This window comes from Balaenoptera acutorostrata, chromosome 16 (genome assembly GCF_949987535.1).
Source record: "Balaenoptera acutorostrata chromosome 16, mBalAcu1.1, whole genome shotgun sequence".
NCBI lineage: Eukaryota > Metazoa > Chordata > Mammalia > Artiodactyla > Balaenopteridae > Balaenoptera > Balaenoptera acutorostrata.
This window is the reverse complement of record NC_080079.1, coordinates 25576436-25689414: the sequence shown is the minus strand read 5'-3', so window position 1 is coordinate 25689414 and position 112979 is coordinate 25576436. Positions and strand designations below refer to the sequence as shown.

The window sequence follows — 112979 nt, the reverse complement described above, 5'->3', positions numbered from 1 at the left end:
ACCCACATATACCCCCATACACATATATTCACATACATATTCATTGCTCATACACAAACACACCCGACACCCATACACTTTCACACACTCACACACATTCACGTATAAACATGTTTACACATACACACACACATACATTTGGGAGCTCACAAAGTGGAGACCATGAGTAGAGTATGTTTTCAAGTTACAAAGGGAGGGAGAAAGAAATAACAGTGGCAACAATCCTGTGAGACAGCTCAGAAGCTCAGGACGGCTAAGGAGATAGTCATAGTGGAGTTGTCAAATGCTAAGGAACTGGTTTACCAAGATCTAGATTCAAGTTCAGATCCTCCATTACTATATCTGAGGTCATGACTATGTTATTTATATTTAATGCTGTCTCAGTTTTCCTCACTTTTACTTGGGAGCTATCACAGAACCTACCTCAAAGGGTTTATATGATGTTTAAATGAGATGATACATGTAAACCACTTAGCATAGTGCCTGGCATGTAGTAAGCACTCCATACATATTCAGTTTTAAATTTTTAATGATATCCTTATTATTATCAGTGAAGGTTACTGATCTGGTAAATTGTGAAGACAGTTATCCCCTCACCAATCTGTTAGTGAGTGGAGACAAAACATTGTGTATTAAATGAATACTTTACGTGGCCACTGTTTAAACTTAATTTTTAAAGGATTAAAAATTCAAGGAAGGCAAACTATTATTTACAGATAACACAAACATCTAGATATCATGGTCATTATTGGGAAAATCTGAATCTGACTAAATATCATCTCACCTGGTATTATTAAATAATTTCTGTGGCTGTAACTTCATGGAAAAACTATGTAAGCTATTATTAACTCCACAATCATTTCACCAAAGTATGTTGGACTTGATCACCTCATGTATACACTACTGACAATGTCATTTGTTATTATTCATTGATATGATAAGGCAATTTATAAAGTAAGAAATAAAGGTGGCCAGTATACATCTGAAAAGGTATTACATCACCAACAATCAGAGAATTGTAAATGAGAGATTATTTTGGACTATCTTCGCAAAGTTTAAAAAGATGGATAGGGTGCTATTGAGGGGCTGGTGACACTGGCATTCTCATACATACATTGTTAGTAGGAGCAGAGATTAGTACAAACTTTCTAGAGGCCAATTTGGCAATACAAGTAAAAACATTTTAAAATATGTTCTTTGATTTAGCAGTTCCACTTCTTGAATTTTATCTTAAAGGAATATAATCAGACAAATACACAAAAATGCTTGTATATGTATGCTCACTGCAGTGTTGTTTATGATGACAAAAAATTGGAAACCACCTAAATGCCTGCCAGTAGAGAATTGCTTAAATAAATGATGGTAGAGCTATACACTGGGACTTTATGTATGCAGCTATTAAAAAGATAAGATCTATTTGTGTTAACATGAAAGATGTCCATGATCCATATCAGATACCATTTTTATATTGAAAAGGTATATGCATAGAAAAAAATTTGGTCACCTGTAACTTTTTAAAAGCAGCTTTATTGTGGTATAATTTACATACCATACAATTCACCCATTGTAAGTCTACAATCCAATGACTTTTGGTAAATGCATACAGTTTTGCAAGCATTACCACAATCCAGTTTTAGAACTATTTTGTTACCATCCAAAGTTCCCGCTTGCTCATTAAGGCTTAACTCTTAACAGTGGTTAGGTTGGGGGTGAAGTCTGGGAGGGTGAAGGCAGGAGGGGAGAGTTATAGACAGCTTCCTAGTTTATCATTTCTGTCTCATTTGAATTAATTTACGACAAGGATATACTATCTTTTAATTGAGAAAACAGTAAAGGTTTTTCTATTTTGAGAAGAACAAAAAAAGGAAACAGACTTATACCCTTTGACCCAAATCTACTTCTGGTAATTTATCCTAAGGAAATAATCAAATATGTGGAAAAGGATCTGTGAACAAAGATATTTATCAATGTTTTATCTGAAATAGAGAAAAGTTGTTAAGCAATCTAAATATCTCATGATGGAAGAAAACAATTACTAATCACACTGAAATATCAAAGGTACAGGATGCAAACATTTATATGCAATCTTTATAATTTATCCATGTAAAAAAAGTTAATGCATAGCCAGAAAGTCCTGTTTGGAAATATAATGAAATCTTGCCAATGGTTATCTCTGGATGGTGGAATTATAGCACTTTTAATTTTTTTGTGCATTTCTTCATTTTCCACATTGAGTATGTATTATCTTTACATCTAAAGCCAACTACATAAATGATACTAATTAAAAATAGATTAATTATGGTATTGTTTTCACAGGTGTTTCCATTTGTCAAAACATAAAAGTATATATTTTATTTTATTTATTTTTACAATAACTTATTTTCTCATTTAAAAAATTTTAATTTTTATTGAAATGTAGTTGATTTACAATGTTGTGTTAGTTTCAGGTGTACAGGAAAGTGATTCAGACCATATATATATATATATATTCTTTTTTAGATTCTTTTCCGTTATAGGTTATTACAAGATACTGAGTATAGTTACCTAAAAGTATATATTTTAAATATGTACATTTTATTGTATATCAGTTATACCTCAATAAAACTATTAAAAAATAGAGAGTCTTGAGAAACAAGATCATCATATCCCTCTTACTACAAGGGGGGTTTTGTTATGCCATTTTGGGGCTGGAGGACAAAATGATTTGGTAGGGGTACCTAGACAGCAAAATGGCCTCTGCTCCAGATAGCATGGATGCATGCATGCATTCATTCATTCATGGGATCTGCCTTCCTATCACATGCCAGGAATGTTGGTAGGTACCTGGATATCATGATGCGTAACCAGCCACTGCCCTGAAAGTGCTCCCTCCTAGTGGAGGGGAGGGCGCGGCACCATCTGACAGATTGCAGCCAACACCCCCATTAGGTCGTCTTCCACTAGTGCTGTCCAAGGGGGCTGGAGGCAGATCAGGAAGTGAAGGCCTTAGTAAGTGGTTCGGATGGAGTCACGAAGGGTGACACCAGGATTACGGCTATGGAAGTGGCCAGAAGAAGGCAGATTACCCTCAAGGGAGTGTCGTGGTCATCACTCAAGAAGCGGGCTTAAACAATTTTTATATGTTTATGGCTGTCTTACGTGCACACTTGTAACAACAGCAGGAACTGAAATTGAGCGTTTGCCGGTGCAGGCACCTTGCAAAGGGCTTACATCCATTGCCTCATTTACTCCTCGCCACAACCCCCAGGTCGGGACTTTAAGGATCTTCATTTTACAATGAAGAAACTGAGGCTCGGAGAGGTTAGTCGCCCAAGGTCACAGAGCTCGTAAGCTCTGGATCCAAAGCAAACAGCCACCACAGATATTTCCCTCTCACTCTGGGGCCCATTTGAGAACGAAAAGGTCCAGATCGGGACAGCTCAGCTTTCACTCGCTACGCATTTTCCCAGATCCAGAATGGAGGAAACATCCGCTAGCACAACCAGCAGGGTCGTGCGCAAAGGGGCAACTCCATCAAAGCCGTTGGCTGACAAGAATTTGGGGCTTGGAGGGCAAACCCGGAGCAACCGTCAACCAGCTACCAGCTCAAGCACCCACAGCGCACCCCCCGCCGGGCGCCAGCGAGCCTCCTAGTGCCGCCAGCTTGCGGGGCTCAACGCGCGTGCGCGGGGCCAGAGGGGCCACCCCCGCGCGAGTGCGCGGAGAGCCTGGCGCGCGGCCGGGGGAGCGCGCGGGCGCGCTGCGGCGTCGGCGTTGGCGCGCGCTCTAGGCCGAGGCTGCGTGGGCTGGGGAGGGAGCTAGGCGGCGGCGGTGGCGGCGGCGGCGGCGGCGGCGGCGGCGGCGGCGGCGGCGGCGGCGGCTGCGCCCCAGAGCCCAGGGGGACGCGCGGACCTCGCGCCGCGGGTGCAGACGGCTGCGGAGGAGACCCCGGGCTCCCGGCCCGGGGCGGGAGAGCTCGGCCAGACGACTGCCCGCCTCAGAGGCCGCCGGCCGCGTCCCTATCCCGGAGTGGCCGACGCCCCTGGAGACTCGCCGTGACACGGGCCTAACCGCGGTGGCCGCGGGCGTCCGGACCACTCGGGCCCGTCGGGCCGGGCCGGTGGGGGGACGAGCGTCCGGGCAGGTGCCGCCCCCCGAGGGCCGGCCGGGGGCCAGGCGCTTAGCCGCGCGGCCCGCGGGCCGGGCTCGGCGGAGGGGCCGCCCGCGCAGCGTCCCCACCCCGTGGGCCGGAGCGGGAGTCGCGCCCCGCCTTCCCCGGAGACGGGCGGCCCGGAGCCTCCGGCGGGAGCCCGGACAGCCAGCGCCCGCCGTCGCCCGCCGGGCTCGCGCGGGAGAGGAGGGAGGAGAAACTTTGCCTCTTATTGTTGTTTTTACTCCTTAAGTGTAAGGAACTCTGTTGGGAGGAAAAATGTCCTTCTTCAATTTCCGTAAGATCTTCAAGTTGGGGAGCGAGAAGAAGAAGAAGCAGTACGAACATGTGAAGAGGGACCTAAATCCCGAGGAGTTTTGGGAAATTATAGGCGAATTGGGCGACGGAGCCTTTGGGAAAGTGTACAAGGTAAGAGGGAGAAACGGGAAGTTGCACTTGTGAGATCAAACAGCCCGTGGCCCGGAGTGGCACGAGGATTTCTCGCTCCCGCGTCCTGTTCCTGCCTCTTGGACCTTCTTCTGACTTCGTAAACGTACTTTGGAACTTTATTTAGGTTATCATCCAAGGCGTAGCTAAGAGGTAGGGTTTAAGGTTGAACAAAATGGGGCCTGGATGTAGTTTAAAGAGTGGTTGCCAAACGGAGGCAAGGTTTACCGTCCGCTCTGTTAAACGTTAAAGGAAATGAGGGTGTTCTTTAATTTAAAGGAAGGGTCTGGTTGTGGCCCTCAAGCATTTTCAAATCAGAAACTCATTATACTTTTCAATGGATTTCTATTTGTGTACTAGCTGTTTGCATTCGTATGTATACTTAAACTAAAGCAGTTCCCTTTTGGGGTCCAGAGTATATATTTGGTTGTATCTATTGCTCATACATAACCGGTCTCTTGGGGATGAGAGCAAAGTGATCGCTACTTGCAGACTATTCTTGAGTTGGTTGCTTGACAGCATACTGTAAAATGGAGTGGAATTTCTGATAGAAAATTTTCGGAAGGAAACCTGCATCTGGTATTAGTTTCTAAATATAATTATAATAAGCATTGACTAGAAGTCAATTTCAGGGCTTAAGAAATTAAAAAAAACATGCACCCACATATATACACACACATTTTTATATACAGATATTCATTTCAGTAGAAGGAGGTTTGCCGTTTCAATAGGAAGGCATGTGTTAACTGTTTACTGTCTTGTAAGGAGTATATGAATGATGTCATCGGAATATTTTCATCCTGAAGGGTGAGGATTTTATGAGACAGTTTAAGGGGAAGGACCCACAGGGTTGCCTAGAAGTGAAAATATAAATAACTTAAGTTTATACAGGACTCTGCAGTTTTTAAAGTACTTTCACATAATTTGGCCCCCGTGAGAGTTCTGCGAGATATGCAGGTCAGTAGTATCTACATTTCATAGATGAGGACACTGAGACTCAGAAATTGTTCACATTCACACTAGTAACAGCCTAGATTTGATCTCAAGTCTTCTGACCCCATATTTACTGTTACTTTTTTTTTTTTTACTTTAATGTCTATTGGTAGAAGTGATAGCATTTTTCCTTCTTTCTAAGCATCATCACACTCTCTGCCTTTGCCCTGCCTCTAATGCATCTCAAAGCCCCTCATTCTTAGTCTGAAATATCTACTCTTTTCTGTGTGCATTCAAAACACATTGTTCACCTTGCTTACTATGGCACTTGTCATATGTTAATGTATTTATGTTTTTATGATAAGACTAGGTGCCAAAATTATGATATACATTTGGGTTAATTCTATTGCCTTAGCACATAGTGCATTTCTCTTTATATTTGTGGAAATGAAAGAATGTGTGTTACCTGCTTGTGAGTGCTATTGAAGCTACTGTGTGCTGTGAAAGTTGACAAAGTAAACTTCAGTGCCTAATGTGGAGGGTAGACTATGGATTTCAACAAGAGCTTACAGTATAGAATGTATGAAAGACAGGGCTTTTAGTGCAGTGGGAAGATCACTCCTGGGAGTTAAGAATTGTGTTTTATTGCTGGTTGTCACAAACCAGCTTCGAGATCTTGGACAGAACGTTTAATGTCTTTGGACCTCCTTTTTTCTGAGGTGGAAAATCATAGATTTCCCTAAATGTTTAGATTCTTTTACCCATTAATGTTCTGTGAGTTATCTAGGAAAGGCAAAAATAAATCCTCAAGGCATCTGGGATCTGGTAGTTAGAAGGCAGTAGGTGATTATGGGCAGTTTTCATGGTTTAAATGTTTTATTGAACAGAAACAGTGTAATATTAAGACACTGGCTCCAGAGTTGGACTATATCTTAGCTCCCTCAATAGCAGCCTGTGACCTTGGACAAGTTACTTAATCGTTCAGTGTCTCATTTTTCTCATCAGTAAGACCTACTCCTCAGTGTGTGAGAATTAAAGGAGATAAAAAATGTAAGACACAAAAAAGGGCTCAGAAAATGGCAGAAAATTACTGTTGTTACATTTACAGCTCGGAAACAAAATATGGGATGGGACAGGAAAAGTGACCTACAAAGATAGTAAACCATTTTCTGGCACAGGCAGATTGTGTGGACATGCTAATGCTGTGTGATTTAATTCTTTAATGACTCTGCAAAGTGAATGTATCTTCCTATAGTGGGACACCAATTGAAAATTTTTTGAAAAACAAGAGACTTACTCCATGTAGTTGAACACTGTAAGATTGTGTCAAGGATAATTTTTGTGGGCTTGATATCTATTTTAGTGTGATGTTTGAAGAGGGTGAATTCTTTGCATCTTTTCTTTTCATTTTTCTATTTTATGCTTCCAAGGAGTAAGCTCTGAGTTTTTTTAAAAAGAAAATTTAAAATTTAAACTTATCTGACCTGTTCTGCCTTTTTTGTAACCTTTTTTACTGTACAAGATTCTCTAGAAATTTTAAATTTATAAACTTCTGTGTAAGAGAAAAAAGCTGTCAAACCTTACAATTGTATGTATTAGTATGCAGTAGAAAACTATTTCTAAAGTTGATTCCAACTGTCATTTGCTCATGGAAATTAGTAACTGTTACAAAGGTTAAATTCGAAATAGGCAATCATTTTTCCATCATATTGTTGTATGCTTTCCACTCAGTCCTGCACCATACAACTCTGTAACAGTTACTTTCTTGCCTGAAAGATCTTCCCAATTTTAAATTTATTTTCTCTTTTTAATAGTATTATTTGACACATAAATGAAGATATGTAGTATCTCTCACAATTTTTTGTTTGTATTTCTGTTGCTTTTAACAGAAAAAAAAAAAAGAATGACATGAAATGATCTATTGAATTGAAGCTGAACTATTGACTGTGTGCTGGATGAAAGTGATTCTTTTTATGTCCCTGATGGGCATGCACCTTTTTTAAAAAAAGTAGTGAAATATATAATCTTTGTATTGAGAAGTACAAAACATATATGTACGTTTAGCAAACAATAGTAAAGTGAACTCATATTAACAACCATCAGAGTAAAAGAATTCTGCCTGTACCCCAGAATCCTTCCCACCTCCTTTCTGAATTGCTTCCTCTCTCCCCCTAAAGGAAACCACTATTCTATCTGTAAGTTATTCATTTTTTTCCTTTCTTCATAGTTTACTGTCTAGGAGTGTGTAACTAAACATGATAACTTTAGTTTTGTATGTATTGAGTGTATTTTGTGTCTTGCCTCTTTTGAAATCAGCGTTGTTTGTGAGGTTTGTCTTTGTTATCACTAGAGTGGTATGTAGTTAATTGTTGCATAGAATTCCAATATATGGTTACATCACCAATTATTTACCATTGTACTGTTAATGGATATATCAGGTGTTTCCAGTTTTTGGCTTTTATACACAGTACTGGTGCATATATGTATGAGTTTCACTAAGACTTAACTCAGGAGTAGAATTTCTGGGTTATAGGGTAGTGTATCTTTAATTTTACTAGATGATGCCATACTATACCAGTTTACACTCCCACCAGCAGCGTATGATAATTTCCTTGCTCTGCTTTCTCTCCAACATTTGATATTGTCAGAATTTTTAAGTTTTGACAATCTGATGTTATAGTTTTCCTTGTGGTTTTAATACATCTTTCCCTGACTGCTGATAAGTGATTCTTTTCATAGGTTTATTAGTAATTTGAATTTCTTCTTTTGTGTTCAAGTTTCTTGTTCATGTTCCTCTTGGATGTCTTTTTCTTGTTTATTTGTAGTGTATTCTGGATTTTAACCATTTGCTGGTTATGGTTATTGCAAATACATTTTCATTCTGTGCCTGTCTTTTCATTTTCTTTATGGTGTCTTTTTATGAACAGGAAGTTCTTGACTTTAATATACTCCAACTTTGTTTTTTCTTTTTCAGTTAATGCTTTCTGTATTGTATTTGAGAAATTCTTTGTTGGAGTGTCCTTCCAGTTGTTGGATGGGATGCTGCCCGATTGATGAATCACCTAGTAAAGCTAATTAGATCTTTGGAAAAAAAAAAAAAGAGAAGAAAGGCTTTCCTAACCTGAGATCATGGAGATAATCCCCTATTTTATCTTCAAAGAGCTTTATGATTTTGCCTTTAACATTTAGGTCTACAACCCTAAATGTTAGAAGAGATTTTTGCAAATGGTATGATATAGGGGTCCAATTTCATTTTTTTCTCCAATGGATACACAATTGTCCCAAGACTCATCACTGGGGGAAACTATTCTTCCACTGCTCTGCAGTGCTGTCTGCAACATGTGTCTGTTTCTGCATCTCTAGTCTCTTTATTGATCTATTAGTCTATTCCTTTGTCAGTATCCCCCTGTCTTAATTAGGAAAGCATTAAAACAAATCTCTGCTAGAGAAAGACTTCCCCTTGTTCTTCTTCAGCAATGTCTAGTATATCCTTCGCCTTTAATGCTTTCATGTACATTTTAGAATTAGCTTAATTGAGTTCCACAAAAAAACCTGTTGTGCCTTTTTGAAGGGGTTTTATTGATTTATATTTAGATCAACTTTGGAAAAATTAACGTCTCCATGATACTGAGTCTTCCTACCTATGCATATGTTTTATCTCTAGGTCTTTTTTTTTAATATCTCTCAATAATGGATTATAATTTTCCTCCCCAGAAGTCTTAGGAGCTCAAACTACTTCAAGAGTGTCTTAAATGCTTTGTTTTTCCTATTGGAATTTCTTCCTTGTTTTGGTTATGTACAACCTTCAGTAGTCTGAGAAAGGATGAATGGAAGGTTCGGTTTTTAAGACCAGGCCTGTCTGAATATGTCTATATTATAATGTCATACTTGATGTATAGTTTGGTCGTAGAATTCTAGTTCAAAAATACATTTTTGAACTAGCGTTGGTGAGGACAAAGAACAATTGAGAAAATCCCCATCCCTTGCTTACGGCCAGTCTTCCAAAGTGGTTGTATGAATTTATACCCCCATAAGTGAGGGATGGGGATTTTCTCAGTTGCCCTTTGTCCTCACCAACACTTGCTATTGTTATTAATACTGTTATTAATATTTTATGTTAGCCATTCTGGTGAGTGTGAAGTGGTTTTATTTACATTTTCCTGATGACTAAAAAAATTGAGTCATCTGCCTATCATGTGCCTATCGAATATTTGGGTGTTTTCTTTTTTGTGAAATTTCATGTTTGTTTGCCCATTAAAAAAAATAGCTGTATTGAGGTATAATTTATATAACTCAGAATTCACCTATTTTATGTTTACAACTTGATGAGTTTTAATAACTTTGTACAGTTGTGCAACCATCACTACAATCTAGCTTTAGAATCCTCTTTTGACCACCTGAAGTTCCCTTGTGCCCATTTACAGTCAATTCCTGTTCCTGCTGGGGTTTTCTTTGTCTGATTACTTATGAGGTTGAGTTCCTTTTTATATACTTACTGGCCATTTGGATTTCTTCTTCTCTGAAGTACTTGTTAAAGTCTTTTGGGTTCTTTTTCTTTTTCTCATTGATTTATGGGAGTCTATATATTCCGGAAACTAATCCTCTCAAGTTATATATGATGCACATTATTTTCTCTTGCTTTGTAGTTTGTCTTTTCTTTCTCTTTATGATATCCTTCTTTTGTATAGACATTTCAAATTTTAATGAAGTTCAATTTATTAACTTTTTATACTTAGTGCTTTTTGTCTTAAAATTTCCTTACCCAGGGTGATGAAGATGTCCTCCTATGTTATGTTCTTAAAGTTTTATGGTGTTGCCTTCTGCCTGTACATTAGGTCTATAATTAAACTGATGTTGGTTTTTGTCTATAGTGTGAAGTAGGGGTCCAGTTTCATTTTTTCTATGTAGATACCCAGTTGTCTCAACACCATTTACTGAAAAGACCACCCTTTCCGTATTGCTTTGCAATGCCTCCATCATATGTCAAATGTCCATATACACATGGTATATTTCTATGAATTTCCTGTTTCTTTAGGATAAATTCCTAATAGTAGAATTGTTAGGGCAAAATACATGATCATTTATTAATGTTTACTGTGAAATTACTCTAGAAAAGTTTATAAATTTATTTTAAAATTAATTTTTAATTGTAAGATGTTATGGAAAAACCTGAACGAACTTTTTGGCCAATCCAATACAAATAATTAAAGAAGTTCTATTTATTGGGAAAATTAACTTATTAGAGATTAAAGTTAGTTTCTTTGACCATTACTCTAATTATCGTTCCTTCTCTTCTCTCCATAAATGTAACTATTATCATCGGTTTCTTTTTCTGTTTGTTTTGTTTTGGGGGGGTTTTTTTTGGCTTGCGGGATCTCAGTTCTCTGACCAGGAATTGAACCCAGGCCACGGCAGTGAAAACGCTGAATCCTGTCCACTGGACCACCAGGGAACTCCCCATCATCAGTTTCATGTATATGTTTCTAGATATTTTTCTGTGTACTTACGTATATATACATGGGTTATACCTATTTAAACAACCCAACAATGGTCTATTTCTGTGCCTTTGTTCCTTGACCTTTTTCAATGTTAGTTTTTATCCTTTTAAAAAAGTATTTGCTTTTTCAGTAGACAAAAAGAGTATCTGTTTATTTCATTTTCCATTTCTCTCATTTTTAAAGAGATTGCCATTTAAAAATTAATTGAATTATTCATATTCTAATAGAGTTGTTTTCTTGTTGATTTGAAAGTACTTTTTATGTACTATGAAAATGAGCACTTTATAATAATGGTGCAGTTATTTTAGTTACTTTAGTTTATGCTGCTTTTTTGATATAAAGACATATAATATTCTTTATTCTACAAAATCTGTCAATGTGTTACTTTTCTTTTTATTCCTTCACTTTCATGCTTAGAAAAGCCTTCCCTACCCAGAAATTAGATAAATATTTATCTATATTTTCTTCTAAACTTTTTAATAGTTCAGTTATGAAGAATTTTAATTTTAATTCATCTGGAATATAATTTTTTTTCTGTGGATTGACATGATGCTCTATTCCACCCTAAAAAAACCCAAAAATATATATTTTATCTATTTCTAGAAATTTAAATACTATTATTTTGAAAATATAGCAAAGTATAAAGAAGAATATATAAAAATAATTCTACCTTTTAGATAACCTGTTAATTTAAAAAAACTCAAGGGTATACTCATGTGGTTAGAAACTTGAACAGTACAAAAAATGATAAAATTGAAAAATGAAAGCTTTCCCCGCCAGTCTTTTTTCCTGAATTTAACCACTATAATAATATCTGTGTATCTTCTCAGGTAAAATTTTATGCCTGTATGAGCATATATACAAATGCTTGTTTGTAAGACTGAAAATATGTTGACACGTGCACATTAGTATATACAGGTGAACTTAACTGCCTATCAAATTGATAGCATAATCATACTGGAAAAGTGCTTCAAATGATGTTTTTAATTCATTAATTTTTGGCTGCGTTGGGTCTTCGTTGCAGTACGTGGGCTTCTCATTGTGGTGGCTTATCTTGTTGCGGAGCACGGGCTCTAGGTGCACGGGCTTCAGTAGTTATGGCACGCAGGCTCAATAGTTGTGGCGCATGGGCTTAGTTCCTCTGTGGCATGTGGGATCTTCCCGGACCAGGGCTCGAACCTGTGTCCCCTGCATTGGCAGGCCGATTCTTAACCACTGCGCCACCAGGGAAGTCCCAAATGATTTTTGAATAGAGTGCTGTGACTAGTGGGATATATTTAAAAGATAAAAAGAACAGCAAAGAATGCTTGAACTTTATTAAATAGGTTTGTTACTAGTAGTGATACTAATGTTATAATTCTGAAAATACTTTATATGTACTATAGGATAGAGCAAATTAGTTAATATAGTGCTGTTTTAGGAACTAGGGTTGTAACTCGGAGAAAGGGGTTATAAGCTTGAAATGTAAGGAAGAACCCTGTGACGTTGATTTTTGAACTGGAGGTTTTAGTTTGAACTCGTGATAACACATGCACTCATGCCTCCAACACACACACACACACACACACACACACACACACACACACACACAATACATATATACATATTCCTGTTTTCCACTGAGAAGGCCTAGAAATAATGGTAACTAGTACTCCTAGCTCTTGGTTTCTAAATACCATTCCCCACTAAAAGGAACCAGGGCTCGTTGAAAAGTCTGATCCAGGTCTGGGCTAGAGAAGTACAGAAGTGATGAAATTGAAAAGTAAAAGTCTCCCCATTACTCATGTTTTCCCAAAGGAGCCTGGATATCTTGGACCAGAAAGCAAAGATATGCTCAAAAATTAATGGGGACATGCCCAAAGAATACCGGTTAGTTTTGAGCAACAAAAATATCAACAAAATAGTAGCCTAATAGAGGAATGCTAGTTAGTTAATATATAAAGATTGATAAAATTAGAAAAACCACTATTTTGCAACGGTACTATAATAATTCAGGCAAGAATTATTGATGGATGCTAAAAAAATCACTGTGTGGAAGGCTGTGGAGGAACATGGTTTCATCCCGTAAGTATCACCCCGTAAATGTACCTTTATGGTAGAGAGAGCTGATGGATACCATCTTAATCAAGTGATCAAACCTGGGGTTAATCAACAGTAACAGGAGGAACTGTATTTTCTGATGTAATTCAGTGGGAACTGTATAATCACCTAATGTAGTATTTTTGTTAAAGATATTTAACCTGAATCTGATAATGAGGAAACAATCAGACAAATCCACAGTTTGAACTTTTAAAAATGTAAGCAATAAAGGAGTTTTGTTTTTTTTAGATATTTGAGAAATTTGAATATGGAGTATATATTAGATATTGTATCAATGTTAAATTCTTTGGGTATGTTAATTATATTGTGGTTATGTGTGAAGTGCAGCTTACTTTGCAAGTGGCATAGTAAAAAAGAAATGCGTATATGTGTGTGTTGGTATATACATATCTCTACACATACATACATATCTTTTACATATATATGTAAAATATATGTGTGTGGATCTTGTGTGTGTGTATGTGAGAGTGAGAAAAGCAAATACAACAAAAGGTTAATTGGTGACTCTGGGTGAGGGGTTTACGGGTGTTCACTGTTCACTCAACTTCTCTGTAGGTTTGAATTTTTCAAAATAAAAAAGTAAGGGGTCATATTTTAAAATACTCTTCTGCACATTGCTTTATTTCACTTAACAGTTCTCCTTTTCACATTTTTTTCCTCCCTCTATATAGTCATCATTTTTCTCTTTCTCTTTTTCTATGAAAGGAGAAAGAAAGTCTCCTTTCAGAGTAGGCAACTACTTCTATACTATTACTAAAGTTATTTGGCGTTTATTAAATACCGCATTATGTTTTGTACTCAATACCACATGAAGTCCAAATTCCTAGCATGTATACATTTATGTTTTAAAAGAGGTAACTGAAACTTTGGATTGCAAAAATAGCTTTAACGTGCTGGCTTTTCTTTTTTCCTTCTTTGTAAAAATCTTAGTATTTGTGTTGAATTCCTTACCTTGACAGCAACATGTTTTGGCCCTTTTATAATTTAACGTTGAGAATGTTTGTGTGGCAATGACCTTCCTTACCATTTAAAAGACTTTATTTTTCTTGAATTAATGTCCAGAAGTAGTACATCTTTGTCATATTTTTAAATATTTTTTTGAAATTGTCTTTTCGTGTTCTCACTTTTTCATCTTTTCAACTATGCAGCCTATGCAAATTTCCACAGCTTATCTATCACGCAATTGTCAATAATGTTTCAGTTTATTCAAGCTGCTCTGAGTCAGCAGGTCCTTGAAATAAGTAGGAAAACTGTGTGATCTGAGAATTGGTAAAACATTTTGGAAACTGCAGATTTAGCCAACATTAACTTATTGCTGACATTTTGCTGTTGGTATCTTGACCGACAGTAACTCAGTTTTCAATAAATAACCAGAACAATATAAATAAAATAGTGTTTGGGAATATAAAGAGAATATAAAGTATATTCCTTTCTCTTTTGCAGAATTCAGGAAATGACATGAAAATTCTTTATTTTTAAAAAAATTTATTTATTTATTTATTTGGCCATGCCAAGCGGCATGTGGGATCTTAGCTCCCCGGCCAGGGATGAACCCATGGCCCCTGCAGTGGAAGCGCAGAGTCCTAACCACTGGACTGCCAGGAAATTACCCAAAAAATGCTTTTTTAAAAAGGATTTCTGTAATATTTTCCAGAGGTTATGGGAAGAGTGTGTATAGTTGATCCTCATTATTTGCGGATTCTGTATTTGTCAATTTGTCTACTTGCTAAAATCTATTTGTAGTCCCCAAATCTATACATGCATTGCTTTCACAGTCATTTGTGTACATGTGCAAAGCTATGTAAAATGTGAGTCCCTAGACCCACACATTACATGCTGAGATCGAACTAGGTGATGCTATGTCTTCTTGTCTCTGCTCTCATACAGAGGTTTCCAAAGGATGGAGACAGTAGAGAGCAATGTAGTGAAGTGCAAGAAGCTTCTGCTTTGGGACCAGTTGGATGGGGTTTGAATCCCAGCTCTGGCACCTGTTATTGGGGCAGCCTTAAATAAGCCACTTAACATTTCTGAACCTCATTTTCTCTTTTGTAAAACAAAGAAAATAGAATCTACCAGGATGAGTTGTTTTTGAGATTGAAGATTATAATCTATGTGAGGAGGGGCGGTGTGTGTGTATTTCTTTTAGGAGCAGTGGTTCAGTATTCACTAATTCAGGGTTTGTAGTGACCTATATAGAACTTAACTAGCACAAATAATGGAAAGCAACTGTATATCTTTGCCAAGTAATGTTGAGTAATGTTATTCTTATTTGATATTCACACTCATTCCTAGCAAAATCTTATCAGGGCTCTGAGAAGATCACCAGAATTAACATATAATGTAAAACAGGTAACAACAATAGCTAAACAATCTAAAACTATCTGCTTTCTTTAGTGCTATTCTTTTTTTTTTCCTCACTTAACTGCTCTTTGGAACTTTGAATGTTTATTAACCAAATATTTATTTTTAATTTTTTTAACTTTTTATTTTATGTTGGAGTATAGCTGATTAACAATGTGGTGATAGTTTCAGGTGCACAGCAAAGGGACTCAGTTATACATATACATGCATCTATTCTCCCCCAAACTCCCCTCCCATCCAGGCTGCCACATAACATTGAGCAGAGTTCTCTGTGCTATACAGTAGGTCCTTGTTGATTATCTATTTTATTTCTTTATTTTTAAATGCATAGATCTTTTTAAAAATTTTATTTATTTTATTATTTTATTTTTGGCTGCGTTGGGTCTTTGTTGCGTGCAGGCTCTCTAGTTGCAGCGAGTGGGGGCTACTCTTTGTTGCGGTGCGTGGGCTTCTCATTGCTGTGGCTTCTCTTGTTGCGGAACATGGGCTCTAGGCACTGGTGTTCAGTATTTGTGGCTCATGGGCTCAGTAGTTGTGGCTCGCGGGCTCTAGAGCGCAGGCTCGGTAGTTGTGGTGCACGGGCTTAGTTGCTCCGTGGCATGTGGGATCTTCCTGGACCAGGGCCCGAACCCGTGTCCCCTGCACTGGCAGGTGGATTCTTAACCACTGCACCACCAGGGAAGTCCCGAGACTGTTTCTTTTTAACACTTTATTTGTATTATGTTTGTTGATAGTTTTACACACTTAACAATGTTTATTTCAGTTTTGATTTATAGAGTTCTCTGGAATCAGATCCTGATGAGTAATCAAGTTATTTTCAAACAATAATGTAAGAAGCACTATATTTTCTAATGTAAATTTTATTTATTATTTATATTAAACCAAATGGTACTATTGTTGGTTTAATCAGTATACCCAGGGCAATGGAATAATGAAATTTGTTACTACAAGAACTTTAGAGATTATCTAGTATTAATTATTTTTCCCCTTTCATGCCATTCTATTCGCAAGTAAAATACACATCTTTAAAATCTTCCAGGACATTGGTAGAGGCATGCAGAAGCAGGATGACTTTTAACTCTACTCACAATATCCTTGGTCTCTTACCAGGGCTCGTATTTTATAGTGTTCCTCTTTAAGGACAGTTCCTCTGTGCTCTTTCTTCCCAAAGTGTTACGTTAAAATGGTGAGAGAAGGGCTTATTTCTCAATGGCTTATTTCCTGACTTGGGGGAGGGCAAGTTCTATTTATTATTTTTTCAACTGTAGTGTCTTTCTTAGAGAGATAAACTTAATGCCATATTTCACCAGTTATGATAGACTTTTAGCTTTTAAACATCTCTCAAATTGGGATATGTTCCAATTTATTGATTGACGCCTTAGTATTGTTGTTCGCCAGATGGCAGTTGTGATGTATTTGTCGTTGCCTATGCTTTGTGAATGTAGTTGTATCTCTGGTGTCATACAGTTGCAACCACTTGATGTTTCGATCAATAAACCATTTAAGAACGTTTTGAAGAAAGAATGTGAGTCCTGGTTGTCATCTAAAAGCTTCATTTAGCACCTGTGGTAAGATCAAGAAAGTATCAGCATTGTAATTGCAAAATGGGAGACAGTGGCTTCCAAGAAAATTTTGGAGACAGTAGTAGAGGAGCACTTTTTAAAGAAATGCTGCATCACCAAAGCTTTTCATGGCTAGAGAATGATATTGTGTGGAAAAACACAGACATTAGATAATTCTGAGTGAAAAAGTGACTCAGGAGTTAAATGTGAAGAAGTGTTTAATTTTTCATGTATGCACAAGGATAATATACGCTAACAGTTTTTGTCTATATTTATCCAGAAGCGCTCTTAAAAAAGAATAATGTGAAAATTCTAAATGGTAAAGTGCCTGGCAGTTTTTCTTCCTTAGTGGAGCATAAGATAATGGCACATCTTCAAAGGCTTCGTAGATTTGATAAAATATGGTAGATTAGCATATTATTCTAGCGTGGTAGTTATGACTGATAAAGTTATCTTTTTATCCATACATATTCTCTGAACCCTAAACATTAAGGTTACTTTGTTAGTAATTAGTATTAATTTTTACCTCTACCTAAGGAAGTAAAATGTAGCAAAATCTACTTAGGAGAATTCCCATATATAGGCTGATACCTGGTTTGTTTATTCTTTCTACCTAAGGAAATAAAATGTAGCAAAATCTACTTAGGAGAATTCCCATATATAGGCTGATACCTGGTTTGTTTATTCTTTCATCATCATCTCAAAGGTTAGATAATAGATCCCTAAGAAATATCCCATAGACTGATTTTTTTGTATCTTATTGCCTCTGTAAAAATAATACATGTCCATTTAAAAACGTAAACAATATGAAAAATATAGAAAAAGTCAAAAGCACATGAAACTCTGCCATCCCCACTGATGATGTCTTTCCAGATATTTCTTATGTAGCTACCCCTGTGTGAAAATGGATGTGTCGTTTTTGTAAAACTGCATACCTTTTGTGTTTAGTAAGTTACTTTTTTTCCATTCAGTGATATGTTGTGGCTTTTGTCCCATCTTAAGAAATATTAATTGATTAGTCAAATAATTTTAATGGTTGCATAATTTTCCATTGTAGAAGCATACTGAATGATTTAAGTAGGTTCCTGTTAATGGACATTTAGGCTGATTAAGTTTTCTTTATTGTAAATAGTGCTTTGATGAATATTTTGTGCATGCATTTTTTTTTTTGGTAAAATTATCTCCTTATAAATTATTAAAATGGGATTTGGACATTTGTTTATTAAAACACCTATTACTAGCTTTTGAAAGTTTGCTATATTTTCTTTTAAGGTGATAGATTTACTGAAGTGATGGTAACATATATAATATTGAAATGTCTTTTAAAAACCTCATTAGTATTTTAAAATTTGATTCCTAACTTTAAAAAAATGATCTTGACTTCTACTGCATATTTGGAAACCTTTCATTTCTAATAAATGGAGGTGAGAAGTTATTCAATTAAAGATAGAAAATGGAAAAGTTAAAGTACTAAAACAATGAAAAATAATTAAACTGATGGAAGTATAGGGAAACTGGAAAGGGTAATGATTAAAATAAAGAAAGGGCTTTGGAAACAACCTGGATTTGAATCCTGATTCAGCCTCTTACTAGCTCTACATGACCTCGGGGAAGCCTTTTAACGTCTCTAAATTTATTCATCCTCCTTAAAAGTAGGGATGCTAATATATCATGGGGTCATTTTGAGGATTAAATAATAATAGTAATAATTCCAGATAACATGTTTGAATCTTTTTACTATGTATGGCAGGCATTGTATTAAATATTTATATGTATTTTTTTCACTTGGCAAATATTTATTATCTTAATTCTCACAAACTCGTGAGATATAAGTATGTTTTATTGATGAGGAAGCTAAAACTAAAAAAGGGAGTTTGTAAGTTGCCCAAGCAACATAGTTAACAAGTGGCAGAATCAGAATTTGAACCCTACCAGTCTGACCCAGTAGAGCCTGCAATTTGAAATTCTATCGTATGTGTATATAAAGCACTTAGCACAGTGAATAGCATGCATCAGTTAATATGTATGTTTAGGCTGTCTTTACAAAATAAGTATGTCAAGAGAATGAGAAGACAAGCCACTTGGAGAAAATGTTGGCAAAAGATATATCCGATAAAAGACCGTTATTCAAAATATATTAAGAATTCTTAAAACTCAACAATTAGAAAACCTACAGTCTGATTAAAAAATGGCCAAAAGATTTGGACACCTCACTGAAGAAGATATTCAGATGGCCAATAAGCATATGAAAAGAAGCTCAATATCATATGTCATTAGGGAGTTGCAAATTAAAACAAGGAGATACCACTACACACTTGTTAGAATGACAAAAATCTATACCAACAACACCAAATGTTGGCAGGGGTGTGGAGCAACAGGAACTCTCATTCATTGCTGTTGGGAATGCAAAATGGTATAGCCACTTTAGAAGACAGTTTGGCAGTATCTTGCAAAACTACACATGCTCTTGCCATATGATCCAGTAATTCTGCTCCTTGGTACTTACTCAGAGGGGTTGAAAACTTAATGTCCACACAAAAACCTGCACACAGATGTTTATAGCAGCCTTATTCATGATTGATAAAACTTGGAAACAACCAAGATGTCTTCAGTAGGTGGATGGATAAACAAACTGGCACATCTATATAATTGACTGTTATTCAGCGCTAAAACAAAATTAGGTATCAAACCACGAGAAGACATGGAGGAATCTTAAATGCTTGTTACTAAGTGAAAGAAGCCAATCTGAAAAGGCTACATACTGTATGAAAAACAAAACTATGGAGACAGTAAAAAGATCAGTGGAGGGGTTAGGAAGAAGGGCAGGATGAATAGGCAGCGCATAGAGATTTTTAGGGCAGTGTAACTATTCTGTATGATATTATAATGGTGGATACATATCATACATTTGTCCAGACCCGTAGAGCACATACCAGGAGTTAATCCTAATGTAAACCGTGGACTTTTGGTAATAATGATGTGTCAATATAGGTTCATCAGTTGTAACAAATGTACCACTGTGGTGCAGAATGTTGATAGTGGGGGAGGGGCGGCTGTGCACTTGTAGGGAGGAGAGTACATGGGAACTCTGTGTACTTTCTGCTCAGATTTGCTGTGAGCCTAAAACTACTCTAAAAAATAAAGTTTATTAAAAAAAATAATATTTAAAAAGCAAGTATGCATTATAAGTGTGAACTTCTGATACTTTTGTTTTTAGGCCCAGAATAAAGAGACCAATGTTTTAGCTGCTGCAAAGGTGATTGACACCAAATCTGAAGAAGAACTTGAAGATTACATGGTTGAAATTGATATATTAGCATCTTGTGATCACCCTAATATAGTCAAGCTTCTAGATGCCTTCTATTATGAGAACAATCTTTGGGTAAGTATTTTCTGTTAATCTATAGGAATAACCAAAATGAGTTAATTGTCCTAAAGAGGTTTATAAGTTGTGTAGGCCTATTTTATGTACTACCTCTTCTTTTTGGTCACTTATGCTACTTGAATGAGAATTGACCTGCTGATGAGAGGGTCATTAACAACATAATTATCCATAGCTTCAACAGATGTTTTGATGTGTATTTCAGATGGTACTGTATTTCATGATTGTTTGACATTGGACTCAAATGTAGAAACTTGGTTAAGAATATTAAATTTCCTAAATAATGAAATTAGATGCCTTTCTTGTTTTTAATTAATTTTTTTTCCCAGTTGGAACTTCTTTCTTTCTTTAAAGTCTTTTTTTTTCAGCACTTTTAAAATTTTATTTTTTCTTTTTTAATTGAAGTATAGTTGATTTACAATGTTGTGTTAGTTTGAAGTGTCTTGTTTAAATTTAAGTGTCTTGATTTAAATTTAAGCATTTATTTAAAATGTTTTGAAGTTTCTTTTGTTTTCTTTGCAATTGTTTATAATTTCTTATACTAAATTTTTGATAAATCATGTAATAAATTATAAAATGCTTACTAGAAATGTTAAATATTGGGTTTGCCAAAAAGTTCATTCAGGTTTTTCCTTACGGAAACGTTTTGGCCAACCCAACATTTATCTTATATATTATCAAGCCCAACTTTAGTGCATGATGTAGTGGCCAAGTCTGTATGTAAAAATTTTATTCATTTTTAGGAAATATTAGGCATAAATAAATATATAAGTAAAATGTTAATATTTAGTATAATAACCAGTCAGTCACTTGCTCTGCACCGATACTAATTTAATCAAGCGGACTTTTTGAAATGGAGTTTCAGTTTTTTCTCCTTGAAGGAAGAAACAACGTGTTATGAAAGAAGAGTAGATTGTGCAAGCTGTACCTGATTGGGAATCAAAAGGCCTTTATTTTTTTTTTTTTTTTTAAACAGTTAGTGTTTTTTTTTTTTTTTTTTTAATGAGGATCTTGAATCAGATGCGTATGTTTTGATTGATTGATTGATTGATTGATTTTGGCTGTGTTGGGTCTTCGTTTCTGTGCGAGGGCTTTCTCCAGTTGTGGCAAGCGGGGGCCACTCTTCATCGCGATGCGCGGGCCTCTCACCGCCGCGGCCTCTCTCGCCGCGGAACACAGGCTCCAGACGCGCAGGCTCAGCAGTTGTGGCTCACGGGCCCAGCCGCTCCGCGGCATGTGGGATCTTCCCAGGCCAGGGCTCGAACCCGTGTCCCCTGCATTATTAGCAGGCAGACTCTCAACCACTGCGCCACCAGGGAAGCCCAAGGCCTTTATTTTTTGATTTTGGTGATGCTAGGCAGGAGCTTGAATAAGTCAATGAACCTTTATGACTTGTTTACTCATCTCTAGGATGAGTAATGATCTGTGTCTCAAATTATTTTTCATATGATACAATGAATTTCAAAACAATTTATTGGCAAGCTCCTGTAAAAAATAAAGTGTTGTTATACAGAGGAGAAAAAAGTGTGAAGCTACACAATTTGTTAAGGTATGTAATTAAAAAAAAATCTATAGTTATTATTAGTGTGGTGCCTTCTAATATAGCTGTTCAGAGTTCTAGCAGAATGTTTCCAGAGATAGTAATGAAAATGAATTCCTAGACAACTTAATAAATAGATAAGATCTTTACTTGAGACTATTACAAAATAAAAAGCTGGACAACTGTGAGGGACAGTTTAGTGGGAGAGATAGACATTAATTAATCAAAGAATCATAATAAATATAAAATTAAAACTGTGATAAGGGTTAAGAAAGAAAGGTGCATGATGGTATGTACCAGGGAGGTCTGGGAAGGCATCCATCAAGAAGTGATAATTGAGCTAGGATCGGAAACTTTTGTATATGTTTTTTTTCCTATTTTTTAGAAAAACTAAAAGTTTCTCTTTTCAGGGTTTATTCCTAGAAATAAAGTTAAAAAATATACTTGATCACTTATTTCACAATAGTTACCTTAAAAAGGAGAGTATAAAATCTTTCAGTGGTGATGAAATGGATATATAATACTGTCCTGAATAAAAATTCTATACCTGGTAATTTTACAGAAGCAGGGACACTAAAAATGATGATTAACAAAAATGCACATATTTCCACAATGTGTTCTTTTTGTGCTTTCTTAGTTGTATGTCATTAAGACTTGTAAATCTTTTTACAAAGAAAATCTTTATGGTTGTTAACATACTATTGTTTCTGTAACCTAGGTTATTTTATAGCTATTTCTTTATCTTTTATGCTAAATTGAAGAAAAAATACTCAAACTCAATGTCGTGTTAGACACATGCTTTTTTATTTGCCTGCAGATCCTCATTGAATTTTGTGCAGGTGGAGCAGTGGATGCTGTGATGCTTGGTAAATGGTTTTTTGTTCTTCATGTTTATATCTTAAATTATACTTTAAAAAAGTCAAGTGATTTCAAACATTTATACGTATATATTTATCTTATTGTTTAGAGACATTCAGTAAGTTAAGAAATCAGCCTAATTATTTTTATATTCTTGGATAATTGTAATAAAATTCTAAAATTAAACATTGAGTATAATATGTGAAGAAAGTTTTGTGTATAGTTTTTTAAAAATCAATTCATTGTGTATGATCTTTGACAGTGATGGTAAAGTTATATAGCCTGCTGATATGCTTTCACTGTACAAAAATGCAGATTTGTTTACTGTTTTCCTTGTAGAGCTTGAGAGACCATTAACTGAGTCCCAAATACAAGTAGTTTGTAAGCAGACTTTAGAGGCATTGAACTACTTACATGATAATAAAATCATCCACAGAGATCTAAAGGCTGGAAACATTCTTTTTACCTTAGATGGAGATATTAAGTTGGGTAAGTTTATTCCTTTATATAAAACATTTGAATTTGTGCTTTGAGATTTCCCCCGTATGTCTGTAACTTAATATTGTTTTGTTACGTGTCAAATATGTGAAACATGGAGAATTATATTCAAATATGTGAAACATGGAGAATTACTCGGTGTTAATTTTTTTTTTCCCCCATTTATTTAGGTCTTCTTTAATATCTTTCAACAGTGTTGTATAGTTTTCAGAGTACAGGTCTTTCAATTCCTGTATGCTCTTATTTATTTATTTATTTTTAACATCTTTATTGGAGTATAATTGCTTTACAATGGTGTGTTAGTTTCTGCTTTATAACAAAGTGAGTCAGCTATACATAGACATATATCCCCGTATCTCCTTGGTGTTAATTTTTAAGATACTTCCTTGGAGAGAATTCCCTGGCAGTCCAGTGGTGAGGACTAGGCGCTTTCAATGCTGAGGGCCCAGGTTCAATCCCTGGTCAGGGAACTAAGATCCCATACACCATGCAGTGCGGACAAAAAAACAAAACAAAACTTCCTTGGATACATAATTATTCATTAACTCCCAGAATTCCTAAGTATAGGCACCTCATATAAAGACTCTTTAAAAAGTAAGAAAGGATGGATTTTTATTTTTAAAATGGCACACTTTTACAAGGCTGGCTAATTATTTTTCCCTTAAGTTTTTGTATGTAGGCTTAATACTTGTAAATATAATACATTTAGAAAATGCTGTAGTATGTAAAACCACTAACTTAGTTTTATCTTCATTTCCAAAACTCATATCTAGTGGTTTTCTTTTTCCATGTTTAGTTTTATATTCTGTTTTGTAGATATGGTATCTTGGCTAAACTAACCAAGTAACTAACCTTAAGTCTGAAAAAGATGCCTAAAATAAGTGTAAGGACTAGAATTTTTAATTTTGTTTTTTACACTGAGGGAATAAATGATAATTTCATAAGGAGAAATAGATGTAGATTTTAGATGGGAAATTAATGAATTTCATATATATGCATACAAATAGAAGTAAGTATCCCCAAGATACGTATTAAAAAAAATCTGGTGATGAAGTCTAAATTTGGGTATTTTGGAAGGATATTAAAAACAAAATATATTCAAAGGCTGTGCTGATACCAGTGATCATAGTCATTTCACTTCACTTTGTCATGACATCTAAACAGGTATAATTTGATATACTACTAAATTTTAACCTTTTTATTAAGAAATGGATACAGATACAGAAAACCACACTAACAGTTGTGTAGCTTATTGACTTGTAGCTTTGTACACAATAGCTTTGTAACCACCACCTAGATAAAGAAATAGAATGGGACTTCCCTGGTGGTCCAGTGGTAAAGAATCCGCCTTCCAATGCAGGGTACGAGGGTTCAGTCCCCCCTGGTCGGGGAACTAAGATCCCACATGCCGCGGGGCAGCTAAGCCCAAATGCCGCAAACTACGGAGTCCACACTCTCTGGAGCCTGAGAGCCACAACTAGAGAGAAAAACCCGCACGCCACAACTAGAGAGAAGCCTGCGAGCCTCAACAAAGAGGCCGCGTGCTGCAGCGAAAGATCCCGCGTGCCTCAAGAAAAAAAAAAAGAACTAGAACTATGTCAGGCACCCTAGCAGCTGTTTCATGTGCCCTCTCTCAATCACAGTGTCCCTCCCTTCTCCACAGGTAATCTATATCCTGACTTTTGTAGTAATCACTGCCTTGTGTTTCTTTATGGCTCTATCACCCAGTGTTCCTGTCTAGACTTTAGAGTTTAGACTTACCCATATTTGAAACCTGCTTTTTCTTTTAAGTCTCTTTTAATTTATAGGTTGCCCCCCACCGCCCTGCCATTCCTTTTGTCTCTTTACATTTTATCTATGGCATGCATTCTCATGGCATGCTTTCTCAAAGAAAGTTGGTTCTTTGGGGACAAAAAAATTTTAGTGTTACCATGGTTGTGACCCTCCAAAGGCCCATAGATACACACAAACAGAGATACAGTATATCTGTGGCATTAAAATTTCATGGCGGGGAGGGAGGATTCAGAAAAAATGTCTAAAAAGGCTCCTTAGGAGAGAGATGAAAAAAAGGTTGAGAAACACTGAGGTATAGGACCTAGGCTGTTGGACCTGTAGAGTTTCTCTCATCTTGCATTTTGCTGACTGTGTACTCCTGATGACTGTAGTAAGTTCGTCTCTGTATTTCCCTCAATTTGCAGATGAATCCAAAAGCCTCATCAGTCTCAAGTTTGACTTTTTTGGCAAGACTATAGGTGGTTTTGTGTTCTTTCATTGGGAGGCATGTAATACCGGCTTTTTGATCTTTTTTTTGATGTTAGCAGCTGTTGATGTTTAATGCCTGAATCCGTTCTTTGGAGTGGCAAAATGAATTCCATCATTTTGTTTTCGCTTATTATTTTTGATAACAATTTTGGTGTAATTATTCATCAGTTATTTGATTATTTTCATTTATCATCATTATAAAATTAGGAATACTTATATAAAAAGACACTTACCTTCAACTGTTTGGTTATTCAGGAGTATAGTTCATATAGACAGGACAGGAAAAATGCTTGATTCTTTCCTTTTATTTATTTAGCTTTAAAGACAATGAATTGGTTCTCTCTCATCCTTAGTTGGTGGCCAGTATTTTTTTAAATGGCATTATTAATTCATGAATTTTATTTTATAGGTTTCAAATCTATTACAATTTTTATCCTTATTATAGCTCACGTTGTACCATCTTGGTCAGTGGGAGCTTCTTCAAGCTGGCTTGTTAATCTTTTTGACATGACTCTACTAATCTTTGGTAGATTTCTTGCTGTCTGTTAGGTTGAGATGTTTCAGGCTCATCTGTTACATTTCCTGCCTCAGACCTGTAATTAGCCATTTCTTCAGGAAGCCCTGAAGAAGTTTTAGTAGGACATGGTATTTCAAGACCACAATCTGAGTGTTAGACATGCTTATAGTTTCTGGATTCGCCTTCATTCTAGGCCTTTCCAAAGGACAGAGCTAGGCTCTCATGAGTTCCTACGTACGTCCTATTCAAATTCAGGATAAAGCCTTTTTTTTTTTTCTTCCCTTAGCCCCTTCTGTATTACATCTGTATCGCTTTTCTTCTGTCCTGAGAATCTTGCTTCTCAAGAACATTGATGATAGATTTGGAGTATTCTGTAATTACTCATTTTAACCTTCATTTCTATATTCAGCGCTCACCACCACTCTTGTTCATGTCTCTTTGGTTATGTTGGTTGTCTGAAGTTCATTCTCTGGTAGATTTCTCTGAAAGGGCTCTCTGAGTTCTTATATAATGGTAACACTTCTACCCTTTATACTTTGAAGGTCAGCTTTGCTGGATAGAAAATCCTTGGTTCACATTTCTTTCCTTGAATATCTAAAATATGTTACTCTGTTTTCTTCTGTCATAAAGTGTTATTGAAAAGTCTGATGAAAATCTCATTTTCTTTCTTGTATAAGTCATGTGCTCTTTTTGCCTAGATGCCAAAGACTGTTTTTTTAAGGACTAAACTTTGACTAAACTTTTCTAAGTGTTGTTTTTTTGTTTCCCGCTCACCCCCCGCCCCCCAGGAAGGTTTTCTGTAATTATAGATATGAGTATTTATTCTGTTCCCTTGCACTGACTTTCTCCTTTAGAGACTTTTATTATCTTTTTGTTGGGCTTGACAATCATCAGTATTTATAACTTTCTCTCAGGTTCTTTTTATCTTTCTTCATTTTTTTTCATTGTGGTGAAATATACTTAAAATTTACTGTCCTAACCATTTTTAAGTGTACAGTTCCATAGCATACAGTGCATTCACACTGTCGTGCAACCAACACCACCACCCCTCTCCAGAACCTTTTCATCTTCCTCAACTGAAACTCTGTACACATTAAAACGCTTAAGTCCCCATTTCCTCCTTCCCCCAGCCCCTGGTAACCATTCTACTTTCTGTCTCTGTGAATTTGACTACTCTGCGTACCCCATATAAGTGGAATCCTGCAATACTTGTCCTTTTGTGACTGGCTTATTTTACTTAGCATAATGTCTTTAAGGTTCATCCATGGTGTAGCATGTGTTAATTTTCTTCCTTTTTAAGGCTGAATAATATTCTGTTATATGTATACACCACATTTTATTTATCCATTCATCCATTGATGGACGTTTTGGTTGCTTCCACCTTTTGGCTCTTGTGAATAATGCTGCTATGAACATGGGTGTACAATATCTACTTGAGTCCCTGCTTTCAGTTCTTTTGGGTATATACCCAGAAGTGGAATTGCTGGATCATATGGTAATTCTCTGTTTAATTTTTTGAGGAACCACCACACCATTTTCCACAGTGGTTGCACCAATTTACGTTTCCACAGCAATGCACAAGAGTTCCAATTTCTCCACCTCCTTGCCAGCATTTGTTATTTTCTGTATTTTTGATGATAACTATCCTAATGGGTGTGAAGTGGTAATGGGTGTGAATTTGTTGTGTTTATTTGCTCTTGCATTCCTCCTACTTTAGCCTTTGTTTCTAAAATTGTTTTTTATTTCTAATTTTCCCTTGAGTTCTGTCACCTCATTTATGAGTTTTAAAATTCTGACTTCTGTTACTCTTTTATGTCATCATTTTTTAGTCTTGTAGCTCGTTTTGAAATATAATTTTGATCTTTTTTAGTGCATGTTTTTCTGTAAGTGTACTAAAATCTTATTTGAATACAGGAATATACTTTTGTGTAAAATAATGCATGCCATTGAAAATAAGTATATTTTTAAAGATTTAGGAATGCCAAAATAGTTTTGAGTTGGTTGACATTTAAAATAGTTGCACTTTGTTTCATTAATTCATAAATACAGAGAACCTTCCAATTCTGTGACATCGTATTAAGTGTACACAGATGCATATAGAACCATACTATCCTCAAGAACCATATATACATTACAATAATCAAATTTTTATGATCTTGTCAGATCACATTGTTACAAATGGAAATAAGTATGTAAAATGCTATTTTAACAGACCAACATATATATGCCATATCATTATAAGTAGAACTGTAAAACACATAATGACCTTAGTTTTCCCCTTTGCACAAAAATGAAGATGGCTTCTTGTCCCTCCTTAGTTTACCTCCTGCTCATAAGAGTGCTTCGAGAGGTACGAATGTTGACAGTGGACCTTTGTGGTTTAGGCCTGTTTCTCGACCTCCTTTCCCAGTCATGTTCTGAGGGGGAAAAAGTTAAAAAGAATAGACCATTAGTAGGTTCTGGGAACACACTGGAATACGTACTGAGCTGACTCTACCTGAGTAGAAAACCTCTTCTGGCAGGAATTTCATATTATGATCTCAATCCCATCCTGCGGAAACATGGCAAGTTATAAGTTGAGGAAGTAGGGGGGTAATAGGGATGGAGAGTCCTGAATACATCTATTTATGTTGTATTTTCTGCAGATATATCTTCCAAGTATAGTATGTTCTATTGGCAAATTTATTTATTAATTTAATTATAAAACATTAATGACATATCTAGTATAACAAAAGACTTCATACACCATATTACGAAGCTTAAACATCATTCTACAGGCAATAGGTAGCTGCCAAGATGTTTTAAGCAGGAGAACTACATGGTCAAAAAAAGAAAAGAAAGAACTATATAATAGACATAAATTAGAATATAGGGCAGGATTTCATGAGTTTTAAGAGTTCTACTGCCAGAGTATCATGACGGTTAAAATTACACATATGATTAATAACAGTAGCTGACATTTATTGTGTGTATATTCTGTGCCAGGCCTTGGGGCATGAATACTAAATATGGGATTTTTGGTATTTATTCAGTTTTGAGAATCGTGGCATGTCAAATGAAACTTTAAAAGTTAAATGTATATGGCATGAGGTAATTTATGTAGCAATAGCAATTTTATGTTGCTATTAATGATTGAGCTCTAAGCCGAAAAGGAGTTAACAACTGATAAAGCTATAATGTTGCTGTGCCCTATAATTTAAATTAGAAAGCATCGTTCCTAATTTTTTTCTTTGTGATATAATTTTATGCGGAAGTTAGCAAGACATATGCTGTCATAAAGGCTGCTTTGGTATAATTTCTGTTTTTCACACTATAGAAAAAATGTCCCTTAATTTAATTGTAACATATAGCACTAGTTGGCATTTATTTTGGTGAAGTGGATAGACTGATCTATTTTAAAGTTACTATTTTTTTTTTTCAATTCTGGAGAATTTGTGATCTGAAGATGTGTAAGGATGGTGGTATCAAGTGTATTAATGATGGAATCTTTTCTTTGGCAGTTTCTTTTTGGGGGGTGGGAGTATGGTAAAAAGAGGGTGGTCAAAATTAGGATGATAGAGAGTTATTTCTCTTTCTATTTTGCTTACCCTTTAATAACAGTGGCCTTATTAAAGACTTGATATGCTTTTCCCTTATGTTGAATAATATAGCGTTCTTTGCTTAAAAACTATCATTAATACTTTTGTATGATTATTTCAAGCGGATTTTGGAGTATCAGCTAAAAATACAAGGACAATTCAAAGGAGAGATTCCTTTATCGGCACACCCTATTGGTATGTATTCGGTTTTATGGATTTGCAGCATTAGTTATGTCAACAGTTATTATTACTCATTAATTTTGTCCACATAATCAATTATACTGTCTATCTTTCATGTGGTTTGTGATCACTGCTCTTAAGTTAAACATCTTAATTTTCAGTTCTCTGTCTTCATAGGATGGCTCCTGAGGTAGTCATGTGTGAAACATCTAAGGACAGACCCTATGACTACAAAGCTGATGTTTGGTCCCTGGGTATCACTTTAATAGAAATGGCTGAGATAGAACCACCTCATCATGAATTAAATCCAATGCGAGTGCTGCTAAAAATAGCAAAATCTGAGCCCCCTACATTAGCACAGCCATCAAAATGGTAAAGTATTCCTAAACAATATTTTTTAAGAAGCAAAACTTGATGCTTTATTCTTCCAACTTTCCAAAGGTATTTAAATTTAGGTACATGGTGCAAAGATTGTATGAAGTAGAAAACTGATTTTTGGTGTATTTTCAGGACTTAAGGACCATATAAACTCCTGTAACTAACTTTCCCCATAAATTAAAAAATACCAGTGATTTGAGTTCTACATGAAAGAGATATTTTCTGTACTTTGAGAAAGTGAGGCATATATGTGATTGATCTGTATTTGTGGAGTTTAATATAATGGAAGAATTTTTGTGATTTTTAGCATACTTATGGATATATGGCTGTATCTCAATGACTTAAACTATGAACCTATTTACATATATGTAACTTGTATTTGTAGATAAATGACTTATGAAATATTAATATTCTCATAACTAGTTTTCTTATGTTGAATTAATACTATTACACTATTCCACTATTACATAATGGAACTTAACCACAATTTCTCAGTTTTGATTTTAATAAGAAAAATAGAATGTCATTATTAAAATTTTATTCTGAAGGTCTTCAAATTTTAAGGACTTTCTAAAGAAATGCTTAGAAAAGAATGTGGATTCCAGGTGGACTACATCTCAGCTACTGCAGGTAAGATAAGAGTAGTATGACAATGGCAACCATATAATTGTTGTAACATCTCTTTAAGAGGAATACAGTTTCAGATTCCTTCAGTGTGCCCTCTTTCCACTTGAGTTTCCCTGTGCAAACTCACTCAAGATTCATTGTAGTAGTTAACATTTGCTTTACAAACATTTGCTGCTTTTACTAAAGGGCATTTATTTAGCTTTTAAATTTCTCGTATGCTTTTTTGATTCAGTATAATTGTGTTTTTTTCATTTTGTTTAGTTATTTCCACTTTGTCAGTTACTTACATTTTGTCTCTCCAGTTAGTAGAAAACAAGCACCTTGGTGGCAGGGGCCATGAGCTAATTAATTTTTTTTTAATGTCCCTTACAGTGAGGGTAAATGTTCAGTAAATATTGCTAACTTTTAAAAAATGGTGTTAAAGTGATTGGATAATTTTGTTTTATAGCAGGACTTGTTTGTAATATTTGAAATAAAATTTTGTCAAATAATAGTATAGGTAGAGAAATAGAATGACAAGTCTTGAGGCAGTTACTGTTAGGTTGAGTACAACTCCTCCATTATAGTTTTTTAGATTGATCTATTTATCTGGGGGGAGAAGCAGGAAAAATTGCCTTTCTCTGTACAACAAGTATATCCTTGGAACACACTTTCTCTTATTATTTCACTACCCCCCCATTTGAAGGCCTTAATCTGTGACAAACACCAAGTGCTGAGTGTACAGAGGTGAATAAAATATCTTCTTACTCTTAAGGATATTAGAACTATGTCAAAAACCAGATGTATATAGACACTTTTTATTAATTTTTATTGGAGTATAGTTCTTTACAATGTTGTATTAGTTTCTGCTGTACAACAAGTGAATCAGGTATACGTATACACATATCCCCTCTTTTTTAGATTTCCTTCCCATTTAGGTCACCACAGATCATTGAGTAGAGTTCCCTGTGCTATACAGTAGGTTCTCATTAGTTATCTATTTTATGCGTAGTAGTGTATATATGTCAATCCCAGTCTCCCAGTTTGTCCTACCCCCCCTTCCCCCCCGTCGGTAACCATAAGTTTGTCCTCCACATCTGTGACTTTGTTCATCTGTACCATTTTTCTAGATTCCACACATAAGTGATATTATACGATATTTGTTTTTCTGGCTTACTTCACTCTGTATGACAATCTCTAGGTCCATCCGTGTCTCTGCAAATGGCACTATTTCATTCCTTTTTATGGCTGAGTAATATTCCATTGTATATATGTACCACATCTTCTTTATCCATTCCTCTGTCAATGGACACTTAGGTTGCTTCCATGTCCTGGCTATTGTAAATAGTGCTGCAGTGAACATCGGGGAGAATGCATCCTTTCAAATTACGGTTTTCTCCAGATACGTGCCTAGGAGTGGGATTGCTGGGTCATATGGTAGCTCTATTTTTAGTTTTTTAAGGAACCTGCATACTGTTCTCCCTAGTGGCTGTACCAATTTACAGTCCCACCAACAGTGTAGGAGGTAGATACTTTTAACAGAACTTTAAAGCTTTTTGTAATTCTTTTATTGAGGCTTTATACATATTGTTACTTTCTAACAATTAAACATATTGTAAACATATTGTTACTTTCTAAAACTAGTAATGTACTTGAAACTTGCTTTAAATTTTAATTTAGATTTTAGGTTATGAAATTTTCAGACATGCAGAAAAGTACATATACCTACTACCCAGATGTAATATGTTATCATTTTTGACGTATTTCTTTCAGATTCTTAAAAAAAGGTACAGATACAGTTGCAGGCAGCCCCTACTCCTGCTCAATTCCCTCCCCCTCCTTCATTTCCCAGATGTAATATCATCTGAAGTTGTTTGTATTTTTTCTACTTATATGTTTGTATTTTTGCCACATAACAGTGTGTTTTATATATTTGAAATTTACTTCACAAGCATTTCAGTTGTTACTGAGTATGCTCTTTTTAATGATCAAACAGCATCCCTTTGTGACTGTTGATTCCAACAAACCAATTCGAGAATTGATTGCAGAGGCAAAGGCTGAAGTAACAGAAGAAGTTGAAGATGGCAAAGAGGAGGATGATGATGAAGAAACAGAAAATTCTCTGGTCAGTATTTAGAAAGGAAATTTCATTTAGGTAATTTTTAGAGTTGAGTTTTGAGGTATGATTGCAGCTGTGTCTAAGAATTAATTGACGGGTAGCATTACAAAAACCTTTAATTTTAGAGGTGAAGATTTATTAAGTTTGCTCCTTGTTTTCAAGTTTGCTCCTTGCTACCCATTTTTGTCATATTTATTATGTGAAGATTTGTCAATTCTTTAAGTTATTTTTATAATTTCATCAAATTTTACTGAATAAAGATATTAAATCATTATATATATGAATTAAATCATTTTTATATATGAAATGTTGTTTTGGTTACCATCTTGAAATTATGTTTTAACACTAAAACTGTATAAAATCTTTTTTAGCCAATACCTGCAAGTAAGCGTGCCTCCTCTGACCTTAGTATTGCCAGCTCTGAAGAAGATAAGCTTTCACAAAATGCTTGTATTTTGGAATCTGTCTCAGAAAAAACAGAACGTAATACTTCTGAAGATAAATTTAACGGTAAAATTCTTACTGAAAAACCCGCCACTGATGAACCTGAAAATACTGTGGTAGGCATTAATGAACATGTTAATGATACTCATTTAGAAGCTATGGCTGAACTTCATAATAGAGCAACAATAATCGAGGAAAATGGGAGAGAGGAGAAGAGACCCAAGCTTGAAAATCTACCTGACACAGAAGACCATGAAACAGTGGACATTAATTCAGTCAATGAAGGAAAAGAAAATGACATAATGATAACTTCAGAAACAAATATTGAACAGAATCTGAAACCTGAGGAAGAAGGGGATCGAGAAAAGCAACAGATATTTGAAAATAAGTTTATAAAATCTGAAGAAATTGAAGACACTACTATTCAGACAATGGATTTAGTTTCTCAAGAGACTGGAGAAAAAGAGTCAGATATTCAGGCAATTGAAAGTGAAGTTGAGTTTACAAAGGAAGACACCCTCGAGAAATTGGGAAGAGATGACAAAACTGAAAAAGATATGATCAGTGATACAAGCAAAGTGATAGGAACAAATGAGGCAGAAGACGTTGCTCAGAAGGCAACTGAAAACAGTGCTGAGGATGCTCAGAGTAATGATGGGAAAGAAGTGGGTGAAGCAGGCCAGAAATTAGTGATCAAGTCCACAGAGGGTCCTGAGGCTGGTGGTGCTGAGGAAGTTTCTATTAAAGAAATAGTTGAAACTAATGAGATAGATAAAAAATCTGTAGAAGGTAAAGATGAGGAACAATTAATCAGCAGTTCAGAGAACATAGTGGAGGCCAATGAGGAGCTCGGGACAAATGAAGTTGAGATTACTGAATCAAGCAGCACTGAAGGAATGGAGGTCAGAAGTGCGGTGACTGATAGTGACCAAAAGGCTTTAGAAAGTGAAACTCGGGATGCTCATGAAGCCACTGCTCAGATGGACACAGAACAGAAAGATATTCCATGCGAAGTGCCAATTAAAACAGAACCTCAAGTTCCTGCCACTTCACAGCCTGGTGAACCTCAGCCTGTTCTAATACCCAGTATTAATATCAACCCCGAAGATGCAGAAAATAAAGGAGAAATAGGTGCTTTATCAAAAACTGAAACCGTGTTACCAGAATCTGAGAATCAAAAGGAAAATGATACTGATTCAGGCACTGGTTCCACTGCTGATAATAGCAGCATTGACTTGAATTTATCCATCTCTAGCTTCCTAAGCAAAACTAAAGACAATGGATCAATATCTTTACAAGTAAGTGTACACGGGTCCTTGTTTGGGTTTTTCTTTGTTATTTTGGCAGTTGAGAGTTTGTGTGAAACTGACGTCTTGAAAACAAGACAACACTAAATCAGTGTAGTATTAACCCTATAAAATTCTTAAGGCCTGTGAGGGCAATCAATTAAAAAAAACACTAAAGAGATTCTGGATGTAATCTTTAAATTTTTTGGTAGTACCTACCTATTTTTGCCAACTTGATATAAATAGTATAATACAGTTGCTTACTGGAATTTGGGTTTTCCTATTGTACATACCTAGGTATAATTGTAGCAAGAATCAGCAGTATATGAAAGAATTGAGGACTTGAAAGAATGATCTCTTTTTAAGAATGTTTAGGGTATAAACAGCCCTTGTTACCACTGGCATGTGCGGTGACCACTCTTACCTCCTCAGTCATAGGAATCACTACTGCCTTGAGAATCATTGTGGGAACAAAGCCAAACACTAACCCTTGAACACTTGGAGCTGTTAAGCATAATTCTCCAATCTGAGTTACTAGGGGGAGCTGTGTAGAAGTATGGAGTGGGGCCAGAGAATCAGTATTTATAGCAAAAGATCCCATGGATTTCTGATACAGGTGAGACTCTGGATTGACAGGTGGCAGAAAAGCAGAAAGAACTGAAGAAAATTGACCTTAGGGATAGGACACCAGGGCATGACTGATCAACCTGCGTATCTGCCCCAAATTATTACATGTATTGCCTAGATGGTCTTCAGTTTTCAGGTTGTTTCCCTGCTGAAATTCCATTAATCTGAAGTCCATTCACTGACTTAATAGTTAGCCTTTCCAAAAAATGCAGATACTTCTGTGAGAATTAAGGTGATATTAGTTGTGGATACTTTAGTAGGAACTGAAGAAATGGAAAATTTGGAGGTTACAGGGGGGTAGATTTATTTTTGGAGCATGCCCACTTTAGGTTTTAGAGGAAGTCTGGTTAGGGTGGCCGTAGTCCAGGGCTTAGGGAGAGCAGTGTGAGAATACTGGAAGCCTAGAGAGTACAACAGTAAGAGGCTGAAGAAAGGTGATTGGAAAGTGCCAAAGATCAACTTAAAAATTCTAATGCATTTTGAATGTAGTATTTTCACATTCCCCTTTTGCTCCCTCTGCTTTCTAACCTTTTCCACCTATCAAAACTAAGTAATTATCTGTTCTGAATACTTACATGTTTACCAAGATGTATTTGTAGCAGTGTTATACTTCTGTTATTTCTCTTTGCTTTTAAAAAGCATTTGGATAACCAACTGAGGAATGAAGAGTTTGGTCTTGATAAAGAATTTTGGGCAATAGCTAACAGGGAGATCTGGTATTTTGGGAGTGCAGTAGAGGTGCTGTCTTTCTAGTAACTCTAAAATCACTCATCCATCTCTGGCCCTGAGATGGAAGAGGGCTGGTGATACTATTGTTGTTGATGAAATGGATTTTGAATCCCAGTCCTGGCAGTGTTTAAAAGTTATCTGGGAGCCTTTCAAAATGAAATTCTCAGCCACCCTCAGACCTGTTGATTTAGATTCTCTAAGGGATGAGCCCCAGGAATTCATTTTTAATTGCTTTGTAAGTGCTTCTAAAACAGAAAAGCAGAGGTATCTGAGAACCTACAAGATAAAAAGAGGAAAGAATGGTTAACATGTGAAAGTTGTACTAATTACTCTTTTTTGTGAATTGCTTGTTACCACTGGTGCCTAATTATGATGTGGTATCATAAAAATTCTACATGCACATCATCAAAATGCATAATTTCACTTGAAAAAAATTTGATTTTATCTGTAAAATCATGTGAAAGTCAGATGAGGTGTGAGATGATATAATTGGTTTCAAAGTTGAGTCTTACTGCTTTCTATTCATACTTTATGTGTATAGTCTTCATAGTCTTCATAGCTGTTCAGTTTCTTGTTTTTGTTTTTTTAAGAAGAAAATGTTTTCTCTCTCTAGTATTCCCCATATAAAGCCTAACTAAAATAAAATCTCACTCAGGAAACAAGAAGACAAAAGAAAACATTGAAGAAAACACGCAAATTTGTTGTTGATGGTGTCGAAGTGAGCGTAACAACATCAAAGATAGTTACAGATAGTGATTCCAAAACTGAAGAATTGAGGTTTCTTAGGTGAGTAGAGAAACAACATGATTTAAACTGGTTTTGTGACTTCTCAAGTCTCTGCAGAGTCTGAAGAATAGAGAAACAAGAGTAAAGTCTTGGCTAATTTTGGATTCTTGTATTACTTTTCCATTTGAAAATAAATGTTACTTTTAAAGTTTTTTTCTTTTAAAGCATTACTTCAAAGGTGTAACTTTTGCTGTCTTCCTCTATCATTGCCATTAAATTTTATCAGACGTCAGGAACTTCGGGAATTAAGATTTCTTCAAAAAGAAGAGCAAAGAGCCCAACAACAGCTCAATGGCAAACTGCAACAACAGCGAGAGCAAATTTTCCGGCGTTTTGAGCAGGAGATGATGGTAAAGTCTTGGAATTTTGTACCCTTTTGTTAATAAAGAAATTTAAGGCTTAGAAAAAACCCCACCACTGGCAGGTTTTAGAACTTGTTCTCTGATTACTAGATTTCTCTGGCTTTGTGATGTATTTCTCACCTTTATCTCTTTGGTGTTTTAGATGCTTTCTTTTTTCTTCTCCTCTTCTCTTTTCTCTTCTCTTCTCTTCTCTTCTCTTCTCTTCCCCTTTTGCCTGACTTACAGTGTGGTGGGTGTTTTCATTTTTCTCTGATTAAATCTGTCATGAAAACCTGGAATCATGAAGCTAGTAGATGGTTTGCAAAGTTCTTAGGTGTGCCTATTGCTGTATAACTTTTTATTGTTACAATTTGACCTCTCAGAATTAGAATCCAAGATTTAAACCAGTCTAGAGCAGTTGTCTTCAAACTTGGCTGAGTATTAGAACTTCCTGGGGAATTTTTCAAAATACACTTAATTCTCTGGCTACTACAGTTAAGCTTCCACATCCCTTTTCACAGCTGCTAGAGAAGTTAGTGCTGACTTGTAAAGGGTAATTGTCACCGAGTCTTTAAATTTTTACTTTGTGTCCATAGTTGGAAAAGGAATTATTAATGTGATATAAAATTTCAGTAACTTATGTTGAACATGTAGCTTAATGTAGGTTAGAAAAAAGATCGTTTGAAATGTTATAGGATTCATGGTTGATTATAGTACTTAGGTTTTTATAATTTTAAGTGGTAAGGATTGTTTTGTGCTTGGCATCGCTGATTACATATGTTGTATCATAACTGAGAATTCCTAAGAAAATAATGAACTTTTGTTCTCTTTGAGTATTTTTACAGTACTTATATTCTATTTTTTCAGGACCTTATAAAAACTGGTTCTCCCCCCCATATTTTCCAAAATATTTTGCTTTTTAATTTTTTTTAAAAGAAAACACCCTTTACAAATACTTAACTCTACCTGTGTCTAAAATTGCAATGTTACTCAAGTATTATATAAGCAGAAATCTTTTGTTGAGAGAGTAGATTTATAATTCTAAAAGGTTTGTTTCAGTGAAGTATGATGTTTAAGAATCTTAATGAGGAAGAGTAAATTTGTAAATGACAAGTAATGGTACGTTTTTAAAATAGACTTCAAATGAGACCTTTGATTTATCAAAAATTTTATAAGATAAATGCTGAAAATTTTCTTACTTTAGTCTTTTGTAGCAACTGGATATTCTTCTAGATGGTCTAAAATTTTTGAGCATTCTACACTTGTACAATAGAAAAAAGTGTTTTCCATATTAGAAAAAACCGAAATGCACATCTTTTTGAAAAATTTTTAAAACATATTTTAGTGCATTTGAACTTGTTCAGTATTGCAAAGGGTACGTATTACATGTCACTCAATTTAAATGCCAGTTATGTGCTCTTAGTAAACATCTTCAGTATAATGAATTAATATGAGCGTTAATGTTAAAGTTAAATGATCTTGAGCTACATCATTTTACAGAGCAAGAAACGACAATATGACCAAGAGATTGAGAATCTAGAAAAACAGCAGAAACAGACTATTGAACGTCTAGAACAAGAACACACAAATCGCTTACGAGATGAAGCCAAACGCATTAAAGGTGAACAAGAGAAAGAGTTGTCCAAATTTCAGAATATGTTAAAGAACCGAAAGAAGGAGGTAAGTGTAACTACTGTTTTTAATGTACACTTAAGACTGTCTAAGGAATTAAGATAATACTTGGTAGTTAAATGGCACTCATTCATTTTTTTTTTCGGTCTTCCCAGCAGTTAGGTAGGGTAGTAGTAAGGTCAGATGTTATCTCATTTACTGCCAAGAAAACTGGAGTAGAAGAGGTTTTAATGGCCTGTTCAAGTTCACAAACTATTATTAAATGTCCAACTAACCCTTGAACCAAGTCTTCAAATTGAGTCTAATTCATTTTCCTTTCAACCTATCACTCCTCCTTTTTTAATGCAACATTTAAGGCCTGACATAGTAATGTTCTTTTTCAAGAAAACATACTATGTTCTGTTTGCAGGTGGCAATAATAATTCATCTTAATATTTATTTGCAATATTTAATTCATGCTTAAAAGTTTTTTTTTCTCTTGATTAGCTTGATTACCTTTCTTGGACTTTGTGTCAAAACAAAAGCTGAGTAACCTGAAATTTGAAATAATATCTTTAAGTTTATCAAATTGTGAGATACTTTGAACAATCACAGGTGGAAAATATCTGTAAAGTCATTTGATTATAATGAATTTTTTCATTTTTCCTGAAATTGTTCCATACTGTCATAGAATCTATTTGTGGTATTATCTACTATGAAAAATTGTCATTGTTTCAGAAAGAGGATTAACATATTGTATTAGTGTGTGTTTTTCTTCCCCAATTAAAATAACACTAAGAGAGCTTTTATATATTATCAGTTTTGAGAGATAATTTTATAATTTATTCTGTTCCTTTAGTATAAGAGGAGAATTTATCTTTTCATGATATGAAAGACCCCGGGACAATATTATGATCAGTTTTATTAGTTTTGGAACACACTAATATCAACCAAACTAGTGAATACATTTTCACTTTTGTTGCATGTCCCAGGTACTCAGATTCATTGATTTTAACAATGAAATTATGCAGATAATGGAACATCATTTTGCTGAACTTGAGGATCTGCTTTAAAAAGGATAGAATCAAATGTTAATAAATACAGTGCATTCTATGATTTCTTTAGGTAAAGATGAATGAAATGGTATATAGCCTTTTGATGTGGCTACCATTTCTAAAAATTACTGTTTTATTACTGTTTATTATATTTTATATAGAATTGCTCTATATACCATGATGTATGACTTTACTGTATTAACTAAATGTTAATTTTCTTGAAACCGTGAGTAGTTTTAAGAGGTTATTTTTTAATATCAGGTTAAATTTTAAAAATTTTGTAGGTAAGTATATGATTTAATTATAGATATCTAAAAGTTTCTAGTTATTGTTACTGTTTTGGACTAGGAGAGGTTTAGCCAGAGAACATGTTTGAGATAGTGATATGCATATTTTAAATAATTCTATTCTATATTTTTTTCCTTATCGCTAAACTTCTTGCATTTGGGGAGTCTCTTCTTTTTCATGGTGATTTGGTTTCATGAGCGATTACTGATGGGAAATTTTAAATACACTATGTTAAATCAAAATCAGTCTCTTTCACAGACCATCAATGGCGTGTGGTGATTTGGAATCTGGTTGCTTTTGGTGCTTCTACTTATAAACACGTGATCGTTTTTCATAGTTGGATTACAGATCTATTGTTAGGTGGAATACGTATCTAGGGTTTTGAAATGATTGAAAGAAGGAGCTCTAAAATACACTTCATTTTATAATATACTTTATTTGGTATAATAAATCATAGCATATAAACTTATTTTATGAGGGGTTATATTACTGATTTTAAAGCTGACAATTGATTTTGGCTTAAATTATCAGCAAAGGAGAATGTTTTTCTAATCTAATCCCAAAATCATCAGATGTGTTCATTTTTATCGCACCATATATAAAATAGTTTATTATGAAAAAAGAAAACTTAGTGTCCATTTGTCTCTCCTTTGTGTATTCTAATGCTTACTTTCCCTTTTGTTTTTCTTTTGATCTCATTAAGTAGATTTCATTTAGAATTATTTCATTGGTTTTATCAAGCCAATTATGAAATTTTGCAGTTTTATAAATGAGTGGCATTTGTTTTCCTTATATCCAATATTTCAAACAATGTCAGTAGATATGTTTATAATTTTATGATCTTTCAAGGTCAGTTGAGTTTATCACCTTTAGTTCAGCGTTAGCGTTACAAGTAATTCTTTACTGATTGTCTTTGGATCTAAAGAGAGAATGATATGTAGGGATAATTAAGCAACTAATTTTCCTTATATGGTGTAATGTCCCTTTCTGCACTGATATTAAGCATGTTCTATCCTTTCATTCTTTTTCACCAAACTAACAACTATGCTAATGCATGTTGAAAGGAGCTCTTTAACAGCTTTATTTGACTTGTAGCTTGTCTGCTCACGTAAATGCTTGCTGTGGAGAAAGTGTTTTTCCCCACCTCCTGCATGCTTATACACTGTAGGTTATAAATGAAGTGGAGAAAGCACCCAAAGAGCTGAGAAAAGAGCTCATGAAACGCAGGAAAGAGGAGCTTGCACAAAGCCAGCATGCTCAGGTAACAGCAGCAGCTTAATGCTACTAAAAACAGAAAGTGGCAATATTCTCACAGCTCAGTAAACCATGGTTGAAAGGGTAAATTCTGTACTTATTATATGATGTTGACGTCTCCTCATACAAAGGTTCCCAGGGCATTCTTTATGTAGTACTAAATTCACACTAATGGTGACATTTAAGTTGCTAACATGACATTAAGTGAAATGTTTGGAAAGCTGACTCCAGATGAAATAAACATGTATGTTAATGTATAATCCACTCTATTCTTATTTTAGTCATGATGGAAACTTATATTTAAGTGGTAATGTTAATGGTTGATAGAAGATTTTTAGGGCAGAAAAATATAGAGGGTGAGTATATAAGCTTTGTGCATACAAAAGGAATGCATATTTAAAAGGCCATTAATTCGGGAGTCCCCTTATGGCCTGGTGGTTAGGATTCCGGGCTTTCACTTCTGTGGCTTGGGTTCCTTCCCTGGTCAGGAGAACTGCAAGCCTGGTAAATGGTAATGTTAAATGGTAGATCAAACACTTATTACTGTTAAACTCAACAATATAAGCAACTTAAAACCAGATTTTAAATATTAAGTATGTTGTTTTTCTTTTTGATTCAGAATCCAGCAGTTACAAAAATAGACAATTTTTACCTATATAAACCTGATTCTAGGTTATGATAAGGCTGAGCCAATTGATGGGTGAATTCTCTACAAAATAGATAAATTGGTATTTTCAACAGATTTTTCTAGAAGTATCTCACATGAGTATGAGGTCTTTTATACTTGGGATCACCTTTCTTTTAATTAAGCTTGCACTCAGCTGGGAGGCAAAGAGAGAAGTGAGCTCAGTTTGTAGTTACAGATGTTAATGAAAGGAAGAAGAGACATGGATTATTTATTTGTTGCTTTAAATTATCTTTTTAATGTGGGTTTTATGTAATTTAAAAAGTGGTTCCCAGACTTTTGAATTTTATAGATTCATGAAAAGAAACATAGAAGCAACAAAAACCTTTGGGGGGCATGACAAATGGGTTGCCATTAAAAATTTTTTTGTTTTTGTCAAGGAAGGTTATTTGAAACTGCCATTTATTTGTCACCATCATTTCAAAAGAGAGATTATTTTAACACCATGAAAAATAAGGAAACTATCTCAGAATTTAAAATTTTAATAAAACTAGACTATTTGAATAAATTTAGTTGTTTTTTTTTCTTCCTGTGAGCCAATGAAAAATTTTGTCTTGGCCTGGTATGGGAACTACTACAAGCACACCTCGTTTTATTGCTCTTCACTTTATTGCGCTTTTGCAGTACTGTGTTTTTTACAAATTGAAGGTTCATGCAGCCCAGCATTGGGCAAATCTGTCAGCACCATTTTTCCAGCAGCTTCGCTCACTTCGTGCCTCTGTGTCACATTTTGGTAATACTCACAATATTTCAAACTTTTTCATTATTATATTTGTTATGATGATCTGTGATCTTTGATGTTACTACTACGACTTGCTGAAGGCTCAGGTGATGGTTAGCATTTTTTAGCAATAAACTACTTTTTAATTAAGGTATGTATGTTGTTTTTTTAGACATAATGCTATTGCACACTTTAACAGACTACAGCATAAACATAGCTTATATATTTGGGAAACCAAAAAATTCGTGCGACTTGCTTTATTGCGGTGGTCTAGAGCCGAACCTACAGTATCTCCAAGGTGTGCCTGTAGTTAAGGTGATAATAGCAAAGTCAGCATTTACTATATGGCACATACTGTTCTAAATGCTTTACCTATATGAACTCATTTAACCTCACAACACAGGAGGTAGTTGCTCATATTACCCCCATTCTACAGGTGAGGGAACTGAAGCACAGGAGGTTGAATGACTCTCCCACGTTCATACATTTGGTTAGTGGTAGAGCCGGAATTCTCATCTAGGCAAGTTTGGCTCCATGTTTCGTACACTGAACCACTGCATCATGCTGCTTCTTGTATTCAAGCTACCCTTTCTGTGCCTAATCTAAACTCTTATTGGCTTGGCCCAGTGGTTGTTGGCCATGTCTTATTAATAGGTGAAGAGGAAGTCCTTGCTGGCCACACATCGATTTTTGGGTAATTTGGATTTCAAACCAGAAGATAACAATTTGGTTTTTGCCTTGTAAAGGAATGTAAAATTTTTAATTCCAAAAGGTAAAATGTCAGACTCTAGAGTTGAAATTGAGAATTTAGTGTTGAATGGTAAGTGATCCAATGCTTTAATAAAACTTTGTTGGTGATTTTTCATATAATTTGAGGGGCTAGCCTGTATTTTCCAACTAAAGCTGAAAGAAATAGTAAATTACTATCTGTAAATTTAATGAAGAATTTAGTAATCTAACAAATTTCAAAAGTATTTCTATTTAGCTACCACTTTTGATGAAGGTGTTAACACATGATAACTTGAGTCTAATATTTTAAACTTTTTAAAGACTTTATGAATAATAGCCATATGGTCATGGAACTAGAATGTATTTGATCATCTAGTCCAGTGGTTTTCAAACTGTACTCTCAGGAGCTCTTGAGTTTGGAAGAAGCATCTCGAGAATCCTTCAAAAAGTGAGGACAGTAGGGCTCTGGGCCCCTGCTTCCAGAGCAGGACCACTTTTCATCTGTTGTATAAACTGAGATTGTTTTGGTGAGTTTTTTAAAAAGAGAGTTCAACTGGTTTAAAAAACAATGGCAGCAAACTAGAGTTTGGAAACCACTGATCTAGTTCAAATCCTTCATTTTACAGATGAGAAAGAGACCCCTTTGTTAAGTGACTTGTTCCAGGCCTCAGGAAACTCTGCGTTTGTGTAATTATTCTTTCCATTTACAAAAAGTCATTCAGCTCTGTTCTTACCTGGGAAGTGCGTTGTATTCTGATCCACAGGGCGTTGCTCAGGTCATGATTCAGTCTTTTCAGTTGTCATCTTGTGCAGTCTTCAACGCCCAAATGCAGGACGTAAGTCCCGCGTGCCTTGTAGGAGGGTGCCTTCTTCTGTTTTACCTGCTTTTTCTTTGGCTCACATGTGCCTTTTCATTGTTAGCTTCATTTGTTGTAAATCTAGAAGATTGATAGATGATAATGTCAGTGATGACGGTAGTAGTAACCTGACATGAACTTTATAGTACAGTATTCTTTGAAGAGTTTTCACATTTGATTCTCGTTGCCAACCCCTAATATAGGGATGGAGTGTGTCTGTTTTACAGATGAGGAAATCGAGGCACAGAAGACTAAGTGATTTGCCTAAAGTCACAAAAGAGATTAGTGGTAGAGCTGGAACTAGAACACTTCTACTACAGTGTTCTTTTTTCTGTCTACACCACCACAAATTTTAATCTGAGATTTTCATCTTTTTCAAGAAATATCTTCTCAATAGTATTTTACGAACTTTGCACATGTGAGAAATTGAATGCTGTGGTTAGATTTTTATCTTCGTGTGAAGTGACATTTTGATTGCATATATGTTTATGTCGATGTTTTAATTATGGATATGGTCAGAAAAGCCATGTTAAAAGTGGTGATTTTAGTTCCATTTAGTTTTCACTGTTCAAATTGTCCATAATGAATGGTGGGTTGCTATTCTTCATGTTGCAGTTTTAAATTAAGTCTGGAATTCCAGGCTGTATTCTTTCTCACAGTTTCTATAGGGAAATGACTAGCTTATTTAACACTGTAATTTTTGTTTGTGATGTTTGATATACACAACTGGAGTAGATAGAATACAGCTTGATTTCAACCCCTCCTTCCCCCCTCCTGAAATTATTTATTTATTTATTTATATTATTGTCAGCCATTGGGCTATATAGTTTTCTAAAAGAGTAGTCAAAATGTTAATTATTTTTTGACGAGAGGGAGAAATTATGAATTATGAACACTTTTCTGATCATTACCATTTTTAGCTTTTAAGTTAAAATGACCAAATGCTGTACAAATAGCGCCACGTATCATAACCCTTTCTTATAGTTTTCTAGAACCCAAAGCTGTATTTTTAATGTTCACAGTTATCTGACTAATAGGATAAAATTCCTTATCAGAATTAAAACTTGTACATTTAAAGGGCACTCATTTTACAATTTCTGTGTCCATTTTGAAATTGTTACTCCTAGTGATCAAATTGATGTTATTATTTTTTTAAATGAGTGTAATTTGTGCAGTCTTTTTGGAATGTAAAATCACTTTTCTTTTAGATCCTAAGAGTAATTTCTAATTACAGATTCCACTGTGAATGTATTATACTTGGCTTTTGAAGTTAGGAAATTTAATGAAAGCTCAGTGATATTAAATTTTCATTTCTTTTGTGGTAATAAAATATATTAATTAATGTGTAAGGGACCTTTTCGGTAGTTTTTGGCTTTAATATAAAAACAAATCAAATGTGCAGTATTCTTGACTATGTAATCATCCACACTCTGCTTGATTATTCAAGTGCACAAGGCAGCTGGTGTCTTTGCAAACTCTGATGGTTAGGAAACACTTCCATACGTTGCCTACCTTGACCTGTTGATCTTTCTTTATCTTCTGGAGGAGCACAGTGCTAGTTCTGCCCACTTCTATATAACAGTCTTAGCTCCTTTTTCCTCTCATATACTGGCCGCTTCAGGGCATGCTTTTGTAGTTCCTTGTCATTCATTTTGAGTCTTGATTTCTGGACCCTTATTCCTTGCTTTGAGTTCTCTGTGGTTTACTTTTGAACTTTTCAAAGTATGTTACTAAGGGAAGGGACCCACTACTCTTTATATGGGCTGACAGATAAAACCAATTTGGGACCAATAGAGTGGAAACTCCTTGAAGGCAGTACTGTCTTTTGTTAATTTTAGTAACCCTGTAAGTAGTACAGTCCCCAGCATTTACTAAGTGCTTAAAAAAGGTTTTCTTTGACCTGAACTCTTATCTTGCTTAATTTAGACATAAATATAATAATATGACCAAAAACTGCATTGACGAGAAATCACGTTCACTTTTTTAGTGGCACTGGCTTATACAGTTGACCCTTGAACAACTCAGGTATTGGGGTGCTGACCTTGCGCGCAATTGAAAATTCACATATAACTTTACAGTTGGCCCTCCGCGTCCATGGTTCCACATCTGGACATTCAGCCAACCATAGAATGTGTAGTACTGCAGTACATACTTAGTGAAAACTCCACGTTTAAGTGGACCCACACAGTTCAAACCTGTGTTGTTCAAGGGTCCACTGTATTTATCTTTTTTAGTTTCATATAAATATTTATTTGCCCCATCTTTAACACTTGATTTTTTTGATAAGTGTAAATGTAATATTTATATTTATGATAATTTGGACCCATTATTTCTGTCCACACAGATATTTTTTTAAAGTTCTTTATGCAAACTAGTGGTAAAAATGTTGAACAAAATACTTTTGATATATCTGCAGATTATATTGTTTATTAAACAAGTTTGCATATAGAAATTTTACAATGAAATTAGAGAATCAATTTTTGTTACAAATGATATTTACTGTAGGAAAAGAGAAGCTTGACAACTTATTATAACTGCTTATAAGATAGGATGGAGATTTTTGCATCTCTTTAAATAAAACTCAAAAACCTTATTCTAGACAGTTGAATTTAAATATTCATTGAGTTTTTCTTTTATATTTTTCTTTGCTGTGATAAAGTGATATAGGTGACTGTAGTCAAGTTGGCAATTGTAATTTTTTTTTGTATAAATTTGCTCAGCATTTATTATATCTACGGAACTGACAATGTGCGTGATATTTTTTTTTAATGACACATAAGTACATTTCCTGTCCCCAGTACATAAGACCATAGCTCAATAAATACAAAAGTACATGTTATTCCACTTGCAACTGGCAATTGTATTTTATAGAGACAGTTTATTAGTCTTTCTGCTACTGTATATTTGTATTTATGCTAAAATACAAATCATGATGTAGATGAGGCAGCAGCATTTGTGACAACAAAGTAACAGGATGTCCTGGATGGTAAGACCTGATTCTCACCTCCAGAGAAACAGTAGTAGGACAAGCATCTTGAGGAACACTGCTGACTCACTCTTTGTGCACTGAAGACCAGGCTGGTAGTGATCCAGATCCTGTCAGACTCTGTCCAAGGCCTAAAAAATAGTTCCAAAATGGATCTTGAGGTTTTACATCTCTTAGATGTGCAAGAGGAGGGATTATAGGTGAAGTGCTGCTCAACCCTAAATTTCTAAATCTATACTCAAATTGATCAGAATACCCTTGAGCTAACCACAAACTGCTGTAACAGCCAAGAGAGGGATGGAGAGCCAAACGTTTACTGGCAAAATTTGCATTTCTTCAGTTTGAGTATTGTTCCTTTCCTTCTGCAAATGTATAATCTAGCATAATGACCATAAGTCACTTTAACCTTTCCTTTCCTTACACAGTAATTGAAGGATTTTTTTTGAAAGTATAAATTTGGCATTTGGGCAAAAATAGTATGTACTCAGTAAATACTGTTGAATGAATGAGTGAATCCCATACATGTTGGTAGAATTCTCTGATTATAAGGAATTTTGTTTGTAGGGTCATAAAATGTAACTCATTTTCCTATTTCTAGTTTACATTTCTCTAGCAATGCATTATTTCTCATTAAATCCTTAAAGTATTGTTCTTTTTAGGCACAGGCTAGAGATATAGAAACTGTCTTTCTCTGTTAGTGTAGCCATGGTATGGCTTCCTAACTCTTTATTAATAGAAAAATAGAGAGTTTAAAATCCCGGTATCTGTTTTACTTGTTTGCTCTTTATTGCCTCTCTTCCTGAAAGACATTTCTTGTTTATTCTTGTTTTGTCCACACTCCAGTGAAATGAACAGTCAGTTTTAGAAACTGTAAATTTATTTTTTTCCCAAAGATGTAGGGCATTTTAATTATGAGTGGGTTATGGACCTCTCTTGTATGTGTTATTCTTAATAGTGAGTTTAGAATATTATGTATTCTAGTACTTTCTTTCTGGGCTTGAATTGGGTGACTAATACATTTATGTTATATCTATACTATATAATTTTGGTGATTTTTAAATCTAGTTAACTTTAGAAACTTGGTTCAGAATTCTTGTTAATCACTAATATATACAGAGGTATAGATAAATGGATGTTTTGCTCAGTAGATACTTATTAACTGATGGTTAACTATGTCTAATAGGAACAAGAGTTTGTTCAGAAGCAACAACAAGAATTAGATGGCTCTCTGAAAAAGATCATCCAACAGCAGAAGGCAGAGTTAGCCAATATTGAAAGAGAGTGCCTGAATAACAAACAACAGCTCATGAGAGGTATATGAAATTATGCAGCATATGTATATATATATCTCAAAACATTGCAGAGATACACCTTGGAAATTATTTGAATGTTTTCTTTTGCTAGAGTGGTAGAGGGAAAGATGAAGCAACTTAAAGTAAATAAGAGGAAAATACTTCATAAAATTAAGAAGTACTGCAAGATACAGAACTCCTTTAAGGCAATAGAAGTGAACATAAACATATAATCCTTAAAACATCTTTTTTGTCCAGATGATGGTAGAAATATACCTGAATAATTTTATGTACTCATTATGCCTTACAATGTTGGTATACTTAAATTGGCTACGTGATAGAATGGAATTTTAAGCACTTATTTCCCCTAACAAATACCTTATATTTTTTTTCTTTCTCGTTAAGATGGTTAAATGGAATTTTGGTGTTGTGGGTAGGGCGTTCTCTGTTTACAGGACATCAAAACAGAACGGAAAGTGGTAAATGGATATTATCTTTATGTTGGTAATATTTCATTTATAGCTCAGAATGTCCGTGTGTATTAATTAGTGTATTAGAACACTTGTATGTAAATATTAAAATGAAGACCAAAGTACATTAGTAAAAAGAGCAAAGTTACATTTTGAAATTGCTTTCTTCTTCTAGCTAGAGAAGCTGCGATTTGGGAGCTTGAAGAACGACATTTACAAGAAAAACACCAGCTGCTCAAACAGCAACTTAAAGATCAGTATTTTATGCAAAGACATCAGCTGCTTAAGCGCCATGAGAAGGTTAATGAAAGGAAAATTTGTTCACTTTTTTGTTCATTTTAAAGTTTGCAGAGCTATTTATTTATTTATTTTAAATTTATTTATTTAAACTTATTATTTTTGGCTGCGTTGGGTCTTTGTTGCTGTGCGCGGGCTTTCTCTAGTTGTGGCGGTGGTGGGGGCTACTCTGCGTTGCGGTGCGCAGGCTTCTCATTGCGATGGCTTCTCTTGTTGTGGAGCACGGGCTCTAGAGCACACAGCCTTCAGTAGATGCAGCACGTGGGCTCAGTAGTTGTGGCTTGTGGGCTCTAGAGCGCAGGCTCAGTAGTTGTGGCACACAGGCTTAGTTGCTCCATGGCATGTGGGATCTCCCCAGACCAGGGGTTGAACCCACGTCCCCTGCATTAGCAGGCAGATTCTTAACCACTGCACCACCAGGGAAGCCCAGAGCTATTTATTTTTGAAACTTATATTTTTTACAGAATAAAGTTTAGGTTTCCTTTCTTTTATCCTAAAATTTCTTTGAAATTTGGAGTAATTAATTGTATGTTGGTCATGATTGCAAACTCTTTTCTACAAATTCCAAGGAAGGTAACTAATTACAATGCTTAAAGACCTCTTATACATTATAATCTTCATCTTGTCTCTCAGAGGTAGCTATTTTGGCTCCATTTATGGTTCAGGTATCTTAAAAATGTGGACTCTCTATACTTAGTATACGAGAGTCAATATAAATCTCTTATTACTAATAGCTTATTTTTCTTATAAATTATTTTTTGCCTAATATTTTGCTGGTTGGTATGCAACAAGGGAGAGAGTAATTTGGGGAAGCAACAGCAAAATGACATGTTTGAGCATACATGTGGGTACTGAGTATTAAATTATATCTACATCACTGGACTCTGAAACTTTCTTAGGAAACAGAACAAATGCAGCGTTACAATCAACGACTTATTGAGGAGTTGAAAAACAGACAGACTCAAGAAAGAGCAAGACTGCCTAAGATTCAGCGCAGCGAAGCCAAGACTCGCATGGCCATGTTTAAGAAGAGTCTGAGAATTAACCCAACAGCAACACCAGATCAGGATCGTGACAAAATTAAACAAGTAAATAAGCAAATTACTCTAAGTTTAAAATTTTTGAATGGCCTTTAGAAGTACCACATAATTGTGTTGTAAACATTTGGAGCCACCTTGGGCTCATTGATGTTCACCATGGCTCTGTACACATATGGCATGTACCAACTCAGTCTCCCTCAGGTGCTGGCCACGGAGAGCTCTGCTCTCTTCTATGCCCCACACCAGATCCAGGGCTAGGCTGGTCCTAAGACCAGCCCTGGGAATAAGATGACTTGGCCAGCTTTTCAGTCAAACGTGTGGCCTCACTATACTTCTACAGTCACAGATCCCACACACAAATTAACTGAGGTCACTAAGCAGATAGGAGGAACAAGGTTTTAATCAGAAGTCTCTCTCCACCTCCCTACTCCCCACCAAAGCCATGATGTAGACTCCAGCTTTGAGTCCCAGCGTATTATTACTTGCAGCTTTAGTTTATTGTACTTTACGGTTTGTTACATTCCTTAATTACACCTTTGGAAGATGCGGAAATTACATTACTTGTTAACCATATTTATCTTTTGTTTTTCTTATTTATAGTTTGCTTCTCAAGAAGAAAAGAGGCAGAAAAATGAGAGAATGGCTCAGCATCAAAAACATGAAAATCAAATGCGGGATCTTCAGTTGCAGTGTGAAGCCAATGTCCGAGAACTGCATCAACTGCAGGTTAGCTCCAGAAGCATGAACGCAAAGCTGGTAGTAGATGCACAGTACAGGTGGCTGGTTTTGAGGAAATAATAGCTACTCAGAGTAAGCTGCACATTGCTTGTGAAGGTGCTGGGATTTAAAGGTTTTCTTTCCTCTGTAGACCCAAAGGAAGATCAGTTTAGTGTCGCAGGCACTTGTTTAGAACTTACACAGCTGTGATTAGTATAAACATGAAGCTAATTTATGATATAAGAAGTTGCATCTTTCAGAAGTACTATTGAGAATTTTTAGTGTATTTTGCAAAGAAGATGAACAAAGTTTTAAAAATGATGTAGGCATTTTTGTTATCATTCTGAATTTAAAATTTCTTTTTATTTAGGGAGAAATAGTTCATTTTCTTCAAGGTTTTTGAAAAAGGTGATAAATATGAGAATTCTTTTCCTAAGGAATTTAAACATTACTTTAGAGAGGACTGTTTTTGAACCTTACCTGGGGTATGCAGCTCTCTAATATACATAATATAATATAATATAATGTAATGTGATGTAATGTAATATAATTTCTAAAATGTTTACAATTTCAGAGTAGTGTATACATTGTGGATATGCTACATATTTGCTTAATTTACTAGAGTGGAATAGTTTCTAACCCCATGTTCTGGTACCATTGGATAAAATGCTTGCAAGTTGCCCTCTGAAGTGTCAGTTTTGTAAGTAAACCTTCTTAGAAGGAAAATCAGGATCAAACTAGTTCTTTCTATTCAAGTTCTTTTCATATGGATAACAGATCTAGCCTCTACACTTGCAAAAATGAAGTTATGACTCTTTTCATAATTCTTGGCCTTTGGTTGTTAGAGGAGAATTTCAACCTCAGTAATGGCTTTATGTTTAATGAATACTTTATTATTTTGGAAGATAATTGTATTTGTGAAAAATTGCTAACTTAATCTGAAATTTTTTAAATCCAAACTTTATTTTCAGAATGAAAAATGCCACCTCTTGGTTGAGCATGAGACTCAGAAACTAAAGGAGTTAGATGAGGAACACAGCCAAGAATTAAAGGAATGGAGAGAGAAATTGAGACCTAGGAAAAAGGTAATTTTAAAAGCTTTAATTAAAATATGCTTGCATTCATCCATCCCTCCATCCTCCCAGCTATTGGCTCTTTACCTAATATGTGTCAGGAACAGCGTCAGGGACGGGAGACACAGAGATGAAGAGTCAAAGTCCCTGTCCCCGAAAGGTTCAGAATCTAGTTGACAAGCCGTTGCAGATCAGTAGCAGCATTTGTCTGAAGGAGGTAAGCACAAGATACAGAGCAGAGGAGCACAGTGTACCAGCAAAGGAGGAGGAGTGCTTAAGTCTGCTCAGGGAAGTCAGGAAGGGTTAGAGAGGAGATGCCTTGTAAGCCAAGTGCGGCTTGATAGATGAGTAAGAGCTTGCTAGGAGGACAGACAGATTGGAGTGGAATGGGGCAATTTAAGTACAGAAAAGAGAATGAGTGAAAATAATGTGTACAGGAATCATAAGTAGCTCCCTATCATTGTAGCATTAGAGGGAGTGTGTGCCTGTGTGTAGGCATTAGGGAGGGAGAGAGGGAAGGGATGACAGCTTTGTCTGGATGGGTCGACTGGAGCCAGATTACATGGCCCTTATGTGCTGTGTTAATTGACAATTTAGTAAAATAGGGATGGCTTCCTACCCCGCGCCAGCCAGCCAGCTATCTTCTTTGTTTGCGCTTGACTCCCTGCTAGCCTGGTCCAACTGGTCAACCGTTTCAACTCTGTCTTTGCTATTACTATATGATTCTCTCTCTTTGCCAACTGTCAAACTTAAACCTTTATTTTCTCTTGGGCTTCCTGCCTGCTATACATTTCAACCATTCCTTCTTCCATTCATCCAATGAGTTAATCAAGGAAATATGTATTTAGCACCTACCATGTGCTAATAGTGTGGCTTTTTAACTTGAATTTTGTTTTTTGTTACATTTTTGAATAGGTAGTTCATTCATGTGTTTCTGAATTCAAAGGGTACATACACAGAGGGGTGAAAGTGAGAAGTCCCTTCTCTAGTTCCTCCTTTCACCCTTTGTAGTCTAGCTTTTGCCTCAAATTCCTCCCCAGTTGAATTGGTTGACAGTGGTCACCAGTGGCGTTATCTACCTGTTCTTAAAAATCTTCTTAAAATTTTCTTCTCACCTGACTTTTGTGACATACTCTCTTCTTTCTCTGTGCTCTTTATCACCTTTCTTTGTTATCTAGTCACCGGAAATGTAGACATTTTCCAGTTTTACACTCTTACCTCTGCTCTTTATCTTGATGATCTTGTAGATTGTCATGGCTTCAGCTGTTGCATATTTAAGGACAATTCCAAAACTTGTATAGAACATGAATTACAAAGTCATACAGGTCTGGGTTCAAATCTCAGTGCTCACACTGATTAATTTTGTCTCTTAACACTTCTGAGCCCAGTTTTCCTCATTTGTAAAATGAGGATGTTACTACCTCCCTAATTGGGGTTGTTAAGACAGTTAATGGAAGTGATGTGTGTACAGTACTTGTCCCAGTACTTGAGATGTGGTCAGGATCCAATGAATGGTGGTTATTGTTATTATTTTATTGTTTTTATTATTGGTTCATGCTCTCAGCTCTCATTTTCCATATGGATGTTCCATTCCTCCTCATTTCATTCATTCTGTCCCATTATCATCTCATCAAAGGTTTCTTTTTTTGATGACTGTATATAAAATATAGCTTCAGTGCCTACCTCGAACCCTCTCTATCCCCTCAGCCTTTCTTTGTTTTTCTTCATAATATTCATCACCACCAGACACATTTCTTTGTTGTGTGTCTTCTCCCACCAGAATGTAAGCTCCTTGAAAGCGGGGACATTATCTCATTGTTCACTGATAGATACCCAGCTTCTGGACCAATTCCTGCACATTGTAAATGATCAGTACATACCTCTTGAATGTTGTTGAACGTTGACTAAAGATTGTAAACTCAGTGGAGATAAAACTAAACTCAACATCTTTTTTCCTTCATCTCCATCTCATCTTCCCCCCTCTCTCCAGTCCTACCCACCATCAGGTGTTCTTCCTAACATTCCTGTTCTCTTAACTGACATCTAGGCTAGAAACCTGAATTACCTTTCATTTCCATCACACCCCACATTCAATCAGATGACAAATAATTTTGACTCTTATTTCATAATATTTCTCTTTCCGTTTACTGTCTTCCTACTATTTGCTTAAAATTGTTCAGTAATGTCCTAATGGTCCTTCTGGTCTCTTGTTCACTTTCCTTTCCTCCTGCTTGCCTGCCGTCACCAGAGTGTTTATCCTCAAGAGCATCTCTGTTACTGTCATAGTGGTGTTGATAAATCTTCAGTTCCGACAGAGTTGAATATAAACGCCTCACTTTAACTTTGAAGCCTTCATAGTGCCATACTTTGCCCATATCAGCCCTTTTAGCTTCGTCTCCCACTAGCCACTTTGTTCCCAGTTCATGTTCCAGTACTGGGTATAATCACCGTTACTCACAGCAACTCCACAGTTTCCTGCCTCTGTGCATTGTTTCAGCTCACTTTGTCTGGCGTGTCTTCCCCATCCTGTCTGTCAAATTCTTATATTTCCTTTGAAACTAAGCTCATGGTTTTCCTCTTCTGAGAAACCTTCCTATCCTTCCATCTTTTCCTGTACTTTGTATTTTTACAGGAGTACTTCTCCTGAGTCACTTGTCCACAAAGTAATTGATACGTCAGATATTTATCAAGCACTTATTATATTTGCTCCATATTGTGGGGTTGTAAAGATCAATCTGGTTTAGGTCTTAACCTTCAAACAGTTTATAGTTCAGTGTGAAAGAAAAGACATGCACATCAGTAATCAAAATAAAAAAACAGGAAATGGTTAGTTCCATGTGGAAGAGACAGTTAATATCAGTAGTTAATAATAGGTGCCATCTGTTGAGTACCTAGTGTGTGTTAAGTACATTATTATCACATTTAATCCTCTCATAGCAACCCAGTGAAGTAGATGGTATTATCGCTGTTTCATAGCAGAAGAATGAAATGATTCTGTAATATAGAGAAGTTAAGTAATTGGCCCCAAGTTATCCATTCATGTGGCTGAGCCAGGACTTGAACCCAGGGCTGCACAGCCTATGGTCCTAGCTGTTGAGCAGTCTCTTCTTCCTTAGGATAACAGACAAAGTCTTCGGGGCAAATAATTTTATCTGGGCTGTCAGAGTAAATTCTGTTTTTAATACCAGTGCATAATTTCTTTTTCCCTTTCTTTTTAAGACACTGGAAGAGGAGTTTGCTAGGAAACTACAGGAACAGGAAGTGTTCTTTAAAATGACCGGGGAGTCTGAATGCCTTAACCCATCAACACAGAGCCGGATTTCCAAATTCTATCCTATTCCTAGCTTGCATTCCACTGGATCGTAACAATGGGAAGCAGTCTGTGGTTGGGTTTGTCTTTTTAAGTATGTCATTCTGTTCTCTTCATCTTCTGCCATAGTCTGTATCAGAGAGCTCACGAAGACAATCACCTGCCTCACCTTCTGGGTGTTTATTTGTTTGTTTTATTTGTTTAGCAAAGATAAAGGGAAAGGCACTAAGACAGATGCTGGGCCATGCTGGCAAAGTAGCATCTTGCAGTAATTCCCTAAGGTGATTTTTGTATATAATCTTAAAAATTGTGTTGTTTAGATACTGTTACCTGAAAAACTGGTAGACATATAATGTTTAAAGTTATTTAAAAAAACCCTGTTATGTCACTTAAGTATTACTAAATATCTTTTTTCCTGACTTAACTTCTCAATGATGCCTAAAATCTATAGTTGAAACTGCTGTAGTGAGTTGGAATAATTTTTTGGTGAATCAGCTCTCATGAAAAAACTATGAGTTGCTCAAAATATGATATTGATTCAGTAAATAAATCTATTATCTTTAAATGTTAGCATCAAACTCTTTTAAAAGAGAAAAATTATTTCAATAATTTGTCTAAAATAATTACCTGTTTAGACATGAGCTAATAATTAAGGGTGCTAGTTTTATTAAAATAGTGCCTAAAACACTAAATTTCAATTGAGTCTAAAATAGCATTTCCTTTTTTGATTCAACAGGGACAAAACACCCTTAGCATTAAGCATTATTGTTTTTTAAATCTTGCTCCTATTACCAATTGATAGAAATTTTCATCCTAAAGTATATGTTGTACAAAGTTGGAAAGATGAAAAAAATAAACGGTAGCTTTTAGATGTCCAAATTGGAAATGTAAAACTCACCAAATTAAAAAAAATACAGATTTAGCTATCTCAGCTTACTTCCTAAAATAATACATGAGCTGGTTAAATGACTTCTCCCATCTTAGCAAATTCTGTTTAAAACTGTTGGAGGCTGGCAGGCTCTGAGTTATATTTATGAATATATTTTTTATGAAATTAATCTTAAAAGAGGCATTTGTTCAGAATAGTTTTTAAGAAAGAATTTAAAATATTTAGGCAAATATCAGAAATGACTTTTCGTTGTTTTGAGATCGAGTCATCTATATTTTGGTCTTGTTTTGTTCCATGTTTAAATTATTTACTTTGATTTGAGTGGGAAAAGCCCGAAACCTGTATCATGAGGTTGCTGATACGTGTAATTATTAATGAAATGTTCACTCTAGTCCCTTTTGAGGGTTAGAATTTCAAGCACGTGTCAGGTCGAAACAGTATTATAAACCATATTTCGGGGTGTGAGACAGTACATTTGTAGACGAAGCTTGCTGCCTGCCATGTGCGCCTGTTCTGTCATGAGTGCCAGGTACCAATTGTAGAAATTTCAGTTTTTAGTTATATTACATTTGAGGCTCGTGAAAAATGCAAATGAAACTTTGTGGGAACACTGATTCATGTTAAGAAAATGTAAATATCTGTAGCACTTTCTTGCAGTTAATTTGAAAACTGAATGCTGAACCCTTATTTTGTCAGTGGTTTAGATGATTTAAAAATGCATGTGATTTTAATTTTGTAATTGTTTTGACAAGCATCATTTACTTGGACAACTTTGTAGGTAGCCTTAACTTCTGGCCAAGTTTGTTTTTTATATAAATATATATACATATATATATATATTATGTATGGTTGTAAATTCATACACTTATCACATGAATGTGTTACTGTATACAAAACTCTTTTAATGCTTTATTCTCAAATGCTGGGTTGAAAAATGTTTTGAGAGCCTTTTAAAATATATATCTTTATAAAGTAATGTTCAGGATGATGATGGAAATTGTTTATATTGTTACGATAGAAATGACAGTATAATGTTACCCAGCGTATTTAATGATTTATTTGAAGAGGGAGAGAGGAAGAAGGTTCTCATACCACTTTCTCCTTTGAAGTTTTCAGTTTATTGGCTTTTTAGAAATTAACACTTCAGGCAGTGGACATTTTTTCAGTATCGTTTCAAGGGTAGCCTGTGTGCTGAATAGTTATGGCACATAATTAATTTGGTCTGAATATTTGGTTCTTTTTCTTCCTTTCAAGTTGACATTCAGAGTATTGAATAAAGAGGCTCAGAGTAGAACGATTGACAACGCTGGTAAGTTTGTTAGCACCTCTTGCATCTCCCGTAAAACTGCCCTTTGGATTCCTTGTTCACGCTCGAGTTCTCTTTCAAAAATGACCAGACCATATGCATGTAGGAGCAGGACTACAGAATGATATGTATGTAGAGGTAAAGCCTTCATTTTAATACTTAAAGTTACATAAATCTTTTCAAAAGGTATTTTGTTGTATAGACCATGCTGTTTGTACCCACCCCTGCCCACTTCTTGCTAGGCCCTGTATTCACGTACAGAAGAGTGATCCTTCTCTCTTGCATGATGTGTAGGTGGGGGGTTGGGGAGGGACACAGACATCTTTGAAATCAAAGAGTACAGTCAAATGCATTCCTGAGTTGGTGGTTTTGTTGCTGTGGCAGAATGTGCTATGAAATGCATAGAAGAAATTCTCCATGTGTGCCCCCTAATTACTCAGCCTCCCCTCCTCTCCCTGCGTGCTGTGGACACACCAGGCCACCACGCTTCTGCAGGTCTAGCTCATGGAGCTCGTTGCACCAGGTTGCCTTTCCTAGTCCTGTCAATCCATGGTTGGGTGTGAATTGCTGAATTAGCCGCTATACTATATGGACTCACAGTTAAGCTTTTTCTTACCGTTTTCTATGGGGAAGCTATAGGGTGGGTAAGGAGGAAATTTGGAGTGCTTGTTCCTTGCTGAAAATGTTGAAACTTTCCTGTGACAGGATACAGCAAATTGTAATTAAATATAAACCAGAACCAGAGCTACCTCTAAGTAGTGTTTCCTCAAGCACAAAGCTCTCAGGCATATGAGACCCACTGTAATGGAGGGTCTCTGATTTCTTGAGCATCTGTGAGTTTCAGAAGCGATTGTCTTTTGTAGTCTCCTAGTTCCCTTGTAACTACACACTTTTTTCCCCATTCCACACTGTGCTTAAATGACAAAGACTCTTCTGAGAAGCCAAATTCTGTCAAATGATTAGCTAGAGATATTGTTGATTACAGGAAAATGTAGAACTGTGAGGTGGAGGAGGCGAGCTCTTTAGTTCCAGTTCTAATAGGCTTCTGATTGAATAAATCAGTTCCTTTCTGGGAAATGATCTTTTATAGGAAATGGGATATTTTAAATGCTTTTCTTAAGTTGAAGGCACAACAATTAATGCCACTATTGTTGCTATCCTGTGGCTGACATGGTTTTGATACAGCTTTAAAACTTCTGTTACTAAGCTTGGGGTAGAATGTGATACCAGTTTTCAATGTTGGCTGTAGCTTTTTGTAATCCTTCTCTGATTTGCAGTGTAATAACGTCACAAGCTAAATTTTCAGAAAGAATTTTGTTTCAGAAAATGCCTCTTGTCTATTTGGGAGCAACATGTCTTTTCAATCATGGGGTTGGCAAATGAAAAATAAAGTTATTTCTTAATCTACTTTGGGAAGCAGTCTTTTATCGAGAATATTTGAAACTAGATTGTCCTGCATGAGAACATTTTGTAGCATTTAAAAAAATCCTAATTATATTTTAAAACTCGCAGTCCTCCAGATATTCTGACCCTTCAGACTTATTTACTAGTATTCCAGACCATCTGTAGTCATCACACACAAGAGGGTCCTTTTTACTGGTAACTTGGGAGTGTCTTTCATCGCCCAAACCCCGCCTTTGGGTGGTGCTTAAAATATTTCCATCGACATATGTATATATACCTTTTTTTAATGTCCTTTTTTCCCCTTGGAATGGATTATTTTTCTCACCAAACATTTCACAAACTGTGACGTCACTTCTGCTAAAAATAACCTCTTTTCATCATTCATACGTTCATGCAGGATTCAGTAGACATACTAGGCTGACCATTTGGCAAGTGGTCAGCTTGGCCGGAGGGAGGCACAGCATGTCATTTTCTAATCCAGGAGCATTGCATACTGTGGAGCTCATGCTTGACTTTTTTTTTTTAATGAAACAAAAGAGGCTAAGATCCACCGCCATCCAGCTGAGGACATATCTCATATCTGGGTTCTGTCCAGAGAAGCTAGCAAGTTTGGGCTTTTACCCTATTTCTCTTGGGCATAGGATTCTATGAAGACTTTTGGATAGCTTGGATAGGCAAATCTGATAACTAGGACAAAACTCAAAAGTCTGGTTAATCAAGATAAGAATCATTAAAGGGGATATAATACTTGAGCTTCTAAAGCTATTACAAAAACAAATTGAGTCAGCCTTTAGGTAAAACTAAAATATGAAAAAGGCACGATGCAGTCATTCATTATACATAGTAAGTTTTCATTAGACAGTAAAATGTCAAACTTAATTAACCGAAAATATTTTCTTTCTTTCCCTCTTTCTTTTCCTCCTTTCCTTGCTTCCTTCCTTCTTCCCTCCTTCCCTCCCTTCTTCTTGTTTTTTGGTTAGATGGATCACATTAAACATATTAAAAAAGAAAAAACCCTTTAATTGGACATTTTGCAATTGAAATGACTCATCTGATAGACCACATGAATGTTTGTAGACATTGAAAAGTGCAATAAAACCAACTGCGCCCAGTCCCCCATGCGTTTCCTAAGTGCAGAGCAGGGGTGCCGGCTTCCGGCGTCAGGCAGTCTGCTCTCCCTCCCCTCCCCTTCTTTCCTCCTTGCCCCCTGCCTTTCTCTTCCTAGCGGCTGCAACCTAGTTCAGTGTAACATACTATCAACTCTAGCGTGGACCTATGGAGACAGATCATACATAGCTGCAATCAAACAAACTTCCTAAGTGGGAATGTGATACATAGTGAGAAATAACTAGTAGAAACCCTGTCACCACCTTCAGGGGAAGTGGATTTCTTAATTTTTTCAGTTGCGAGAGTTTTTTTCTATGACTAGAAGAATGCAGAGTGAAGAGGGGAGAAAGGAGCTGAGGGCACAGCTTTGAAGCGTTGACCAGAACAGTCCCATCGAGTGGCTCCCAGGAAGGCACCCCCATCCCATCTTCCATTTTCTGGGCTCATTTTTAAGGTGAAGCTCAAGGGCTCCTGGAACAACTTTTATGTACCTGACTTTCCTAGGCTGGGGCTTGAACTCAGTGTTAAAGAAGCCGAGGAGCTCAGGCCTGGACAGCAGGGAGGCCAGCTTCATCCTACCACACTGCATGCGGCCACTGTTGAGTCTACCCCGTGAAGCTGTTTCAGACTGTGTACCTTGGACTGAATTCTACGTACATATATTTTGCTCCAGACTAAGATAAGGGTTCTAGTTGACTATTTGCTGTGCTGCCTCAGTAGGACAGTGAGATTCCAGCTTTTACCCTCTGGAGAGGTCTTGACATAAGCGCCATAAGCCACTGCAAGAACTGGTCCAGGCGGCTGTTTCGACAAGGGTCGCTCATGGCTTGACAGCGATGCTTCTCCTTCTCCGGCCAGCATAGACTTGGTCACCTAGAAGTTGGAAGATGAATGGTAAGTTAGAAACTATCCTGTGGTCTGTGGGGACTTTCGCTTGGGTAATTACAGTAACTGTGACTACTACAAAACCAGCTTGAAAGATGAACTCTTTTGTAAGACTGTCAATTGATTTAAGTTGATTACCCTATTTCATTACCAGCTTGGTTCTCCTTTTCCTCCCTGCATTGACACTTTTCTTCCTTTCTCCCTGGCTGTTCATTTGATCGTTACACAAAGTATGCTGTTGCCAGTACCTGCCTTTTGTAACTGGCATCTGCCTAAAATTTTCAGGCTTGCTGTGGAACATGTGGCCTGCTTCCCAGCACTCCAGAAACTGTGGCAAGTGAGGCTTACCTTTGTCTCCTTTTTCTCCCTTGTGTCCTCGAGGGCTGGGTGGCCCAGGCTGACCTGGTGGCCCAGCAGGGCCCCTCTCACCTAGGAGGACAGAAGGGGGCACGGCTAAGCGAGGCACAGTGCAGGGCCTGAAGGAGCCGCACACGTTCCCAGCACAGCGCTGGCAAGGGAGCTGCTTCCCACGAGAGGCAGTCGTTAACACGGGATCCTGGTGGCTGTTTCCTGCCACCACTTACCTTTGGGTCCAGGGATGCCCATCTCTCCCTTCTGCCCAGGGGGTCCTGGGATGGCTCCATAAGCTGCAAGGGGGAAAAACTGGCCTTAGACTAGAGCTCATCCTGGAGCTTGGGAAGTAAAGTGATTTGTTCAGACTAACACAGGCAGGTAGTGGTAGAATTTGGACTTGTAAGAAGAGAACAGTTTAGAATTTATCTGATTTTCAGCATCTCAAGTGTTAACAAGGTTTCTGGGGAGACTGGTTTCTGTGGAGCAGACTACACGGCAAGTGAAATGTTGGGAAAGTAATCCGGGGATGCCCTTACTTCTGAAAAAGTCCATGAGGTCCTCGGTCACGTTGCTGTAGGCGGAGAAGACCTTGCTGATGCCAGGGGGCCCCTGGGGCCCAGGCCGGCCTGGTGGGCCCTGCACAGTGTAGGCCATCCCTTGGAGCAGGCCCTGACCTGTAAATACCAGAGTGTGGTGGGCACAGAGAGCAGGGGTCACCCGGCACCCTCTTCACGGTGGGAGCACGGTGCCCTCTGACTGTCTGACTCCCATCCCAGCCAAACTCTTCTATGCGGCAGTAAGGGAAGAGCCTCCTCAGTCTCCCCTGTTGACGGGCACGTCTCCGCCTCCGTGGGCTTGTTTCACAGGCCTTTTACTGCATAGCTGTGCTGGTGAGCCGCCCGGGAAAGGGCTTCTTAGTCAACAACCTTCCCTCAGCCCCACCAGAAAACCTTCATAGTCATAGACTCTTCTGGGAAAACAAAGGACAAAGACCCCAGCATCTCTGTTCCCTGCAGCATAGGTTCCAGTCCTGACTGGGCCCCTTGAACTAAGCTTGTCTTCAGTCCCTGCCCGTCTGATTCCAGAACTGCTGTCCTCCTGGGTGTGGAGATGCTCACATGCTCCCGTAACCCCGCAGCGCTGAAGCCTACGTGTCCCCACTTACGCTGCAAGCTCTCAGACACCCGAACGGCCAGCTCGTTGTAATCCGGACCTCCAGCAAAGCTGGCCCCGAATCCACCGTCACCGCCATACATGCCGCCTTCTGCCGCTGCCCTGTAGCCTCGGCCCAGGCCCATGTCCAGGCCAAAGGCTCCCCCTTCGCCCGTGGAGGAGCTGTGGGAAGAGGCCCGACTGAGAGAAGAGGAGCTGCCGCCCCGGCTGTAGGAGCTGTCCGTGGACACCAGGCGGCTGTCCCCGGGGGGACCCTGGGGCCCGGGAGGACCCGGTGGGCCGACGATGAAGCTGCGCACGTCAGGACCTATGGGGAAGAAGCGGCATTAGTGGGAGCCAGGTCTGGGGGAGAGAGAGAAGTGGGACTTGGGGGTGTCTCTTCCAGGGCCTCAACACCCCTGAGCAGGATGTGAACTCGCACCGAGCGGGAGCATGTGGGCTGGGAGGAAGCCGGGCTTCCTCGACTGACCGGGGCGGCTTATGTGTTCCGCCTCCAGTTCCCTTCAAGCCCCGGCTGGCTGCCCCTCTCAGGGAGAAGCGTGGTCTGGGAGGGGATGGAGGAGGGAGAGTGACGTCAGGGACACCCACTTGTGAGGTAGCTGATCAGCTCACTCCGGAAGTTGTCGCTGTTTTCAGCTGCGTATGTCGCCAGAGCTCCTGAGACACCCGGGGGCCCTCGAGGGCCTGGGGGGCCAGGGGGACCAGGAGGGCCTGGGATGGATGACAAGCCAGCAGCTGAGCAGGGGGCAAGAGAAAGAGAAAGATCAGGGATTCCCCTGCCAGGACCGCGGAATTCCCAGCCTGGGCCCGTCTGGAAGGAGGCGGTGAGGGAGGCCTCCACACGCATGTCCCGTCCTCCCCTGGAGTGACTGCTCCCCGCTGCCCTCCACCCCGAGTCCTGGGCCTCATTCAACCCAAATCATATCCTTTCCCCTCAGCCCTTCTGCCGCTGGGAGTTGGAGCTCCCGGCTGGGCACCCGGTCACCCGCTGGCCCCTGAGTTCTCTCGTGACTTGGACGCATGGTGTCCCCCCACTTCTCCCCCTGCCAGGGCTGAAAGCACCTCAACGTCAAGTGTGTCCCCCTCCAGGATCCCAGAGCCCGGCCCTGTACCCGCTCTAGGAGGACCGGGGCCTGGGCTGAGCCCTCCATGGCTGCCCTGGCTCAGACCCGCGGGAGCCCTGGAGGTCAGGCTGCAGCCCTCGCCGGCCTCACTCCTTACTCTGCAGGTAGGACGAGAGGTCCTCCATGCTGATGCTGGACCACGCGCTGCCTGGGAGCCCTGGTGGCCCAGGGGGACCTGGGGGCCCAACAATGCCTCTGAATTCAGACCCTGAGACACCAAGGAAGAGCAAGGATCGGTCACAGCCTGGGCCAAGGAGTTCTGCCCTCCACCCTGAAGCACTCGATCAGATGGCCCTGCTCGGCCCTACCTTGGAGCAAGGAGAGGAGCTCCTCGTAGGATGGTCCCGGCAAGCCTGGGGGCCCTGGGGGTCCAGGAAGCCCAATGCGGACTCCGGAGCCTAAGGAACAAATCCCAAGTGGCGATGGATGCAGATCAGACAGGGAAGGGCAGATGGAGACACCGTGTCAGAGAGGAAGCAACCTGAACAGAAGTGGAGGCTGGGATAGGGGCGAGAGGGGCAGCGGGAAGAGACCGGCAGAGAGTAACGCAGACACGAGACCCTGGGTAATGGCACCGCGGAGGAGAGGCCCCGGGGCCGGGGAAAAGTGCAGGTCAGAAGTGCCCACAGCCCTCCTCCTGCTGGGTGTGTGGGAGTGTGCGTGTGTGCGTGTGTGTGTAGAGAAGTGTGCGTGTGAGTCGTGTGTAGGACGGTGGCCGGGACACTCATTCTGGCTTCCCTCGCCGAGCTCCGTGACCTGCTCTGGAGCCACGGGTTTCAACAGCTCTGAAGGGCCCCCCCTCCCTCTGGGTTGGGTGCAGCCTGGCGGGACAGGGCCAGGGGGCCACTTCCGGGATGTCCGGCACCCGCCCTCCCGCCCGCCCTGCCACGGAGGCGGACACTCACTGGACATGTGGCTGAGGATGCGGCTGCTCAGCTCTGCGTAGTCCAAAGACTGGAGGGACCAACCTCCACTGGCTCCTGGTGGCCCTGGGGGACCCCGAGGGCCCATCAGGTACTGCCGGAGATACTGACGCACGTCATCCCCTGAAAGGAGAGGCAGCGCCAGTATGGACCACACATCCAGCCTAACCTCCCCACAGACTGGCCCGAGTGACGTGTGAGCTGGGGGTTCTCAGACCCCCAGCGGGGCATCAACAAGCTTCCGGTAGCTGAAGGGGCTCCTGCCCGGTTGCCTGGCCTTAGAGGGGAGAGCTGATGCCCCCTTTCCAGCTGGCTGCTGGGAGCGAGGAGGGAGTGGCTCCTTGTCCCAAGGGACCGCCAAGTGTGCCTGACAAGTGCGGGCAGGAGAGAGGGAAGGCACCCCACCCCCTAGCCCACCACAGCCGACTCACGCTGGAGCACAGCCAGGATGTCTTCAGAAGAGATGGAGGTGGAGGACGTGCTGATGCTGTACCCCGAAGCTGTGGGGAAGGAAACCGGTCACCCGCTTAGCTGGTACTGAAGCAACGCACTCATTACTCCAGAATCACAAAGACCCGGTCAACCAGCTGTTTCCGTTTGGGGGAAGTGAATGCATGGGGGTGTTAGCAGGCTATTTATAATTTCTTATTTCTATATTTCTTAATCTGAACAAACCTTTTTTGAAGCTAGATTCGGCAGCCTGATTACCATGAATTCAGCACTGAACATCACATTCAGAAAAAGGGCAAAGCAAACAGCAAATTAAGAGACGAGGCTCCAGGAATAACCGTGGACCCTGGGAGGAAGGTGTCATTACCGGGGTGGGGAGAGGCTTACTCTGTAAGTAGCTCACGACGAGGCTGGCCAGCTCTGAGTAGTTGAAAGTCTCACCCGTGATGGTGGTGACAGGCCCGGGGGGACCAGGTGGGCCTGGGGGACCCTGAACTCCAGATAGATAAGACCTGATACTGTCACCTGCCAACAAAGAAACAAAGCAAAGTCAGGCTTGCCCCCAAGAGGGCATGTCCTCCCCACAGAGGTGACCTGAAGTACTTGATGAAATGCACCCACCCATCCCATCCCGCACAGGGGCCAAGGCAGGGCCAGCAGGGAGCCTAGACTCCCCTTGCTATAGATGGAGAAACTGAGGCAGACTCTGTGCCGGGCCAGGTGGCTCTCCATGGCTGTGGACCAACAAGACTCCAGTCAGCCACCCATTTGACAAAGCTCTGGTGCCCACGTGTGTGGAAATCACACCCTCACCTCCACAGAGAGCACACGGATGAGGTCGGGGGAGTGCACACCAGTGTGAAAGTGTGTGTGTGTGTGTGTGTGCACGTGCATGTGGATGAGCATGTGGGTGTACGAGCCTCTGCTGGGGTGAGGACTAGTCTATGTATCAACACGTGGGCAGCTGTGAGAAGGGTGTCCGGGAGCTCACAGACCTGCAGTGCTGGTGTGCGCGTGTGCACGCACACACACACGCACGCACACACACGCACACACACTGCCCCACTCAGACGCCGGGCACTCACTCTGCATGTAGTCAGAGACGTACTGCTGAATCTCCAGGCCGGAGCTGCTGATGGAGCCTGGTGGCCCGGGGGGCCCTGGTGGGCCTGGCGGGCCCTGCATGAACATGGTGCTCGATGATGATCCCCCTGCAGGAGAGAAAGCCTCTGATTTGGTCTCTCCACCCTGGGGTCCAACGAGGGAGCCCAGGCAATGCTTTTACAGTCTAAGGAGGGAGAGTCTTTCTCAGTAGGAGAACTAAGACAGTGGCAAAGAGCTCCTAGGAGCTCTCCCAGGCCGAGCCCTCCCTTTCCTTCGTCAACCTGCTCACCGCCCACGTGGCCTCCCTCGCCCCTGAACCCCTAGCTCCCAGGCTCTGTTCTCGCCATCATTCATCATCGGTGTTGCTAGTCATCTTTATCATGCAGGCAACCTTCCCTCCCACCCCCGCTAACTTGTAACCTCCTTAAAGGCAGTTCAGAGATCCCAGCACGTGGAGAAAGTATCTCATCAACACTGAATCATGGATAAGTGAATGAATTAGTTAATTAACATCCTCATTGGCATGATCAGCCTCGCTTGAAGAAGGAGAGAAGAACTTTGGGCACCTTTGGTTCTTACCTCGAGAGGGCCCACTGGGAATGCCGGGAGCCCCTGGGACTCCGGGATCACCTGGAATCCAAAACAAGCAGCTCTGTTTGCATCACCTCCTCCAGGAAGCCTCCCCTGGTTCCTCAAGTTCAACCACACTGTCAGCTGTGGCTCAACAACTGTCCCATGTTTCTCAGCCTCATTTCTGCAATGGTGTCACAGCTTCCTTGGGCAGAGACTGTCTCCCCACACCCCGGTCCCTTTCTCCCTCCAGGCTCTCCTCTCTTCAGCCTCTTCTTCCTCCCAAGGCTGTAGCATCAGCAAGTACTCGCAACCCTCTATTCGGGCTCTGGGAGCCAGCCTTGCTCCCACTCCTCCCCGCCTTCACTGACCTCTGTCACCCTTGGGTCCCTGAGGGCCGGGTGGGCCTGGCGGTCCTTGTAGGTTGAGTCCGAGAGAACTGGAGCCTGGAGGCCAACAACACAGTGCAGTCAGCCAGGTGGGGAGGCTCTGGCAGAGCCGGCAGCAGGGGGCTCAGCACTTACCTGAGGCTGAGAACCCTGGGAGGCCTTGCTCTCCTGAGGGACACAGTAGAGAGGGGACAGTCAGCTGTGCCGGCCTCCCTCTCCCCATGCCCCAGCCCAAGACACCACCTCCCTCCTGAGGCATCCCCAAGATGGCTGGGGCAGCACCGGCCCTCGGGTAGTATCTAGAGCTGCCGCACAGACACATGCACACACACACACGCACGCACGTAAGTTCTCAACCATCAGAGACACACTCTGATCTACCCTCACTCATCTGGACCAAACTCAAGAAGCTCAGGGATCTTGGAAGGTCAGCCTTTGCCACTCCCACCCCTACCCCAGGTTTGTTTGATGCCAGTTCTACTGTACCTTGGTGTCCTCGGGGGCCTGGGGCACCTGGAGAAGACAGTCAGTCATGAGACATGTCCCACCCAGATGCTGTGACTTCAAGGGGCCCATGGGGAAGGGGTCGGGGCTCCAGGGCCAGGGCAGACTCGGGGCTTAGGGCTCCTCGTGCCTCTCCTCCCATCAGGACAAGGCAGAGGTGGATATTCTTTGCAGAGCTTCTGACCACCCCCCACCCCCTGCTGCAGGCTGCTGAGCTCCTAATGGGATAGGGCAGGAGGATGAAGACCCGCTCATCCAGCCTCATCCGAACTCTCCCGGCCACCAGCTGGGTAAGCAGGGGCACATACAGGCTCCTGCGCTCCCTAAGACACCGTGCTCACCTTGCTCTCCCTTGGGGCCTGGGGGGCCAGGTGGGCCTGGAGGGCCGGAGAAGAAGGTCTCTGTAGAGGAAAGAAATAGTTTTGAGTGTGGACGATGGATGGATGGATGAATTTTCCACTAGGGACAAGTTCTGGGCTAAAGTACGTTCTAAAGTTATTTCCATATGTTTCTATGTTATACTGTCAGCATTTATCTCATTTCATGAGCATGTGTCCTACCTACTTTATCAGACCTGGGCTCCCTGAGGACAGGAACTAGGTCTCCCCAGTTGGCCCAGAAGCTCCCCAAAGGCAGATCTCCCCCAGGCTAGGCAACCAGGGATTCTCAGGGCGGCTGGGTTGGCATCAGTACCTTCTCTCCACGCAGCAGGTAGCATGGAGTTTATGCAAACACACTCACGGTGGAAAGTCAGAAGAAGGAAGCATGGTGAGTAGGTCAGAAAGGCTGTGTGCCCATGACCATGGCATGTGCTGGGGCTGGGGTAGAGAACAGGAGCGACTTGACTCCCCAGCATTACCTGAGCTGGTCAGGAGAGATCCTGGTGGGCCTGGTGGGCCTGGCAAGCCTTCCCCTAGATAAGAGAGCACCCAAGACCTATTAATGCCAAGAGGTGGGCCAGGAACACTCTGCCCAGGAGCAGAAGTGACAGAGAAGCTCTTTCCTAAGAGCCAGCCCGGAAGAAGCCTGGGCTCTGGGTCCCATTGTCTCTCACCTCCCACTGCTCAGCTCTCACCTGCTGGGCCTCGGGGTCCTGGGGGTCCTGGAATGGATGGTCCTGTAGAAGAGGGTGAGGAAGAGGCAATGCTGAACCCAGGATCTTGGCTTCCTCACTAAGTGCCTTGAGCCCCCTGCCCCCAAGATTCCCCACCTTCCAAAGATCCCTGAGGTGCTCACCTGGTGGCCCGGGTGGTCCAGGTGGGCCTGGGGGACCTCGTAAATCAAGACCCTCTGTGGAAAGAAGAAACCAGAAATGAGCAAAAGCTGTCATGAGGCTGCTCTCCGCCAGCCTCACCCCTCACCAGGATCCTCGGTGCCTGTGCTCACACCCACACACCAGGCCATGTGTCATGGGTGGTGGCACAGGACCCTCCAAGACCCCCTCTGCTAGAGGTGCCTTTTGCTCAGAGGCAGGGCGGGGCTGAGTCGAGCTCCCTGGTGGCTGATGGGGGTGTGCAGTGATGATTAAGAGCATGGCTTTGGAGTCAGACGGCCTGAGTTCAAATCCTGCCTCATCACTGCCAACTTGTGGGCAAGTTCTTGACCTTTCAGCCTCAGCTTCCTCTGCTGTAAACGAGAGGCCCAAGATCTACATCACAAGGGCCTTGTGCAGACTCAGTGGGACGTCAAGGCACAGCACCTGTCACATGGTGACTGTTAGACCAGGGCTGGCGTTGTCTTTGCTGTTCAGGTGTCCAGGTGTCCAGGTGCCCAGGTGGGAGGCCCAGCGGCTTCTCTGCCTGGGCTCTTTAAAGGACTCTGGGAACCGAAAGACCCAGGAGTCAGCGCTCCTAGGCCGGGCCTGTGGCTGAGAACCCAGGGACCCTTGTCGTTATTCATGGTGTGGGGGATTCAGGACTCCTCCAGTCACACTCACAGGGCTGGGTTCAGAGGCCCCATGTGACCCTGGTCCTCCTGGAATCCGGAGAGCCTCTCCGACAGCTGTGCCATCCCCTGTGACTCATCCTCCACAGCCGATAAAGCCCCTGCTGTTCTCAGCGAGCACTGCGTTTCAGAGGAACTGGCCATCCTTACACTGGGGCTCACGATGACTCGCTGGTGCAGCTGCCGCAGGCCCCAGTGCATGGCCACCTCTCCCACTCCCACCCCTGTGTCACCTGTCCCGGAGAACACGGCGGCACTCACGGGCGGAGAGGACCTCAGAGATGGAGCTGCTGCTGCCCATGAACGATTCACCAGGAAGTCCTGGCTCCCCTCGCGGGCCTGTGGGGAGGACACAGAGTTGGGGGACACCGCCTGCAGCTGTCAGTGCTTTCCCTCTGGAGCTGCCCAAGTGCTCGGGGTGGGGCAGGGCCAAGCGAAGCTGACTGTGGGCGGGGCTGAGCTGACTGTGGGTGGGGCTGAGATGACTGTGGGGGGACTGAGCTGACTGTGGGCAGGCTGAGCTGTGGGCAGGCTGAGCTGACTGTGGGCGGGGCCAGAGTGTTGGCTGGGAGCGAGACACACCCCAGGAGGAACTGGAGCCGTTTTTTGGTATTTGGATAAGTTGCTGGACAGTGACACGATTCTCAGGATCTGGTCACCAGAGGCCTGAGGCCTGTGAAAATAGCTGAGCTTGATCCTGACCCAAGAGCCTCAATCTCCCTTTTGGGAGGACCCCTACCTTCTCAGAAACATGGAAGAAGGTGGGAGGAGGTGTCTCCTCTGGCTGCTGAGGCCTTGCCGGGGCCTTGGAGAAGAGCCCGGTGGCCCCTCACCTCCCTTCCCAACATGCACATCTCTCACTTAAAGATGGGGCGCAGGGCCACCCCAGGAAGGAAGCTCTCCCCACAGCCTACAGTCATGCGTTCTTTCAGGGTGTGACATACCTTGCTGTCCTGGGAGACCAGCTGGGCCAACGGGGCCTGGAAATGGGGTTGGGGAAGAAAAGGTTTTATCACACCTCTAGGGGCCAAGTTCTAGAAAGAACTGAAGAAAAGGCAGGTGCCTGCATACATAAGTAGCTTCCTCACAAGGCATGGAACAGTGGCCCAAAGAGGTCACCTTGCTTATTTGAAAGCAATAAGCAGTTTGAGACCAGCCCTGTGGTCCATTCCAGTGAGAATTCCTCTGCCAGGCACTGGGGCCCCTGGGATGGACAGGACTGCCCTCTCTGACACTGTCCTCCGATGGTTAGGGACTTCTAAACACCCGCAGTGTCCCCACTCTCACTGGAGTTTATCAGGAGGGAAGGCCGATCCGTACTTGCATTGGTCATGTTAAATAATGTATTTCATTTACACACAAACATTTTAAATAATTGAAAAATAGATATAAAAAAACAGGCATTTTGGATAAATAGAAAAAAGTATAACCCACAATTCTTTAACTTACAGGCATTTTGTTGTATTTCCTTCCAGCATTTTTTTATCTTATAAAAATATAGTTGCAACTACAGAGCACACATTATCGAGTATTCTGCTCTTTTATTTTAAAAAAAATTTTTTATTGGAGTATAGCTGATTTACAACGTTGTGTTATCTGCCCTTTTAAATAACACTGTTATCTGCTAACAACTTTAAGTCTTCATATTTTTGTAGCCATCTCGTTATTGTTGGACAATTTGGGGATATTTGCTTCAAATAGATTCCTAGCACTTTTGTTGCTCTTGATGCATATTATCAAGTTGTTTTCCAAGAGGAAACAATTTGAGGACTGACTCTGACAAGTCAAATACTGGTTCTGGAGGCAGAAGGACCTGGGCCAAACCCTGACTCTGCTATTTCTTATCCGTGTGACCTTAGGCGTGTCATTTACCTGCTCGAGCCTCCAATGGTGCTGTGGGGACCTAGTGAAGCAATGCCGTGCAGGGCTTGGGCTACTTGCTGGGGAGTGATCAGGGCTCACCAGGCTGTCCGGGAGGGGCTTTCTCAGCCCCTTCCTACTCTTCCCCAGGTTCTGGCCCGGGTTTCAGGATTTGAGCGAATACTGCTACAGTCAAATGTAACCAAGGCCTGATGCTGATCTGGGGCAAAGCAAGAAAACAGACTGACCTGAGGCACCTGGAGGTCCTGGAGGTCCCATGGCTCCAGGAGGTCCCGGGGGACCTGGGACAGTGAGAGTCGATGATCCCTCTGAAAACAGAAGGCACGTTGAACGCTGAGCCCCACTCTCCTCACTCAGAGGGGACCCAGGTCAGGCTGTGGGCCAGGTCGGGCCAGTATTACGTCTGAAATCCCCCCACCCTCCTCACTTCTGACTGGGAGAGCTCAGCACTGCACCTTGCCCAAATTTGGCATCGCACCCGTGGACCTGGAGGGTGTGGAGACAGAGCCAGGGCAGACGCCCAGTACACAGTGCAGGTCCTGCCTACCTGAAGTCACAATCCTGCCTGGAGCTCCCGGTTCACCTGGGAGGGGAGGAAAAGGAGAGTGGTTATTCCCAGGATCAATTAGTGGCTCAATAAATCATTTTCAAGGCTTCTGATTGCATTTGAGACCCACTCCTGGGCTTCTAACCCTCAGGCTAAAGGCATTTTAATGAACTGAAGGGGAGCATACAGGATGCATTAAGCACCAATCTCTGCACTGGAGACCCTGGAGGCTCGAGCATCAATCTTCTTGGCCCACATTAGCTTTTGGAAGAAGCTGGGACTCTGCGAAGGGGCTTCATTTGCGGATGTTGGAGAGTTTGCCTTTTGGTGAGGCCAGAATGATCCGACTCGCGGGTCATTCCCCCTCCCACACTCTATCTTCTCCCACACTGGGCATTGCAGGCTCTTACTAGGAATCGCTTTAGGTGGGAAAAGCACTGAGAGGTCAAAGAGCAGAGGCGGTGAGCCTGCGGGGCAGAGCCCGGTTCCCAGGGCTCCTCAGGGGCTAATTCCCTGGGACAGTAGTAGGGTCTGCACAGAGTCCACAGGGGGTTCTGTGGTCTGGGAAACTCCGAGTTACATAAAGGTTAACAGATCTCTTCTGTGCCTTGTGTCTTAGAGGGTTGAAAATGCAAATGTGCGTGGAGTACTTCCAAGAAGGGAATGTCAGATTCACACTTTCCCAAGGCTGTGGCGATGAGGAATCTCCACTGATTGGAAATCCACGCTCTGAAGAAGCAAGTGAGTGAAGTAGAGGATGGAAAAACCCTTGACTGGAGATTCTTCTGGGACATTTTTGTCATTTCCCAAGGCCTGTGGGCAATTCAGTCATCCACACACTGAGGGGTGATATCGATTTCCCCCTTTGGGGAAGTAGAGGGATGGGCTCTGCTTGCAATCTGCCAGCCCCTCGGGGTCAAGGCCAAGAGAAAGCACTTGAGTTTATTTTTGTTGGAACACAATCCAGTATCAGGTAAAATGTCCACCTCTTGTGCACACTGGACAGAAAGTCACAGGCCCTGGAGAAGGGCAGGGTGTCTCTCCTCGAGAATCCCCAAGCCTCTGATCTCTTACTAAAGATGCCATCAATCCATGAGCAGATCTGTGGACCCAGAGATGTGTCTGCTTGGGCTGTACTTGAAAGAACTCCTTGGCCCAACCCGTGGTTAGCCATAGTTTCTGGAAAGCATGTCCCTCCCAAGGTGACAGTGACAGAGGGCAGCTCCACCGAACGTCAGGGTTCAGGAACGTGGGGTCACAGGGACAGAAGGAGAAGGACCGTCCCTGAGCAGCCCCTTTCCTGGACTGGCTCAGGGTTGGGGTCTGATGGCCCAGACCGGATGCGAGTGTCGCCCTACATGTAAGGGTCAAAGTCCTGAGGATGCCCCTCTGAGAACTCTGACACTGCCCTCTTAGTAACATCTGAGAGGCTCCTCACTGCCGGCGCCAAAGCCCCCTCTCAGAAAGGGGGTGGCAGTGTCCCCGTTACGCTGTGTGGACCATAAAACCTGTCCCAGGGAAGAGGCACATCATGGGGGGACCACGCCTAGGTGAGGGGACGGAGCACTTGTGGGGAGCATTACAGAGTCGGTGGTGGGGACAGCACCCTTGCAGATCCTCCTCCATCGAGGGCTTGGAGACATCCAGGCACCAAAGCGAGGCTCTGGATTGTGGGGGGAAGGGTGGGGCTTGAGGATTCAGGGCTTAATTGATCAGAAGAATCCCTGGCTCCCCAGCCTCACAGCCTTCCACTGAAGCCACTAGATGCCACTAATGATCCAGGCTCTGGCCACAGAGGGACCTCCCTCCTGCCAATGCCTCCCCTCCTGCAAAAATGACCAGTGACTGTCTAATTTGGAAAATCACTTACCTTTAGCCCCTGGTCGGCCGGGGGTACCAGGAAGTCCTGGTGTGATTGAAAACAAGTCAGTCAGGATGATTAAGGGCCAGCAATTCCAGACCCCCTGTGGTAGTACCTAGCGCTCTGTCACTGGCAAGGCCACAATTGCTGACTGAAACCTGCTGACCCACCTGGCTCAGCCTTCTGCCTTAGCCCAGCCCCCTTGAGGGAGCCTCTTGCTCTGAGCCTTCTCCCTCTCTAGGAAATGGAGCAACAGCTGGGCTGGAGGCAGAGGCTCACAGGCCCAGCTTTGGGGGATCCCAGTCCCTCTGGGTGATGAGCCCCCTGCAGCCTGCAAAGCGGCCATTGTAACCCACCGGCCCTGCAGCCTGGGGGAGTAGGGGCTGGGCTTCCTTTATCTGATGCAACACCCCCTCTTGCTTTTGTCCACAACTCCACCAGGGAGCATTTGAAAGATATCCCTGGGCGCTCAACTGCTGGGGGGAGATGCTGTTTGATTTTATTTTACATCTTTGCCTAATTTCCTTTAGGACTTGAGGCTGGTGTGGTGACAGCTTCTCAAATCCAAGTGGGTGCACACTGTCCAACTATCGGACAGGCTTTGACACTGGGGCTGTCCCAGGGAGGCTGGGCCCTTCTACATGAGATGAGCGCCCACTCCCTACCGTACCACAGGGGAGGTGGGCCTCTGTGGGGCTAATGGGACTTCTGGGCCTGGAACCTCCTCTTGGGGGTCCCTGCACCAAAGGAGACCAGGCTCAGGCAGACAGAATTCACACGTGATCTAACCTCATCGCTCCTAGAATGGCTTTCTAGATTGTTCTGTGCATATTTTTCCTTCCTAAGGTGTTTCTCAAGACACATTAAAATGACCTGAACCCATTTTTGCTGGGGGAGTGAGGGAAGGAGAGGAGACACTAAGGTGACTGGAGAAGCATCTGCCGAAAGCTGGGAGTGGGAGGCTTGGCGGTGGCATTTGAAGTGGCAGTGACCCGATGACTCACCCTGAGGTCCTTGGGGTCCTGTGAGACCTATGGAGAGTAGAAGACATGAGAGGAGAGTTGAAGGGCGGAGGAGCCGACCCCTCAGCAGCAGGAGCGGGCGGAAGGGGTTGGTGGGCGCAGGAGGACGAACCCCGTGTCTGGGGCGGCCGGACTCCAGGGTCCTCGCAGCCCTGGATGAGAGCAGTTTTCTGACTCACTGCTCCATCAGGGGATGGTTCTTAGCCCATCCGGGGTCACAGACCCTTTGGGGTCTGAGAGCTACAAACCCAGAAAGTTCATACACTCACTGACCCCTAATGCTGCCCCCAGGTTCCCTCCTGGGTGCTCTCTCCATCTGTGCACCCACCAAAGGAGCCCGGAGGACCCCTGTTCCTCATCGGCCCCTGAGGATTGCCACCTTGTCCTCCCGGCTTTCTTGGCTTGTTTTGATTTGTTCCTCCTGCAGCCCTGAGGATCTTGCTCCTGCTGGGCCTTTGGTGGAGACCCTAACAACGGCTTATCTCCCCAGACTGGTGGCTATTGGTGAGGGTCCAGGTACGGCCCAAGGGGGTCCACAGGGGAAGGGCTCAGAGGACCCAAACACTGAGGTGGCGATAAACTGCCGTTTTAAAGAGACTCCTTGCCCCTTTCTAGAACCCCTTGCTTTCAGTGTTGATCTCTCTTTTCCAAGTTGCCAGACTTGGTGACTCAGGTGTCAGGACTCACAGCCGCTGTGCCCGGCTCAAGCCAGCAGTTGTGGCATTCTCCTAATGAGCTGCTAGAGGAAAATGGATTAAGGAAGGTACATACATACACACACACAGCACGGCCAGCTCCCGCTTCCCACTCTGTTACCTGGCTTTCCTGGGTCTCCAGAAGGTCCTGGTAAGCCCCGGGTTCCGGGCATCCCTGGAAGACCTTGTTCCCCTAGAGAAAGCATGACCAATGTGGAAACGTTTTCCTTTTAGGCAAGCTGACCAGCCAACGTATTGGAGCCAATGGTCTCTTGGGGTTTTACTGAGTAACTTGCTGGCAGGTGGAAGGGAAGAGGGGGATGAGACCGGGACCTTGCACACCTCCCTGTGATGTACGCCCTCTGGCCTTGTGATTGGGTGGCTGGGGGCTGCGCGCTGGGACGTAGGCAGGGTGAGGGGGGGAGTGGCGGGCCAGGGGAGTGAGGAGAGCAGCTCAGTGACCAACCTCTTGGGCCTTGGTGTCCGTCGGGGCCAGCTTGTCCTAGGAAAGCAGATGCAAGCTCATCAGTGACTCTGGGAGCTACTCTGGGACTCCCTCCCTCCACTGCCTTACAGCCTCACAAGCTGTCTCCTAGGTGGGGCGCCCCTGCATCCCCTCCTGCAGCCATCAGACGTGGAAGAAGCCCTGTCGTTGTCACACCTGCAGGGTGCAGCTTTCCCCCTGCCCTCTCCTCCTAAGCCAGTAATGCCTCTTCTCCTGCTGAGAACTGTTCCATGGCCCCCACTGCATCTCCTGCATTGATGGCACAGGACTCGCACACACCAGATGCTCAATACACGTCGGCCTCATTTGGTCCAGGTCCTGGAGGTCAAGATTCTCCAAGATCTTGTCTCCTCTGCTGTAGGCATTATCCTAACCTCTGTCCAAAGTGATGTCCTTCTGGGACCAGCTCTTCCCACCTGCTTTTTCCCACCTCTTTGTCTTTCCTCACTCATGTCTCTGCGTGGCATTTTCTAAGTTGATGTGATAAAAATCTTTACTTTTTAGAACCATCTGAAAAGCCACCTCCTTCATCCTTCTGGTTGGAAGAAACTTCTCTCTCTACTGTTTCCGCATAGCACCCTGTACCTTTCATGGCCCTTGTCATCTCACACAAGCTTTATCTCCCCTCGAGGGAGGTAAAGCATCTTACTCGCCCAGCACAGCATCCTGCACACCATCAGTGCTTCCTAACACTTTGTTAATGAATGAGATTATGAATGCACCACATCTCCATTGGTGGAGCTTAGACCCTTCTGGGACGCGGTGTCAAATGCCTGGCCCCGTGGGGGGTCTTTAGCCAGCTTCCTTGTCCTGGCTGTCAGGTCCCTCAGTAAGGGTCAGCCAAAGGGCTGAACCCTGGAGTATCAGGGCTATGCCTGGAATTCTGCAGGTTCCAAAGAACCTCAGCCCTTGTTTGTCCTCCCCAAGGGCCTGAGGATCTTAGAGGCAGGAACCTGGGCAGATGGACCATGTCCTGCCAAGCCCCTCCAGAGCAGTAAGAAACTGTTAGAGACAGCGGCAGCTCTCTGAGCCCCAAGAGGGATGCCCAGGTCCAGGAACAGCCTGTAAATGGAGCCTCTACCAGGGGTGGGTAGATTAGAGAATGGGAGATACAGCTCTAGGAGGATCTCAACTCTAGGGCCATGATGATGACCGCGGCAGGGCAGATCCATGGTGTTTGCTGCTGTGAGACACTCACCCATTGCTCCTTTAGGCCCAGGCTCGCCCACAGCACCAGGTAAACCTTTCAAGCCAGGCTCGCCTGCAAAGGAAATGGAGTAGGTGTTTGGAGGAGCTTGACAGTGGTAGAACACTCTACCCTCCCGGCCACCCCCAAGCTTGCCACCTCTCCAACCAGAGGAGCTTGGTGTGCCAACCAGAGGTTGGGAACACAGCGTCAGCTTTGATTCTAAAGTCAGGCCTCCCACCCCCGGCAGCAGGCACGGACTGTCCCAGAGGCCACGCCTGGTCTGAAGGGGCCTGTGTATGAGTCTTATTTCCTTGGCAACAAAAAGCTGCCCCTTGTAGCCAAAGCACTAGTACTGTTAATTTCCTTTTTAATCATGCAAGTTGGCAGGAGGTAAGTGGATACAAGTAGTGCAAACTTTCTGCCACTTAGGGAAGAGCTTAATTTTCCCAACTCAATTCTTCAAAAGAATCAGAGACAATCATAAACTCCCTTTTCTGCCCCAAACACTTACTGTCTGGACCATACATGTTGATGCTGGCTTATACTCCATTCAGTGCTTTATTTTATGTTGTCCTGCTTTTTTCTAGATTGCAAGTCCCCTGAAGGTTTTAGACAGAGATTCTGTCTCCTACTTCTGTATTTTTTCCCCCCATCTCCAGTACCCAATGGATTTACAAAAAGTCTTTAGTGGATCACAGTAGATTCCTGTGTGGGACTGACCTGTGAGGCCTCGGGGTCCTTTCTCACCCTGGTCACCTAAAATAAAAATGGGGCAGGGGTTGGGGGTGGAGGAAGCAAGCATCAGTCGGGAGCAAGGAAAAGAATCTCACCCAGTAAGAGGGACCCTGGGCTGCAGAACGGTTCCCACTGTACCTGTAAGCTTCTGTCAGCTGAATGTTGGCAAGAACTCAGCATTAAAGCCCAAAAGGCACACTAGATAGATCTTTTCCGGGTCAGGGCCCACCCACAAACTGACCCAGGCCCTGCTGTCACACCAGTGGGTGCTGTGGGCAAGAGGGGCACCAGACTATAGAGAAGAAGCCTCAGTGCTGCATCCATGCCACCCCGAGGACCACCCAACCACAGCATTGTGACACTGGTGCTGTTTCTCCTCTTTGTGCCTCAGTTTCCCTGAGAGGTTTGACTAGAATCTCAGATCCCTCCCAGCCCCAGGGTCCAGGAGCCAAGTCATATGGGTTTTTGGACACTGGGGCAGGGGTCACATCTGGGTTCCCAGGAGTCGGCAGGCTGTGGTGTTGTCCGAGCAGCAGCGGGAGAAGCATACCTTTGGGTCCTGGTGGTCCCATAGGTCCTTTGTCACCTGAAAAGGAAATGGACACCTTAGCGTAAAGAACCTCGGTAGGGACGACCAGCAAGGGGCAGAGTCTGTGTCTGAAGACAGGCTCCCCGGCGGTCCTGACTGTCCCTTCCCCTCATGCCCCTGTCGGCCTGCACAGGCTGTTGGCATGTCCACCAGACCCTGTCCCCCCAGACCTCCTCCTTTTTTTTGGCCATACCACGCAGGATGTGGGATCTTAGTTCCCTGACCAGGGTTTGACCCGTGCCCCCTGCGTTGGAAGCATGGGAGTCTTAACCACTGGACCACCAGGGAAGTCCCCGAGACCTCCTTCTTAAGTGAGTGGCATCTACAAGGTGATGTCCCCTCCCTCTAACCCCTTCCCCCAGCTTACCTTTGATGCCAGGGAGTCCCACTTCACCTCGGAGCCCTTGGCGACCTACAGAGCCTGCACACAGAGGAAACCACATGGGTGGATGAGGGTCCCCAACTTTGGAAGGGAGGGACATGCACACGGCACACACACACACAACACGTACACACACCTACTTGGCACACAAATGTACACACACACTCCCTGGAGTAAAAGTCAAGGGCCACTGTTCACAGACTCCTCCCCATGTCCCTGCTACATCGTCCCGGTCCAGGTTCCTTGTCCCTGCGATTACCAGGCCCGGGGATGAGGACCCCTCACGGGACCCTGGCAGAGACGCTGGCCTGCATCACAGAGTGGGCTGCAGCTCAAGACTCCCAGGACAGCAGGACAAGCTCTGGCCCACAGGGGATCAGGTGAGGCGGGCGCTTTGCTCAGATCAAGGCAGGCTGGGAACTGCCTGCTGCTGAAGCTGCTGGAGGGCCTCGTGCCCCAAGTCAGGTCAGAACAGATCTCATGGGACCCATCGGTACCAGCCTCAGCCGCAGGGGACACACGTGCAGATGTGAGTTTTGTGTGTCTTAGAGGCTCTCTTTATAATTGCTTCTTTTGCTTTAAAAATGTTTGTTTCTCCATTTAACATCCCTCTCTTTGCCCCAGAAATAGCATCTATTTATGAGAAGAAGGCTACTGACCTGGGGGACCCTGTGGGCCAGGAAAACCGCTAGAACCTGAGGAGGACAACACGACAACGATGATCAGATGGGTCGGGTACAGGCCAGGGACACTGACCCCATGGTGAGTGGCAGGTGGAAGGGGTGGGGCACGCACCCCCAGGTGAGGGCTGTGTGTGCACACCAGGACCCCAGAGCCAGTGGGTCCAGGAGTGATCCCAGTGCAAAGTCCTCCTTAGGGAGGAAGCTGTAGCTGCTGGGATCAAGAGACCCTTTGCTCCTTCCCAGTCAAACATTTGAGCTGGGGTAGGGGCAGGGGCAGGGAGGAGAGTGGACCAGATGGGCATCGCACTGTGAGAAGGCCCCATTCGCCTGGCTTGTCCAGACATATTGTTCTCAAATGTTTGCATCTGGGCCCTAGCCAGCAAAGAAATTGTCTGACTTCTGATTTCCAGATCCATCCCCCCACTTAGGGGCCACATAACAGGGCCATCAAAGAGAGATGGAAACGTGACTCCCAAATCCACCACAGAGCCAAAAATACACCCCCAATCCTGATACCCAGGGACTTCTTTGTGGGGGGGACCCTCTGTGGGCCCATCGACCCCGCACAGGCCTGGGGCCGTGGGTTAGGACCATCTGGGATCCCAGCGTCTGGACCTCTGAGATCCATCCTGGATGTGGCAAACTTGGGTACCGTCTGGGTACCTGACTTACCTTTGGGACCCACAGAACCTGGGACACCAGGTGGGCCTTGAATGCCTGGTTGACCAGCATCCCCTGGGGAGAAATAAGCACTTTGAGAGGGTACCCCCAGTTTGGTTGCCCACCCAGCCCAGTGGTGTCATTTGCAGGGTGGAGGGAACACTTCCCACCCTGCCGGTGGTCTCTGATCCACTGGGGCCACCATGAGGCCAAGAATCAGCAAAACAGTTCAGTTTCTACCTCCAGAGTCTTTATATTCCATGAAGTCTGGCACTCAGTAGGTGCTCAATAAATATTTGTTGCCTGGTTGAGCAATATTTTTAAGAGAGAGTGAAGCTAAAAATAAAGCTTCTTGCTCACCATCTTTTGGCCCTGAGAGGATTTCTGGTGTCTGTGCTTCATTTCCCCTGATGAAAGCAGGCTCATGGTTAAGTATCTAATGCAACATCTTCCCAGCTCCCTCCAGGGCTGGGCTTGTGTCTGAAACTTTCCCTGCCTCCTTCCAGCCAAGAGAGGCTTCAGGGCAGGCACCCCACTCTGCCTTCCGTCAGGCCCTGCCCTGAGCTCTCCACCTCAGCCCTGACTCGTCCCCACCCCCTCTCGGGAAGATCATTTCTCCCTGTGACCAAGTTCTGTGGACTCAGACTGCAGGGGTCTTAGCCCCAGGCTTGAACGCACAGCCCAGCCCACGCCCCCTCATTAGACCACAGTCTCCGCAGGGCCCAGCACAGCCCCTGGCTCAAGGCAGGTGCTCAGCTAAAGCTAGTAAAAGACAGAGGGAGGGAGAACGATGTAAGAAGGAAGTGTGGACGCAGCTAACCCTCCTGGTGAAGGAGTCACCCCTTACCTCTGTCTCCTTTCTCTCCAAAGCCAGGAGGCCCTGGTTCACCGCGAGGTCCCATGGGGCCTTCTCGCCCTCTCTGGCCCATGGGTCCCTCCATGCCGGGCTCTCCTAAAGACAGGAATGTCCATCTCAGGGCCACGAAGGACGCCACAGGCAGCACCTCGCTGGCGGGACACCTGCCTGGAGTGTCCACACCCAACTGCCTACCTCTCTCTCTCCCCTGTAGCCCAGACTCAAAGCAGAAGCCAGAGAGTTTGAAAATGCAAGTGGATCATGTCCCATTTCTGCCCCAACCTGCAAGTGGCTTCTCTACTCACTGGGAGTAAAAGCTGAACCCTCACAAGGCCTCCAGGGCCCCTCCCTCTCGACTCTCTGCCTCTTAGTGGGCTCCAGCGCCCGCCCCCATTCCTCCTGCTCCTCCGCAAGCTCCTGGGCCCATGGGCACACGCTGGCCCTGGGGCGTGTAGCTGCTCCCTCTGCCTAGAAGGTTCCCCCAGATCTCCTCAGGCCTGGCTCTCTCCCGCCTTCACATCTTTGCTCAAGTGGCACCTTCTCAGCAAGGCCTTCCCTGCCGGCCCTATTTTCAATTACCCCTCAGCCCTCCCAAGGCTCCACTGGGCTCTGTGTTCCCATTTCACGAGCCACTTCCTCCCTCTATGCACTTCACTTATTTATCATGTCTGTTGTTTATCTCCACCCAAAAGTAGGCAGGGGTTTTGTTTTGTTCACCACATCTCCCCAGCACCTAAAACAGGGTCTGGCGCACAGCAGGCACTTAACGAACATTTACTGAATGAATGAATGAATGAATGAGGGAATGAGGGAAAAAGTGAACAGAAAAGCGGTTCTTACCCACGCTGCCTTTTTGTCCCTTTGGTCCCTCTGGACCTTGGTGGCCCAAGGGCCCAGGGATACCTGTGGACACACAAGAATAGCTCAGCCCTGCCTTCCTCCCAAACCCCAGGAGCAAGGACCGGGCAGCCTGCAACCCCAGCAGAATCATCAGAGGCTACGCACCTGGAGTCCCAGGGAACCCTCGATCTCCTGTGGGAACAGAGAGAAAAAAGTCAGCCAGAGAACTCAGGCCCATCATCTAAAGGAGCCACCAGTGGAATTCAGGTAGGATCGCCAAATTTAGCAAGTAAAAATATGGTACTCTCAGTTAAGTTTGAATTGCAGATAAACATTGAATAAACTTTTAGTTACAGTGACAAGAGATTTAGTGTTTATATGTAATTCACATTTGACTGGGCATCCTATATTACAGTCAGGAGGGGTGTGGGACCTGCAAGCTGGAGCCTTGAGGAAGGGGGGCTGAGGTGGTGACCCAGGGTGTGCGTGTCAGGGCAGGGAATCCTGAAGATGAGGGCCACCAAGTGGAGGAACCCCAATTCCTGCACCGGGATCTCCTGGGAAGGAGAGAGGGGTGACCCTGTCATCCCCAATAGTGATTCTCAGAATGGTCTGTGCACCCCTGGCCTCAGAACCACCCGGGCTGATCCAGGACACAGGCTCACGGCCCCACTCACACCTGCTCATCAGAGGCCCTGGCAGTAGGGCCCAGAATCTTCCAGCAATTCCCACATACCCCGAATCTTGAGAATCCCACTCAGCTAGATCGAGGGGCACTTCTGTGGTCACTGGGATTGGAAAGCTCTTCCTCCCACCCCTAGGCCTGTCCCAGTGACTGTCAGACCACTTTTCTGAGGACATGTATCAGTTTCCTACAGCGACACTGTGCCACCCAAGTTAGCAGGTGACTGTCCCCCAGCTAACCAACACTGAGGGGCACCTTTTCCTGTGACTATGTCCTGTCTCCCTGCCAGACGCCCCTCTTCCCCTGAAGGCAAGTGGTGGTGCTCCTACTGAATTCCCCCCCCGCCCCAGGAGCTCCATTCCTGACTAGTGGCTTTTATTCCCAGCCTCCCTGGGCTAAAACCCCTGAGAGCAGGCTGCTCACCTGGACCGGTGATTCCTGACCTGGTTCATCAGAATTAACCTGGGGGGAGGGGGTCCGTCCCCAGAGCATCTGATTCCTGGCAGGGCCCAGGAATCTGTATTTCTCGAAATCTCCCCGGGGGTTGTGCAGTAGCAGGCCCTCAGGCTGCCCTTTGCAGCTGGGGGAGATGCAGGCCCTGGGCGCAGGCCTCCTCAGGGTCCCTGGCGTGGGAATCCCTGAGAAGGGGCCAGCAGCAGTGCTGCCCCAGAGATGTGGCCTTGCTCTGTCATGAAGCCCCTGGGTCCCAAAAGCCCGAGGGTGTGAAGGCTGCTCTGCAATTCACGGTCCTACCACAAGGGGAGGTGGCCAGGGGAGTGGGAGGTGCATTTTCTGACACTTGCTGATTGCTTCAAACTGTCAACCCTCACTAATATTTAAGGTAAAGTTTTCCAGGTTTTGTTTACCTTTAGCGCCTTGACTTCCCATGTCACCTAAAATCAGAAAGACATGAAAACTGTGAGATGGGGTGAGAACCCAAGGGCCATTCTCTCCTAGTATCTTAAGGCCCGTTGACAGCATGTAAATGGCATTTCAAGGTGAGCTGGCGTGTGGTGTAGCTTCCTCGCGGTCTCCGTCTGCGTCTCTTGGCACTTCACTCGGCCTCTCTTAGATGATGCCTTAGTTCCCTTCTCATTCTAAGATATTCTGACTATAGAGCCGATTCTCAATCCTCCCAACAGATTCTGTAAGATCTTTCCACTGCTCATCCTTCAATTTGGAAAAAAGAGAAGTTTTCCAGTCCTCCCAGAAAACCCAGCTCCAGGTGCAGGAAACGAGAGCAGAGAAAGGGCTCCATCCACTGTGATACCTTTAGGGCCAGGGCTTCCTCGGAGATTTCCTACAAGAGACAGCAAAGCCTGAGTTAGCTGCACATCTTCTGTGTCACACACACATACACACACGCGCACACACATTTGAAGGGGATCACCGTGGTACAGCAGGAAGAAACAGAGGCTAGGACTAGCAATCTGATTCTACAGTGTGCAGGTTGTGTGATCTTGGTCATGGGCAATTCTCCCCAGGTCTGAGTTTTACTAGCTGTAAAATAGGATAGCAATACGGGTCCTCCCCGCCTCCCAGGGCTGTCAAGAGGGCTGAATGAGGGGAGCTTGAGAGTGCCCTAAATGGGTACCACTCCACATACAGCAGCCGGGACTGGGAGCCACTGGCCCTTTGGCTTGCGATGTGCTCACCGTTTTCCTGTTCTGCCATCAGCTTGCCCCTCATGAATTGCCAGAGGTCTTCTTGACTGTAGCCATCAAGCCCAGATTTCCCGACACCTTCCCCCAGCCTCGGTGCAACACCCGGCACAGAGTCCTGGCTGCTCCTCTCCATCTTCTCGTTGTAAAGCAGCACGCTGCTCCTGACCTTCTCCAGCTCGTCCACCCGTGCTTTCAGGTTCCTTACCTCCTCGGCTGAAATGGACACACGGAGGCAGTGTCAGCACAGGAGCCCCCGAGCCAGTGCCTTCCAAGCTTCCAGGGGAGCCTGAAAAGGGGGCTCTGGAGTCCGTGGCGGCTTCTTCATGCCATGGGGACATTTTGCTGGAATATTTTGGGGGAGACAGTCTGTCGTGGCTACCAGCAGGATAAGCTACTCGAATTCGGAACCGAGCGTTGAAGACGCCTGGCCATCATCTGAGATGGTCACAGAGCTGGCCCTCTCTCTCCCAGGGAGCTGGTGTGAGAGCCAACAGAACGTGGAAAGTAAAGAGGCTATGAAAGGTCTGGCCTGATTATTAAGGGCAGCCAGATGCTTAGAGCAGGATGCCACGGGGTTGGGGCCTGGGGCCAGGGCCGAGGAGCTGCCTTAGAGTCCCAGCTCAGCCACGGAGAAGCCCTGGGACCTTGGCCAGATGCCTCCTGGAGGCCCAGTTTTCTCATCTGCAGTAACATGGGGTCTGCACCCATGATCTCGGGACCCTTGGCCCCTGACACTCGGGACACTCGCTGATTCTTGCCCTTTGGAAGGGGCAGCGGGGCTGCCGTCACCACATACCCAGAGCGATGAGGCCAAAGAGCAGCCCGAGGAGCAGCAGCCAGGTGAGGAGCAGCCCCAGCAGCCACTTCCACCAGCTGCAGCAGGAGCCGCAGGGGCACCAGGCTGGCGCTACCCCCCACGAGCCCTTGCCGCCTCCACCGGAGACCCCGCTGCCAGCGCCCCTGCCGCTGCCGCCCCCACGGTGGCGGTTGTAGCCGTAGAAGTCTGTGGAAGAGAGGGCAAGGGTAAGGTGAACGCAGGCAGCTCTTGCCCTCTTCCCTCCAAATTCTCAAACTTTTGGTGCCTTCCTGTGGGCCTGAGTGAATGTGAGTGGGGCTTTCAGGTTCCTGTGTGGCTCCTGGAAAAAACACAGGGCTGTGGCTGGCGAAGAGCGGAAGTCGGACGATCCTGGCCTTGAGCTGTGTGACCCAGAGAAAGTCACTTAACCTCTCTGTTTCACTTTTTATAAAATAGAGTTCAAAGCTGACCTTTCTTCATGAGATGGATGTTGAATGAAATGAGATAAGGCATGTAGAGTAATTAGCAGAGGATGTAGCAGATACGACCAGGCTTAAAATTCTTGGTTATGAATGTGGATCTGCTACAACCTCCTGCATTTTATTATGCACAAAGCTGAATAATTCCCATCTTCATGTCTCAGTTCATGCGGCTCTTTCTTTGTAATCCCCACAGTGCCTAGAACTACACTCGGCTCGTAAGGGGTGGTCAGGAAGCTTTTTATTTTTATTTATTAATTTTTATTTTCAGTGACAGTGTTTTTAGTTTTTAGTATCTAAAATGGGCTGATACCCCTTGATCGGCTTCTCTCACAAGATTATGGGAGCAAGTGAGGAAAGTGTAAAGGACTGCAGAAGTGTGTGGTCTTAGGGTCACCTTGCAGCCCGTGTGGGCGGGGGGGGGGAGGGGAGTGGTTTGTAAGACACAACAGTAGCCCTGCTGTGCTGCTCCTGCCATGTTGGCAGACTCTGCAGCTAAGGGCAGACCATGGGCACCCAGCAGGGGCAGTGTGGCCCGTGAGCACATCTCCTGAGCTAAGCTCCTTCTGCAGCCCTGCTCCAGCCCCCAGCCAGCCCCTCTCCCGCCCTCCACCCCGCTCCCATTGAAGGCTTTTGGGGAAGATCTGTAGAGTTGGGTGGCTCATGCATGCCCTGGCTCCAGGCTAGGGGGCCGTTATCTATTCCATTCACCATAAACAGCCCTTTCCGCTCCAGTCACTGCAGGACCCAGGTCTTACTCACCTGCGGAGGCGGCCTTGCCCTTTGCGGACACGGTCTTCACGTCTCCTGAAATACAAACACCGAGAACACATGTTTTGACTGAGCCTTTCAACTGCAGGAGCCCACAGTCCAGTGCAGCCTGTGCGTGGACTTGGGACAGGGCTTGATGTAGATGTGCCCCCAGGGACCTTGTGGAACAGCCACAGGCAGGTGCAGGAACATCCATTACCTAAGTCCTCACAGATCTCATATTTGCAATAATCACCTTGTTGAAGACATGGCTTGGCAAACAAGTCACAGTGGGAAAAAGCACAGCGTCATAACCTTCTTGTGACCTTCAACCTCTAAAGCCCGAGACATTTTTTGGAGGACCGTGTTAGGAATGACCATGGCATTCAAATAATAAATGTCCCTGTGAGAAATGACTCTTGATTTCTTGGTTACAAGACTGCACACAGGTTCCTAACCTGGGGTGGAGGGAACAGAAAGGCAAAGATGGGCTTGGAGGAGGGCTGATCATGAGTCCTGGATGCCATTTGACCATTGAGTTTGTGGGCATGTGTGGAATTTTCTGGGAAAACTGTTTATAGCTTTCACCAGATTCTGAAAAGGATCTTTTGGCTCCAAACCCCACCTCTACCCCTAAAATGTAAGGAACTGCTAACTTAGAAGACTTGGCTTCCGACCTTGAGAGGATTGTAACTGATGTCATTTGCATTTTTAAAAAGATGTTCTGTGACTTAACTTTTCTCTTCCTTTACTGACCTCCTTAAAATCAGTGATTTGGAGAGATTCATAGGAACCAGAGCAGTGAAGAAATGTGGTTATCCAAGACAGAATCCAGGTATTTGGGAAGAAAAAAAATAAAGCTAGCAAGTGCTTTGAAAAGCCTTCTTCTATTAGTTCTGAAAATTATGGAGGACAAGTAAGGTGAGAAAACAATACCACTGTGGACTTTAGATGTACCATGAGAAGACTTTGCTTCTATAATTAGCCACATGAATCAACAGGGGAGCTTGTTAAAATGCAGCCTCCGACACAGCAGGTCTGGGCTAGGGCCCAGGACTCTGCATTTCTAACACGCTCCCAGGTCTCACAGATGCTGCTGGTCCAGGACCACACTCAGAGTACTGAGGTCTTGGGAGACAAATCAATGGCAGATGGACTGGCCAAAGTCAACGTGGACAGCAATCAGATTTGCTCTTACCATTAGCTTCTGACATTAGGTAGGTGTCAGTGGTGTATGCAGCTTGCTTTTCCTTTTTTAGGGTGTCCTCTGAAAAAGAAGCTGTGCACACAACCCATGATGATCCCGGATATTCTCTCCCTGCTCCCGCCACCCCACATCCTTTCCCACTTGTGGAGGTAGAAGTTAGCCTGGTAGGAAGAGGGCCTGCTTTCCCAGGGTTAATCCCCCCGGTCTGGGCCTCTGGTTAGGAGACTTATTATTGCCCAAAGACCCTCTGGGAGCTCTTTGCTGGAATTTCCCTGACTTGTCTGCATTCAAGGCAGACCCTGGGACACCCTATTTGGCAGACATTTTCCATTTGAATGGGATGACTGTGGTTTCATCATCCAAATGTCTCAAACCATCTTGCTAGGACATTTGTCTACGCTGTTTGTCTTTCTTCCAAAACCCAAGTCTCGTGGGCTCCCACGTACTTGCAGTGACACTGGCGGGGGAGGCAGTGAAGACCTTCCCGCTGTCCTTGGTCATGATCAGCAGCTCCATCTCCTTCTTGGCAGGTGTGTTGTCTTTCTCCAGGATCAGGAATTTACAGTCCTTGTGCAAGAGGTCATCGTTCTGGACACTTGTGGTGCTGGCTGGAGAGGAAAGAAGTGGGTGAGGGGGAAGGTAAATGTGGAGGGAGAGGAAGAGGGAAGAAATGACCAGAAGAAGGAGAAGAGAAGGAGGGTGGAGGAAAAGAAAGGGTTAGTGGGTGTGTCGGAGGGTCTCCTGCTCTTGCTCGCCGCGGTTACTAAGAAGCATCTTGGGGACCAGAGACACCCACCCCTGCCTAGCTGGGCCTGGCCTTCAGGAGGTCAGGTCAATGTCAGAAGTGCTGGGGGCTGGCCTGAGGGGCTGCCCCCCACCTGAACATTACAGGGTCTTCAGTGAATGGTCAAAAGTTGCTGTGTCAGGCAGGCCTTTCTTTAATTAACTGGGTGGGTTCATTTCTAACTGCAGGTCTCAAGTGTTTGCAGCCTGGGGGCACTTTTCCTGACCACTCCATCCAGCGTACACACATGCCTGTCTCTACCACATCATTATGTCGGTCCTTCAATTATGTGTCATTTCCTGTAATTATCTTGTATACTTTTCCCACTTGTTTGTTATCTGCCTCCTCCACTGGAACTGTCAGCCTGGTGAGGGCAGGAATCTAGCCTCCTTCTCTATGTGTGTAATCCGGGAACTCAGAACACGGTCTCACACAAAGCAGGTGCTCAGTAAACAGTTTTTGAATGAATGAATTGTTGAATGGAGGGAAACGCACCAGGATCAGAGCAGCGGAAGAGATGGACACATGACTCGTGGCAGCCTAAGCTGATAGATTCCACGGGAAGTAGGGAGGGTGCAGCAGCTTCTGGGGGGCGCCCTGGCCCTTGTGATGGGTAACCAGTAACCAGGCCAGGGGCTTCCAACAAGGGTGGGGGCTGGGGTGTGAGTGCCTGACCCTGGGCAGGTGTGGAGCTTCCTGGCCCCCTGGGACAGGAAGGCCAAGGTAAGGTAAGGGGCATACCCACCTGCCCACTCCTGGAAACAACTAAGAGGCCCTTGGGGTGAGTCCCATTTGCAGACCTCAGACCACCAATGGGTTATGTCCCCTCCTGCCATGTGTCACTCAGGAACAACTCTCCTGTGTGCCAGCCTGCCCCCAGCAGCTGGGGACAGCACTCACCCGTGGAGGTGGACACCCCAGTGCTCACAACGGCAGGGCTCTGGGGCATGTTTTTCTTCACACCATACGCTGCAAGAGAGGAACCTATGAATGAGCAGAGCCAGCATAGAAGGGCAGCTCCACGCTGGGTGGAAGCAGCCTGACCCACCCTGGCAGATAGGCATCCTCCCCAGGTGAGAGGAAGATATTGGGTTGGCCAAAAAGTTCGTTTGGGTTTTCGGTAGCATCCTGGATGAACTTTTGGCCAACCTGATAATAATGAACAGAATAATAATGAATAATGGAATCAACTCTCTCTCGCCTTGGGGGCAGCAGTGAGTTTAGATGAAAACTTCTGTGATATAATCCCCATCCTTGGAGGACCATTCCAAATTCCACCTCCCCCGTGAAGTCCTCCCAGACCCTCCCACATCTCCTTCTCTTCTGAATTCCTTCAGCTAACACCTGCTCTGCACAGCTCTATTCATGCTAACAGGATCCCCCAGATGTTTCATGTGTATTAGACTTTCTACTCCAACTTAACAGTAAGCAGGTTGAGTGCAAAGGCTGAGGCTCGCACCTTTTCTGTCCACCACCCCCCCACCCAGGTGCACTATAAAGTCAGCCAGATGATTGATTTGCAGTGACAGTGGGCTGTCAAGGACAGCAGTGAGACACGGGGATATATAGGAGACACCCCCAGCACAGGCTCCCACTCATGTCTCAGCCAGCACATGATTGAGGTTGGCATCTCTGGGTCGAGGTGTGGAGGGTTGTTTCTTTGGTGGGAAAGGTCAATTGATTTTTAGGGACATTTTGGCCCCTCTAATTCCAATTGGAATTAGGGCTATTGTGAGTTATAGCTGCAAAGAGGCGTTATTTCCCAGTCCCTAGGCTCCAAACCCCAGTTACGGACCTGTGGAGGTGGTGGCCATGCCATGGGACAGGGCGGGTGAACTGGGGGCCAGATTGTTCTGCATGCCAAACACTGTGAGAGGAATTGAGGACAGGTGAGTGCAGGTACATAGATGAGGCCCCCCAGGTTAAGGCAGCCAGTCCCAGGAGCCCCCCAAACCACTTTCACAAGTAATGCCTTTGCATATGACAGAGATCCCAGACATTCTCAGTTCCCACACTCTCACTGACACGGCAATTTTTTAATACCCCACCTCCCTACCCCAGGCAAAAGTTACTAAGCTCCATTTATTGAGTAGTTAGGTCCACACAACTTAATAGCGGTAGTTCGCATAGGGTCTGTTGCTGTATGCCTCAAAATTTTAAAATATCCCAGGGGTTCCCTTCCCCGCAGGACCCTTGGGTGCCTTGGTGCACAGTGTGGGAACTGTGGGTACAGACACAATGGAGGCTAAGAAGCACTGACTAAGCAGGACCCTAGTTTTCCTCCTTTCTTTTCTTGGCTCAAACACACAAAACTCCCCTCGTCCCCATTACGATTTCAAAGGCTGGTTATCTGTTTTTAACAATGTGCAGAAGCTCATTCCTCCCCAGGTAACAGCTTCTCTTATTCCATCCTGTCTAGAGTTTGGGGCACAAGATCATGGATCCAACATCAGCCTGCCCTCCTCAGTCAGGACTTTGCAAAATATTGATTGAATAGCAAAACCAGGAGGAACAAAGCATGAACCTGGTGTCTTCTGGGCTTGTGGGACTCTAGTCAATTGGAGGCGTTAAGATCAGAAGCCAAGAATACCAGCCAAGGAAATAAGGAAGGCCCACATCACCGTATTCATTAGTCATGATATCACAGAGAGGAGGAAGATTGCTTTAACAAAAGATGTGGGCAGATAACTTATTTACATATAGGCTATTACGATGTATGTGGAACTAGAGTGAATACATACTTCCTTAAAATGATCATATGTTTGCCTTGGACGTTAAGCAGTAACATTATTGAGCCCCCAAGGAACTGCGATATTTATAAAAAGATGTGAAGTTAAGCTCTTTCTGAATTAACAATGCTTTCCACCTGAAAATGTCCTGAGCTCTGCCTCACTTGGCCCCTTTATTTCCATCTCTCCACCTCTCCCATTAAGTAAGGGGACCAGAGCAGAATAAGCATGTAAGTGTGGTCTCCGGCACCCTCCACCTTAGCCCTTTCCCTCTCGGGGACTGAGCCGTGTCTCCTATGGAGGGCAGGCTCTGTGCCTTCTGACACAGCTCCTTGGCTGCTGATTCCACGTTGCCATGGGCGTGGAGGAATTCCTCGAGCTCTTGGTCAGGAAGAACATCCTCCCTACAAACCACTCCATTTTCCTCACTAGGCAAGAGCATCCCTATTTTTTTCAAGCTGGCAAGCACTGACCTGAGGAGCTGGTGCTGGTTCCAGGCTGCAGAGTTGGGGAGCAGGAGGCCATGTTATTTGGAACTCCAAAGACTGCGGGGGAAGAGGAAGGCTGGTGAGAGGATGTCCACACAGAACAGGGGCAAAGAAGCACCGGAAGAAATGCCAGCATTGCATTGTGTTACATTTCTGTTTTTAGGAAAAACCTGGGCTCTTGCTTTGCAGCACGGAACCAACCATTAGTCTGTGGTGTGCCTTGGGTCATAACAGCCAATGGGCGGTCACAGGTTGGTGGGGTTTGAGTGGACATCAATTCCAGCCAAGCCCCTCTTGTTAGTGGCCATTTTACAGAGAAGGCACTTTAAGCCCAGAGAAGTTAAATGACCTCTTAAGGTCACACAGTTAATCCACATGGAGTGAAACTAGGTTCCTTACATTTGTTTTCATGTTCTTTCCCATTACATTTTTTTTTTTTTTTTTTTGGATACACTGTACCATGTAGTCCTTTCCATAGGGGACCCACCGGAGGAAATGCCACAGAAGTTGAATTGAATTGAAGTTCCAGTGGAAAAATCTTGGGATGCTTGGCCACAGAAAGCCCCTCTAAGAAGCCTTGGGGATGGCAAATGCTGGAGGGGTCATTCAGCTCCATCGTAAGGTGTGGAGGGTTTAGGACTGGGAGGGCATGTGCACTGCGAGCCACGTACCTGATCCTGCAGAATAGGCGTTGGTGTTGAGGAGGGATGAGCTCTGGGCTGTGACGTTGTTGTGATAGGTGCCCATGGAGGACCCTGCCGGCAGTGTGGAGGACCACATGTGGGAGGGAAGGCTGGCGTCCAGGATGGTTGTGTCATAGGTGCCGGACACTGGAAACAGACATGCCCGACCACACCCCCAATGAGAGACAAACCCCCTGTGTACTGGGGGGAACCAGTGGGCTTGGTTTGCCAGGACTTTCCTGGTTTTAGCCCTGAAGATCCCATGCCCTGGCAACCCCCTCAGTCTGGGGTGAACCGGGGCAGTTGGTCATCTCACTTCTGTTTGAAATCTCAGAGCTGGTGAAAACCTGATCTCTTGGGTTAGAAATTCTTGTTGGCTCTTGGTGAAATCTGAGGTAGGTAAATTTTGCTCTGCGGTCCACCCATTTCTCCTGCTAAGCCCCCTTCACCACCTCCTGGTGTACTGTTCCCACCAACAGTCTCTCCCTCCCTCTGTTGCTGACTCCACCTTCAAAGATGCCGTGGACCCGTGACTCCCTTACAGTAGAATTCCAGGCAGACAGCAGCACAGGTAGGGAAGCCCTCGGTCCCAAGGCCACGCTGCATGGGTGGCAGCCTTCTCTGGTTGAACCCTCCTTAAACATTCCCATGTGCCAACCAGACCCAAGGGGCACTCTGCCCCCAAGAGGGGCTATGGGTGCTTCTTCAAGTCTGAAGTCAATTCTGCCTATTTCTTATCTGAGAGGGAGTTAGCCACTCAGGTCACAAAGTACCCTGAGGTTTTGGTTTTATGTTGAAAAACACAAGATCACTATCTCAAGATGGTTTTTCTTCAGTAGTGAACGAGAGGAAAGCTTCACCTCATAGCAGAACTGGCTTCTTTCCTCATCTCCCCCCAGAGAACTTGCCCTTGGTAGGCACGTGATACATGAATGCTGAACTACACTCATCCTGCTTGACTTCCCCCAGAGGCCCTCACATCCATGAGGGCAGTGGCCGTGTCTATCTTGCTCATTTCCTTTCCTCAGTGCCCGGTGCTTGGCATATAATAAATGTTCATTGGATGAATGAGTGAATGATAGAAAACACTACAACTTTCCCCAATAGTCTTCATTCAGGGAATCTGGCCACCACATTCCCAGGACATGTCAAGAATTTCTTGGGAGAGAGTCTCTAGGATTTAGAGCCAGACTACAGCCAGCACATAGAATGGTTGACCAGACGGGGGTGAGAAGGGTGCAGCCCACATTTTCACGCTGCAGGAAGAGCAATGCTCAGGGTTTTGTGAAGTCTCTGCTACAGCCTGAAAGGCCTGCCCGGACACATCTGCCACCTTGTTCCCTTCCTTCCACAGCAGCTCGGGGCTGTGGGGCTTACCTGACTGGGAGCTCGCTGTCACCACTTTGGTCTCCACGGTGCCTTTCTTGGGGATGGGGAGTGTGTTAGAGGAATTCCGGGTGGGGCTCACGCTTGCTGATCGGCTTCCCTTGAGCAAACGCTTGACGTCATCCAATTCCGTCCCTGTAAAGGAATCCGCCACTTTTTCATCAGGCCCAGTATTCCTTCCTGAGTCCAACTGCAGTGGGAGGAACATTCGCGGCACTCTGAATACTAGGGAGGACGAAGCATCCACTTCACCCGCCGGGACATTTTTGGTTAGCCTTATAATTTTTGCCTTTTGTCAATTCATAGCACTGATTAACCTGGCATTTTGTAATATTAGTGGCCGTATAAATACAGTGCCTCTACAAGGAGGTCAAAGTTCTCAGTACATATTTCCTAATTAGACCTCATCAGACACCACAGGGAAGATTCCGTGGCTGGAAGACACTGTCATCCTGGAACATTTACGCCCAGGACAGCTGGAGCACCAGACCCCTTGAAATAAATGCTTCAACAGCGGTCTCATCCCAGGTACAGGATGCCTCAGGTGTTGGGCCCCTGACCTTGTATGCTCTGTCGTGTCAAAAGGAATTTGTGGCCCATAACTCTTAAATATTACACTGCTTTCCTGTGGGTTAATTTCAAGACCCTCTGGCTGATATAATCTGTAGCAAGGTGATTCAGTGGAGTGGGCACTCCGTGCCTCCTGAGGTGGCAAACAGAGAGGAGGGAGGCGTCGTGCCAGGGCAACGCACAGGACATCTTCAGACAACATGGCTGGAGGACTGCCCAGGCAGCCCCTCTCCCGAGAGCTCCATCCTTTGTGCTCAGCACCCCGAGCCTGGAAGGACTCAGGTGAGACAGCGTCAGGCCTGGAGTCAAGCCCAGGCCCTGAGCTCTTTGGGCAAGTCCCAGTCTCTGATTGCTGAGCCACTCGACCCAGATCTTTCTCCTCCTAGTCTTCATACTTGGCTCTTGCCCATTTGGGCTCATTTCAAAATGGCAAACAACAGGAGTCCAACACAGTCAACAGACAGAGACTAGGAAATCCTTGACATTTGAGATCAAGTTCAAACTCTCACACTCTACTTCTGAGCCTTCTCTAAGCTTCACCAGCCCCACTGCATCCCCTCCTGCTCCTTTTCCTTCAGCTGCACCGAACCTTCCTCCCGTGTCTCTGCCCTCTCATCTCGCTGAGTCTACCTGACCCACCCTTCAGGCTCCCTTCAAGTGACTGACTAACCCGGGAAGACTCCTCTGGCCCCCACTCCCTCAGCTCCCTGAGCTGTCACGGTAGGTTTACTGTCTCCCCTTAGGCTGTGAACTGTGAAGCATCAGGGACCATGACTGACTCAGCTCCTCACCCCCTGCACCCAGCCCAGAGTCCCCGTCACAGAAGGCCTTAGACCTGTCACTTATGATGGAGTGACTGCACACACGCGCGCACACGTGCGCACACACACAGCAGTAGCCCTGGATTCCTGGATCCTTCCCAAGACCTGAGCACTTACATCGGGTAGACGGGGATGCACTCTGCAGTCGAACTCGGATCTCGCTCTCTGTACAGGGGAGAGATGGAGAAGCTGTGAATGAAGGAGCTTGGCTCACAGTGCCTGACACTGAGCTCTGAGCGGCAGATTATCTTTGGGCTGCTCTGCAATCTGTGTCCTGGGAACAGAAAAGCTAGGTGTGCCCAGAAAGAGTGCTTAGAAAGAGGTGTCTTCTCCCCACCCCGCAGCCTGCCCACAGCTAACCTCCCAGGCGCCTGGAGCAGAAAGGCCAGGCTGAGCCCCGAGACTCCATCACAATCGGCAATGACCAGCCCCTTTCACAGGGCCCACTCCACATTGCCAGAACCAAGCTGCTCTCCTGCCTCCAGGGTTTCTCAAGCAATAGCAAGACAATTCTAAAGCCTGTAGTGTTTCCTTAGCCATTCTGGCCTCTTTAGGGCAGAAAGTGGGTGATTTAACATTATTAGCTTCAGGTGGAGTATGGGCATCTATCGGACTATCAGCCTAAAGTTGTAGGTGGTCGGTATGTGCCTAACTTTCCAGTTACCGATACAACCAGGCCCCTGGGAAGTTTAGACTGGTCATTGAGAACTCCCAGGGCCTGTGAAGAATTCTGCCTTCAATACAGCCCTCACACGCTCCTTGCCACCCTCACCGGATATATCAAGGGCAGCTTTCTCCAGGACACATTCCCTCCTAGGGCCTTATCTACAGGCAGTTGTGGAGAGTGCAAAACTCTCATGGAGCCCTTTGTCCCCTGGAACAATGAAAAAGAAGGGCTTGTGCTCGTTTTTTGCTGCATAAAGGCAATTACAGCACATCTTGTTAAAGTCACCCAGGAGACTAGGTGCAAAACCAGGTGTGACGCCAGCACCTTCAGACAATCCACAGCAATGCAAACCACTCCATGTACTTGCTAGGTCGCTGTCAAAATCCACCCTTCCCACCCTCTTGGAGCCAGCGGAAGGTGCCCAGATGCTGCAGGCTCCTTGAGGGTAGAAGCCATGGCTTATTCATTCTTTACACCTCACATTTCCTGGCTAACAGCTGGACACACGTTAGCAGCTCAGAAAATACTGGTTGAATGAACTGAACTGAATCCAGCAACAGAGCTCACCTCGTGTTTGGCTCCGTCCTCTGGTTGAAGAAGACGCTGAGAAACAAAAGAAAGTAATATTAGGCATATATAAGAGGTGGCATGCTAAATATCTGTGACGTGGAGGAAGACCTATCTGGGTGGGAGGAGGAAGTTGTTTTCAGAGTGCATTTATATCCAGATAGAAGCCTTAATGTATGGTGGGTGCTTAATAAACGACGCCCACATAGCCAAAGGGCAGAGAAAGCTTTGTAAGCCTCAGTGCATTTAGGGTGTTAAGTTGGCAAGTGAATGTGAAGTTGGCTCACACTTAGTGTTAACTAAGGAAATTGTTTGGGAGCATGATCCATTTGGACTGGCTGACCACACTGATCAAATGTATCAAAAGACTGCCAGGTCTTTCCCTTTCCAGGTCTTTTGTTAGAGGCTGCCTTCGTTTTCCCACTGTATGCAAATAAATAAATGAAATTATAATCACTGTAAAATCAATGATCATATCATAAATTCATATGCACAGTGAGAACCCAAGAGTGTGGACTAAAGATTTAAGGTCATGTGAAGATACAGCCTAGGGTTTCATTTGGTTAAAATGTGTCCCTTTGAGACTGCTTTGGAGGAGGTGCTGGGATTTTGACATTTGCGCATTCTAAGCCCTGCTTCCCTGTGCAGGGAGGTCTCTGTGGGTCCTGTGGAAGGAAAAATCCTATGACTGTTGCCTGGCCTGAGGGCTTATCTGTCCAAGCCTGAGCCTTGTATGAATAACTTGCCATTTCACGAGCAAAGACTTATGACAGCAAACTAGTGTGGCTGACAGTCCCCTTGAGATGCTTCAGGATAAAGAGCAGGGAAAAGAGGTCAGCAGAGGTCAAACTCCTCTAGAAGAATCCACTTAACTCATGATGTTAACTCATGATGTTCCCCCTCCATCCCCGCCAGGCATGTTTGACCATTTCTTCAGAAAAGAAGGATAGGACATACCGAATTCCTTCCGCGGGTACTCAGGGGAAGAGTTGCCGCTGGAGCTCCCTGGAGAGAGGACGAAACACTTGGTACAAATGGCCCCTTAAGCCCAAACAGCTTCCGAGAGAGTGGGTCCTTTCTGAACCTCTGCAGCCTGGGTGTTCAGCGCCAGATTTAAACATGATTCGCCCCATGGATGTGCTTGTGGCACTTCCTTCTGGTCACTGATCTACTTTGGTGGGGCAAGGTTTGAGCAAAGGAGAGCAGGAAGTTTTCGTTTCCTTTTTGTTTTCACGTCCTCGACTGCATTTGCCCTATGCAGTGCTGACGCCAGCAACCCGGCTCTGATCAAATGAACGTGCTGTCAGCACCAGGGGTTCTCGGACTCCATGCAGCTCGTTCCAGATGTGGGCCTTGTTAAATGAAGAGACAAGCCCACGTGCTGGCAGAGCAGCAGGAAGCACTGTGGTGACCCAATCCACCTGGCCTAGATTTGGGGCTCTCCCTACCCCTGGCAGCCGTGGGTCAAAATCATTTACTGGGGTACCCATCCTTAATCCGGCTTCTCCATCATTGGTACCCATATCCATTCACTCTTAGACCCATTTGCCGCCTGGCTTGTTTATTTTCCACTAAAACTGCTTCTGCAGATCACCAGGAACTCCAGTAACCTTAGGAGCAGGACCCAGATGTCTTCCTCTCGCCTTCTCCTTCTTGGTCATGAGCTTCCTCTCTCTCTCTCTCTCTCTCTCTCTCTCTCTCTCTCTCTGTGACTTCAATGGCATCGCCATTGACTCCTCCTCCTTTCTGTGATCGGGCTCTTCTTTCTCCATCTTCCCCCAACTTTATCTTTCTATGCTCCCTTCTGCTTTTAAACTCTTTCCTTGGCCAACTCCTTCAGTTTTCCAACCTCTACTAACAACTCTTTGTGAATAACCCCAAACCGGGTGTCCTGCCTTGACTTCTTCCCTTAGTTCAAGTCCTATGTGTCCCACTGCCTGCTTGGTACCCCCACCAGAAAGCTGTGCCAGCAGCTCTACTTTAGGACAAAATAACTGAACTCATCCACTGGGAGGCCTCCACCTGGCTTCCCTGCTTCAGTCGTTGGCACCACAATGAACCCAACCACCTGTGTCTGAAATCTCAGTGGAATCACTGACTCCTTTTTCTCCCTTCCCTCCAAAATTGAATAATTGACAAACCTGTCAATTCCAGCTCTGCAACACCTTTCACTCCAGGTCCTCCTGTCTGCTCCCATTGCTACCACCGCAGTCCCGGCCAAGGTTCCCCTCCCCGGGCTACTGATCACCTCCTAACTTGTCACCGTGTTCAGCCTCTTCCCGCCCTATTCGTCCTGAGCATGGCAACCAGAGTTCCAGTCGGGGACCACAGATATGATGGACGCTTTTGCTCAGAAATCTCTGTGGCTCCTCATTGTGTGCAGAATAAAGCCCAAACATCTTGGCCTAGCACCGAATCAGAGTCTTTCCCTCTCTCTTCACACAAGCACCACTGCTGCTTGCTACCTGAGCCCTGGGCTCCTGTCTTCGCCGTGCTGCTGCTCGGGTAAAAGCTCTCCATCGGGTAAAAGTCTTACACATCATGAAGGCCCAGCTCACATGCCACCTCCCACATAGCATCTCCCCTGAAGACCCATCTGGAAATGATAATCCCCTTCTACTTTACGTTATAGCTTTTTTTATCTGTCATCTTAACTTGTCTATTACATTCTAGGCCCTTTGAAGACAAGATCCAGGTCTGATTCATTTAAGCATCCATCAAGGCATTCTGCACGGCATTGAACGCCTGGTAGATAACTGATAAAATACCAGTTGAAAAAGTGACTAAATGGATAAATGGATAAATGAGGGGTGGATAAATCAACAAAATCCCCAGCTAACCTGAGTCCATAAAAGAACCAAAACAAGAGTGGAAAGAAAGGTGGGAAGGCCCAGGTGAAGACAGGTGGCCGAGGCTTCAGTCTTCAAAGGATGAGAGAAGTTACTGAGGGAAGAGAGTAGTTCTCTCTCAAAGTCTGTGGGACCGGTACCTTCGTATGTTCCATGGCGGGTGACGTGAGTTTTTCTCTCAAAGGTCGAGCCTGGTGAGTTGGGCAGAGTGGAGGCCAACTCACCAGGGGCCCTCCTGTAACTGGAGGTAGAGGCATTGCCTCGTGTGCTCCCACCTACAAGAGGGGAAAAAGCACAGACCCTCAGAGCACTACACAGATTGACATACGGTTACACTAAGTGCACGCAGACTGCTCCTAATAAAGGAGGGCCCTATGGAGGGGCTAGAGGACTTCAGGAGAGCACGTCGAAAGGATCCACCTCAGCATTCCCGCGGCTGCTCAGAAATGGGAGATGGACTTATTGCTACTGGAAGGTAGGGAGGTCCTTTATGTCTGTGGCCAAAGTGCACGGAAATGGAGAAGCGGGATGTTTCTTGGGGACCTGGTCTGTAATCGTAGAGCACTGCTGGGTAGACCAGAATACAACCCCACGTGGAAGTATTCCTCGAGAGGTAAGGGCAGGCGCTGCACTTGGTCAGCCCAGCTGTTTGCCTGTCTTGGGTCTTTTCTTTAGTGTCATTCCAAGATTTTAAAAATGGCTTCAGAGGTAGTGTGTGTGTGTGTGTGTGTGTGTGTGTGTGTGTGTGTGTGTGTTTTCCCTGCTTTGTTTTGTTCCAGTTTGAAAGCTACCATGAAAGAATGTTTCTTTGGGAACAACTGGGCCTGTGTTGGATGCTTGCCCAGTGGAAACGCGCAAAGTATGGGTTCATACGTCACCAGATTTCCTTAGCACAGTAACCCAATCATTAAGTTTTTTTTGTTGTTGTTAATTCAAATTGTAAACCCTCAGACATGCACACCCTTTTCTAAAAGAGATGGCTTAAAGAGAGTAATTCAGTGGGAAAGGAGTCAACTCCCCAGGAAGCCTTCTTAATTAATTATTGTTATTTATACTGGGGGACAGAATGATAACTGATTCCATTTTAAGTAGGCTTCAAACGTGGATAATTCGAAAGTCTCACCTTTGGTGGGATGTGTGTCCTTTACACAGCTCTTTGGGGTATTTGGAATGGGCGACAAACAGTGGTAATGGTCTCCCTCCATGCAGGACTCTCTCCCCCTGTTCATCTGCCCTTCCCCCAGCCCTCACACCAGCAGGCACTTACTCGAGTTTATGTAGCCACTGCTGCCATGCATCAGGCTCTGCTTCTCCTGCCGGCTCCCTCCGCCAAGAGAGCCTGTTTTAGCATAACCGTTGCTGGTGCCCCCTTCTGCGGAAAGGAGGAGCAGGTGACAATTTACAAGTGGAGTCAGGGCAGAGGGTTTCCTCGTTCCCTGCCCCTCCAAAGCCTTCCCTGGCTTCTCACCCACGAGGCTCTTGGTTTGGGGCCCCTTTCTCACCTGCACTGCACGATACATGCTGCCATGCTCTCGGTTTGTTTGTTTTTGATACAAATGTCAAGAGCAAATATTCTACCCAATTTACAAAGAAAGTTCCCTGGGTGGAGCATAGCAGGTTGCTGATTAGGACAATTTAAATATTTGAAAAGTCAGCAAGTGATGAAGACGCCTTGAGGCCAAGGCCTGGGTTGGGCTTGCGTTTTTGGAATGCCTGGTCGGTACCCTGGACATGGCAGCCACTGGAAGTGTTGGAGGGATGAGTGAGAGCTCTGGGTTGCTGGTGTTTCACCTGACAGCCCATCATGCTCCAACCTCATGTGTGGATGGAAGGACCTCCCCACTCCCCACACTGAGCCAGGCTTCCCGAGAGGTACAGGGCTAGTTTGAGGGCTCAGATCTCCATTATAGAATCCACTAACCCTAACAACCTTCCGAGAAAAAAGTGGATTCAGACAGAAGCCTGGCTGTGGTTCCCTCCTCCCACCCCAGGTCCAGGCTGGGTAAGATTTCTGAAATTTTAGTGTCTAGATCAGGCAAACGTATAGAGACAGATAGTAGATTTGTGGTTTTCAGGGGCTGGGGAGAAGGGAATGGGAATGGGAGTGACTGCTAATGGCCGTGGAGGTTTTTTCTGAGTGATGGAAATGTTCTAAAATTAGATCGTTGCAAAGGGGCTGCATGACTCTGTAAATACACTAACAACCATTGAATTATACACTTTGAACTGGTGGATTTTGTGGGATATAAGGTAATTTCAATACAGCTGTTTAAAAACAAAGATTTCAGATATTTTGGACTTGTTCAACGGGAGAGTGAGTACCCATGGAAAGGGTTACATGTGGAGCCCTTCACACAGGCCTTACTGAGAAGAAAGCTCTCAAGATGGTCACTTACTTGGTGGTAAGGACGTAAGTCTTGTAGTTATCATTTCCGTGATAACTAGAAAAAGACAAAGAAAAGATGAGATCTTAAGTAATGTACTGACATCTCTGTACTTTGGCAAGGTCTCACATCATTCATAGGTTCGGCACATTAAATTAGGTTCAATATAGACTTTTATACACTTGTGCTTTAAGGTATTTGATCTGACCCACTGTAAAAGCAAATAGGTGCAATAACAATAGGGCTTAATGTACCTGGAAAATAGGTTTATATCCCTTTGGTACCAAAAGTAGTTACCCACTGATTTGAACAATGAGTTGTCTTGCATTAATGTCTTTCATATAACAATTAGATCTAGTCCAGGCCTGGATTTGCCTTTGAAGGAGGGTCAGGCCCTCAAGTCACTCTCTTTCTCTGCACTGTCCCTTCTAAACGGTCACCCAGTCCAGCTGAGGCCAGCATGTCATCCTGGCTGATAACACTGTGATGCGAATAATTACCTTGAACCTCTTTATGAATTTGGGGGTGTCTCTAGGACATCATAATTCATTCTAAAATCTTCAGGGCCACCCCTGAGTGTGAGGAGGTATAGGAAGGAAGGGGGTCGGTAAGTCACATTTGGTGCTTGGACAAATGAACATCCAAGACAGACCTGAAGAACCAGTCCCTTTGCCTCCCAAAACTGAGAAGACTCCAAGTGATGGTGAGTCTACAGAGGTCACAAAAGCTTCTGGTGTTTTTTAAAAACACCAATTAGAAGAAAGACCTCTTGCCTTCCTGAATCACTCTCTCCTCTACAGCAGCATGGGGAGGTGAGTAGATTCCCGAAACCATAACTGGGCCAATTCTGTGCTCTAACTGTGACCATCACCAACCACTACCTCCCTCTGGGTTGGACATCAAGGAGCACCTATCTAGCTAAGGTCGCTGGTTTCTAAAAGCACCCTTCTCGTGCACACGCCCAAGCATATTCATACGCGTGTTGTGTATGCACGTATGGTTGGTGAAAGGAGAAAAGGATGAGGAAGATGGTGGGGCATCACTTTGTGCTGCTGGCAACTGCTGCATCCCACACCGGTCTTACTGCGCCCACCCCTCACCCTTTCCTTCTTCACCCTGCGTGTTCCTATTAGTTTGGTTGTCTTAGCAGCAACATGGGGTTATGAATGGAGCGGAAGCAGCATTCCATGCATAAAAGGAAATGGTTTTTCAGACTGAAATGGCAGCTTGATTTGAATAATAGTCCGTGAGCTTTCACTAAACCTCTCATTGTGTGGACCTTTGGGATTCTATCACACGTAAAAATAAATTCTTTCTTAAGCTAAAGTTCCAAGTCTGTGGAGCCAGAATTTTTTATTGGCAATATATGAAAGTCACAGGATAAATGAAAGAGTTAGAGCTGCTAAGGGGATATTTTAAATGTCTCTGAGTTTATTAGTTGGGCAGTTTCACAAAAGAAATGTGTCTGTTTTCAGTTTTCAGTGTAGACTGCAACTGTGACACCAGTGTGATTCCAACTTTGTCCCTGCAATAATGGGGATATTATTCTTTTGGATTTCTGTTGCCCTGTATCCCTAAAAAAGAACACGGTTAAATAAGCTGTTGCAAATTCATTCAACAGGATATTATGAAACCATTAAAAATGCTGGTCATAAAAACGGTAACATAGAAATGGTGGTTTTCATCTTTGAAGAAAAAGCAGAACACATTTTGATTACAAGTGTGTTAAAAAAATCAACAAAAGGCTTCTTATAGGAAGAAATAGTCTATTTAGGAAAACATTTAAAATGATACAGTGGGAAAAAAAAGCAAAAAGAAAAAGCTAAGAAAAAAACTAAAAACAAAAACATAAGAAATAGAAAAAAAGATACAGTAGTTGTGGTAGAATTAGGAATAAATTATTTACTCTTTCCAAAAATTTTTTTACTTTTATAATGACACGTATCATGCTCTTACTTCTTTCAGTGACTTCAGTGCCATCTCGTTTGTTCTTCTTGGTTACATCCATACCATCGCCACCTACGGAAAAAGCCAGAAACCATGAATAACCATGTCTATGACCATCACTTTTCATAAGTATAGGTCCCTACTATTCAAGCTCAGAACCAAAACTTGATTCCTAGAATTCAAAGCATAATTCTTTCGTGTGTATATTTTTTTAACAAGAGTCATTCCCACTTCCTGTATCAGTGAGAGAGTAATTTAATAGTTCCACCTTGGATTCTACTCCTTTGTATTGGGATCTTTTTTTTTTTTTTTTTAATTGAATGGAGACACCATAATTTATCTCATTCCCCACTGATAAAGATTTAAGTTGCTTTCAACTTTATTTAACTTTTTGTAATGGAAAATATATACAAACAGGGAGAATAGGACAATGAATATCCCTGTTCCCATAATCCAGCCACAACAATAAAAAATTCATAACCTCTGTTTTTTTTTAATTTAAATAATTTATTTATACAGCAGGTTCTTATTAGTCATCCATTTTATACACATCAGTGTATACATGTCAATCCCAATCGCCCAATTCATCCCACCACCACCCCCCACCCCTGCCGCTTTCCCCCCTTGGTGTCCGTACATTTTTTCTCTACTTCTGTGTCTCAATTTCTGCTCTGCAAACTGGTTCATCTGTACCACTTTCTAGGTTCCACATATACGCATTAATATACGATATTTGCTTTTCTCTTTCTGTCTTACTTCACTCTGTATGACAGTCTCTAGATCCATCCAACTCTCTACAAATGACCCAATTTCATTCCTTTTTATGGCTGAGTAATATTCCATTGTATATATGTACCACATCTTCTTTATCCATTCACCTGTCGATGGGCATTTAGGTTCCTTCCATGACCTGGCTATTGTAAATACTGCTGCAATGAACATTGGGGTGCATGTGTCTTCTTGAATTATGGTTTTCTCTGGGTATACGCCCAGTAGTGGGATTGCTGGATCATATGGTAATTCTATTTTTAGTTTTTTAAGGAACCTCCATACTGTTCTCCATAGTGGCTGTATCAATTTACATTCCCACCAACAGTGCAAGAGGGTTCCCTTTTCTCCACACCCTCTCCAGCACTTGTTGTTTGTAGGTTTTCTGATGATGCCCATTCTAACTGGTGTGAGGTGATACCTCATTGTAGTTTTGATTTGCATTTCTCTAATAATTAGTGATGTTGAGCAGCTTTTCATGTGCTTCTTGGCCATCTGTATATCTTCTTTGGAGAAATGTCTATTTAGGTCTTCTGCCCATTTTTGGATTGGGTTGTTTGTTTTTTTAATATTGAGCTGCATGAGCTGTTTATATATTTTGGAGATTAATCCTTTGTCCGTTGGTTTGTTTGCAAATATTTTCTCCCATTCTGAGGGCTGTCTTTTCGTCTTCTTTGTAGTTTCCTTTGCTGTGCAAAAGCTTTTAAGTTTCATTAGGTCCCATTTGTTTATTTTTGTTTTTATTTCCATTACTGTAGGAGATGGATCAAAAAATATCTTGCTGTGATTTATGTCAAAGAGTGTTCTTCCTATGTTTTCCTCTAAAAGTTCTATAGTGCCCAGTCTTACACTTAGGTCTCTAATCCATTTTGAGTTTATTTTTGTGTATAGTGTTAGGGAGTGTTCTAATTTCATTCTTTTACATGTAGCTGTCCAGTTTTCCCAGCATCACTTATTGAAGAGACTGTCTTTTCTCCATTGTATATCCTTGCCTCCTTTGTCATAGATTAGTTGACCATAGGTGCATGGGTTAATCTCTGGGCTTTCTATTCTGTTCCATTGATCTATATTTCTGTTTTTGTGCCAGTACCATATTGTCTTGATTATTGTAGCTTTGTAGTATAGTCTGAAGTCAGGGAGTCTGATTCCTCCAACTCCGTTTTTTTCCCTCAAGACTGCTTTGGCTATTCGGGGTCTTTTGTGTCTCCATAAAAATTTTAAGATTTTTTGTTCTAGTTCCGTAAAAAATGCCATTGGTAATTTGATAAGGATTGCATTGAATCTGTAGATTGCTTTGGGTAGTATAGTCATTTTCACAATATTGATTCTTCCAATCCAAGAACATGGTATATCTCTCCATCTGTTTGTATCATCTTTAATTTCTTTCATCAGTGTCTTATAGTTTTCTGCATACAGGTCTTTTGTCTCCCTAGGTAGGTTTATTCCTAGGTATTTTTTTTGTTGTTGTTGCAGTGGTAAATGGGAGTGTTTCCTTAATTTCTTTCAGATTTTTCATCATTAGTGTATAGGAATGCAAGAGATTTCTGTGCATTAATTTTGTACCCTGCAACTTTACCAAATTCATTGGTTAGCTCTAGTAGTTTTCTGGTGGCATCTTTAGGATTCTCTATGTATAGTATCATGTCATCTGCAAACAGTGACAGCTTCACTTCTTCTTTTCCGATTTGGATTCCTTTTATTTCTTTTTCTTCTCTGATTGCCATGGCTAGGACTTCCAAAACTATGTTGAATAATAGTGATTTGATTCCTAGAATTCAAACTTGAATTCAAAACTTGATTCCTAGAATTCGAAGCATAATTCTTTCATGTGTATATTTTTTAACGAGTAATTCCCACTTCTTGTATCAGTGAGAGAGTAATTTAATAGTTCCATCTTGGATTCTATTCCTTTGTATTGGGATCTGTTTTTTTTTAAGGTCTAATTGAGCAGGCTGCCCCCTGCTGAATGTTAAAGGTCTTACATAGAAGATCTGGTGCCCTGACTATAAAACTTCTGCTTTTTGCCCAAGTAACACATAGCTGAAGGAAATCTGTCAAAGCACATGGTGCTTTCAACTAATTCATTTTGATGTATCCCATAATGTTCAGTGTTCTATATGGAGCTTTACGAATACAAGACATTCATGCTTCATTATTTAGAGTTCGGATGTGAGAATGATGTTTGATGGATTCAAATCAGGATAAAAATCATAATGGTCATACTTGTGTGGAACTTTACACTTCTTACAACATGAAACTTTCTCTTTGTAACACACCAGCCCTACTATGCTTACTTACAGACACAAGTAGTGAAAACATGAAGAAAATCAGTGTAAAATCTATTGAAATACATAGGAAAATATTTGTACATGTCATCTATGTTCTCCCTTCACTCTTACTCTGTGTTCTGGGTAGAAAAATCATTGAGATCTTGTCTGCTGTGTCCTGAAGCCTGGATGAGATGAGGCAAGGCTGACTTAAGGGGTGGGGCCGGGCTGGGGGGTGCGGGAGGAGCGTGATTCAGGCTTGAACACACAGGAGACCATGGCAAGGATCCCTGACCAACTGGGTGCATTTGGCTGTAGTTCCCAGTCTCAGGCTTTGCAGGGACTTGAAATCTGGCTTTCCCTGTGGTTTCCTCCCAGCCCCTCAACCTTCCCTTCCTCCTAGTTTATTTTTTGGATGCAGTTCAAATTGGATTCTAGAATTCTGGAGCAAGCTACTTCTGCCCAGGACAACCCTTTCTTGAACGCTTTTAGTCTTTTTCTCCTGCCTGGTGACCTTAGGGTCTACTTATCCATTAGGTGCAATGGGCACAATGCCTAGCCCCGTCACACTTTCAGGGACCCATAAAAATGTTTGAACTTCTTTTTATAATTGAAAGGAAAAATGAACACAATCCAACCTGGATTATATTCTTTCAATGCAGGTTTTTTTGTTTTTTTGTTGTTGTTGTTGTCGTTGCTTGTTTTTTTCCTGGAGGCAGGACATCCACAAAGGCAAAATTATCTAGGGCCGACCAAAGTCCTAGTGCAGCCCTGGGTGACTTTCCCACTGAAAATCAAGACCGCACAAGACCAACTGGTCAACTACCCAGGGAAATTCACCAAGATCCACACACTTAGCATCAGGGCCTGATTGAATGTGCCAACTTTTTGCTCATCAGAGTTTTTTAAATGCAGCAAGGAATGAGGCATCGTGGAAAAACTCCTGGCTGCATCTGAGAAGACACAGTTCTTTGCAGGTATGTTTCCCAGAGCCAAAGAGCAGGGGCTCCATAAGCAATTTAACAATGGAGTCCAGCCTCATTAGAGGGCCAAACCTAGCCTGTGTCTGCATTCCAGCTATTACCTGTATGACTTATGTCCCACCAACCTACCTACAACCTGACACGCTCTCTGAAATCCTTTGTTTAAGCATTAATTGCCTTTGGTACCTCTGAAATCCCTCTCCTTTTTTTTTCCCCCCCAGTTGGTCATTAGCTGTGAAGCAGGAGGCATTTTGGAGATCAAACGTTCAAACGCCCCTGGCTGCTGGTGGGGGGCCACCTAGGATGGCACCTGAATTGATATGCAATCTTATCCTGAAAGGAACTGTTTATAACAATCCATGGAAACTTTAACTTCCCACAAGTTATTGCTTACTATGATCCTTTAATGAAAGTTGCTGCCGGCAGCTATAAATTTGGGTTTGGCTGGGTTGTTTCCACTTGTAGCCATCAAGGCAGAGTGATGATAGCTCCACTCCATTTGCTAAGAGTCTCAGCGTCTAGGCAGCAAAACTGGCAAGTGTTTTCTTGCTCTTTCTGTACCCAGAGATATAACAGACATTTCTAGGTATCCCCCATCTTTTTCTTAGGTCCCAATGATGAAGCCTTAGGATTTGCAGCAAAAAGCCAAGAGTTCCCTAAATTCCAGAGGGCGTGAGGAGACAGCCTGCTAAGAAATCAGATGCCCCCCTCCAGGGCCTGGGGGCTCTTCACTGACTGGTGCTCTGGGATAGAAGGCCCCCTAGGTGGGTGCAGGTAGATTGGTTCTTGCCTCTCTCTCAGCCTGCAGCCCCTAAATGGCTGCATCCCATGGCCTTAACACAATGATTTCTTGGGCCTGAAATACACAGGACGGAGCTCTGCTGACTTTGCCAAAGCTCTTTCCCAGATTGATAGTCTGAAATGGCAGAGATGTTTTGGGAGGTGGATTCCTTTAAACCAAAGGTAGGAGGAAGCTTTCTGTGAGTTATCAAAGGAAAATGATGGGTTGAGGCACAAATCTGGACAGGGATCATCCCATGGGGCCTATAGTTTTCCCACAGGACTTCCTTTTCAAATATTTTAAGTGCCGATAGTTTTAAAAAGTGTAATTTAAGGGAAAGGAAAGTTACATGCCCAGGCATGTGTCTGAGCCTGCCTCTTCCAGTGGTGCTCATCCGTACACCTTCCTCCAAAAGCACTACTTAATGGAAGCACAGTCAAGTAGCATAATTTTAAACTTCTTGGATGTTTGAGCCACTTAACTAGAACCAAAGATAAGCAGGTCATTCAAGTTCTTAATTCCAAAATTATGTTAATTTCCATCCGTAGTTCTAAGGGGCTGCTTTGTGGCCATTTCATACTTAATGTTCTTTTGAAGATGTAAAAATGATCCTGTGTCATTTTCTTATGTAAGAAAACACAATTCAAAATCATTTTTCTACTTTTATGAGGTTTTTTTCCTTTCCCCTTCATTTAAATGATGTCACATCCACCTAAAACTATTCCATTGAGGATGGGGTGTAACCTAGGCACAAACCGCTGATACCAACAGAAAACCATCTCACTGACCTTCTTATTATAACAACTCATGAAACACTTGGTCTTTGACACAAAGAAGGGAATAGAGAAGCTAAGTGTTTTTCTACTTTCCAATCTCTGCATACTTTACATTGTAAAACAAAGCAACAACGAAATAACCAAAGTGTGGGAAAACCACCCACTAGCTACTGCTACTCTGTTAACAGAGGAGGGGCAAGCAGTTTGCAGGGGGTATGAATACGCATGCCCTAGAGTTAACTGTTTCAGAGGCTTCTGTCTCCACGCCACCCCACCCCCATGCCTCCCCAGCAACGGGTCTCCAGCTTGCCGCATTTGGCATCCTCCGTTTTCATAACCCAGGGGTGAGCGGGCTTGGGCCCTGGCTTTGTGATCATGCCGCTTGTTTCGAGCCATGTTTGGTTAAATCCTGCCTCCGCTAACAATGGCAAATAAGCCAAACCAGACAGATGCAAACTTCTTTTGGTCAGGCATAATTTAAGAATATGGTTAGTCCTTAGGTCCAATGGGTTTCACCAATCTGGGTTTCTATCCAAGCTTGAAGCAGGGCTCCTTGCTTTAACCGCCCCCATGTAAACTCTGATCAGATTTGTGTGAGTGTTTTGAAGGGGCTGAGAGTAAAGCAAGCCCCCTCTGATTCTCGGAAGGGCTCCATGGGGGGCTGGACATGTGCTTTAGTTTAGTTCCGACTTTGATCTGTGCCTTAGCTCTAAGAGAAAGCATGTGGGTGTAAGAAGAAACAATTCTCCTTTCCAAATAAATTTCTTTAAAAAATCTCACTCACTACATTTTATGAACAGAACAAATCCAGTTCTTAAGGCTACTAATTGACTGCTTCTCAAAAGAAGTGAGGTGCCAGAGGCTTTGCCTACATTTCAAAAAGTAAAGTGGTAATTTGTCAGTTACCAGTTAATGTGGTCCAGTGAGATACCTAAACTGGTAATTCTCACCCCAAAATGAATTTCTTTTGGCCCAAATTGGCCAGTAAAAGTAAGACAGATTTTTTTTTTCTTGTTCCAAGTTTGCCTCCAGGAAGTTCCTGGATTAATTATATCATTTCAGATAATCCACTTTACTTTAGATTCGGGGCAGTAATTGTCAAGCGTGATATACAGCAGTGTCCACCCAGCCCCTTGAGCTTTATCAGAACCTGCCAGCACAGACACCCAGGCAGCACTTTGGTTCTTAGTTCTCAGGGGCTGCTTCTAGAAGCCCCAACTCACCTACACTTTAACTTCACCTCTGAGCTGCCCTCTGCTGTCAAGGGGAGAGAGGGGAAGTAGAGGAGGGTGGGGAGAGAGAAACTGATTGAGAGAGAAGGAGTTATAAACTCATCATATTCTAAATAAAACAATTTAACACAAGTCTTTTTACAATACTGAAAACAATACCAAAGAAATCTGGCCACTGGAGCTCACTTTATCTTAACTGGCCTTTTTCTTCACTGACAAAACTTTCTTGTTGTTCCTTTAAAAGACCTACCCTAAAAATAGAACACATAAGCCAAAGTAATCATTTATGATCAATTAATCACTTCAACCATAACACTGGAAACTAAATAATGTCATCTCAGATTCTCTGACAAACATTGAAGTTCTCAGTGGCAAACCTCAAATTAAAATCTCACAAGAAGAGAAAACAGTCAAATTCCTATTACTTACCTAGTTTGAGGTGTTGAAGGAATCAGAAACAACTTTGAGTAAATGCCCCCTCTCTCCTTCTTCCCCTGACGTTTTCTTCTAGACGTTTGCTGTTCCCACTTTTTTTTATCCAGACCCAGCCAAGGTGTGTTAGAGCTGAGTGATCTTTCAAAAATGTTCACTTCTTCTCTTGCCCTTGTTTCTTTCAGTTCTTTGCTTCCAAACAAGTCCTGACAAAGGTGTGTCAGGGTTTACAGTGTGACTCCACCCTTCCAATTATCTGACACTTGCCGGATTAAAAAATATCCGCCTCCAGGATCAAACTTTACAGGAGGCAGAAACCTTCTCCAGTTTAGGTGGATCAGTCATTTATGGGCCATGGGGAAAAGGGAGCAACTGTTCAGAATAAAGGAAACGACATCGACATTTTATTGCTCCTCCTTACCTTCTACAGCCAGAGAGCTGCCACAACCCGGTATTCCCCTCGCTCGCTGCCATGGGAATAGTCAAAATCACCATGTGCATGACTCATGGTGTAGCCAGGCATGTAGGGGCCTGTGGTCAAGGTCTGAGCCTGAGCCCTAGAAAAACTGTGAAGTTGACAGGATTTATATTCAAGACCTGTTTCCCCTATATATACCTTTTCTGTCTTTCCCCCATTCTGACCCAACCCAGGTCAATCTCACCTGGAGGAAACAGTGGGTGAACTAATTCAGAGTAAGACGTTAATGACTGAAAATATAGAGCAATTGGTGGCATAGGGTTCATTTTTTAGGTATAGTAATGCTGCGTCTAAGGAGTGATGTGAGTGACAGGATTTTAGGCATTTAGCCACCTAGTAATGGAGAGAGATACTGTTGGGGAGGGTTAAGGACGTTCTCGCCCCTCAATTCAGCACCCACATAGTCTCTACGCAGGCAAAGACATGTGTGGACTCCCAGAGGCCCTGTAACTCCAGGTACATTTCATGGGGCCATTAGACTTTTCTAAGAGGGCCAATTTGCACCAATCTAGAAAGTTCTCATGAGCACCTGGATAGCATCTGGCTTTCTGGGACCCCCGAACACTAACTTGAGGGACTTCCCTGGCAGTCCAGTGGTTAAGACTTCACCTTCCAATGCAGGGGGTGCAGGTTTGATCCCTGGTTGGGGAGCTAAGATTCCACATGCCTCTGGGCCAAAAGAACAAAACATAAAACAGAAGCAATATTGTAACAAATTCAATAAAGACTTTAAATATGGTCCACATCCCTCCACAGCTCCCCCCAAAAAAAGACTAATTTGAGACTCCTGGTGTTGGGAATATGGGAAGTCTGACCCTAGAACGCACGCAGGTGGTTCTTTGGAACCATAGCATCTTCTTGGGACCCAATGCCAGGTTTGGATTCCCTGTTCTGAGGCATTATTCCAAGATCCTGGAGGGGAGCTGAGGGATTCCTGTAGCATAGTGCCCATGCATGTCTACACTGTGCTATTGTGGGTACTCACACTGCATGGGAGGGTAGCAGACCACTAAGCACCCCTTGTGGGATTCTCACTCCTAAGCTCCCAATATTTCTGCATTGAAGTCACTCATTTCAGACTCTTTCAATGGTCTAGAATATGACACTTATTGGGTTCTTGTTTTCTGGGATGTTCCTGCCTTCCCTAAATAAATATTTACTCAACATGTCTGCTGTTAATCTCATAGAGCATTGAAGAATCTGGAAGAGGGAGAGCTTTCAGCCTGAAATGAACATAACCCTGCCTCATTTATTCACTTATTCATTAACTCATGAATTAAACAAAGATATATTGGCTTATTGCCTCCTGCTTGGAGCCAGACATTGAACTGAGAATTTGGTGGTGAAATATAGACATATTCTCAGTCCTTATGGAGTTCAGAGTCTAGTGGAGGAAGATAGGCCTTAAATGTATTAGTCTGCTAGGGCTGCTGCAACAAAATACTACTGGTTTTGTTAAAAGCCAGAAATAACAAGTCCAAATGGAGTCATTTGCCCCCACAAGAGCAAAGCAAGACTTAATTGCAATTCCAACCTCTCCCAGGAATGGAACCTTTAAGTAGACAATCCGAAATTTCCTGATCAGCACTTAGTGAGGTGATCTGCATAATAAGACCCCTGCTGTTCCCTTCCCCCACAAAATGATGACCTGGCCTGAAACAATTCTTTCTTGTCTTTTGCTAATAACAT

General features: G+C 42.7%; 2 protein-coding genes across 4 annotated transcripts; one reads left to right on the top strand and one right to left on the bottom strand.

The window, feature by feature from the left end:
• Positions 1-3839: 3839 nt before the first annotated feature.
• On the top strand, positions 3840-59148 carry SLK (STE20 like kinase). Of its 2 annotated transcripts, XM_007172099.3 has the most exons (19): positions 3840-4558; positions 20248-20412; positions 22770-22818; positions 23150-23299; positions 29788-29860; positions 30023-30217; positions 30772-30853; positions 32826-32954; positions 33320-34690; positions 36690-36820; positions 37047-37170; positions 38662-38841; positions 41284-41376; positions 48531-48660; positions 49285-49409; positions 50306-50494; positions 51047-51172; positions 52135-52248; positions 55456-59148. In XM_007172099.3, exons 1-19 carry the CDS (start codon positions 4409-4411, stop codon positions 55600-55602), a joined length of 3723 nt encoding a protein of 1240 aa, XP_007172161.1. In that variant the 5' UTR covers positions 3840-4408; the 3' UTR covers positions 55603-59148. The 2 variants fall into 2 exon arrangements, with proteins under 2 accessions (XP_007172161.1, XP_007172162.1); XM_007172100.3 differs by lacking the exon at positions 41284-41376 and having other exon boundaries at positions 3842-4558.
• Positions 59149-59979: 831 nt separating this feature from the next.
• COL17A1 (collagen type XVII alpha 1 chain) lies at positions 59980-111308 on the bottom strand. 2 transcript variants are annotated; one of them, XM_057530390.1, is made up of 58 exons: positions 111234-111285; positions 110810-111018; positions 103583-103645; positions 101639-101683; positions 100510-100614; positions 99383-99517; positions 97351-97398; positions 96394-96429; positions 95277-95324; positions 93760-93903; positions 92371-92529; positions 91685-91756; positions 90278-90349; positions 89383-89451; positions 88145-88306; positions 87690-87770; positions 86504-86548; positions 85263-85469; positions 84458-84679; positions 84073-84102; positions 83669-83695; positions 82283-82309; positions 82118-82180; positions 81269-81373; positions 80434-80496; positions 79738-79773; positions 79064-79117; positions 78658-78693; positions 78093-78128; positions 77382-77444; positions 76145-76180; positions 75800-75871; positions 74966-74992; positions 73971-74006; positions 72101-72136; positions 71781-71861; positions 70617-70652; positions 69934-70011; positions 68965-69018; positions 68804-68845; positions 68588-68641; positions 68070-68129; positions 67711-67737; positions 67360-67392; positions 67207-67281; positions 66845-66895; positions 66247-66372; positions 65549-65686; positions 65143-65211; positions 64694-64834; positions 64097-64186; positions 63886-63996; positions 63253-63399; positions 62657-62971; positions 62028-62165; positions 61722-61784; positions 61486-61566; positions 59980-61125 (listed from the first exon to the last, which is right to left on the bottom strand). In XM_057530390.1, exons 3-58 carry the CDS (start codon positions 103632-103634, stop codon positions 61073-61075), a joined length of 4512 nt encoding a protein of 1503 aa, XP_057386373.1. In that variant the 5' UTR covers positions 103635-103645; positions 110810-111018; positions 111234-111285; the 3' UTR covers positions 59980-61072. The 2 variants fall into 2 exon arrangements, with proteins under 2 accessions (XP_057386373.1, XP_057386374.1); XM_057530391.1 differs by lacking the exon at positions 110810-111018 and having other exon boundaries at positions 111234-111308.
• Between the last annotated feature and the right edge of the window lie 1671 nt (positions 111309-112979).

Bases quoted from the DNA above. Each gene is read 5' to 3' on its own strand.
- SLK (XM_007172099.3), top strand. From the start codon at position 4,409: ATGTCCTTCTTCAATTTCCGTAAGATCTTCAAGTTGGGGAGCGAGAAG. The intron at 29,861-30,022 runs GTATGTATTCGG...CTGTCTTCATAG, and splicing joins TTTATCGGCACACCCTATTG to GATGGCTCCTGAGGTAGTCA. The intron at 52,249-55,455 runs GTAATTTTAAAA...TTTCTTTTTAAG, and splicing joins AATTGAGACCTAGGAAAAAG to ACACTGGAAGAGGAGTTTGC.
- COL17A1 (XM_057530391.1), bottom strand. From the start codon at position 103,634: ATGGATGTAACCAAGAAGAACAAACGAGATGGCACTGAAGTCACTGAA. The intron at 89,452-90,277 runs GTCCGTAACTGG...CCTCTCTTGCAG, and splicing joins CATGGCCACCACCTCCACAG to CGTATGGTGTGAAGAAAAAC. The intron at 82,310-83,668 runs GTAAACAAAACC...CTGTTCCCACAG, and splicing joins GGGAAGTCAAGGCGCTAAAG to GAGATCGAGGGTTCCCTGGG.